The 141,439-nt window shown below is 36.8% G+C and overlaps 1 protein-coding gene across 3 annotated transcripts; it reads right to left on the bottom strand.

Annotated features, from left to right (window-relative positions):
* Positions 1-29,729: 29,729 nt before the first annotated feature.
* On the bottom strand, positions 29,730-115,342 carry LOC131079416 (probable enoyl-CoA hydratase 2, mitochondrial). 3 transcript variants are annotated; one of them, XM_058017356.2, is made up of 8 exons: positions 114,885-115,339; positions 114,274-114,395; positions 89,852-89,926; positions 76,244-76,334; positions 76,044-76,095; positions 30,487-30,590; positions 30,278-30,354; positions 29,730-30,144 (listed from the first exon to the last, which is right to left on the bottom strand). In XM_058017356.2, the coding sequence occupies exons 1-8, from the start codon at positions 115,312-115,314 to the stop codon at positions 29,968-29,970; spliced, it is 1,128 nt and encodes a 375-aa protein (XP_057873339.2). In that variant the 5' UTR covers positions 115,315-115,339; the 3' UTR covers positions 29,730-29,967. The 3 variants fall into 3 exon arrangements, with proteins under 3 accessions (XP_057873339.2, XP_057873338.2, XP_057873340.2); XM_058017355.2 differs by having other exon boundaries at positions 114,226-114,395; positions 114,885-115,337; XM_058017357.2 differs by having other exon boundaries at positions 30,073-30,144; positions 30,468-30,590; positions 114,226-114,395; positions 114,885-115,342.
* Between the last annotated feature and the right edge of the window lie 26,097 nt (positions 115,343-141,439).

Here is a 141,439-nt window from a genome sequence, read left to right as displayed (position 1 = left end):
TGAACCTCATAAGGATTTCTTTAAACTCTTTACATTTAAGAAAATATATCCAAGTTTTCCTAGAGAAGTCATCTACAAATATTACATAGTACAAGAATCCTCCTATAGAGGTTACAAACATGGGTCCACATAAATCAGAATGAATTAGTTCTAATACATTTTTAGATTTGCTATTACTATTGTGGAAAGTTCCTTTTGTATTCTTTCCTAAGGCACAACCCTTGCATGTTCCTTCATGATTTTGGTTTAGCTTAGGCAAACCAATCACCATTTTCTCTATGGAGGGTAGAGCACGAAAATGGAGATGCCCTAATCTTTTGTGCCAAATCTCGTTTAAATTTGAAGTCTCATGAATTAGGGCTTGAGAGGGAGTAGTGCATAGTTTGTAAAGGCATATTTGTTTGACTCATATAGTATGAGCCTTCTTGATTATGGAGTTCTTTGGCCATGCTAGAACTTTGCCTTCCATTAAGGTTATCATATACCCTTTGTCTTCAAGTACACAAATGGATACTAGATTTCTCTTTATCCCTGGTACAAATAACACTCCTGTGAGCTAAAGAGATATGTCTGATTTCAGATTTATGTTGCAGGTTCCAATCTCTTTGACTAGGTAGTTAGAATCGTCCTCAATGGTTACTTCCTCATCGGAATTCTCTACCATAGTGTCTAGGTGTTCTCTGAATCCGGTGATGCGACGCGAGGCTCCACTATCAATCACCTAGGTGTTGAGGCTGGTTGAGACTTGGATTGATAAGGCTGAATAGAAGACAAACTTCTCAGGTTCATTCTCCATGCTAGCTTTTTCAATTTCAACAATGGAGGCTTGTTGTTTTGGCCTATCCGGACACTTCAGGGCATAATGTCCATACTTATCACATCTGAAACACTGCAATTGGGATATGTCCCTCCTCCTTTTGGAAGAGCCTTTTCTATTGGTGCCCTTGTCCTTCTTCCTCTTGAAGTTCCTCTTTTTCCCTTTCTTGTGAGAGTGAGAGTTCAACACATGAATATCTTCATTGGTGATATTTTGGTCATTCCCTCTGGTCATCAATCTGGATTCTTCTTGAATGCAATCTGTCTTCAACCGATCAAACTTGGGGAGCTTTTAATGTGCACTTATTCCTTGAATAAATGATCCCCATGAAGTTGGGAGTCCATTTAGAGCCATCAATGTTAATTCCTTGTCGTCAATTAGATGACCAATTGTAGAAAGTTGGTCCCTTAATTCAATGATCCTCATAAAATATGATGTGACAGTTTCTCCCTTATTCATCTTCACATGATGGAGTTGTCTTTTCAATGTGAGAGCTCTGCTGGTATTGTTTATTTCATACATGTCTTCAAGTGATTTGAACATGCGGTATGCTATGTCATACTTTGAAATAACTGGAACTATATGGTCTCTAACTGCATCCACGATCACTTTCATGGCTTTTCCATTGTTCTTGTTCCATTGAATTTTCTCAACATCATCATTTGGTTCAGGTATGTTTCCCTTTATAAATGAATCCAGTTCATTTTTCTTCAAGGTAAGCATAATTCTAAACTTCCATGATACAAAGTTTGATGCTCCTTGAAGACGATCTTCGAATCTGACTCCGCTTGCCATTCTAAAGAAAGGAATGTGATTTTTCTTAAGAGCAAAATGATACGATAGATAATCTACTTATCTCAAATCTAATCGGATCTTCCTTGACCTCGCTCTAATACCATGTTAATGTATATTAGATTTCTTAGTAGATAGAATAGAGGTATCTTTTAATTCTATGTTTCACAAATGATGTTCTTACTAACCTATGAATCTTGCAGGTTGTTGCAAGTGTAAGGGGGAATTAATAAGTGCACACAATAAGTTAATTCGCCAAGTATGATTATATTGCTGAGTGAGAAGAATAGATCGATCTTCAAAGGCATGCACTTATTGATTGTTGTAACGCCTTCATCGATCTGTTTGTGAATTTTATATATATATATATATATATATATATATATATATATATATATATATATATATATATATATATATATATATATATATATATATATATATATATATATATATATATATATATATATATGAGAAGGCACATCGATGGATAGACATGTCTCCACACGTGTGGAGACATGTCTCTCCACCGATATGTCTGTTCATTTATTATTACAAACATCATACCGCTTCATAATCGGTAGTTTCATAATGCATTAACACAAACCGATTCTAATCGATAGTTAACAATTCATTTAACACAACCGATTCACAATCGGTATTGTTAAAATGAAGAATCATTAATCAATATACATTATCGAATATTATGGTAAATCGATACACATTATCGATTTATGGTAAATCGAAGAAGGTAGTCAATACACACTATCGACAGGGTATAGATCATGCACGATCACAGATTTATACTTGGAAGATGATGATTGATATATGATCAGCCATTGGATCATTTAATTGAATTTAATTTATTCATGACAATAATATTAATGTATGTATATTAATATATATAATAATAATAAACTCAATTATTATTATTATGTATATTGGTATACATATATAAATTATTCCAATGATGTAAGTCTCATTCATGATCATATTTATCTGACCGAAGCTATCATCTTTAACACAAATACCCTCATCTCCTAGTAACCTTGTCACAATAGTCAAATTATGTCAAGGATAATTTACACTAGGTAGTTTAGAATGATAAGGGGTCATGGTTAGACCATGTAAGATATGTTGATATATTGACATTCAACAATGGGAAAATGTGATTTTTGAGTTTAAGCTCATGGGGACTGATGCCTGAAAAATATAAAAACTATGAACTGGATTTGCTTTCTTATTAATTGTGCTAGTTGAAAGTTAATAGGCTACATTAGTTTCTAATAATAGGCCAAAAGGGTCTGTGTCTATTCTAGCTCCAAAACAGACATTTTGTACATCGTGTTAGCGACAGGTTAGTCAATCGCAGCTGTTAATTATAAAATCGACAGTGTAAAACGTGCAACTAACACGCGTGTTAGACAATTCGTATTGCTCTGAACCAGAATAGACGCTGATGTCATGGAAATGGGGACAAGGCAACAACAAAGTTCAATGTTAATAAGTTAGTTTCAACCATAAAAACAAAACAAAGAACTAAAAACCATTCCAAACATATCAAAAGAGATTTCAAAAAGCATGAAAGAAGTTTAACAAAATAAAAGAATGGAGAAGAGCCTCCCTAAGATGCTTCCATGATGCCTTTCGATGCTTCTCCCTTGTTTCTCCCCTCTCCAAGTCCCAAATGAGTGTAGCTCTCAACTTTTAGCACTAGCCATGGATGCCATATGGAGATTCAAGATGGTTGAATATGATAAGCAAATGATATGGAAGTGTAGATAGTGATGCTATGAAAAAGCTCTATGCTAATACCAGTATAACAACAATACTCTAATGCTTCTCTTTTGCTTGAGGAGAAGGGTTCTATTTATAGAAGAAATGGGGAAATGAAGGGTTAAGATTGAGTAATCTTAACAAGGGTTAGGATTGAAAGATATTCAATCCATGTGAGACTTTCAACCCAATCCCATGTTGACAAGTGTCATCATGAGGAGGCTTGAGAGGAGAGATAAGGAGCATTAAATGCTTGAGGGGACATGATGGTTACCCTAGTCAAAGAAATAAATGCTTAGAAGAGACACATGGGTTACATGAGGGTTAAGTTAGGGGTCAAAGTCCTTAACCATGGGTGCAAGTGGAATTAACCATTAATGGTCATGTAAGAGCCATAAGTGGTTTGGAAGACTTTAGAGGTTAATTTGTTGAACACACAAAGCATTAATTGCTTTTCAAAGACTTTGGAGTCTTTGAGAAGTGACTCCAATTTGCTTAGGAATGTGACAATATTTAGGGGATGGATTAGGTTAATTAGGAAGGGTTTAGAAGAATCTAGAAGGGGTTTAGGCATGCAAGTGGATTTTGTAGGAAAATGCAAGTGGGAGGAATTTTGGGATTTTCAATTAAAATAAAATCATTTATTTCAATTAAATGGTGTAATTTGCATTTGGGTAAATATTCAAATAAATATTAATTTATTTAAATGAGAAAAAAGAAGATAAAACATTAAATGCTTGAAGACTTTAAGGGAAACCATTAAAGGTTTGAAGTGGGTGAGGATAAATAGGATTTTAAATAAATAGTTGTGCAACTTGCATTTGTAAGAAAATGCAAGTAGGTGGAGGATAAAGGTGATTTAAATAAACGATTTATTTAAAATAGTTGTGCAACTTGCATTTGTAGGAAAATACAAGTGGGTGGAGGATAAAGATGATTTAAATAAATGTTAATTTATTTAAATGTGAGAGATGATTTAATTAAACAAATATAATTTATTTATTTAATTAATGGATTGAATTTGGTTAAGTGAATTAAATCAAATAAATTGAATAATTTATTTAATTAATAAGAGAAGAGGGTTAAAATGAATTAATTAAATATATTAATTTAATTAATTATTGATTGATAGTTAAATAATCAAATAAATACTAAATATTCATTTTAATTAAGAGGACAGATTTATGTGACTACAGACGCATCCCTTGCAAATTAGGCCGCAGCTATTCTAGCTCCAAAACAGACCTATCGTACAACATGTTAAGGTTAGTCAATTGCAACCTGCAAAATCGACGATGTAAAACGCGTGACCAACACACGTGTTAGTCAATCCATACTGTTAGTACTGTTAGACGCGTCTGCAAATTAGGGCCTTGGTAATTTCAATAAGTGTACGGGGGGTAAACTTGAAAGCCGATGGGAAAAATTCTCTCTTAACACAGAGCCGGTTAGAATTCAAAGGGAGTCGCGTTGACAGTACAAGTGAGGTTGCCATGGATGTCTATACTTTGTATCAGTGCCTGCAAATGTAGTCATTTGCATAGATTTGTAGAAGTGGAAAGATTATTGCCTTTTAGTAGGATTAGATAGAAATGATATCGAGTACTATTTAGAAAATAAATAATGTAATCAACATTGGACGAAACACTAGTATAAATTGACATTGTTGATTTTAAGTTTTTCGCTAAGAGTTAGATGAAGCCCACAACAAACAAGTTTACGAATTGGGGCAGAGAGGTGAAATTCTTCTCAGAATTAGCAAATACATCCCACATTAAGTAGACTCTTCTCAATCACTCGTGATCTTCGCTTGCTTTCATGACTTAGTAGACCGGTAGGATACCTTACTTGGCTCCACCTAGAATTGATTGATACGAATTCACCTTCCAGATTGAAGGGATCTCGGGATGCGTTTAGAGTTCTCAATATTTGAGATAAGAAATGTGTTTGAATTTAAGAAATAATAGACAAAATAATAGAAAAATTACAGATGAAATTTATCTACAACTAATTCAAATACGTCAAGAAGTATTTGGGACCTATTAAGCTGGGTAAGAAAAGAAGAGTAAAAGTGTACAAATCAATGTGACCTGTAAATTTGCTACCTGTTCTATCAGCGCATTTGTTTCATGTGGATTCTTGTACTCTTGTTAGTGAAGGCCATATAACTAGTTTTAAAGATGTTTTATTCAATTTGTCAATTTGTTCAAAATGGCTAAATTACAAAAGTTAATTTTTGAAATTCGATAGAACTCAATACTTGAATATGGATAAGCCTTAAAGAATTGTGGCAAGGTGGTCCAAGCGTGTCCCACACTGTTTCAGAGGTGGCCTGTAACAGTTTTTAAACCACAAATTAAAATTACGAGAAAGCAGACAAAGGTTATGATACCCAGCCCGTCATTTCTCCATCTTGAAAATGGAAAAGAAACAACAGCAAGAGGATAGCAAAAGATATTGAATCCAAGGGATACCAAAGATGCACGAAGAGATGCGCAAAATCTACCCTAAATTTATAAACGAAGAATTGAAAGCAACCCGCATGGTAAGACTGAAGATTTGGGATATGGTGGAGAAAGATTTCGACCAAAATAGTAAACTATATTCCGTGTAATGAAGACTGTTATTTTATCGTGATTTTTTCAAGCATTCACAGTCTAGCGAATGACAGACCAATAGCATTCCATGCATGGCTACACCTAACCTTCAGTGCTCGTTTTCACTTTCTTGATTTAGGGTAAAACTCGTGGCCTTCAATAAATTTGTATTATTCTAATTAAATGATAAAGAAAACGTGTCTGTGGATTCTGATGTTTTACGGGAAGTTAAAAGATATTTGCAGATGAATTTTATCTCGAGTCTCACAGTCGATGCGTAAAGTATTTTGTATCCCAACTTTTTTTCTGGATGAAGGTAAACACGGATTCAACCAATTTGAAAACTAGAAGGTTATATATTTGTAGCTCTCATTCTTCTTTGTTTAGTAATTTAACAAATTTGTTGTGAACTTTTTGAAATTTTCTTGGAGACTAACTCTATTTTGCTGTTTTTCATTCTATACATTGCACTAGATTCTAGGCTACACATTTGTTTACAGATGCTAACATAGTATCAAAGCTATTATTATTTACAGATGCTAACATAGTATCAAAGCTATTATTATTAGGATAGTTTTGATAATTTTTATATTTAAGAGATTCAAAAGGCAGGGGAGATAGAAGGGCTAATAAGATTTGCATGCAAATTTCTTTGAAAATTTAGTATGCCTTTCTCTTGTAGCTTTAAATGATCTAGAGAAACAAAAAAACAGGAAAAAAACTTTTAAATTTTTGGAATTTTGCATGTGTTCTCTATTCTAGTGGTTGTAGCTCTTTTGATTACATTATTAGTGATTTCAGCTCTTCTAATGTGTTTGAGAGGTTTCAGAAAAGAAGAAAAGACTTTCATCTCACTAGATTTGAAGATTATATGACATAATAACAAGTTGAAGTACTCACAAACAAAGCATTTGCAAGCCAAACCAACCTTTTCATTATATTGAAAAGGTTTGAGAACTATCATTTTCATATAATTGTTGAATAATGTTTGAGTTGATGCATAGTCTTTCTAGTGGTGAATAGTGTTTTTGAATATTGCTTTTGACATTGAATAGAGATTCTAACCATGAACAATGTTTAGAAATGTTTTTGAATATTGTTTTTGATATTGAATAGAGATTCTAACCACGAACAATGTTTTGAAGTGATATTTCTAGTTTTTTTTGGGGCTATGAATAATGTTTTTCAGCTTTAACCCCCTCACTATTGGCATTTTCAATTTGCACCTTAATTTTGTGAGCCATGTTCTTGGCCATACAAAGGTATTTTTTTGGTGCAATTTTTTGATTTGGAGTAGAATTTTATGTTCTATGCAATGGTGAAGTTAGTTTTATGATTTGACACTTCAACTTTCTAGAAAATCATTTTTTTCTAGATAATTTGTTGCTTTGCCACCACTTTTGGAGCTTCAATCACTTGTAACTTTCACAAATTAGCTCCTTTTTAAGTGCCTTATTTTAAAGTTGATTATTTTAGCAATACCCATTGTTGCAATTTAGAAGTTCCTATTTTGGAAGTAGATTGTGATTTGAGCATTTTGGCAACTTTTGGGCCTTGTAAAACTTGATTAAACCTAGAATCTTACATTCTAATAACACTTAAGTAAAATACTAAACTTGTTTTATTTGTTTAAGGGTTATTTTATTAATAAGTGTTAAAATTAAACAATTTGACAAGTTGTTAATGCTAGAACACTCAATTAAGTGCCAATTTAATATACTAGTCTTCAGGGGCTTATGCATAAGCATTTTGTAACCACAAAATCAGATGAAGTTTCACTTTTGATGAACTTTCCTCATTGAATTTAGCATTAAATGCTACCCCCTCATGTTGGATAACTTCGAAGAACTATTTGTCCTAAAAACAAAGGATAAAGAATCATTGCCTTGAGCAAAGATCAATTGCCCTCTCTTTGGATTTGATTGTGAGCCAAGTGACTATGAATATTAAATTGCATGGTTTAACAACAATGACATCTTATATGAACCAATACATCTTACTACTTCTAACTATATTCTACATCACTTAGAGCGCATTGAGTGCCCTTTTATTGCTTAGATTATCATTCAACAATTGTATTGAGACTTTGGTTCTTCATTTGATAGTGATGCTTCTTTGGATCAACAAGTACATGTGGATGATACTAAGACTTTTGTTGGCCCATCTAATGTGGACACATCCTCATGGCATGATCAATATGTTCAATTGATATTTATTGTTACCCCATCTTTAGTGGATGACATTCCAAATCCTCCTCCTTTTGCTAGTATTGAGTTTAAAGTCACTTTTTTTGAAAGCTTCCAATGATTCTTTGTAGTAAGATCATATTTTTTTTCCTAGATTTACCTCATTGGGATGCTTGCTTGAAGAGTCCCTTAATTTGGATATAGGTGACAATTTTGAGGACCTTGTTTTCCTTTTGAATGCTAGTGCTTTTAACACTCTCTTCATCTTCTTTGGCACCTACACTTCATTTGTTTCCATATGGTTTTGAGTGGTCACTTGTTTCAATTAAGTTTGGGACTACTATTTTGGTTGTGGCACCTTTTGATATTCACTTGGGGATACTTTTGTAGAGTTATGAGATATGATAAATAATGAGCTTTACTACTTGACCTTGTTCCTTGAGTGGGAGTTACATCAACATTCACCAATGGATTTGTTTCTTCCCAAGGGGAGAAATGTCATTTGCCACAAATGAATTATCTTCAAAATTCATATATGTGCATCCTGGGCTCTCTCTCTCTCTCTCTCTCTCTCTCTCTCTCTCTCTCTCTCTCATGGGGGTGCTTGTGGCATCAATGGTTTGACCACTTCAACTATCGTTATTTGCCTCATCTCAATCATGATATAGGGTTTCAAGATTAATGACTAGTTATTCACTTTGGCATGAAGGGGGAGGCTACCTTGTCCTCTTTCAAATACTTCAGTTGAGATGGAGTTATTCTACTTCTAGGAGGTACATGCTCTTTGTACTTTGGGGTTAATTTAGATAGTATATAGGTACCTCATCAAGCCTTATTGTTGGGTGCCATTTCTTACCTCAATTGCATTTAGGGGACATGTTAGTGTAATATGTTACTACTTTGGATATATTTATCCTAAATATGATATATGATATTGTAAATGTTTATTTAAATTTACTTAGGTAATTTATTTTAAATAATTAGGCAAGATGCCATAATGAGTTGCATATTATAAATTCAAAAATATGGATAAACAATTCCTTAATCTTTGGTTCTATGCCTTATTCCCATCCTCATCAAATTTCAAAATTAAGACCATATATTTGTAACTCCCTTTCCTTACTATTTAGTAATCAAAGAAATACACTATGAACTCTTACATGTCCCTTGAAAAATAACTATATTTTGGTATTTGATTTCAAAATCATTCCATTTATAGTTTTAACAATTCTATTTATTGAACTAGATTCTAGGTTACACATCTGTTTATAGATGCTAATGTAATACATTACAAAAAAAAGAGTGGGTGCCCAAACAAAACACAAACCCTAGATCCAATGACATGCACACAAAGGAAAATCAAAATTCAAAAGAGCACCCAAATCATCTTAGATATTCACATGATCAATCACTAGACAAATGATTATGTTAGCTCACAAATTTGATGCTTTGTTACAATCATGATAATATTGTGGGAAAAAACATCTTCAAAACCTTGACAAAGAGATAAAGCTTCCTCTCTTGTATAATTCAACATTCTAGTTTGGGTTGTCCATTTTTGACAATCCCTTAATAACCATAGAAATTTTCCTTACATAAGTAGTTTCTTACACCCCAACTCTTTCACCTTATGAATCACAAAAGTAGACCTTTCTAATTGATCGTTAGTTCAAAAATTGAGATAAAAAGAAACTTTAACAAATCTATCTTGGCCATCCCTTAATATAACATTTGCATCTATAACACTAGGAGTCTTTTTTAAAGCACTATCAAAACTCAACTTGAAGAAATCACATGGTGGTTTGCTACAACAAGCTTTCTCTCTAACTAACTTGTTATCCACTACCCTTTCAACAAGGAAAGAGAGTCGAATTTACCAAAAAATTCAACAAAGCACATTCTCTAGGAAGGAGGTTCTTGCTACAATTACATATGACAACACTCAAGTAAGTTCAAAGAAAAGCTTCCACCTTTTTCAAGTATTGAAACTATGAAAAAGGCGGATCTCTAAAATTACAGTATTCCTCTCAAGCCAAATGCTTCAAATCACACAAATGTCCTTTGAAGTAGAGGCCCCCAAGTTGGTGCTTGATTTTTTATTGGAGATGGTGTTTGCTTGCTTCCTAGCAATAATAAATGCTTGAAAATGCAATCTTTCAATCACTTTTTGCAATTGTATTTACATGTCTTTCAAGGTAAAGATGTTTTTGAAAGATTAAATGGGAAACAAGGGTCCCAACCCTATTAAAGAGTAAGTGTTGAGGAGATCAAATAAAAATAAAAGGGAAACTAGGGTCCCAAACCCTTTACAACAAAAATATTACAAAAGTAGAAAAAAAAAATTGCACTGGTCAAGACAAACATGACCAAACACAACACCACTAAACAATACAAAAATAAAAACTTGCACATCTTACACCCTTGACCTTGGTTGAGGATTGAGATACACGTTTCAAAAGGTCTTCCTTCCATCTTTGGACAATCGTTCAAGAAACCTCATTATCCACATTTGTAGAACAAGGAGAGAGGAGAATAATTCAACTCCAAGAACTTAACTAGGGATATCACATGAGAGGAACCATTGGTCGGGCAAGTTGACTTCCCAGTGGAAATTGCAACACAAACCTGAAGAGACTTCAACTCCACCCTTTGAAAGAGGATGAACAATTGCTAGAACAAGATCATTAGGGAACATGGATGGTGAAGGGTCCACCATCTCATCAATAGTCTGAGGCATAAAAGACTTTGAAGTAGACTCCTCGTGTCCCACCACTGGAGATTCTTAATTTAGTTTTAGATAATTCAAATCATTTGAAACATCAACTATCAAGTTTTCAAAGAGGGTGTCACACCACCATATAGCATAAGTAGCATTCTTACAACTTCAATGAGGGCAATTAAAAGCAAGGTTCCCAAAAGCAAAGCATTCCTTGTAATAAAATGGAATGCCTTCATAGTCAATAACCTAAGTCCAAACATTATTCTTCACCATCAAAATGACATTGAGGAATCGCCTTCAAGGTTTTAATGTCCACCAAAAAATGAGCATAGGTAGTGAAAATGGAGAGCAGGATCAGGTAATCTAACCCAAATTGGCATGGTATGCATTGTTTTATAAGAGGATTAAAAGGAGAAAATCATAGCTTGACTGAAAGAGAATGCTTGCCCCACAACCACAACCTACCATTATATATTAGCTCTCTGACAACATGAGAATTAAATCTAACAATAAAAACCCCTTAGCACAAGGATAAAGTTCAAAATTTCATTTTTGAACAGATTCCAAGATGACAACACACCCACTTATGTAGGTTAAGTAGAGGGAGCCGAAAATAATTAAATTTGTGGATTAGGAGACATTTATTGGAATGAAAAACATTCTCATTGATCTGTGGACCACAACACACAGTAGGAATTAGATCATAGGGAAACATCTTAGTCCAAAGAGCAGGGTGAGCAACAACCATGGATGAAGAATAGATAGTTACAATAAATAACGCATCCTTTCCATAGAACAATGAGAGACATTGTAGAATAACGAGAGGTAGCATGTCGTTTGAGAGATCCCTAAGAGCCATTGTCAAGCATAGAAGGGCAATGGTGTCAGACCAACTAATCATTCAAAGGTTCCATAGGAATAGTTGGACTCACATCTTTCTCCTTTTTATATTCTTGGTTCAAACTTTTTTTTTTCTTGCATTCTTTTATATAAAAACAAACTGGAACTTTGTAAACAATGTATAAATTGGGCCTCCAAACCTTGTTTAACCACCAAGTAGTATTCAAGGTACCTTAACATAGAGACTTGGGAATCTAATGTAGATTTTTTTTTAAAATGGTGGAAAAAAGCACCCAAAAACTCTAGGATTAGGGAAATTTGTATCAAATGATTTTGAAACAAGTGGTTCTCAAATGTAGATATCAAGTTCCTTATTAAGGAAGTCTTATGAGGGAGGTTTGCACATTCCTTAGAACCACACTTTCCAAATTTTAGGGGGACCTATAGATTCATATCCTAATACTCATGCAAAGAATATAACTTGGAGTTAAAGTTCCTTTTTGCCAAGGTAATTCAAACTAATGTAGATGGTACAAATGAAAGGTTGATCTTTGTAAATGCAAAGCAATACAAGGGGGTTGAGTTTATAAAATATAACTAGGACTTGGAGTTCTTCTCATTGTTCCTATCTATTCTTCATCCACAATCGCTCCACTATTGTGGTCATTTAAGACCTTTTAAAATGAGCTCATGAGCATAAAAAAGAGGAGTGGGTTTATAGAAGGGAAGGGGCAACAAGAAGATATCAAGCTAAAGGAAAGTATAGAAGCTAGTTGGAACCTTAAAAGGCAAAACAATATGGAAAAAGGATATGAGGAGATAATCAATATAAAATAAGAACTAGAACAATTGAAAGTAGCATAAGAAAGAGCTCAAAGACAATAGAAGTATGTGACACTATACAATTGGAAGAGTTTCAATCAACAATGGCAAGCATGCAACTAAGAGAACAAATAGAAGCTAAATCTTGGGCTCAATTTGTAAATGGACCATCAATTGAATAAAAATAAAATATAGAGAAAAAAATCAAGAGACAAATAAGAGAAGAAAAAGATAAACATGGCAAAGAAGTAAATATCATCATGAGAGGACCAAATGACTTTGGTGAGGAGAGAATCGATATTCTAGCAAGAGACTTTCTTAAGGACTAGTTGAAATGGGCAAGGCATATTCAACAAGCAAATATGATTGGAAAGAAATTAGAAGGAAGAAATAGCCATGTAAGAGTTGTCTTTAGATGCATGGAAGACAAAGATGGCGATCCTTAAAAATAGGGGGTTACTTAGAGGCGCTCATATATTTAGATGAAGACTTACCTTTGTCCAACAAGAAGATCAAAGGAAAAAGTGGGAGTAAGTTAAATCAACAAGAGATGTATGAAAGTGGGCATGGTTAAAAATGAGAAAGTTCAAGTTAATGAGTGATTATCACACAATAAATAGAGATTTGGGGCCCCATGGGAATATCTACACATGGGAAGTTGGAATTTTAGAGGATCGAGGTTGGGACCCATAATATAGAGGGGAATGATATTGTTATTCTCACAAAAAAATATGAACATGATGGATGCAAGGTTCCAAATTTTGAAAGATATAATAAAATCTCAATTTGAAATGAAGGGATTGAGATAGGTAAAGGACAAGGAGGAATCAAAGCTCTAATAAGAGAAAAGTGGGATAGGATAGTAAAAGTTAAAGAGGACCCAAATAAATTGTTCATTTGGCTGAAAATAATTGAAAATGAGGTAACAATTAGGATAGTTGTTTGTTACTTTGCTCCAAAAAGTTTAAAGTTCTACAAGAAGAGGAATCTAGATAGTGAGGACCCATATGCTACACATTAAAAAAGACACCTCTATTTCAACACCTTAGGAGTAGTTCTAATTGATACTTCAATGCTAGGACCCAAAACCATCAATCTATCTAGTTGGACAATGAAGAAAGAGGGGATAACAACACAACTTGAGGAAAATGGGGACCGGATCTAGGAAATGGCTTCACAAGATGAGAATGGGAGTATGTCACACTTTGGTGCAAGCTACTTGGGATATACAACTTGTATGGTTTGGTTATCTGTGATAGCATGATAACTTGGTTGAGATTTGATGGTTCGCTTATAAAACCTACAACAAGAAATGTGTGGTGGACTGCACAATCTATTCTCAATTTTCTATTTTTAGGGTGTTGGAGTCCAATATTGGGAGATGTCCTATTGAGTTTAAATTCAATAATATTCCTCTTCTTGTAAGTTTGGCATTTGCACAAACAACCTACAAGAAGAGAAGGATCAACACATGCACATGAAAGGTCATAAGCAAGGTAAAATTCTTGTAAATTAGAAAAATCAAGAACTCTTTGTTGCTACATCTGAGCAACAACTTTAGATGGCAAAAGACAACATAAGAGGCAAAGGAAACAATGAAGAAAATGATTAGATTTGCAACAATATGTTGGTCTCTTTAATCAACAAGGCTCTAAAGGTGTGTAAAAGATCTTGACCTATAAAGAGGGCTACAAATTCTTTTTTCAGCTAACCCTTTGTATGATGAAAAATGTAAGGCTACTAAAAGATCATTTAAAGAGAAGGATCCAAACAAAGAAAGTAAGATAAAATATGAAAAATTAATAAAATCTAAAAATCAAAGTGATGTGATTTTGAGCAGGAAAGATTTAATATTTTTGGGGAAACATAATCCCAAAGGCTTCTAGATGGAGCTACAACAAAAGAGAAAAACAACCAAATATAACATCACAGATCCCAATTGGTACACGTTGCTTTACTAATCAAAAACATCACAGATCCCCATTGGTTAGATTATGCAAAGCTCCTCTATGACTAGGCTCAAGAGAAAAGTAAACCTCCCATGACTGACACATCAATCAAGCTCTCTCAATGGAATATATTGAGCACGTGGTAAAGCTCGAGACATTGATGGGTTGTATGTAGAATTTTTTAAATGGGAGCTAAGCTCTTTGCTCCACATATTAAGAGATTTTTTATCGTCACACAACAACTTTTTGATTGAGTGGACAACTACTGTTGTTATCCTTATCTACAAAGTTGGAGATCATACTATTATGATCACCACTCTTCTTGGAAAAACTTTTTGGGAGCATAATAGAATGTAGAATTAACAAGTTGGGAAAAAAGAGGGAAACAGGGCCAAAGGGTAGGTTGTCTTTAGGCCAAGACACTCTCTTATTGATCATTACATCTCTTAGACACTTCATTGAAAATGTTTGACACCCAATGAGGAGAAGTCTTTTGTTGCTTCATTGATTTCAAAAAAGCCTTTGATACTATTCTTAGTGACAAACTTTGGACCAGAATGGAGGAACTTGGGACTTGGAATGAATTTAGAGCAACAATCCACGAACCTTATGAGTAAGTTAGAGCCAAAATCAGAACTAAAGATGATATATTTGAATGCTTTGGCAACGACATTAAAGTCAAACATGGGTGTCCTCTATCCCCCATGTTGTCCTCTTTCAAACCAGGGGAGAAGGTATTCAACTAGCTAGTTTCGTTGAAGTTACTTTTGTTTGTGAATTACCTTATTCTAATTGCAAAATTTGTCCATGGTTTGAAAGAACATTTGATGGCTTTGTACAAATATTTTGCTAAGAGGTCGAGATGCAATTGAACACCAACAAGACCAAAGTCATGATTTTTTCTTTGAAAAGGAAGGAGCAACATGCTAACTTTATCTTTAAGGGAAGCTTGTTAGAGTTAGTGGAAGAATACAAGTACGTAGGAATTGATTATCATAATAGGCTCAACTAGGTGACATGTCCAACAAAAAGGATTTGAGGATGGAGAGCTTGTTATCTACTTCATAAAATGTGCAGAAAAGTGGAGTTATGGAATTAGAAAACCAAGAAAACCCTTTTTGGTTTGTTGGTCATGCCAGTTGTCCTCTATGGTTGTGAGGTTTAGGGGAGTAGCATGTCAAACCTCAAGTGGAGACAACCAGAAAGAATCCAAAAACATTTAATCACTAGTTGTCTTAAAGTCAAGTTCATGATTCCATATGAGATCCTTTTGGCTAAAGAAAGAATATTTCCAATGGAAGCATCAACGATAATTTGTTCGCTAAGCAACTTTAAAAAAAATTGAAAACATGGATGAACATGACTAGCTCAAAATGGTTGTTGAGGAGGATTGCAACTATAAGAAGAAGACTAAGGTAAAGCAAAACAAGAAGTGAATGAGCAAAAATGACATTATTTTGAAAGAATGTCCTTATACCAACAAACAAATAAAAAATTGTGTTAGAAAAGTTCAAGACTACCACATGGACAAAAAAGATTGGTTGAAAAAAACACACTATATTAAAGAGTTCAACCCCATCCGAAAACATGATGAAAAATCTTTTTTAAAGTTCACAATTAAGGGAAAAGCAAAAATTTAGTTTTTCAGTTGAGGACAAGGTCTCATCATCATAGATGTGAGATGAGTAGATGGACAGTCCCTAAGGAAGAATGGGAAGAACAAACTTGCATTTTCTACATCAAAGAGGTGGTTGAAACTAAATGGCACTTCATCCTAGACTGTGTAGTGTATGAAGATCTTTGTACTCTACTTGAGAACATTTTGCAAGTGAGCTATTTGAATGAGATTATTGAGACAAGGTAGCACAAAATGACAGGTTTCTTAATCAAGATACGTAATAGAAGAGTCGATATCAAAAAAAACTTGAAAATGACTTAACATTGGGTCTCTTAGTCCCTTAGATCACTTGGTCTCATGGACATTATTAAAATTTAAGTCATCCATTCATTCATTACTTGATAATAGTAAGGGCAAGCTTTAGGGAAATCCCAAAAGGGGGACATTACAATCATGAAAGAAAAACCCGTTATATTTTTGACATTCCCTCGGCTGTTAAAAGTAAGGGTTGTTTATTTTGGTTATCCTGCTAACAAATAGTTCATTTAGCCATTCCATGTCCTTGCCAATCTGTTGAACAATAAAGAAAAAATCCATCTTTTATGACAATATGACCCATTCATAGCATGCATTGTCTTCCATGTAGTAAGAATATGTTTGGTCAGGGAAGATATGTAGAGCACTGTTTAATAGATGCCATAGATGCCTTTGTACTATAAAGTAAATCAAAATAACATTTTTAATTGGAATAAATTAAATCTTCATCAATGATAATATGTTTAATAAGGGAAGATATGTTGAACTTGGAAAATTTTAATAGTAATGGAACCTCTTTAGTATTGTAAAATTAATCAAACCGACTTCTTTATTTGGTATAAATTAAACCTTGTCAATGTTGTGATGGGAATCAAATTTTTAATGTTGAAGAAATAAACTTTTTTTAATTTTTAGTTTTTTTTAGATAAGTGCTATCTATAATGGGGATAGCGCCCTATATTGATAATAAACAGAATTACATATGCACTGGGCCCCCAACAGGATATGGCCCAAACTATAATAACAAAAAACAGTCAACATCCCGACGCAGCCAATACCACTACACAAGCCTTAGAATTGTTGCAATATGATCACCCAAAGTTGCCACCTTTTCAATATTGCTATAAGACAGCCAACCCATATCCTCATACATCATCCTTTGAAATGGACCCAATTCACCTAAGGAGACCCCTGCTCGAAATACTGTTAGGGTTTCAAGCAGATCCGAAGCAAATATGAACTAACAATTATATGCAGATTTAAATACAAAAAATAAAGAAATAAAACATGACACAGATAACACAGAGATTTAACATGGTTCACCCATAATGGGTTACGTCCACCATACATAGCCGTCCAATCTTTCTTATTATCCAGCAAAAACAGTACATCAACCTTACAATGCCTTAAGCATCCCAACCACTTATAACATGCATTTTTAGGGCAACAAACAAAGTCGACCTTTTTAGGGTTTTATTACAATGTCGGTTTTCATCAACGAAAAACGGCAAATTTTTTTTTCTCGGGGGCTGCCGCCCCTGAACCCCCACTTTTCTCGGGGGCTGCCACCCCCGAACCCCTGCTCGGGGCCCGGCCCGGCCCGGCCCCGGACCCTGACGAGGATATGTGCTGAGTGTACAATACTTTGCTGATCAGTCGCCACATTTCAACAATCTCCCACTTGGAGACTGATACTACACGACACCACTGTACATGCAACATCTGCTGGATAAAACACTAGGACTTGTCTGGTATAAATTCCACAATTATCAATCAAGAAGACCAACAGAAACTGATGATGAATTCAGCTTCTCCTATGGAACTGCCTTTGTGAACATATCGACAGGATTCTCACTTGTGTGAATCTTCTCAAGCTGTAACTGACCCTCCTCCAAAATAGTCCGGATGAAGTGGTACTTGAGCTGAATGTGCTTTGTCCTTGAATGAAAAGCAGAGTTCTTTGCAAGATGAATGGCACTCTGGCTATCAGTATACAATGGGCTATCCTCTTGTGTTTGACCCAATTCCTTCAGAAAACATTGCAACCAAATCATCTCCTTGCTGGCTTCTGTAGCAGCAACATACTCAACTTCAATGTTTGAAAGTGCAACAACATTTTGCAGCCTAGAAATCCAACTGACTGCAGTTCCCCCTATAGTAAAAACATACCCTGTAGTACTCCTCCGTGAATCAATATCACCCACCAGATCAGAGTCAACAAATCCACTCAGAGCAACATTAGATCCTTTGAAACATAATGCCTTCGTAGTAGTTCCTTTCAAATATCGAATAATCCATTTCACAACATTCTAATGTTCCATACCCGGATTACTCATAAACCTGCTCACAACTCCCACTGCATGTGCAATATCTGGCCTTGTGCATACCATTGCATACATCAGACTGCCAAGAGCTGATGAATACAGGATGTTAGACATTTTATTAACCTCTTCCTGTGCCTTTGGGCACATCTCCTTAGTCAATTTGAAATGACTAGCCAAAGGTGTACTAACTGCTTTTGCATCCTGCATGTTAAATCTTTTCAACACCTTCTTTATATACTCACTTTGGGACAAATTCAAGGTTCTATTTTTCTTGTCCCATGTAATCCTCATACCGAGAATTTGCTTAGCTGCACCCAAATCCTTCATAGCAAATTACCTGGCTAATTTCTGTTTAAGATCATTTATATGTTGCATGTTAGACCCAGCAACAAGCATGTCATCAACATAAAACAACATGATAATATAACTGCCATTATCAAATCTCTTAAAATATACACAATGATCAAAATGACATCTATGATAACCGTGTTCAACCATGAAACTATCAAATTTTAAATACCATTGTCGGGGTGCTTGCTTTAGGCCATACAAACTTTTCTTCAACCTGCACACCAAGTTCTCCTTACCTTTGACCTCATATCCCTGTGGTTGTAACATGTAAATTTCCTCCTCCAGATCTCCATGGAGAAAAGCTGTTTTGACATCTAATTGTTCAAGATGTAAATCATCTGCAACCACAAAACTAAGTACAGTTCTAATTGAAGTCATTTTTACAACTGGAGAAAATATTTCATCATAATCTATACCCTTTTTCTGTACAAAACCTTTTACCACAAGTCTGACCTTATATCTTTTCTGACCTCCTTCCTCCTCCTTCAGCCGATAAACCCATTTGTTAGGCAAGGCTCTTTTTTCTGCAAGTAAAGGGACTAAGTCCTAAGTCTTATTTTTCATCAAGGAGTCCATCTCCTCTTTCATGCCTAGTTCCCACTGTTGTTTGGCATCTACCTGCATTGCTTCTTCATATTCTTCTGGTTCACCAGAATCCATTAATAAAATAGAATACAAAGAAGAGAAAATCTTTCAGGGGGTCTACTTATCCTCGTAGAACGTCTAACACTTGCAGGAGTTTGTGGGACAATCTGTTGTTGCTGAGCATCAGGTACCTGTGGCATTTCATTTTCAGAAATCTCATCCAACACCACATATTCTTGTTTTTTCTGTTCATGCTTCTTTTCCTGCATCTGTTCTTTATACATAACCTTCTCATTGAATATAACATCTCTACTTCTAATTATTTTCTTATTTTCAAAATCCCATAACCGATAGCCATATTCATCTATCCCATATCCAATGAACGTACATTTATGAGATTTAACATCAAGCTTGGTTCTGTTTTCTTTATCAACATGGACAAAAGCTTCACAACCAAATTTTTTTAGAAAAGAATAATTTACCTTTTTACCAGTCCATGCCTCCTCTGGAATACCACCATCCAAAGGGGTTGAAGGTACTCTATTTATCAAATAGACAGTAGTATGTACAACATCTGCCCAAAAAAGTAAGGGCAATCTAGCATGCAATCTCATGCTCCTCGCATGTTCCATGATAGTCCTATTCATTCTCTCTGACACACCATTTTCCTGTGGAGTTTTTGGAACTGTCTTCTGCTTTCAAATCCCATTTAAGGAACAGTAATCTTCAAATGCTTTGCTGCAATACTCACCTCCATTATCCGATCTGAGACACTTCAACTTTTTTCCTGTCTCATTCTCAACCAAAGCTTTCCATTTCTTAAAAGTTTCAAAAACATCTGATTTTTGTTTTAGGAAATATACTCATGTTTTTCTGGTCGAGTCATCAATAAAAATAACATAATAACAAGAGCCACCAAGAGATGATACTTGAGCCGGTCCCCATACATCTGAATGTACAAGCTCTAACTTCTCACTCTTCTTCTCTTTCCCAACCTTGAGAAATCTGGCTCTTTTCTGTTTACCATAAACACAATTTTCACAGAACTCTAAATCAATCTTCTTTAGTCCTGGCAATAGATTTTTGGAGTGAAGGATTTTCATCCCTTTCTCACTCATGTGCCCAAGCCTATGGTGCTACATTATCGAATCTGTTATTGCAACATTTATTGTTGTTGTCCCTGCAGTAACTTTATCTGTAGCAGCTAAGGTAGAGTAAGTGTTACCAGTACACAGATATAATGTGCCTACCTTCGCACCTTTAGCTACTACTAATGATCTTTTAGTGACCTTCCACATACTGTTTGAGAAGGTAACTATGCAACCTTCACTACCTAGTTGCCCTGCAGATATTAAATTTCTTCTTAAATTAGGAACATGTCTTACCTCCTGCAGAAACCAGTCATTACCATTCTGCAACTTGATCTTTATCTTTCCTTTTCTAACAATTTGACAGGGCTCATCATCACCCAAATATACCTGTCCAAAATCACCTTGAACATAATCTAAAAAATATTTTCTATGGGGTGTAGCATGAAATGAAGCCCCAGAATCTATTACCCAAGAATCATTAACATTATCCAAACATAAGATTAAAGCATCTTGTAAAGTATTACTTGCAATATTAGCTTCCTTACTGTCATTTTCATTTTTGTCTCCTTCTTTGTTTTTCCGAGACCAACAGTCTTTCTTTAGATGACCAGGCTTTTCGCAGTACCAGCAATCTTTCTTTCCTCTAGATTGAGAGCGTCCTTTCTTTGACTTCCCTCGTGACTTCTCATTCCCAGGGCCTTTTCCTCTTTCCTTTGATCTTCCTCTGTTCTCCACATTCAAAACACTACCCGATGATGTTGAAGTTTCACCTGTGCTTTTCCTTCACATTTCCTCGCTTAGGATAACACCAACAATATCATCAAATACCAAAGTATTTTTACCAGAGACAGAGTTACTTACAACCATAACCAAGCTATTCCAGCTTTCTGGCAAAGAACATAAAATCAAGAGAGCCCTAACCTCTTCTGCAAAGGTAATTTTTACCGAAGACAATTGACTGGTAATTGTATTAAATTCATTTAAGTGCTCCGCTACAGATCCTCCCTCACTCATTTTCAAATTAAACAAACGCTTCATAAGAAATACCTTATTCGAAACCGAGGGTTTCTCATACAACTTAGCCAATGTTGCCATCAAATCTACAGTCGTTTTTGCTTCTCTTATATTGAATGCTACAGACGACGCAAGGCATAATCGAATGGATCCCAGTGCCTTTCTATCTAAAATGTCTCACTCTTCATCTGACATTGTGGTCGGTTTCTTTGCCTTTCCTTCCAATGGCCGCCACAAATCCTTTTGATACAGGTAATCCTCCATCTGCATTTTCCATAACTGATAATTCTGGCCATTAAACTTTTCGACCTTGAATTTGGAATCCTCCATTGCTCCCACTCAAATCTGAAAGTCCTGCCAATTTACAAAAAACCTCGCTCTGATACCAATTGTTAGGGTTTCAAGCAGATCCGAAGCAAATATGAACTAACAATTATATGCAGATTTAAATACAAAAGATAAAGAAATAAAATAGGACACAGATAACACAGAGATTTAACGTGGTTCACCCAGAATGGGTTACGTCCACCATACACAGCCGTCCAATCTTTCTTATTATCCAGCAAAAACAATACATCAACCTTACAATGCCTTAAGCATCCCAACCGCTTATAACATGCGTTTTTAGGGTAACAAACAAAGTCGGCCTTTTTAGGGTTTTATTACAATGTTGGTTTTCATTAACGAAAAACGGCAAAAAAAAATTTCTCGGGGGCTGCCGCCCCCGAACCCCAGCTTTTCTCGAAGGCTGCCACCCTCGAACCCCTGCCTGGCTCCGAACCTCGGCGAGGATACGTGCTGTGTACAATACTTTGCTGATCAATCGCCACATTTCAACAAATACATCCCAAGCATTGCCCATAAATATATTCCTTCTTCGTCCTCAAATCTCTCGCAGCAACCTGTGCCTCATCATCTGTGTCTGAAACCTCCACATCGGAGAGGAAGCATGCAGGGTTGAAAAAAGGGCCCAAAATGCTCTCCCACTCCTCTTGTTGTTCCATGACTGCGTTGCCTACCGCATTGGCATCTACTTCCCTGACAAACCCATCCATTTTCTCGATACATGCCTCCTTGGAAGGAAGAGTGTCCACTAACAGGCAAAGAATGGTCTCGTAGACGAATCTTTCGCACCAATGCCTATCTTCATTGAGCACCTCCACAACACTCACAACAATTGTCATCTGCCCTTCGACGTCAATATCAAACAGGCGGTCACATTGCTCTGCCAAAGTCTCCTCTCGCCACATACAACTCAACCCGAAGTGATGTACCATGATTCTGATTCAACTAAGAAGAGACTTCGTCAAACACTAAACCAGTCTTTGCAAAATACTAATCGGGATACAACCCTGCTATCCTCCATACTTCCTAAAATAGCCAGTCGGGAAACAAATTCGAGGTTTTTGCCCAAACAAATCCAAGCAAATCTGCCTCTGCTGTCTAAGAAAAGAAAGGAGAGCGTCGTAATATGTACTTGTCATCCCACACCACATGAAGAGACCCTTGAACTTAGGTATTCTCCCGAACATGCAAAGCCAAGGACTTAAGTCTACCCAATCCATGTCCTAGGGATTGGTGATTTCTCCCGGATCAAAATTTGCAACAAAGCGTCCAAAATCTCATCCACCACAGACAACTGTTTGGGACATGGACTGCATATTCTCATGTTGGCTAGGCAGTCCGCTACCGAATTACCTTCTCGGTATGAGTGAGTAAAAGAACAGTCAGAGATGTGACCTATAAGATGTTGGATCCTCGGGATCCAACAGTTAAGTTTCCAGTCCGCGAATTGTTGATTAGATATACCATTGAGTATAACCTGCGAGTCACCTTCAATCAAAACCTTGTGAACCCCCTTCTCTACACACCATTCAAGGCTTGCCTCAAGAGCAGTTACTTTAGCAATGTTGTTAGTTGATACTCCCATCGGGCCAAATTTAGCCCCCAACATATCGCCAGACTCATCGCGGATAATTGCACCATATCCAGACTCACCCAGATTCCCTCTGCAAGCCCCATCGAAGTTCATCTTCAAAAACCCAAGAGGAGGAGGATTCCACTTAATATTTTTTCTACAAGATTTCGAATTAGAGAATTTGTAGTCACTGCACTTTGACAGTGACCAAATGTTTTCCATCACCATATCCCATTTTGTATATGATTTAAAAGTTCGACCAAGGGATTTGACTTTAACCACTTCTTCAATGGCATGTTTGATTTTTGAAATGAGGACGTCAACTTCCAAAGCCTCTTCATTAAAAATTCGATGGTTTCTCTCCTTCCAAAGATGCCAAATCAACATAGATAGACTCACAACCTAGAGAATATCCCATTTGGAAGACTTTGTTGAATTTGGCCAAGAACATAGGAAATCTTTTAACGATTGATTCCTGACCAAATGACGCTGCAAACAATCAAGGAGCCAATCCCAACACCGCTTTGCATTAGGGCACCAAAAAAGTAAATGCTTGACCGCCTCACCATCCTCCTTACATAAAGTGCATACACTGGGTCCCAAAATACCAATCAACTTTAGTCTTTCCCCTGTAAGAATACGTCTGTGCAACATGATCCACAAAAAAGCACCCGCCTTGGGTAGCACACTTTTATTCCAACACAATGCCCTAAGCCACTCAATATCTTTCTCCCCGTGTCTTTGTAATTCGTATCCCAGTTGCACTTTGTACTTGCCTGATTTGGCCGCACACCACAACAAACTGTCCTCTTCACAATTGTAGTGAATCTTTTTCCTACTGCAAAGCAATTCCTCCAATTTCTCCCGGTTTTCCTGATTCCATTCTCCCACCTATTTCTAGATTATCAGAGCGGTAGAAATAGGCACATTTTGCATATAATTTGCAACAAAATGGCCGACTGAGGCTTCCACCTGATTGACCCAATCTTGGTCCTCAAAAGCCTCAACCGAGGGGGGATCTCCATTCCACGAGTCTCTCCAAAACCTTGCCTTTTTACCATTGCCAATTTTCAAAGTCAAATGCTCTGTAATAATTCTCCTACTTTCCCAAATAAAACGCCAGTCATGGGATTCTCCATCTGAATTTGCCAAAGTGAAAATTCTTTCTAGGTCTGTGGAGTCAAGATACTTTCTGGCTAGAATTTTGCACCAAATTTTCTAAGGGTGCGAATACATTTTCCATGCCAACTTGGCACCAAGTGCCACATCATGCAAATTCATCTTCCTCAGACCAACCCCTCCCTAATCTTTAATTAGGCAAGCCGTATTCCAATTAATCAAAGGGATTTTCTTGTTTTCTTTAGACCCTTCCCACAATTTTTTTTAAAGTAATCCATCTAGATCATTAGCTGCTTTTGAGGATAATCTGAAACATGACATATAATAAATAGGTACAACCAACAAAACTGACTTGATCATTTGGATCCTTCCAGCCTGTGTAAGCCATTTGTTTTTCCACATTGCCGCTTTGGATTGACATTTATTGAAAACCTCCTCCTAAATCTTATTCTGGGATCTCCTTGTAGTTAATTGCACACCAAGATATTTGATGGGGAACTCACCAATCTGAAAACCCAAAATATTTATGATTTTCAATTGGGTTCTCTTGCTAATGTTGATAAAGTAGACCATAGATTTTGTTATATTCATGCTTTGCCTTGAACCAATCTCATATTCCTCCAAGATGGTTTTAATTGTCTTTGCTTCTGTAGACACCTAAAATTGTCTTGTCAAATTAAATTAATATCTTTATTTATTTAATTACTTTAAACCTAATTCTTCTATTAATTAAAAAAATCTTTATTTATTTAATTAATTCATTTATCCTCTTCTAGCCTTATTTCTCATTTAAATAAATACATTTATTTATTTAAATTATCCTTTTCCCTAAATTAAATAAATACTTTTTATTTATTTAATTGATCCCACTTCTATTAATTAATTAAATAAATCTTTATTTATTTAATTAATTCATTAACCTTTTCCACCTATGACACATGTCATTCATCTCTTAATTCATAGACTACCTACCTCTTTCATTATTTTCTTATTTTCTGTACCTACCCTCTAATCATAACCGACCTCTTTTTACACCTCTCAATCTTATCCCTCCATTTCTTATAGTGTCTTCTATATAAGGAGATGCTTCCTTCATTATCAACCCTAATCAATCTATGCATCTTGACTGATCATTCGACTACACTACGCCTTTGAACTTTCATATGCGATCCTACTTGCAACCACATTTCCGTTCTTTGTTGAGCTCTTGTGCACACATAAAATCTGAGAGCAAATATATCAAGCAAGATCAATGGAGATAGGAAGAATGGAGATCCAAACCCTATTGGACATGTGATGGTATAATCTTTGTGATTTCATTTGATTTGCATTGTCTTAGGTAATCTTCATATGTTATGGTGGATCTTTGTTGTTGTTAGGCTAGGGTTTTGTCGTTGAATCTATTTAGTCTTTCAATATTGTTGTTTCCACTTTCATTATATATAGCTTCCCTCTCCGTTGCTTCTCCAAAAAGAATAGTGTCATCAGCGAATTGGGAATGAGATATAGGATTTAGATCTTTATGAATTGAGAGGCCTCTCCATTTCCCCAAAGCTACCAGCTTTTTTATATTTCTACCAAGAGCTTCTGCCATCATAACAAACCGGAAGGGTGACAAAGGATCTCCTTGTCTTAACCCGTTAGTAGCGCGGAAAAATCTGCACACCGAGCCATTAACAATGATCGAATAGCATATAGAAGAAACACAGTGTTTAATACAATATATCCAACCTCTCACAAAACCAAATTTCTCTAGAATAGAAAACAAGAATGGCCAAATTACCCGATCATACGCTTTGCTAACATCAAGTTTCACGATCATATCGTGTTTCGTGACTCTACTCATAGAATGGATGGTCTATGCTGCAGTTATAATGCTATCTGCAGTCTCCCTCCCTGGGGTGAAGCCATGTTGTTCAAGAGAAATCAATTTATCTAGAATAATCTTCAATCTATAGACCATAGACTTGGATATGATTTTGTACAGGGAATTGCACAACGAGATTGGTCTGTAATCAGCCATAGACTCGCAAGTTTGCTTTTTGGGGATTAAAGTTATTATGGTGTTGTTGATTTCTTGGACAAACTTACCTTTCTTGCGAAATTCTTCCACAACCTTCCAGATATCTTCTCCCATGAAACACCAACACTTCTGAAAAAAATTCCATGGTCACCCCATCCGATCCTAGTGCCTTGTGGGGATGAAGCGCAAAAGTGGCGTCCTTGATTTCTTTGATCGAGAAAGGGCTCATTAAATATTTGTTGTCCTCCAGAGTTACCTCTCTATTGATAACCTCCAATAGGTTTGAGAAACCATCATGTGTCTAACCGTTCGCCAATCCTAGAATCTGTTTAAAATATTCTACTGCAACTTCCTCAATCTCCTCTTTTTTTGAGGTATGCATCCCCTTTGAATCCTTGATGGAATCAATTATGTTTTTTCCACGTTTGGCCTTTACCGATGCGTAAAAAAACTTGGAAGTCTTCTTCCGACATGCCATTAATAATAATCGAACTATTCAAACTGTCAAGCTCCTCCTCTATTCTGATTTTTTCAGAAAATATGTTTTTGAAAGAAGCCACATTCCAAAGTTTTATTTTATTTTCGATAAACTTCATCCATTGGGAGAAACAAAAGCTAGGTGTGCCGACAAAGATATTGCTCTCCATCCACCACTTCTCTAGATAAATTTGAAAATTAGGATCCCTCCACCACATACTTAAAAACTTGAAATTTCCTTTGACATTGGCTTGAGAGACATTGGAACAAATCTGAACCAGAAAATGATCAGAGAGGGAAAAAGGCAAGATGCTTGATTCCAATATAACAGAGGATTTGACCCAAAAAGGTCCTACAAAAAATCTATCAAGCCTCTCCGAAATGCTTGCAATCTTGCTCTTCTGTTGGTCCAAGTAAAACATCCATTTTTTGGGACTACATCAAAAAGATGATTATTGGAGACAAAGTCCCTGAAGTCTTGCATGATTCGATTGGACATTCTTAATCCACCCTTCTTATCATCGATATCAAGTAATGCATTGAAATCCCCCGCCACCATCACTTTCTCCCAATCTGTAGATTTGATTCTCTCTGTAATTTCAGTCCATACTTTGAGTTTGTGCTCTGTTTTGGTCGGCCCATACACATTAAACAATGGAAACTCGAAATCTTTTGTTAGAAATTTGACCCAACAAAAGATCTAGTTTTCAAATTTCTGAATCAATTTGATTAAAACTTTATCAAGGTCCCACAAAGTTGCCAATCCACTCGCAGAACCATTGGCTTCTAAAAAAACCATCCCAATTTTTGCATGAAAGAAGGAATCTTGAAGCTTTGTCCATGTTCAGCTTGGTCTCCTGTAACAAAATAACTTCGCTCGATATTCTAGCCAACGCGCGTTTGACCAATCGACTTTTGTTAGGGGCCAAAAGTCCCCTGACATTCCAAGTGGTTATTTTCATTTCGCACCAAGGGAGAATCCATCTCCCTTGGCTTTTTTCATGAAATCCAATACACTAATAATCCCTTTCTCATTGGCCTTGTCTTCTTGCTTCTGGGGATTGCTTTTCCTACCTTTGCCACCTTTAGCCTTACCCAGCAAAATGTTTGTTGATTGACTAATGCTTCTAGGATCGATGTTGTCCAATTCGTCGTCCAGATGAAACTCATCTTCTGATTCCAAGTCACAGTTGATTTCGTTATCAGAAAAACCTTTCTGATTGATAGGATCCGGTCTGGAGGGAGACAATCTAACATCGACCTCTTTTACTGCTCCCGAACATGCTCTGGTGCACTTTGGGGAAGGCTGTTTAGATGCCATAATTGGAATTTTATCAACTTCATCGCCTTTGTTTGCATTTGTAACTGTTAACTGCCTGTTCGACTTCGAAACCCACTTCTTGGCATTCTTTGTAGGTTTGACAAAGACTCTGCAATCTGCACTTTGATGGTTCTTAAAACCACATCTCCCACAAATCAGAAGAAATGCTTCAACTTCCACTTGCTGCATCCAAACCTTTCTCCCTAACAAAAATGAGAGATTAGAAGGAATCTTTTTCACAGCCGCTATCTTAAGCCTTGCATACAAGTATGAATCACTTTTCATAATTTCATTATCAATATCAATCAGCGTGCCCAACGATCTTCCCAAGGGTAGGGGATTAAAATTGGGTTGCCAAGGCTGCAAATATAACAGACACTCCTCCATAAACCAATTCTGTTGAATCAAAATTTTGTTTCTTTGCCACGTTCAAGTCTGAGGCTAAAATTCAACTTGGAATTGTATGTTTTCCCTCTGTAACCACTTTTTTGTGCACACAAATTTAATTGGAGTGATTGCAACAAAGAGAAGAGCAACTCCAATAGAACAATTGTACAACAAAATCAAGAGACGTTAGATTGTAACTCAAGGATACTATTTGCTAAGTCATACAAACAAATTTACCCTAAAGAATGTTGAAAGTAATTATCATTTTGGAAAATCTATATGCTCAATTTGGAACTTGCTATCCGTAACTTAGGAATGATCTATTGCATATAACTTTTATTTTGATGGTTAGAAATAACTGTTTAATCTACTGGGTTCTAATCTGCTAGATAAAGAGCAATTTTAAACATATTGGGCAAGATATACACTGTGCAATACAAATAACGCGTCTCTCTCTCTCTCTCTCTCTCTCTCTCTCTCTCTCTCTCTCTCCATGGTCGAGTGCAGGATCTAGTTAAGGTAGGGGTAAACATTGCAAATTCACAAACTGAATTGGTGTGATTGTCAGTGTGTTCATATCTGTGCTTTGCTTTAAACAATTGGTAAATTCCTATACATGGAATACCACTGTTAGATTTCTATCTTGATTCCCGGGTAAATGTTATCATGACAAGATTGTATTCTTAGAATCTACGTTGCATTAAACATGTTAAAATGTCTTCTACAAATAAAAGCTCTGTTTGGTATATGAGAATTCCATGATCATGGTTTTGTATGATTGATGTCTGTTGCATGCATAGTTGAAATTTATCTGTCTATTTATGGAATATGTAGAGTCGCTTGAGGACTTGAGAAAGAAGGAGAAGGAAAGAGGGGATGATGGCTAGCCCCGTGTCTAAAGTAAGTTTAAAACTGCATAAAGAACAGAGTATAGTAATGGCAATTTCAGAGAACAAACGAAACACTGTTCAAGGTTAACCTGTTAAGAAATTCTTAAATCATTGTAAATTTGTAGATACAAAAGGCTATAAGCTTATTGCTAGCATAAATCTTTACATAACAGTGAATTCCAATCCTTCTCATTGTTTGAAAGGAGGGACATATGACAACTAGTCATAATAAGACTCTGTACAGGGTTCAGAAAATTGCATCTCATATGCAAGTAGTTCTGATTTGATACAAATTATGCAGGTCCAAACACAAATCTAATCACCACTGTAGTTTGGTTTCCGTTTCTCAGCAAATGCTGCCAACCCTTCCAGTCGATCTTTTGAATTTAATACTTCAGCATAGCAAGTTTCCTCAATAAACATTCCCGAGCAGGTGTCAACTTCACTACCTCGATCGATAGCAACTTTAGCCATTTTTATAGCCAAGGGCCCCTGGATTGCATTCACACTATTATGGAGGGCATATTATCACTAAGGAAGCGTGTTGCCTACGGTAAAAACTTTTAATGGGAATTTAATATTTGACAATATGCTTTTCAACAACTGACATAAACATGCCTATTACCTTCTGATTGATATCTCGAGCAATCTCAAGAGCCTTTGAATATGCATCTCCTGCTGTGACACAGTGGTCTACAAGTCCTGCAATTCCATACAAATGCATGCTCATCAATGAGAAAAATAATCACCATTTGTCTCTACTTCATTTCCATCCTATGAAACTAACAGATAAACAATGGGCAAATTGAACTCACTGAGAAGTTAAGTCTTTACCCATGGCCAATGCCTGTTTCCCATCAACCTTGCGACCAGTGTAAATAAGCTCTTTTGCCTGTGACTTGCCTATCAATCTTGGAAGACGCTGTGTTCCACCTGCACTGAACAATTATTTTCATGAGGACAAAGATGGTAACATTGCTGATCTCCAAAATATCAGCTTATGTCTACAGTCTACTACATAGTGTTACATGGTGAAGTGCTCTTCAGCAAAAGTGAAAACATTTCAGACTCTTCGGTAACATTCAAATACATTATTACAATAATAACCTAGTATCGAGAAATGCCATTTCAGACACAGTTTTTCTACACAGGTGGCTTTTAATTCAATGCCCAACTTTGGAATATGGGATAGGAGACTTGTGATTCAACAATTATTTAAAGAGCTTAAATTTTAAAGAAACTAAAATTATCATTTTGTCACTTAGTCTCATTGTTTCTTGTCTCGTTGATTGTGCATAGCATTCTCTAAATTTAGATTGTCTGCTCCAATTAAAAATAATGCTGGTTCAGATTTGTTAATAGAATGCACAGCCAAAAACAAATGATTTTATTGTGTGTTTTGTAACAATTGAATCAAAGGACTAATCATGTCCAAAATACCATATTCTAGAAAAACAACTTCAGCTGGTCGTGCATAAGCTTGTCTATGACCCTTCATGTTGCAAATATGGTGCACAACTTCTGGACAATTTCAATTTTAATCAGAGTAATATCATGATGCATAGTCATCTGCTACAATGTTACTCTATTAATCTTAATATAATGTACCAGGGATGCTTCTGTAATTAAACATTGACATACAAAGGACGCCCAATATGGAGGCCACAATTATTTATCTTTGTACCTTTCATGAGAAGAACAAATGAAATAAGTTACATTGTCTTGGTAAAGATTGGAGTCGATTTATTTGTATTTTTAAAGCAAAAAAAGGTTCAGCTGCATGGCTTGTAAACTTATCTCTTGACTATAATAGTTTTAAATTTTTAATGACTAGCTGGTACTTTGAACTTGGCTGCATAAAGACAGTAAAAGTTACATTTATTGTTTCAGTACAACTTATCTGTGCACTGCACTATATATTTCGCTACAAACGAGCATCTGGATAAATAGTTGCAGCTTCAAGAGGTTATTTAAAAAAAGATATTGGTGCGAAGAGGTAAGGACTATAATTAGACGACTAAATTGTGATTAGGATTCTCATCAACATTGTTTTTACCAATTATCAGAATGGGCATAAAATTAAGCTTCTCAAGTTTTTACCAATTATCAGAATTGCATTCTATATTGATAATGCATTATTTTAACCAAGTGGAACCCCCAAGTAAGTAGATTATTAACGAGACCACTTCTAGCTGAATCCAGTCTGTCCGTGTCATAAACAAAAGGTTAAATGTGGGGGTGCTTCAATCATGTAAAATTTAAATCAATGATAGACCTGGCTAAGTCGTCCTCAGATCCCTAAGCTTGGAAATTGTCCTTACTTTACAAAGAATAAAACCATCTTCAAAGAGGATTCAGCTGCCAAAATGTGCTATATAGGAGCAGGGACTTCTGTCAAAAACCTTTAAATATGTTGACGTAAAGGCCCATTTTTCATTCAACAAGTCTGATACAGTTAAGATTTTCAGGCTAATTACAGTCTCTTTGATTTTTATGTGTTGCAATCCTATCTGCAGCATTGATACAAACGTAAAACAAACAATTGCAAGTATAGAATTTTGTCTGAAACACAATTGTGGATATGTTTTTAATCTGGAAATTTAGTCAATTAACATCAAGGGACAAACCTATAGGATACAGTAAAGCAGACTAAATATTATAGTCTGAAGAAGAGGATTTAGTTCAATGAAAAAATGGCTCCAGGATTGTGCCATAAGTATGACAACTGCTCGGAGGATCACACAGGCATGCAGAAAAAAATGAGGAAGAACATGCACAAGTAAATTAAACACAAGAAAGAAATACAAGCATTACCAGGATAACAATGCATGCTACAGGATGTCTCAGCTTGAAGGTTAAGGAAAAGGAAAGAGAAAAGTAGTAGAATTTCTGATAGATTTTAAAAGCACTTATAATTTCATCATGAAAATGCTTGCAGAGCAACTTAAATTTTTTACTATCCCACAAAGTGTTTCAAAGTCATGATTACCAATATGGAATCTATAGCTTGTAAAGGCAGTCTCATCATAAAGCTTAACATCCCCTGCTCGAGCCCCAAACAGGGAGCATCCCTTTGGAGGGTTGTTCAAGGATGCCTTGCCATCCCAAGGATAGGGGTGTCTAGGTGTCCCTTCATAATCTCATGGATTTTGGAGAAGTCTTTAGAAAATGATAAAGAAAACACTAAAATGGAAAAAACAAACTTAAATCTAAAACTAAAAGGGATAGGCCCCCAACCTAAATGAACTTGAAAAACCCTAGGCCATGCTCTTTTGCAATAAGAACAGAGAAGAGAAGGAGAAGAGAAAGACGAAGAGGGACCAACACCAGCTGCTTGAGGTATGTTCCAATTCTCATTGATCATTCATTTCCCATTTTAAATTTCCACTTCAAAAATAATTCAAGAAGCTGCTTTTTTGTTTGTTTTTATAAAATTTGTTTAAGTACTAAAACCTAAATAATGCTAAATGGGTTGCAATTTGTCCGTATTGTTTGCTTCTGCACCTTGTGCAATATAAAGTAAGAAAAGTAGAAGGAAAATCTATGTGTTTGTAGCAACTCGCGAATATTTTTATTTTTTAGTTTTGATAAGCTAATCAAATAATGTCTAGGAGTCTTAAATACTCAAGGAAGGATTAAAACTTCTACATATCATTTGCTTCTACACCTTGTGTGACTTTAAGTAAGAAAAACAGAAACAAAATCCACATGTTTGTAATTACTAATGATTGTTTTTATTTTTTAGTTGCATTAGGTTCATCATATAATGTCTTAGGAGCCTTGGATAACTCAAAGAAGGATTGCGACCACTATGTGTCTTTTGCTTCTATACCTCGTGCACCTAAAGTAAGAAATACAAAATGAAAATCCTTGTGTAGAGCTAAAAATTGAGTCTAGAGTGATTATTTAAGGTAGTAATACAAAGTTGTCAGTCAGGTTTGGGTTTGTCAATTCAGTTTGTAGATCGAAAAAAAAAAATGGGGGCTGGGTTTGTTTGTATATATATTATATATATGTCTAAAAGTAGGAATTGAGTTTAGAATACCACACAGCATCATATAATCAACAAAATTACTATAAACCCAAATATCATTTAAAACATAATGAAAAATATTATAAAATATTTATTGTTCAAACTTCAAGTTCAACATTCAAATAATAAGGTCAAGTTCACCAATTAGTTTTCAGCACCACATGGGTTTTTTTAACCATCATCATTGACATTAGATAGAAACAATGCCATTGCCACTCACACTAAATATGCTCACTATTCTAGCTCCTCAAATGTAGCATGTTGGGAATCGGAAGCATCCAAGTCAATATGCTCTAGCTAATTTCACACAACCTTTTGTTCTCTTCCTTGTAGCCATGTTTGTGCAGAAAGATGCACAAGTTGGAATGAACATAGTAAAGTCCTTTGCCTTTTTAGAATGCAATTGGTTGTACTTTTATGAGTGGATGGAGTATGTACTCCAATTCCTCACAAATGCAAATGAACTAGCAACTTGTTAAGACAAAGTAGAGAAATAGACTAACAATTTTTTAAAATTATAAATGAAACTTCAAAAGAAAAATTATAAAATTTGTGATAAAACTTCGATCACAATAAGTTGTAGGTGTTGCAATTGTTGGCCATGAAAATACCATCAATTGTGAGCATCCTTTTTGAACTTGTCATAAAGAGCTACAAAATCAATGAACTCACTCATGACTACATCCTATAAATCAAGATTAGGGAAGAATCAATGAAATACTGCCTTGTACCTTTTGGCAACATCAAAATCCTTCTATGGGACAATCCTTGTTGGCATAAAAAAAAACTTGAACACTATAGTATTTTGGATTCAATGAGAAGGCAAAAGGATGAAGTGGGTGGTCATTATGTTCCATCTCTTTACAAATGTTGTGCACTTGGTTTGAAGAAAGTTTCTCAAAAAATCTTGCTCTTTTTCATCCATGATGGTTTTCATCTTCTCAATCATTGATCCAATACCATTGTATATCTCTTTCAAGTAAAACTTTACTGTGTCATCATAACCAATCATGCTCAAAACAAGCTTGGTGAAACTAAAACGACATTCCACTACATAGTTTGCAAACTCAAACTCAACTTGAACTCAACTAACCAACAATTTTTGTCTTGATGAAAACTTGGCAACTTTAAATTTTTGAAAAAAAACATATATTTTATGCAAAATACACCTACAAAATTTATCAAATAATTTTGGTGGGATTTAGGGGCAATGCCCCCAATTCCTTGTGATACAGGGCAAGCTCTAATAGAATATTAAAATAATGTTAATTTTAGTATTAATGCTCAATAGTGTATATTCTATTTTTAGTCAGATCGTCTTCGATCTTCTCAGCAGTTTCTTATTAGAAACTTGCTATTCTTGTAAATATCCTTGTATTATTTATGAGTGTCTTGCTCATTCTGTTATTGAATCAATTCTTTGAAATCCATTGCATGTCTCGCATTGTTTTATGGTATCAGAGCCTGAATAAAGAATTTGTGAATTCTTTTCCGAGATTTTTCGGGCCTCTTAGTTTTGCTGCAGATTTTCGAAAAAATTGTGTTCAAAAGTCCGTTTTGGACTGTGTTTATGCCGTGTAACAGGATTCTTCCTGTTCGAGTCTGTCTAGCGAGGGTTTTCGGCATTTTTCGGCGCGGTACAGACCTGCCATTTTTTTCTGCAACCTGCAACTTGGTCAATCCTGCGTTTTTTGACTTTCGGCTAGGGTTTTGACCCTCTAGATTCAGTCAAAAAAAATTTCTGAGTACAGATTCGTGGTGGGTTTTTCGAGATCTCAACTGGGTCGTCGTCAAAATTTTCTGGGTGCCTCGATTTTCGAGCCAGCGGATCCAGATTCCGACAGCAGATTCGTTCTGGGTTTTTTGCAAGGATTTCTGGGTTGTCTTCAAATTTTTCTGGGTCAGCCAGAATTTTTTTCTTGAAATTCGTGCCCATCGTACTTCATTTTTTGAAGTCTGTACCTGCATCTGCCTCTGTTTCTGCATTGGGATTCGAATATTTTGAATTATGTGCCAACGCCTCTTCTCAGTTTTTTCGTTTTCCGTGCATTGGGAAACGTGCAAGATGGTGTCATTGACCAACTTGATGTTGGAAGGCAGTCAGGTTTTGTGCACTTAGCATCTTCTCAGTACCTCGTTTTTTGTGCCTCAAAAAATGTGAAGATGGCTTATGGGCATCGATGTTTGTTTCGGTTTTTAATAGTTTTTTACCTAAAAAAAATTCTGATGGGTTTTAATATTTTTTTCCCTTGAAAAAATCTGTGGGTTTTAATAATTTTGTCCTAAAAATTATCTGTGGGTTTTTAAATATTTTTTGTCCCTGTAAAAAAAAAAATCATGAGGGTTTATGATTTTTTCCTCAAAAATTGTACTTTGCTGCAGTCTGTTTTTAGTCGCACCTGGAGTTGTTGTGCGAACATTTGCACTAGTCTCTTGTTTGCAGTCTATTTTTCGGGCATCTTGCTCATCTGCAATAGTTTCGAGGGTTTGCCGATTTTTTCCTCAAAATTGTGACAACTGTTCTTGGTGTGTCTCTAGTTACAGGGAGGAACAGTTCTCCAACATCAGGTTGGACGGTTGGTGTTGTTTTGGGTATCTCCAGAAGTTCTGCAGTTTCTGGGAGGGTTGGTGGTAGACTCTTCTCAAGTGGCAGAGTTAGTGGCAGGCTCTTGTCTTTTGTTGCAGCATGTTCTGAGAAGAAGGGGGCAACCTTCTCTGTTATTTCTATTGGTAGTTAGAATGATGACCATTAAGGGAGGGTATTAGAATAATATCTTTCTCTTTGTGCTATTAATGGTCATTTAAGTTGTTTCTAATTTAGCCTCTACTTAACGATTGTTTCTTTTAGAAACATCGTCTTTGTAACTCTATGTAAAGGAGCTTTGTCTCCTTGATTAATTGAACAACATCGATTCTTAAACATAAATCAGATGTATTTAGTATCTTTCAGAAGTTTAAGTCCTTTGTTGAAAAAGAGTCTAGACATAGTATCATTACTCTTAGGATAGATAACGGGGGGGAATTTTGTTCTTCTGCATTCTCCAACTTCTGTGATACCCATGGCATCAAACGCCAGTTGACTACACCCTACACTCCTCAGCAAAACAGTGTTGTCGAGCGTCGCAATCGTACGGTTGTTGAGATGGCTCGCTCTATGTTACAACACAGGAGTGTTCCGAATAAGTATTGGGCTGAAGCAGTGTTTACTGCTGTCTACCTTCTTAACCGTTCTCCTACTCAGGCTGTTAAGGGGAAGACTCCAGAAGAGGTTTGGTCTGGTCGGATGCCTAAGATCAGCCACCTAAAGGTTTTTGGCTCTGTTGCCTATGTTTGGATTCCAGATGCTAAGCGCTCCAAGTTGGATTCTAAAAGTCAGAAACTCATGATGACAGGATACAATGATCACCATAAGGCCTACAGACTGATAGATATAGACACTGAACGTCTTATCTTCAGTCGTGATGTTGTATTTGATGAAGACAGAGGATTCTTTCAATCCCCTTCTTCTGAGCAGAGTTCTGAGGATCAGCCTCACAGTGTTCTTATTCCATTAGGTTCGCCTGATGGGAGGGATGATGCAGAATCTATTTTCGATGATGCACTACCTGAGTTCCCTCCGGAGAATAATCCTCCTCTTGCTGCTCCTGTTCCTGATCCTGAGCCTCCTCCAGCTTCTCCAGATGTTCGCACTTCTACTCTCCGGCTTAAATGGTGGGCCAAGACCCTTGGTGATCTCAGGGATACTGAGCTCATTGAGGGTAGAACCTCCTGTAATAAGAGCAAACAACAACATACAGTCAATTTTGCTCTCATGGCTAACATACATAGTGTTTTTGAGCCTCAGACATACTCAGAGGCTAAAGGTATACCTGAGTGGGAACAAGCTATGGAAGTTGAGTTCCAAAGTCTTCAGAAGAATCACACTTGGGCCCTTTCTGATCTTCCTTCAGGGAAGAAGCCCATTAGCTGCAAATGGGTGTACAAAGTAAAATACAAAGCTGATGGAACCTTAGACAAGTATAAGGCTCGCCTTGTTGCTCGTGGGTTCTCACAGAAAGAAGGCATTGACTATGAGGAGACTTTTGCTCCTACAACTAAAATGAGTACCATACGGCTCGTTCTTGCCTTGGCAGCCCAATTCAGTTGGAAAGTCCATCAGATGGACATCAAGAGTGCTTTTTTGAATGGTGACTTACAGGAAGAAGTCTACATGACGCAACCCCCAGGATTCAAGGTTGCTGGTCAAGAACAGAAGGTTTGTAGACTAGTCAAAGCACTCTATGGTCTGAAACAAGCTCCTCGGGCTTGGTACATGAAAATTGATAAGTATCTGACAAATCATGGTTTTCAGCGGAGTCCATCTGATGCAAACTTGTATATCAAGCATTCTAGTAATGATATTCTGTTTGTAGTTGTCTATGTGGATGACTTAATCATTACTGACAGTTCAGCACATTTGATCACTGGGATCAAACAGGATTTGTGCCGCACCTTTGATATGACAGATTTGGGACTTCTTCATTACTGCTTAGGAGTTGAAGTCTGACAGACTGAGCACAGTATCTTTCTCTCTCAGTCCAAGTATGCCAGAAGTCTTGTGGACAGGTTCGAATGCAGGATTGCAAACCTGTCTCTACTCCTATGGAACCCGGGCTCAAACTTTCAGCTCAATCATCCTCACCAGTTGTGGATGAATCTCTGTTCAGGCAACTAGTGGGCAGCCTCATTTACCTTACTGCCACTAGACCTGACATCAGTTTTGCAATGAGCTACATTTCACGCTTCATGACAGCTCCCAAGGCTGATCATTGGATAGCAGCGAAGCGTGTGCTGCGTTATGTGAGTGGCACTCCTGATTATGGACTTCTGTACACTCGGAGTTCTGATCCTATACTCAGTGGTTACACAGATTCTGACTGGGCAGGTTCGGTTGATGACCGTAAGTCTACAGCAGGGTATGTGTTTAGTTTGGGATCTGGTGCTGTCACATGGACTAGTAAGAAGCAGCAGGCAGTGGCTATCTCCTCGACAGAAGCAGAGTATCGGGGAGCAGTTAAGGCATCTTGTGAGGCGGTTTGGCTTCGACGAATGCTTGCGGATATGCATGTCTCCCAGGCAGGTCCTACTCCCTTGTTCTGTGATAATCAGGGAGTGCTCAAACTCGCCAAGAATCCAGTCTTCCATGAAAGAACCAAGCATGTGGAAACGCATTGTCACTATATTCGACAGCTGGTTGAAGACGGATCCATCCAGTTGCTGTATGTTCCTACCTCGGAGCAGCCAGCAGACATCTTCACCAAGCCCCTTGGTCCTGATAAATTTGTAAAATTCAGGGGGTCTATAGGTGTAGTTAATAGATTGAGCATTAAGGGAGGGTAATAGAATATTAAAATAATGTTAATTTTAGTATTAATGCTCAATAGTGTATATTCTATTTTTAGTCAGATCATCTTCGATCTTCTCAGTAGTTTCTTATTAGAAACTTGCTATTCTTGTAAATATCCTTGTATTATTTATGAGCGTCTTGCTCATTCTGTTATTGAATCAATTCTTTGAAATTCATTGCGTGTCTCGCATTGTTTTAAGCTCAAGGAGTGGGGTTCCTACCACCAAGCCCAAATGAGATTGTTGATCAACAAATAGTAAGATGTTTAATTTATGTTTTTGACTAGTGAGAGTTAAGAGCTTGGACTCACCACATACTCATTAGAAAACTTGTCAAAATATTTCCATAAAACCCTAGAAGTTAACTCTTGGAAAACTTGATGTGAGAATTTTTCTACGAGTACTTGACAACTTGTTGAGTCTACTACATATCAGCAAGGATCATTCATTTTATATTAACAACCCTCTTAGTATTGGCTGCCTACATATAAACCAAGTTTGGGTAATGACCATGCTATAATGTGCCTCTCTAAACTTCACAAATTGTCCCAAGACAATTGTGTTGGGGTGAAACAAATATCAACAACCTATTCAAAAATAAAAATTAAAAAATAAACGAACTTCAAAGCAGAAAACATTATCAAATTAAGTTTAAGAAATAAATTTCTAACTAAGGTAAAACATAAAATTTTATATTGCTTCACTTAGCTTCAATAGCTCCAGTTTTGAAAATGATCTAGCTATGCCTGACAATCTATGGTGGTTGGTGATGAACATTCAGATCTCTTTGGCCTATGAATACAATTTTTTTGTCGAATCAATTTTGTTGTCAATCTTTTATAGCATAAGGTTGATGGAGTGGACAACACGTGAATAAAATCCCTCAACCAGCAAACTAACTCTACATTTTTTTGTGTTGTTCATTATGACTTGAACACCATTATCAGGCTCCACTTCCTCATTGGTTATGATAAGGATGTTAGTAATATATTGGCTATTCTTCACCTCCCCCTCACAATCCATGGCTCTAAATAACATTGTCATTTTAAGGGATGTTGCAATCATATTGCTCAAACACTGATTTTTGGCATACTTTCATCCATCAAAAGCAATGTGCACTTGTCTTTGCCCATGAATCCCTTATGGGCTTCATTCAATGAATCTTTTACAAAGGTGACCTTTTCTAATAAGGTGTCACACACCTTCTAATACCTCAAGCCCTTGTACTCTTTTAGAATCTCATTAATTTATCTCACAATTTCTTGCCAACATGGTGAGTGAACATTATTGAATATAAACTTATTTGCATAGATACATCTTACTATTTGTTGATCGACAATCTCTTGAGACTCATTTTGAAATACCATTTCCAAAGGTTCCTTTGGTCTCTTATTTGTAAGAGGTGGTTTTTAAGGAATGGTAAAAAATGGATAGTCCTCTACCACAACACTAGGATTAGATGGGCGTAATGGAGGCTTCATTCCTTGAGATCTTCTCTTTGCTAAAGCTGTTGAACATTTTGTCATTGATGTCAAAAGATTTGTCACAGTTTCTAAATAGAGTCTTTAACATGAAAAATGTGTTAACCTGCTCCTAGTTGCTTAATTAAGCTGGTTGAGTGTCAGCTTGAGCTGCTTGTGTGTCTTCTTCACCTGGCTGCTTGTCTACATCAGCTGGCTGTCTGTGTACTTATCAAATTGTTGTGCCAAGTGTAAAATCATATGCCATGTCATCTTTGAATTTTCAGACGAAGCTAGTGATATGTTTTTTTTATAATAATAAGGAATGCTCGTAGCAGGCAAATGTTTGGCAATTTGGTGTGCAAAGATTAATATTGAGTTTTCTAAATCGTGATGCATTGGAAGCATCCGAGAATATTCTCATACTTGCGAGATTGAGAAGCTGAGATTCTTTGTTGCAAGTTATAAGCTTTATGTTGGCAAATTAATATCCAAAAATTGTGCTTTGTTTATCTGGTGACTACTTTATTATAAGCCAATTCAATTGAAGGGGAAACATTAAAGTTTCAAAAAGCAATAAACTTCTGTCATTCCTGTGCTGACCATAAGTGTTTTCCCTCCTGAAGCGCATGGCATTTCATTGAAGACACGTGTTTTAGTGTTCTGTGTAAGGTCCTGTTAGACCGTTTTGTTTTTGCATGGCATTTCTTCTCCAGTTCGTGGCATATTAGTGCTAACATATACGTTGTTTTAAAAGAGTGGAGATTGTGCTGGAAAAGTGTTGGCACAGGTTGTGTTGTGAATCACCTGGAGTATGAACGTTTTTGATGAGAGCTGTCGGGTGTGTTATATGGTTTGGTAGATGCTTTCAACTGCAGGGAATTATTTCACGGTTTTTATTTTTGATTGAGTATGGTGTCATGGCAGATGTTCATGGCCGAAGTTTAACGTTTTTGGAGAAGTATTCTCATAAATCGTGGGCAACTAGATTTTCTCAATAAAAACCGGTTGAAGTCTTTGGAGATAACGCAGCTGTTATTAAACGCAAAATCAATTCCCATGTTTGGTTTTTTCATTTTCTTTCCTATGCGCTGTTAAAGTGGTTTGGTTAGAAGTGAAAAAGAAAATCATTTTTGAAGACACAAGTGTTGAATCTTATTGGGCCATGTCTGAGACTTACGTTATGGAGATGATGATTCGCTTTGGCGTGGGCTGGTAAAAAGCTGTTCTTGCAGATTTTTCTGTGTGCATTTATAGCACAAAGAATATCGTGTTCTGTTTGGTGTCATTTTTTATATGTCTTCAATGACTGTTTTGGAGGATGTAACGCCTTTTCTTATTTATGGAGCAAACAGTTTTTATCGTGAAAAAATGATGTTAGAAAAAAACAATTTCTGAACAGTGATAAGAATGGGTTGTCGATTAATATGCTTGTAAGCAAGTTGAGAGCATGTGAGATGTGATGGAATGTTTTTGACATTGAAAAAATGGTCATATTGTGTTAATAGCAAAAAATAATTTGAGGGACGATTGATTCCAAAAAGAGGCTGCAAAAAAGATATCGAAGAGAGTTAAAAAAAAAATGCTGCAACTGCATACAGTGGTGTTTTTAAAAAAAATAAAAAATGGGTGAACTACAAAATGAGAGTGACCTGAATGCATAGTGTGATCTATCTATCACTCTCAGAAATGGAGTCTGGATTTGGAGGTTAAGGTTTCATGTACTTGGTTTGCTTGTTAAGGATTTTGATATGAGTTCAAAAGTGCAAATGTGGAACTGGTGCAAATAAACAGTGTCAACTGGAATCAAATTGCTGCTACAAACTTACTGAAAAGTGCTCTGACTGTGTGTATTTTCATTATTTTCAGTATGATTATGTATGTGCTCTAAGTGTGATTAGTTTCTTCACTCTGAATCTTTTCTAAATTTGAGGTCGGTGCCTCTATTGTACGAAGTTGGTGCTTCAAGGAGGGTTGGTGTTGTCAATGAGTTGGTGCTCACTTATGTGAACTAGGTTGGTGCCCATTTGACTACAGAAAGATTTTGATCTGCCGTGGTTTTTTACCCGAAAGGGTTTTCCACATGAAATTTTGGGTCCTTGTATTTATGTACTCTCTACATCTTTCTGTGTGGTTGTTTTGTCAAAAAGTTAAAATACTGTTTCACGCCTTTGGAGGATGTAACGCCTTTTCTTATTTATGGATCAGAGAGTAACGCCTTTTCTTATTTATGGAGCAGACAGTTTTTATCGTGAAAAAATGATGTTAGAAAAAAACAATTTCTGAACAGTGATAAGAATGGGTTGTTGATTAATATGCCTGTAAGCAAGTCGAGAGCATGTGAGATGTGATGGAATGTTTTTGACATTGAAAAAATGGTCATATTGTGTTAATAGCAAAAAATAATTTGAGGGACAATTGATTCCAAAAAGAGGCTGCAAAAAAGATATCGAAGAGAGTTAAAAAAAAATGCTGCAACTGCATACAGTGGTGTTTTTAAAAAAAAAATTTAAAATGGTTGAACTACAAAATGAGAGTGACCTGAATGCATAGTGTGATCTATCTATCACTCTCAGAAATGGAGTCTGGATTTGGAGGTTAAGGTTTCAAGTACTTGGTTTGCTTGTTAAGGATTTTGATATGAGTTCAAAAGTGCAAATGTGGAACTGGTGCAAATAAACAGTGTCAACTGGAATCAAATTACTGCTACAAAATTACTGAAAAGTGCTCACACTGGTTTGCTTGTTAAGGATTTTGATATGAGTTCAAAAGTGCAAATGTGGAACTGGTGCAAATAAACAGTGTCAACTGGAATCAAATTACTGCTACAAAATTACTGAAAAGTGCTCTCACTGGTTTGCTTGTTAAGGATTTTGATATGAGTTCAAAAGTGCAAATGTGGAACTGGTGCAAATAAACAGTGTCAACTGGAATCAAATTACTGCTACAAAATTACTGAAAAGTGCTCTCACTGTGTGTATTTTCATTATTTTCAGTATGATTATGTATGTGCTCTAAGTGTGATTAGTTTCTTCACTCTGAATCTTTTCTAAATTTGAGGTTGGTGCCTCTATTGTACGAAGTTGGTGCTTCAAAGAGGGTTGGTGTTGTCATTGAGTTGGTGCTCATTTATGTGAACTAGGTTGGTGCCCATTTGACTACAGAAAGATTTTGATCTGCCGTGGTTTTTTACCCGAAAAGGTTTTCCACATGAAATTTTGGGTTCTTGTATTTGTGTACTCTCTACATCTTTCTGTGTGGTTGTTTTGTCAAAAAGTTAAAATACTGTTTCACACCCCCTCCCCCGCTCTCTCAATATTTCCTGTGTGCTTTTTAATTGGTATCAGAGTTAGATACCTTCGCAAATAGAGCTTAAAAGCTTGGAGGTTGATCCTGAAAGTACACAATGAATGCCCTTGAAGGACTTGGTACAAATAGAGCACCTTTGTTCGATGGCTCTATTTATGCATTCTGGAGTGTACAAATGAAAACTTATCTGATGTCTCTTGGTTTTGATGTTTGGATGAGCATAGTAACTGGTTATACAATCCCTTCAACTCCTCCAACTGATGTTGATGGGAAGAGAGCTTTTGAAAGCAATACAAAGGCCATGAATGCTATTTTATGTGGTCTTTCAAAGAATGAATTTGTGAAGGTTAAGCATTGTGATATTGCTAAGGACATGTGGGAAAAACTTCAAAAGTCAAATGAAGGGGATGACAAGGTTAAAAAGGCTAAACTTCAAACTCATTGAATCCAGTTTGAAAGTCTTAGAATGCCATAAGAAGAGAACATTGCCGCCTACATTTTGAGAGTTGGAGTTGTAAACTCTTTAAAGGGTTTAGGAGAGAAGGTTGAGGAAAGTAATATAGCTCAATTTTTTTTTAAGGTTTCTACCCTTGAGATTTGATGCAAAGTTTCAGCAATTGAGGAGATGGCTGATCTTGACAAAATGATTGTTGACAAGCTCCATGGTATTCTAACTACCTATGAGACAAAAACAAATTCTAAGTCCTCATCTATAAAGGAGATTGCCTTCAAAGTCTTGAAGAAAAGTAAAGATAAGGAATGAGTGTCTAGCGAAAGTTCTAATGGAGAATTTGATTGTGAGGAGGCAAACTTTGTGAGAAGATTAAAAAGGGAATCTGAAAAATATACAGGCAAGCTACCTTTATAGTGCTTTAATTGTGGCAAGGTAGGACATTTTGCAACCAAATGTCCATATGAGAAGGATGAGGACAACAATTATGAGAAGAAGCCTAAGTTTGGTAAAAAGAAATACTTGGGAAAGGAAAAGAAGACTCATAACTTCAAAACGAGTTTCTACTCTAAGGAGGAAAGTTGTTCATTGGATGCGAGTGAAGAGGAATCCTTAAACAATGAGATTCTATTCATGGTTCTAGAAGAAACCATTATTGAAAACCAATAAGAAGATGACTACTTTGATGAAGAAGAGAAAGAAATTGATCTTGAGCAAGAGCTGCTAAACGCTCTAAATGAAATCAAGTAGCTAAGAAAGAAAAATCAGAGCTTAAAGTTGCTATTACAAGAAGAGAGTGAAGAAAAATCTAAGAAATCTCAAGCCTTAGTGGATGCAGAAAAAATGATGGTAGATATGAAGGTTCAGATTGAAGAAGCAAAAAGAATAGACGAAGAAATCAGAAGTCAACTCAAGGTTAAAGAAGAAAATTGTGAGAAACTTGAAGCTGAAATAGTTACACTCAAGAAGTTAAATAAATTTTCAACATTGCTGAATCATGAGAATATAAATCAAAAATGTTCTCTACCTTTAAATGACATCTTAGGCTCACAGATTCAATCTATTGATAAGAGTGGAGTTCACCTTGAAAAAGGTCAATGTTCTAAATCTTCTAAAGAAGAATAGCAGAAGACCAATGCTGATGATACAAGGGATTCATCATCAAGAATAAAAAATGACGCCTTCAAAAAGGTCTCCCATCTTTAGTCAAGGACATATGACCAGGCTAAGTCACAGGATACGGAGATTTTCATGGATGAGGTTCGAATTTAATCGAATTTCAAACTTCTATTAAAAAAATCGAATTTAATCGAATTTCCTCTATAAAGCATTGCTATCCGCCTCTAAACACAACTCAGCTGGTCGTGGGTATTCTTTGTATATGCTTTGTATCTATTGGGTCATGGGTGTTTGCAACTGCTGGGTCGCTCTCGGATTTTCTCCAACAAGGGTCGCTATTCTGATAATTTATTAGAAGTATACATATATTTAAAAATAAACAAAATTATAGAAGGCGAATTTTATCTGAATTTTTTTTCGAATTTTTCCCTTGTCGAATTTCATCTGAATTTCATGGCTGTCGAATTCAAATTCAAATTCGAATTTGAACCTTGTGACTTAGTGACCAGGTTTAACAACTCTTTCTTTTATGGTTATTGTTATACTTGTAATTATTTTGGACACAAGGCAATCAATTGTAAAGTGATTGCTAGAAGAGATTTTAGACTCATGAATAGGAATTATTTTGCTCCTTTGAGAAGATACAATGTTATATGTTACAAGTGTAATAACTTTGGAAACTCTGCAAGAGTTTGTAAAAGTGGTGTGGCAGATTTCTCCAAAAAGGTAGATACAAAGGGCAAAGCAAGGAGAGTAACAAAGTTTGGAGGAAAAAGGAGAAGCAAGTCCTAGAAGAATCTTTAATTGTGCAAACAGTCTTTCTTGCACAACATGAAAAGGACATTTGGTATGTTGATAGTGACTGCTCCAAGCATATGATTGAAGATAAAAGTAAATTTTTGACTCTTAAGAAGATGAATGGACGCAAAGTTAGATTCGGTGGCAACTCATCTGCAAAGGTAGTAGGTAAAGACACACTTATTCTACATGATGGTGAGACAAAAGTTGAAAATGTTTTATATATAGAAGGTCTCAAACACATTTTGTTAAGTGTAAGTTAGTTGTGCGATCAAGGACATAACTTGGTTTTTAATTCAAATTGTTGTGAAATCAGCAAAGATGGTGAACACGTTGCTGTTGCTAGTAGGGCAACTAACAATTTATATATTCTTGATGACATTAAGAGTGAATAGTGTTGTTTAAGTCAGCTAGATGAAGCTTGGCTATGGCACAAAAGATTTGGACACATGAATTTTGATAATCTTATTTAGATAAACAAAAAAGAAATTGTTAGAGATATGCCACAACTTGCTAAACCTTTAGATATTATGTGTAAAGAGTGTCAACTTGGCAAACAAACAAGGAATAGCATCAAGTCAAAGGATTATTCAAGCACAAAACCTCTTGAGCTGATACACACTGATTTGTGTGGACCTACAAGAACTACAAGCTTGCAAGGTGAGAAATATTTCATGCTTCTAATTGATGATTATTCACGTATGACGTGGGTTACCTTTTTAAAGGAGAAATCATAAGCACTTGAAAAATTTAAGGCTTTTAAAGCTCTAGTTGAAAATAAGAAAGGTCTGAAAATTAAATGTTTACGTTCAAATAATGGAAGTGAGTTTACATCTAATGAGTTTATAAATTTATGTGAAAAAGTGGTATAAAAAGATAGTGCTCGACTGCTAGAACACCTCAACAAAATGGTGTTGTTGATAGAAAGAACAGATCAATCCAAGAAATGGCTCGAAGCATGATGAATAAGTCTAAGGTGAGTGATTCTTTTTGGAAAGAGGCAGTTCATAATGTTGTTTATATTCAAAATACAAGGCCGATTAGAGCAAAACATAACAAAACACCATACAAATTGTGGAAAGGTAAAGCTGCTTCAGTTAATTACTTTAGAGATTTTGGTAGTCCTTGTTACATTAAGAAAGATGAAGACAATCTTGGTGAATTTGATCCTAGGGCTGACAAAGACATCTTTTTGGGTTACTCTTCTAAAAGTAAAGCTTATAGATGCTTTAACAAAAGACTACATAAAATTCTTGAGAATATTAATGTAAAAGTTCATGAGAACACTAACACATGCGATTAGTTGGAAAATGGTGATGAAAGCACTCAGAGATTAAATAGGAGCTGTCCAACAATCTTCTTCACATGTACAAGCTTGGACAGCAAGTGGAAGTCCCAAAAATACATCAGAAAGAGTTCAACTTGAGGCTCCTATTGAGAATGCACCTTCTGATATTCAATTTGGGACAACAGATGCAACCATTATGAATGAAACTGAAATTGGACAAGGTAAGACCACATTTAGAACATTTTTGAAGACTTCTAAGTTTGTTCAAAAGAATCATCCTATTGATTAGATTTTGCAAAAGGACAGACCTAGAGCTACAAGAAGAAATGTTAATTATTATGAAGAAGAAGACATCTTTTTGCTGTCCATGATTGAACCTAAGAATTTTGAAGAGGTAGCTAAAGACAAACACTGGATGACATCCATGAAAGAGGAGTTTGATCAAATTCAGAAAAGTGGAACATGGGAACTTGTTCCTAGGCCCAAAGACAAGAATGTGATAGGCACAAAATGGGTCTATAGAAATAAATTGAATGAAGATGGCCAAGTGGTAAAAAATAAGGCAAGGCTTGTTTGCAAAAGTTATGCTCAGGTAGAAGGTATTGACTTTGATGAAACCTTTGTTTCTATTGCTTGTTTAGAAGCAATTAGAATGTTCTTAGCTTTTTTTTCTTTTAAAGGCTTTAAGATTTTTCAAATAGATATCAAACCTACTTTTCTCAAAGTTGAATGAAGAAGTGTACATAGAACAGCTTGAAGGGTTTATATTATCAAAAAATTAGAACTATGTAAGCTGAAAAAGGCTTTTTATGGCCTTAAACAACCCCCACGTGCTTGGTATGACAAACTTGACAATTATCTAACAGCAACAACAATTTAGAAGAAGGGTAATAGACAACAACTTATATGTTAAAGAAGGTAAACACATGTTGATTGTAGTAGTTTATGTTGATGATATGATTGTTGGTAGTGATTGTGTAGAAATGTGTAAAGAATTCGCTACAAATACAAAGAAGGAATTTTAAATGTCCATGTTGGGTGAGTTGTCCTTCTTCCTTGGCTTACAAATTCATCAATCAGATAAAGGTATTTTTATCTCTCAAACAAAATATATTAAAGAGATGTTTAAAAGGTTTAAAATGGAGGATTGTAATCCTGTAAGTACTCCTATGGTAATAGGATGCAAACTTAGTAAAGATGACAAGCCTCCAGATGCTAATCAAACATTATGGTAGGAAGTTTGTTGTATGTTACAACTACAAGACTTGACATTATGCAAGTTGTTGGTTATATTGCTAGATTTTAAGCCACTCCTAAGGATACTCATGTTCAAGCAGTTAAGAGGATCTTCAAGTATCTTGAGGGTACTATGGATTATGGTTTATGGTATCCTAAAGGTAATAATTTTTCACTTACAACTTATACTGATGCAGATTGGGGTGGTTCAATTGATGATAGACAAAGCACAAATGGTGGTGCTTTCTTTCTAAGTGGCTGTCTTGTTTCATGGTTGAGTAAAAAAAACAGCCTTCTATTTCATTACCTATAGCTGATGTGGAGTATATTGCAGCAGTGTCATGTTGTATGTAATATCCTTTGCTAATATAGGTGTAAAATGGTGAAGTTGAACTCAAGGAATATTGTCAAATATTTTGCATACACTTTGAAATCTAATATATAGTGATTGCAATTGATATAGGAAGATGTACATCAATCAAACATGAAGAATACACCTCAAATGCAAATTAAATTTGAAACAGACATTTTATCAAACACTTGCCATACATGCTCCAAAATAAGCCAATTTGATTATTTAATACATCTGTCATAAGATTCTGATTACAATTTCAAGCTTGCAAATTGCACAATAGCATTTATTTCTCAAACATAATGATATATGAAGGTACCCTAATGGATGACCCTAATGTCTGAACACAATGTACTCTGAAAATTGACCAAAACATAGACCAAGGAGGATCAAAAACCTGATCTTCTAATGCCGAATGAATGAGACACCCTCAGCAATGATTGCAGAAATTTTTATTGAAATTTTGGATGGCTCTATGATGAAAAGTCCCTCTTGTAGCTGGCCGCCCTACCCTTGATGTTGCAGATGCAAAATAAAATAATATCAGCAGTCTTCCGCCCCAAATGTATAATGGAAATGATTGCCTTGGCAACATGAATTGAATGCACCAATACCCACAAAATTCTGACCCACCAGCAATGAATAATGAATGAAAATACGGGGATCAATAGGTTTGATTGACCTCCATAGCAGACCTGAGAAGAACCTCAGAAATCGCCTTCAATCACCTTCAAAATGTCTCCAAATAAATCACCTATCTTCTTCTTTAGTGCACAGACAAAGGACATCAAAAGATCATAAATCTGAAGTATGTCTCCATATCACTTCCCATGAATGTCGCTGCAAAAACTCAATAAGCTCCAATGCGAAGGACTGAAATGTCCCACTCTCAATTGCAAGCTTTCGAAGGATCTTTCACCACCTAGAGAGTGATCACTCTCTAAGATTGATTATGAACTACAAAAACCCTTGGCTCCAGAAGCTATCAAACAAAGAAGATGTCAAACATTCAATGATTGAACAATGAGCCCACCCCTCAATTTATTCTTTTTCTCCAAGGGATTGACCACCTTCTAGAAGATTCCCCTTTAATAAAATAATATTAAATTACATTTTAAAATAAAATTAAAATATCATTAAAGTGCAATTAACATCATACGTGAGAGTACATTATCTCTCCAAAATTCATATAAAAATCAAATGTGAAGCCACGAGCATTGCCCCAGCGAACCTCTCATCAACTCCAAGAATGATTGTGAACTAGTGAGAAGGGGCCATTACAGTCCGCCCTCCCTGATATTGCTTGACCCCAAGAAATCTCAACTCTGGATCCTGCAAAATCTCCTCGCTCTTCCAAGTAGCATCCTCAACCGGCAAGTCCTTCCATTTGATCAAATATTCCCTGATAACTCGTCTCCTCAACTGTTTCTCCCTGATATCCAAGATAGCCTCAAGTACTAATATCAACTTACCCTCATCATCCAAGGGTGGTAAAGTCATGGAAGGAATCACATTATGTCCTAACGCCTTCTTGAGGCGAGATACGTGAAATGCATTATGCACCCTGCTTTCTGCCGGCAATTCCAACTCATAAGCCACCTCACCTACACGTTGGATGATCCTGAAAGGTCCATAGTATTGTGGCTTGAGCTACTCTACACCACTCTTCTTGAGAGTAGACTGTCTATAAGGTTGCAACATCAAATATACCATATCACCTACCTCAAATGAGTGCTCAACTCTCTTCTAATCTGCATACTACTTCTGCTGATTTTGTGTCTTTTGGATATTATCATGAAGAGCCCTCATGATATCTTGATTATCCTGCAACATATTCCCAGCACTAGGCACTCTATTGTCACTCAACAACAAGTCAAGAAAACTAGGCACCTCATAACCATATAAAGCCATGAAATGGTGTCATCTGAATAGAGAGATGATAAGTGGTAGTGTAGCAATACTCACAAAGGTATATCCACTCAACCCAACCTCTCTACTGCCCTACAATGTAGTTCCTAAGATATCCCTCCACCCATTTGTTAACTATCTCGATCTGTCCATCGGTTTGAGGGTGGTAGCTAGTACTCGGAGTGAGCTCAGTCCCACAAAGTCTGAAAAGCTTCTGCTAAAAATGACTCATGAATCAACTGTCCCTGTCACTAACAATGCTCTGTGGTAACCCATGCAATCTGAATATCTCACGGAAAAATAACTCTGCTACTTGGGTCGCTGAATATGTAGTAGTGATTGGAAAGAAGTGCGCATACTTAATCAAATGATCAATCACCACATAAATGCAATCCTTACCCCAAGCTTTCAGCAATCTTGTAATGAAATCCATAGATATGCATTCCCACTTCCTATCAAGAATCGGGAGTGGCTGAAGTAAGCCTGCAGGGTATTTGTGTTCCTGTTTATTTTGCTGACAAACAGAACACTCTCTGACATAGCGAAGAACATCTAATTTCAACCCCTTCCAAGTGAACCTCTCCCGTACCTGTCCATAAGTCTTAAAGTATCCAGGGTGTCCTGCCATAGGTGTATCATGAAAGGACCTCAACAGCATGTTCTTCACCTCCGATCTTGGGGTCAAAAATATCCTCCCTTTGTAAATGATAAGATCATTCACAACTGAGTATTTGTCATCCTGAACTGACCCCTCAATGATGCCAGAAGCTGGAGAGTCCTTGGCATATTCTGCCACAATTAGATGCTTCCAATCCTTTGAAACCTCAACCATGGAGCTCAAATGTGGATGGCGAGATACGGCATCAACAACTACATTTTATGTTCCTTTGACAAAGGAAATGTCAAAGTCATAAGATTGCAACTTGCTTACCCATTTCTATTGACGATCATTAAGATCTCGCTGCCCTAGGAAATGTCTAAAGCTATTATGGTCCATTGTAAGAACGAACTTACCACCCACTAAATACTACTTGAATTTGGTCAATGCATGCATAAAGGCCAACATCTCTTTGTCATATATGTTGTAGCTCCTCTCAGGACCCCTCAGCTTCCTGCTCTCAAATGCAATCGGATGTTTGTCCTACATAAGAACTGCTCCAATCCCCTCACTTGAAGCATCACACTATAGCTCAAGAAGGTTTAGTGAAATCCAATAATGCAAGTACTAGGCAAGTAGTCATGTCATTTGAACATCTCAAAGCATTCCTGTGCCTCAGGAGTCCAAACGAAGGCTGCCTTCTTGGTTAAATCAGTGAGTGGAGCTGCATGTCACAAATATCCATTAACAAATAAGCCCAAAACCCCTTTGAGCTGTGTAAGATTCTCAGGTGTAGGCCACTCGATGATTGCCTTGACCTTGGCAGGATCCATATGCACCCCTTCTGTGTTGATGATGTGACCTAAGTACAACAACTTTGTCATGCCCAAGTCACACTTGGATTCCTTGGCATACAAAGACGAATTGCCAAGAATACCCAGAACTGTATCAAGATGTGCAATATGCTCCTTCCATGTTTTGTTGTATACCAAGATGTCATCAAAGAAGACGAGCACAAACCGCCTCAACAGTGAATGAAATACACTGTTCATCGTGGATTGAAAAGTAGCAGGTGCAGCGGTTAGCTTGAATGGCATAACTACAAACTCAAAATGCCCACAATGACAATGAAAAGTTGTCTTCTCAATATCCTACTCCCTAACACAAATTTGATGATAACCTGACCTCAAATCAATCTTGGAGAAATATTGGGCACCATGTAACTCATCTATCAGTTCATCAATCCTAGGGATAGGATACCAATTTTTGATAGTCCTCTTATTTAGTAATTTGTAGTCAATAGTAAATACATATCCGCAAGGTTCCATCCTTTTTCTTGACCAAGACCACAGATAAAGCAAATGGTGACTTACTCGGTCTAATGTGCCCCATAGCTAGCAGTTCCTTAATGGTTTTTTCTATCTCATCCTTGAGCCACTTGGGGTGTCTGTAGGGAGTGGCTATCATAGGCTTAGCACCCTCCTCCATGTTGAAAAAGTAGCTAGGTCGAATCCCTAGCTTAAACAAATTTTAATGTGTGGCCTTTGGCCTTAAAATTTGATGTATGAACCTACATGTGCGATCAATTAATGTGATATAGGGCAGGGCCCAAATTGGGCGATTGAGCAAACAATTATGTAACATGTAATAAATAAATCATTATTTGTATTTTTGGCGGCAAAGTGTATTTAGCCAACCTAGCCTATGAGGCAATGTAATCATGTAGATACAAGGCATTGTGATGCCTTGTTATATCAAGTAAGCAATTCATTCTCTCAAGCGAATATCATCTGGAAGATCAACGAGGTCAACGAATTAGTCTCAGACATCAGTGAACTGGTCTTGATCATCAGCGAACACTCCTAGAAGATCAACGATCAGCATTTGGTGACCAGCAATCATAATCTGAGGGCAGCGAACTTGATATAAGGCACAACAAACCTCATATCTACTGAACAAAGTTAGCTACATCATCTAACCTGCCCTACTGGTGATTGAAGATCAATTCAAGTTCAGAATAGAATCAAATAAGCTTGTTTGCTCTTGCCCTGGGTGGGCAAAATTGTAATTGATCATCTGCTAATATTAAGGAATAAGATCTGAACTTTGTTGTCATAACCCCTCTTTGGACATTGGATTATTGTGATTAAATAAATACGATAATTAAAACATTTATTAATTAACAACGAAAAATTAATATATTCAAATAAAACATAATTAACTTAATTCTTAATTGTACACACAATTTATATATTTAAAATAATTAAATAAAATAATAAATTAATTCCAAGAATATAAATACACTATTAATAATAATTATTTAATTAAGAAAGAATAATTATTATCCATTATTAATATATTTATGATCACTAATATATTATACAGACTTATAGATTGAAATAAACCAATTTATTAAGAGGAAACTTAGAACTACAATTAGCGACTAAAATAAGATATTAAACATGATAAGGGGTCGATATTTGGAGGGATATGATCTAGGAATAATAACAAGCATTAATCATATTGGCTGTGGTTCCTATGATTACGATATCATGTTCTGCAACTAAAAGATATCGATTACAATATTGGTTATGATAGACATGCTAGCAGCTAAACTATCAATTATAAAGTATAAACTAATTGGTATCGTTGTACGAAGGCAATAATGACCAGTCATCAACAATTATAATCAAACATATCTAACCGATACCGACTATGAAGGCATCGGTTAAAGAAGCTTAATCAATAATTGCTATGGAAGTATCAATGAAGGAAAGACACGACTCATCAAATCTCAAGCGATACCAACCTTTTGACTTTTGAGATATAAGAGCGATTTCAATCACAGGGAGGAGGGAGGACAAGGAAGGAAGAAAAAGACAAGTCAGAATTGAGTGAATAGATCTGCAATTCAGAATACAGCCTTATCTGGACAAAGTAAATATTGTGGTATACTGCTATGCATAGGGGATGTGCTTAATGCGTGTGCCTAATATATAAAGCTTGATAATGTCTGTATGCAGAATTTAATAGTAATATCAGTATAGACTGCAATATGTATGACAGTCATACTTAGTTACACATACAGTGGCAGACAGATCTGACACATGTCAGATCTGTCTGCCTTTACAACCACTGAATATAGTGATGATTAATGTTTTAAGCAGCAGTATATTAATAACTTATATAATAAGTAATTAGTAGATACATAAATAATTGATTATATAATTTAATTCATTTCTTTATATATATATATATATATATATATATATATATATATATTCAATTCAGTATAAGGAATAATATAAGGATCCTAAATATAGATGTTGGTAATAATAGATATATATTTAATAATTATGATTAATATAATACATTTAGAAATTACTCTGTAATAATACATAATAATTCATACAACTAGTAATTAATAAATACATGAATGATTTATAATTTATAAATGAATCAGAATAAGATTAATTATTTAATATGGAAGTTAGCAAGTACTACACAGATTTGATTCATGTGAGATAGACTTGACTCTTAATCAAGTTAGTACTTGAATATAGATTAATTATGGTTAAACTAGACCAAATCTGAGTAGGGGACATTACAGTTTTGAGTCAGATCTGTCTACCCTTTACTACCCATTAAATATATTATTATTAACTAATATCAATAAGGTATATTACAGGTCATTAAGCAAACATATCAATAATTGATTATATTATTTAAATAATTTATTTATTTATGCGTATATAATCAAGTTAGTATATATATATATATATATGATGTAATATCAATAGAGTTGTAAACACATGCATTTATATATATACATAGTGTCTTAATCAGACAAATGATAATATTAGATTGTGATCAGTAAGAGTTCATAAAACAATAAAAGGAAGGAGAATATGTTTATCTTTGTTACTACTGCTAGTGTTTAAGAAGTTGGGAAAGGAGATGTTTCCATGTAGGGGACATTACAATTGGTTTGACACTTGCATTAAGAGTTATGATAAATGGACAATTTATTTGTTAATAGATAATTGATTGAGTAGTGGAATATCACTGTTTGGATTCATGTTAAGGTGGAGATGTCACCTAATATATTTAGTTTGAGTCATAAGTATATTGAAATAGATTATTTATGGTCAAAACATGTCTAAACCTAGTAAGGGACATTACATTTGTTGTTGGGTTTTTCCTCCAAGAGGGAGGTTTTCCCAGGGTATCTGTGTGTTATGTGTGTGCATTTTGGTTTCATTCTGAGTTTTGTTCATTCTGATCACTGAAATTAACACTACAACTCGATGATATGCTCTATCCCTCTGTCTGGAGGTCTACCAGGTGGAATCTTGCTGAATACCTTGGTATGATTAATTCTCAACTCTTGTATATCAGGATGATAAATAGGTTTTTGCTGCTCCTCTCGTGTTGGCATCAAAACACATCCTGCTGTCCACTCAACCATGTCATGACGCATGAGCCAATCCATCCTCCTGAAAGATATAGTCCTACAACTAGTGTCTCTCAAGGCCTTTAACACATGGGTCTTCCTATCCATCTGAAATCTCACTTCCATGTCATGAAGGTTGAGGGTAAACTCACCTATGTCATGAAGCCATATCATTCCCAAAACTATGTTTGTGTCTCCCATATTTACCACATAAAAATCTGCCTTGAACTCAAAGTTATTCAAACGCATGGGAAGATTTGAGATCATCTTATCACACTTGAGAGTGTAACCATCAGCAACCTTTACTCGAATTCCTTCAAAGTCTTGAGTGCGTATACCACACCTTTCAACCAACCTGGCATCAATGAAATTGTGTAGCACCAGTATCAAGCAAGGTGATGATATTTTGTCCGGCAAGAACCCCGCGCATCATAAAAGAACCTTTGCATTGAATGCTAGTGAGACGGGCCTCCTTAAGTTTCATTTCAATCTCCACTTCTACCTAATGCTCGAACTTCTTTGACTCGGAATCCTCAATATATGTCTGCTGATCAGATTTTGAATCCTCATAAAGAGCCCACATAGCTCGGTTGGCCTTCCCCTTAGGTCTCATTGGACAATCATGATTTGCATCATATGGCCCTTTGCAACAAAAGCACAGTTTCTTCTTCCTCAAATCATTAAGTGTCTCTCGATCCAATGGAAATGTCGATTTCCTTTTTTGGTTTATCTTATCTTCCTTCTTGGGAAATTTCTTGTTGTCATGATAGGAGGAAGATCCTTTTGATGAGAACTTGCTTGAAGGTGCTGCAGGTTCCATGCTTCAAGCCTTTTTCATTGCCTCTTGCAGTGTTGGTGGATCAAAAGCCTTTAACTAGCCTTTCAATGGCTCCATCAAACCTTCAGTGAATAGAACCACCAATCTCCTTTCACTAATATTGGGTACCATAATTGATAACCTCTGAAAATCAGCATCATATGTTTCAAGAGTTCCATATTGCTTCAATTGTGCCAACTCCCAAAAACTTACTTTAGGATCTTTGACATCAAAATCTCTCTATCAACCTATCAGTGAATTCATCATAAGTGGTAATGAGGTTATGACCAAGAGTGACCAAACCATGATACCACCATTCATCAGTAGCTCCCTCCAAATGTAGTGTAGCAAATTTGATGGCGTCCTCTTCAGGCATTGGTCTCAATGATAGGTAGTTATCAAGCTTTTGTACCCATACTCTACTTGTACACTTATTACTTCAATCAAAATAGGCCAATGTAAGCTTACCAAGAGCTTGCTGATAATCTGTTCTTGTTGGAGCCTAATGTTCATTTCTCCCACCATTTCTTCTATTCCTTTGATTCATAAACTGATCAAAGGTCCATTGTTCTCTCAGACAAGGAGATAAGGTATTATATTCCAAGTAGGTCTGCCTTGCTTCATCTTCGAAAGGTACAGTTGCAGCAACTTGTGATTGTTCTTCCCTTGGGGTGAAAGTAGGGAAGAGGGGTCCAGAGGTTGATCCTCTAGTGGACGCAACATGCTGACCAACTATCCTATCTCTTCCATTACCATCCAAGCCGTTGTTGCCATTATTTCAATTAACACCGCTATTTTCTCCAACATTGTTTTGTTGATTCTAATTCTGAGTAGTTTGCTGGTCCATTTTTGCCAACAAGTGTAACATCATATCAAGCATGGTATCAAACTTCCTTTCAGCTCTAGCATCTTTGTCCTCTTCCGCCATGTTTTGAATTGTTTTCCGTTGTCTCTTTCTCTCAAAGCCTCAAAAAGTGTCTCTGTTTCAGGGATTCGTGGAATCTGAAACTTGTTGACGTGTATCAAATCACATTGCTGCAAACTCCATACGGCCAACGCAGAATAGAATAACCAGCTGAGTATCCTATCCTCTCTTGAGATAAGGAAGTCCCTAATGCTGTTTTTTTTTATATTTGATCAAAGGGGACAACCTCAAGGTTTCTTTTGTCAGGTCTTGACTGCGGGACTACTCAGTGGTTTGATGTGTTTTTGTTGGAAACACAAGGGGGACTTACGTTGAATGGGTAATTTATAGATAAGTTCCCTGGAACTTTTATAATCTTTCTATCAAATGATTTCGGTTAAGTTGATACGGTTTTAGGTGGGACTGCAGATTTTCTATGTAAAAAAGGGAAAAAGGAGGGAAGGATAGAGAGAGAGAGAGAGAGAGAGAGAGAGAGAGAGAGAGAGAGAGAGAGAGAGAGAGATGAAATGTAAATTCTAACTAAGATAGCAAATTCAGTCAAGCAGACAGACACCTCCAAGAAACTAGATTAAACATTACCAGCTACTTAAGCACAATGTTTGCATAAATCCAGTGCAATCTTCAAAGGAAAAACAAGATTTTCATGTTATCAAGTACAACATTAGAACTTTTACATTCATAATATGCGTTCGATAACCGAACTAAGCACAAAAGGTCCAGATTAACCATGCAGAAAGAAAGGCAATCAGTCGTTCCCTAATGGTGTGGACTGCAAGGATTCTATCAGATGCTTGCTTGAAAATGCTATGTAAAGGAAATATACATAACTGAGAGATTTCTAAATTAAGTGAAGAAGGAGACCATGCACTCACAAGGAAATTTGAAAACAGTCTTAATCTTTACATTAATTCCTGTAAAATTTCGCCAGAGCTTTTGCAACAATCCAAGAACTTCCTCCAAAATAAGGGAAAACCAGTCCCTTAAATAGACTTCAAAAAGGATGAATGGCCTAGATTTAATCTAAACAAATGGCCCAGATTCACCCATAAAGCATGGCTGCCCATACCCATAAATGGGATACAAATATCAACAACCACTCCAAAATGGGCAATAACTACCCAAAAAAGGGATAATTACAGCAATTTGAAATAATCCAAAAAGGTGCATCAATAAAGTTTTACATTTGTTGACCAAAAGTCAAATGTCACTTTTTGGTGCAAAAGTGCACTTTTAAGATTTAGAGAGGAAAAAAGCACTTTTGAGAAATCACTTTCTCTATTTCAGCCTCACACTCCTTTTCTAGAAATTGATCTTCGCCATGCAAATATTCTCGCCATAAATCACGGCCTGCTGCCCGTTCCTCACGAATGTATTCCTGGAACCTGATGCATAACTGGAAGAGCAAACTGAATGGAGGCATGGGAGGATGGTGAATTTTGTATTGCATGCCTTCGAGATATTGGTCCACGTGCTTTAAACCGTCCTTCTAGCTAGAGCGATTACGCTTAAATCATAATATGTCTGAATGGAACTGACCAGCAAAACTCAAGTCCTTAGTGGAATAGGTAATCCTATCCGTTTCCAATCTTTCCTCCCAGTCCGGTTGGATTGCATTATCGGACAAGTCGTCTATCCATCCCGAAACCATTGATCGGAGGATGGTCTTACCTAGTTCTTGCATGTTTCCCAGAATCACTTCACATGCGTCACTCTCTTTGTCAATAATTTATTTGGTGTCGTTCTTCTTGGTGATAGTCCAATACCATTCCTTAAGAACACTAATGCTATGAGGATCTAGGATGGCGGACAATGTAGGAATCTGTGCATGTGTCCAGAAAAGAGCTCTCATGAGGGGAAGGGTAGTGGTAGCCACTTCGTGCATGTGAAGGGATTCCCTCTTTACCTCTAATAACTTGACTAGAGTCAGCTTTCGATGGAGGGCAATTTCTTTTTACTTCATTAAAGATTCGCTCTCCCCTTTTCTTGATGTCTTGTATCCATTCCCTAACAGCCTTTGCGATGTCCCGTACTCCTTCAAATTCTATTGTGGTCCTTTGCGCCAATGCCGTCGGGGGAATATGGGATTTGGAGGCATTGCGTAGTGGCCTTAGGAGCTGATCGATGTATCCCTCGGCTTGCTCAGCACGAGCTCGATACATGTCCTTTTCAGTTGTTATCTCTTCGAGCTGCCTGAGTATATTCTGCACCGAATCCTTAAATTCTTCTTTTTCTTGCTCTTTAGTGGCTTGTCCGATGGGGACAGTTGTGATGCTATAATCTGCCAGTGTAATCTGATCTGTTGGCTTGTCTACGGGCGGGGTGGCAATGTGGAGAGTGTGGTTCCTTTGCTCGTCTTTGGTCACTCTGGAATATGCCTTGGGCTTTTTCTTCCCCTTAGCTTTTGCTTGGTCCATGTGCGAGAAGATATCCTCTAGATCAATAGGCGGTTTGGTGGTGGCCTTACGCTGGGCTCTAGCAATCAACCATTCTTGAGGCACTGTTTGGGCTGATAATAAGGTTAAGTCTGCATTCTGTTCTCTGACGTTCTCAGCCGACTCACCACAGATTTGCAGCTGCTCTGCTACCGGAGGAGTGAAAGAGGTGTGAAGCTCTTTGCTTGCAGTTGAATTCTCCCCTATTTCGCTGAACAACTACCTGACACCTTCATGTGATGGTTGTTCTTCAGTTCTTTCGAGCTCATGAGTCTCATCTATCCTTTGCTCTCCTTCGACAGTGGAATCATCTTTGGCTATATTGTGGAGCAGCAACTCGTGGCGGCTCTGTTGAGTAGGTTCATGCACTTTGACCCCCTGGGTGGATGGAATCTCTCCTTCCTCTATTTGGTTGCCCAGTTCGGTTGATTTGAGGGCTCTTAGTTCAGTGTCTAGCATATCGGGCGTAGGAGGATCATTGACTTCAAATGCATTGATGTCGCTCTGGGAAGGCGGAGCAAGTATACAATCCAATTCTACTACATCGTCGGATGAACTGGGGTCCTTTGAAGATGAAGTGACCTCTGGTCTCTTTATAGGAATCTTTTCCCTTCTTGTTCTTTTGGACGTCTGAGTCCCTCTGCAAGCCTTAGCCTTCTTTCTTTTCTCTGGTTTCTCAGTTTCTTCCCGGGGTGCACTAGACATTCCTTCATCATCTGAAGACTGGGAATCGAGGCTGCCCATTAAGTGGTAAGTGAACTGGACTCCCTCATGGATTAGCCTTTCAATCTGTTGATGTAACCACTGATCTGTGTACCTTGCTAGGGCTGCCATGACTACCTCAAAATCAGTGATTGGGTCCTGGGACCAATCGACACCTGGCGAGAGATGCCTTACTGCTTCAAATTCCCGGACCTGGAGGCAATTCCCTGAATCTGTGAGCTAATCTGGGACCCGACGGTATTCAAAGAGTCGGATTTGTTGCACACTTAGTCTAGAATATTCCCACCTCTTGACCTCGTAGTCATCAAAGCAATTCTTCCAATAGTCTTCAACTGATTCCTTTGCTCTGTACCACCTACCATAGGCTCTCTTCGCCAGATTATCATGATCGAAATATTTTCTTGGAAAATGGTCTTGTAGGCCATAAGAGGCCAGCTTTGCAAGGGACTCCTCTGCCAGGATAGGGGTCTTTAAGTGGACATCATGGTTGCCTATGATCATGGGGAATGTGAATCCAGCCTGCATGCTTTCTCGGAGTAAGATGCCGGTCGGGCGTGACTATCTTGCGACCTCCATAAGAACTACTTTGTCGGTTGGGTATCGTGGAAGTCGAAGAGGGGCACCATCAAAGCCTGCTATTCGGATATAGGAGAACCTTGAGAACTGAATGAACTAGGCTCCATACCTCTGTACTAGAGTAGTAACTTGCTCTGAGAGCCTTATGTGTAATCCTCCCTGCATTAGCCTAACCAGGTGCATTGTGAAGGCGTCATTGACGCGCTCATACTGGCCAACTGCATAAGCTGGGCTGCTCTTTTCCCTTTGAGCTATATCTTGGTAGTGCAGTTGCGGGTAACAATCATAGACCTTCACCTGACCATGCCCATTTCCGATTTCTCCTTTCAATATCAAACCTGGTAGCGGCTGGTTCTTAGCGAACATGTAGACCAAATAAGAGGTCATAGTGAAGTATTTCTTAGTTTCCAGCTCAATCAGCTGAGTGTGGATGTTGTCGCTTATGATCTAGGCCTAGTCAAACTTAGACTTCCCAGCGAAGGCCTGCTCTATAAAATAGAACATCCACTCTTCAAAGTAGTTGGACTTAGAAAGTCCCATGACTCGACTGAGTAATGTGATCATATCCCCATGCTCATTATGAAAATCACTTCGTGGGGTCTTCTTCCCAATTATGGTGCTCGACAGCCTCTTCTCTTTGTACCATTCTTCATTGATCAGTGCTTTGCATCGGGCCGGATTCATATCATATGCGCCTTGTGCTTCATCTATGGTCATAGCTGTGGGATTGCTCGAAAAGGGAATGTCGAATGCATCACCAATGGCCTAAGGAGAGAAGTTGGCGATAGTCATATTTTCGAGGAGCACTAATCTGGAATTTGGCTCATAATGTCGGGCAGCCTCTACCACTAATTCATAGTTCTGCACTGCTGGAGGAAATCCTGCTACTTGGGCAATGCCAATTTCCACCATCTGCCTAGGCTTGCCATATGTGTTAGGTGAGAAGACCCGATTCCTGAAGTCTTGAATGTTAATATGGCCAAGGTCGGTATCACCGACATTGTCCCAGGCACTCTGCACTTTTGACTCCCTCAATCCTCCCCTCTGATATTGATACTTCATCCTTTCTACCTTGCGCTAGGATATCTGATTTGGATGCTCGCGATGTCTCGGCTGCAGCGGGCATTTTTGATGATTCTACTGCCGATTTAGGCATTTATCCTGCACAGTCGGACATGGATTACGAGGTGATACAAAAGAAGTAAGGCGGGTTAGATAGAAAATATTCCAGCATGCCAGGATTAATTTAGAATTTAGATTGGACATGGAGTGACATTTCTAGCTAAAAGGGCTTGATCAATTTTAACCAGAGCATTCATGAAGATTTTTGATTGCGAATTTATACAACGCTTTCTGGATTTTGGATTAATTTTCAACAGAGACAAACATGAAAAAAAATTTCTCCTAAGTTTGGAAATGCAATTTCTGGTTAAACCTTAGGAGTGAATTCTAGATTTTGACTGTTTTGAACAACGTTTTACAAGCGAAAGAGATGCAGATTTCAAAAATTCAAGCATTTTGATCAAATTTCACGCATTTGTCTATTTGATTTACGAGCATTTCAGATGATCATACGAGACAAAGCGTACCTACCTGATGAGAGTGGATGGCGAGAGATTGCCCGACTTTGCCACGTGAAGACAAATGGACGATTCTGCAAAGTTTCGAATTCCAATGGTTATCTCCTTGATTTAAATTTTTCGCGGTTGTTGGACGAAAGAGAATTTATCATTTTAAATGGTTTTTTAGCTTGGCTAATTGGCAATCTAAATTTGAATGATCTGGAAAAGTTAATGCAGCATTTTACCTTGAATGCGATTTATGCGAAATTGGCTCTGTCTCCCTTTCAAATCCGACGTGATCTTTCTTTACATGAAATGCAGCAGCATGGAGAGGGTTTTACAAATTTTGAATTTCCAAATCTGGGCCTGTGCGCAACGATTTCGGAGAAGTGGAGGACTTTTAAAATTTCAAATGATTTCACCTTTCAACTTCGGACCTTTGGCAAATGCGGAGGCCCTTCGAAATTTAATTTTGGCTTTTTATTCAATCTCAAGGGGAAACTTCGGGCCCAATAACGTCTCTTGCAAATTTCGCGTTTCTGCGTTTTGGCAAACTGGAGGGATCTTCGGACCATGCATCGCCTTTAGCATTTTGCAATTTTCAGGCTTCTGGCGAATTTCGGAGCACTTGGGTTTTTGGCGAACTGAAGATTTTCGAAGCACTCACACTATTTGCAAGTAAAAACTTCGGACCCTTAACGCTATTTTGCAACCTTTCCAAACATCTTCGGAGCTTAAGCACGCTTTGCAAATTTCGGAGTTTTTCGGATGTTTTGCAACCTTGGAGATATTTTAGGACTTTTAACAATTTCGTAAAAACTTCGGACCCTAAACGCGCTTTGGCAAATTCGCACTAACTTCGGACCTCATAACCTCTTTTGCAAATTTGATATGTTTTGAAATTTCGGAGCTAGGGTCCGAATTTGAGGGCTTAAGGCGAATTTCGGAGCTAGAGGAGCTTTTCGCAACTTTGGAGACTTTTCACATTTTCGCCCCAGGGTCCGAAAATGGACATTTTAGGTGTTTCGAAGCTTATAACATATTTTGCAAAATTTCGCGTTTTTTAATTTCGCCCCCAGGGCCTGAAAATGGACATTCAAGTGATTTTCGGACCTAAAGGGTCTCTTTGCAACTTTTCACATTTTTTAATTTCACCCCCAGGGTCCGAAAATGGACATTTAAGTGATTTTCGGACCTAGAGCTGCCTTTTGCAACACTTAAAAGCATTTTACATTATTTTCGGACCAAATGGGAAACATTGAATTTTGAAATTTTCGCCCCAGGGTCCGAAATTCGGCCCCTTGGGCGATTTTAGCAACTTTTAAACCTTGCGACATTTTAACCTCTTGGCCTCTGGGTCCGAAATTCGACCCATAAGGCAATTTTGAAAACTTACGTAAAAATTCGGACTTCAGACCAATTTTCGCCAGATTCTACAAATTTGGATCTTGGAGGCTTCGGAATTCTAAGGCATTTGGGCAAGTTTCGCAACTCCGATACTTTGGCCAGAAAATTCGCTCCTTCGCCAGTAGGCGAAAATCATCCTTCATTCAAATCCTACAAACATTCGCGGGGATAAACCATATGCAACCTGCTTCGTAGCTCTTGTGCGAAAAACAGCGACTTTGGTCCTCGTGCGACCTTTAGACGCACTGCTCTTGCTTGGCGGGCCTCACCAATTTCTACCACCTTACGCCTATCCAAGGCAATTTTCAAAACTTCGAACAAACTCTTGGCATTCACGCCCGAGGGCTAGACTAGCCGGGTGGATTCATCGGCTCTTTTCCTTGACATCATCACTTTACGGACCAGTCGCGGACTCGCTCGAAAAGACGCGAGACACTCTGCGCGAAACTCCACAGGGCAAAGACGAAAGGCTCAAAAACAGGAAGGGGGACCCTGTCGGCGACAGGGAGCGTGTGCAACGCACAACAAAATTGTTGTCTTCTTTGTTCTCTATTGTAATGTCTGATGTCTCTTTCACTCATCTGACAACTGAATGATCATAGGATGGCAGGAAGATGGCTTTGATACCACTATAATATTCCTTTCAAATATAGGTGTAGAATGGTGAAGTTGAACTCAAGGAATATCTGATGATAAGCTTGCTGCCACAGAACGGATTTCTAACCAAGATGGCTGCCTTCATAGGTTTCTAACTTACTCCCCGATTACTCTCCCCGTGATTCCCCCTTAATATTACGTGTGCTTTAGTATAATATAGGGGGAAGTGGTGACTCAAGGAAGGGTCACCACCTTCTAACAGCAAGGTTACGTGGGATCCTTGGGCCCATACATTTAATGAGTTCGTTAACAAATGAACTTTTTTTTTAATAAGTATTTATTAATTGATAATAATAATTAATTAATAATAGCATCAAATAAAAAAATATTAATTAATAGGTAAATATTAAATAATAAATAAACTTGATAATATTTATTGTTTAATATTCTTAATGATGTTAATGTTTATAATATAATGCTAATTTATTTTATTTGGATATTTCAGAATATTATTATCAACGAATATTAATCAAATAATAATATTTAATAATTTCAAATAATCATTCGTTGATAATTAATATATTAATTAATAATAATTATTGTTTCATTTATGCTCTACATAATGATCAAGGAGGGGACATGACATTCTTGCTGAGTCTCACTTGGTATTTCAAGAGCATATTGGCTTGAACTTGCAGCGGTTGTAGATGTTGTTATTGATATCAATGCTGAAGTATCCAGTGATATACTAGCTGATGCAGTAACAGCTGCTGATGCTGACCCTTCTTCAGTTATGGCCACAGAGGAGAGAGTGGAAGGTGTAGTGGAAACAATTTGAGTAGTAACCAGAGATGTAATTTCTGTTATAACCACCGTAGTAGAAATAACTTCAGTGCTTATCAGAGATGGAATCTCTGTTATGACCACCGTGGAAGGTAAAGTCATCATTTTCTGTTCCGCGAACGCTTGCTCCATAGCTTCAAGAAACTCCAACATTGAAGATTCAATGGTGGTTGAAGGAATATCATCCAAGCTGGAAAAGTTGGATAGTGCGAAAAATTGTTGAGCAATCTCTGATTGAGTCATGCCCATGCCCAGGTCCTCATCATCGAATTCCTCTTCTTCTTGATCAAAATCAAAATCGATGGAATGGATAATCACTTATGAATGAGTTGGTGCCTGTGAAGTGGCTGGAACATTAACTTCACCAAAATGTGACGTTTCTTCAACCTGTGCTTCCTCTTGTTGAGGAATTTCACCTTCTTCTGTCTCCTTCTCTTTTTCAGTATCTCTAGCAGTCTGATGTTCTGGTTCCTTTGTGGCTATCTCCTATGCTGCTGAAGATGATTCAGCTTTCTTGAACCCTTTAATTGTGAACTTGATTTTGGGTCCTTTCCCCTTGGATTGTGTTGCAAGGGCCGAGGATAATGCTTGTGAATCTGCTTTGCCCTTGGTTCTTGTTTCAGCCGTAGTTGTCTTACCAACTGGGCCATCACTATTATCGTCATCTCCAGAACTAGCAGGAAATTGTTTCGTTCTAAGATTGTTTTTTAACAACCATGCATTGGTGTTTGCCAAAATAGGAGAAATTCTTTGAGTGATAGACTTACTTTCCTTTTTTGACCATTGCACCGATGGAAGTGGAGAGTCGGCAATCTTCTTTTCATAATAGACTGGGTCTATTATGTCATCAGTGTTTTCCATGGTCATTGGGATCTTTGCCAAATCCAAGTTTTCAATCTGTTCTAGGGTAAGACGACTGAAATCCATCCTTCTTATATCTTCTTCATCTTTGCAGTCCGCCCATACATCCTCAAGCCTATAGACATGGGTGTAACTCCTCTTGAGTTTGTTCTTCATGCCACGAAAATCAAAATTATTTCGTGCCTTGAATCTTCTCATAGTATTCCATTGCATTTCTTCCTACATGTTCTTGGCTTTGGGGTTAGTTAGAACTGAGTACCTGCCAATAGATTTTGGGAACTTCAACCCGGTCTTACGTGCTTGCGATTGCTTTTCATGCACATAGATTAGTTGCCGACACAACTCCATGAGAATGATCTTATTAGAAGGATACCTTGGTAGAATGAAGGGTTTATCTGAGAAACATCCGATCCGGATGTAAGTGAATGTTGGGAACTGAAGACAAACGCATCCAAAATGAGACACCCTATTATATGCAACCTCTGATAATCTTTTCTCTTGCAAGCTTTTATCAAATATGCACTTCCACACAACAAAGAAGGCATCATTAACTTTTCTAAAGTGGCTACCTTGATTCTTGATTGTGAGTTGATCATAGTATTCCCAGACAGGCACTAATCTCCTGTCACCTTTAGTAGACAAACCTAGATATTGCCTCATGGAAGCGGCTGCATAAACCAGGTAAGAAGTCATATAAAATTTCAATGTCACTTTGACTTCTTTCAACTGTGCGCAGAGTGCATCACTGATCTGCTCACCCCAATCAATCCTAGTAGCCCCTTTCCTAATTATATTTATGTAATAACACATCCAGCTTTGAAAGTAATGAGAGTCCTTTAAACCCTTCACTCTTGACAACATGGTGACCATATCGTTGTACTCATTGAAGTCACTCCAGTGAAAATACTTAGGCCATCACGAGGTGGTAGAATTTCTGGCAGCAGAGAGGTACATAGTATTGATCACTTTCTTGCATTTGACCTCATTTTTCTCATAGTACTCCTGAGCACTTTCTTGAGAAATGTCGGCTACTTCCTCGATTGAAGAACCTTTGAAAACACTATTGAAGAAAACACTATCCAGAGTCATGATCACATTTTGATCAGCATCCCTAAGCTGTCTTGTATTTGGATTGAAGTGATCCGCTACTGCAAGTACAAAATCTAGATCATGAGCTACAACTGGGAAGGAAGCATATTTATGCAACTCGGATTTGATCAGGTTTGTTAAGTGGGCAGCAACTTTCTCAACTCGATCAATAAACTCCTGCATACTAACATGTCCAATTTTTGTATCTTTGATCTCCTTGATGTTTGAATCTACTGAACTTTCCGGGTACAAATTCAAGTACTTATCATACTTTACTTCATCTTCTTTGCTGATGTTTTACTCGAAGAAGATTCCAACTGATTCGGAGAAGGCTCTGATTTGTCGTGAGAGGGCCTTGACATTTGTAAATGACTGCATTCAACACTGAGGATTAGCTCGTTTGATAGTTATCATCATCAATAAAATCAAATTTTATCAATCGGATCAGAAAATCCGATATGCGAAGAGATCTCCCGATGTGAAAGTCCGATGTGCTAGGGAAGGGCAACCGATTGACATGTCGGGAAAGTCCGATATGCGAAGAGATCTCCGCTCAACCATTCATTAGCCTGCGGATCGGGTTTCTAAACCCGTCGTGCAGGCGAGGAAGTTTTGAAGATCAATCGGACTTTAAAGTCCGGAGCGCCTCTAATCAACAAAAAAACCCAAAGGAAAAACGACGGAGATAGGGAAGAAAAGGAAAAAACAATGCAAGGGCAAAAAACCCAAAATGAATAAAATAGAACAAAATACCTACCTCAATTCGTCACGACAGATGAAAAAAATGATGGAAATCCGACAAATCTGCAAGGGCGGAGAGCGAAATCGAAGGAGGAAGGAAGCAGCACGCACAAAGGAGACATTAATTGCTAGTTACGCAATTAATTGCTAGTTACGCAGTGCATGTTGGACTTTAAAGTCCAACATGCAGGAATAAAACCCTTGCAAGTCGGACTTTGAAGTCCGACATGCAATGTTGACCGAACAACTTGCAGATTGGACTTTAAAGTCCGAACTGCAGGGGAAGGATTACCTGCAGGTCGGACTTTAAAGTCTGATCTGTAGGGATAAAACCAAACCTTTGGACATCGGACTTTAAAGTCCGATGTACAATTACCTTTGAAAAGAAGGAACCCTACAGGTCGGACTTTAAAGTCCGACCTGCAGGAAAAAATGTAAATCTTAAAAACTTAGAAAACAATAAAAACGAAAAGTGAAAAGCTAAATGAGCTAACCGACAGAGTCGATCAAGCTCTCCCAGAGGTCGTAAGGTATGAAACAGACCAGTTTTGTAGGGTTGCCTCATGATTTTGGCCACGCTATAATCGAGGACAACAAGTCGTAAACCAAATTAGTGGTGCTAAAAGGGATGGTAATGGCCGACTTCACACCTCAGGCTATTGGAGAAACATTTGATATCCCACTTCCCGATCGCGCCACTGCTGTAACCATTGACGAGGCCCAACTCGCTTATGACACAATTCCTAGTCAGTGCAAAACACTGATAAACGAAGAATGGTTCAAGGAAAGAAGAGCCCCGAGCACTAGGATCGACAAAAAGACCCACAGAAGCGAGTTCAACAATGAGTATAGCGATATGGTTACCTTGCTTAACCGGGTCATGGGACTTCCGCACTCCAACCTATTTGAAGAATGGATGTTCTACTTTACCGAGAAAGTCTTTGGTGGGAAAGCTAAGTTTGACTGGGCTCAGATCATCAGCGATAACATTCATGCACAGTGGTTGAGCTCGAGGAGAAAAATTACTTCGCTATGACCTCCTACTTGGTCTATATGTTTGCTCGGCATCAGCCACTTCCAGGATCTATCAGAAGGGGTGAGATTGGGAACGGGTCAAATCAGGTGAAAGTATACGACTGCTACCCTCAGCTGCATTACTATGACATAGCTCAAAGAGAAAAGAACAACATTGCATATGCGATTGGTCAGTATGAGCATGTAAATGACGCTTTTACAATGCACATGGTCAAATTAATGCAAGGAGGGTTACACATAAGATTATCAAAGCAGGCTATCACCCTAATTCAGAAGTACGGTGCATGGTTCATTTAGTTCCCTAGATTCTCCTACATTAGAATATTACACTTTGAGGGAACACCGTATCGGCTTCCCCATTACCCATCAGACAGACTAGTCCTCATGGAGGTTGTAAGGCAGGCACACCCAGCAGGCAGCATACTCGAGGACAAAAAACAGTCGGGATTCACCTTCCCAATGATCATAGGTAACCTTGATGTGCACTTCAAGAATTCGGTGCAAGCCAAGGAATCATTCGACGAATTGGCATCATATTGCTTACAAGAGCACTTCCCCAAGAAATGCTTTCATCCTACTAGATTGGGAAAGAAGGCCTACGGTAGGCATTACAGGGCCAAGGCATCCATAGAGGACTACTGGAGCAAGTGTTCAGATGACTTTGAAGTCCGTCGGCGGGAATATTCAAGGTTGAGTGTTCAACAAATGCGGCTTTATGAGTACCGCCAGGTCCCAAATCAGGTAATAGACTATGGGGATTGCTTGCAAGGCCAGAAGTTTGGGGCAGTTAAGGACCTCCCGCCAACCATCGATTGGGCTCAGGACCCAATCACGGACCTTGAAGCTATCATGGAGGGCCCAAGAAGATATACAGATAACTGGCTATCCCAACAGATAGAGAGGCTAACCCATGAGGGAACCCAATTTACATATAATATGATGGGTAGTCTAGATTCTTAGTCTTCAGAAGACGAAGGGACATCAAGCGCGCCAAAAGAGGAGGTTGAGAAACCTGAAAAAAAAAGAGAAAGAAGGCAAGGGCCAATAGGGGAACTTGGACATCAAAAAGGGCAAGAAGGGAAAAGATGCCAATCAGGAGGCCAGGGGTTACTACCTCATCCAAGGACCCCAGTTCAAAGGATGATGTGGTTGAACTTGATCACCTACCAACTCCACCTTCACAGAATGATCTGATTGCATCAGAAGCAAATGATCCGCAAATACAAAGTGAGCATGAAATAGAAACACGGATCATTGGTTTGGAGGGACCTGAAAATCAGGTCGAGGACGGAGAGATTTCACCAGATCAAGGGGTCGACAAACAAGAATCCACACAAGCGAGCAGACATGAGTTGCAGCAAGAGGAAGGTGGCAAAAAAGATGATACCACAATTAAGGGAGAAAAGGAAGAAGATAGATCCCAAGAACCTAGTAGAGCTGAGGAACAACCACTACTAGAAGATACCCATCAGTTGCTAAGTGAGGTGGGAGAAAACTCAACCATGAGTAAAGGATTGGATACTACACCAATTCCTCCTTCTATGTCCGATCAGTTGCGGATAGGCAATGAATCAGCTGAGGCATCCAAAGAACAGAGTGGAGATTCGGTAGTCATGTCTGGACAGACCATCCCTCATGACTGGTTGATAGCTCGGGCACAGCGGAAAGCGACTGTCAAGTCACTGATTAACATGGAGGATATCTTCTCTCGGATAGGGGAAATAAAAGCTAAAGGAAAGAAAAAGCCAAAGACTTACTCCGGGATTACCAAGGATGAGCAAAGGAATCGTACGATTCATATCGCTGCCCCACCTGCAGACAAACCGACAGATCAGGTTGCATTGGCTGACTATAGCATCATGCCCATCCCAATAGGGCGAGCGACCAAAGAGCAGGAGAGGGAAGAATTCAAGGATTTCGTACACAATATGCTCAGGAAGCTAGATGAAATAACTGCTCAAAGGGATATGTACCGAGCTCGTGCTGAGCAAGCCAAGGGATACATAGATCGCCTGTTAAGACCGTTGCCGCATACTGCTAAGTCCCATATTCCCCCACTGGCATTAGCACAAAAAACTATAGCTGAATTTGAGGGAGTATGTGACACTGCCAAGGCAGTTAGAGAATGGATCTGGGGCATTAAGACAAGAGGAAAGAAGATCATTGATGATGTATTTGAAGTAACACTCAAAATACATGCAGCTCGGGTAAAGATGGTGGAGGTAGAAAAGGAGTATGCCAAAATCCAGGAGACAATTCGCTTGGCTCAACCACTCATGAGGGCTCTTTTATGGACTCACGCTCAGATTCCCACACTACATACTATCCTGGATCCTTATGATATCAATACTTTCAAGGAAAAGTTCTAGATTGTCAGTATGAAAATGGACATGGCCGACATCATTAGAAAAACTCAAGAGGAATGTGAGGAGGACTTGTCTAGTATTGAGGGCATTGGTGAAGATATCCTTAAGGCATTGGTCATTGGCTGGAAGGATACCATGGGAGATGCTGATGTAGTGTCGCAATGGAATGCCAGCTTGAGGGCTGATAAAACTACATACTCTGTGGAAGACTTAGAATGTATTAGCAAGCTGCACGCAGACATACTGCGTTTTGGTGATCATCAATCTGATTGGTGCGAGCAACTAAGGATAGTGGACACTCATCTCGAGGGCACGCGGTTCAAAATGCGCAATCCTCCCTTTCCCTCTAATAAAGAGTTGTTCCTTGTTTGCATAAGGTTTCAAGAATATGTTCGGGAAGAGCGCATGGCAAACCAGGACATCTAGAAAGGATACTTGCATGGGGAAGTTGAATTTTTGGAGAAAGAGTATGCCTCGGGGAAAGAAAAAGTGCTTTCTTAGAAAGTATTTGTTTCCTTTAAATTTTAAGTGCACTTTTTCAGGATGAAGTTTCTTTCCAACTATCCAAAGTCATTGCAGATTTTGAGCTCCGTGCAAGTGCATTTTTTGGGGAGCAGCTTTATGTTGGGTATTTGGTAGTTATTAGTTAGTTGATAGTTAGTGGGGGATATTTTGTTCCTCGTTAATAGATATAGGCAGCCATATTTTTGTAGGATGAATCTGGGCCACTTGTAAGAATAGATCTTGGCCATTCATCCATTTTTGAAAATCTATATAAGGGATAGTTTCTCCCTCATTTTGTAAGAAGTTTAAGATTGTTGCTGAAACACTGGTGAAATTTATGCAGAATTAATGGATATTAAAGCTGTCTTGTTTCCTTGTGAGTGCATGGTCACTGTAATGTCCCTACTAGTTAGGGATCACCGTCCTGCAAAACAAATTGTTATGATATAACATATATATCAACTTCTAACTAAATCAACTTGCAATTTTACTTTAAAATACTTAATTAACACTAATCACAATTCTCATCTATGAAAAGGATACGAATGCCATACAAAGGTATGTCCTTAGGCGGCTGTGAAGCTCGCCTTCTTGGAACCCCTTTTGGTTCCAAGCCATCCAGGAAACCAAGGTTTAATTTGATTCCTGTCTTGAGTGTGATTTCTTACACCCAAGCCATCCAGGAAATCGAAGGTTAATTCGATCCTTGTCTTGAGTGTAATTTCTTACACCCAAGCCATCCAGGAAATCGAAGGTTAATTCAATCCCTGTCTTGAGTGTAATTTCTTACACCCAAGCCATCCAAGGAAGACCATAAGTCAATTCCTTGCCTTGGGTGATGTATCTCATCACCCAAGTCCATTAGAGGGGACTGGCCAGATCCGTCTCTTCTTGGATGAACTTGTCAACCAAGCCATTCATATATGCATATAGACCATCAGTATATATATATACTGCCAACCAAGGATTCGCGTATCCCTCCATTAGGCTAAGGGAGTTTCCTCCCTATGGCCTCCATTATTTAATCATATTTATATTGCATTTGACAATTTTATTATTATTTTTCATTTCATAATCTACATTATTAACATATATTCTTAACTATTCGTTAACATATATATATCAAGTATGCCTTACTATCGTTACATTGTCATTAATTTCATAAATTAAGTCTACATTTTATATATATCTTCATTCCCATTATTAGTCCTACATACATATGAATATACTGCATACATACAACATCATAATCATGCTATATTTCCATAATATACATAACATAATAATACATTACCTCTATATGTGTGTGTAATGTCCCCTACTAGGTTTAGACAACAGTAACAGGGATTATACATGTAAACATATTCTTCTTACCATTTTTTATCCTATGAGCTTTTCACAATTACAATCTAATATTGGTACTTGTCTGATTAAAGACATTATGTATACATTTATATATATGGATATGTATATATATGTATTAGTATATGTGTATACATATACATATGTCACCTTATTGATATTACCTCATTGTTTTATATATATATATTCTGATTTGAACATAAATAAACAAATAAAAATAATTATATTACATTATAAATCATTTAATTATTTATTAGTTACCTATTTATTAATTACCTATTATATAAATTATCAGTACCATCACTTCTTAACAACATTGATTATATTTAATAACTATAAGGACAAACAGATCTGACATGCGTCAGATCTGGTCTGCCATTATATATTAAATTAAGAGTGGCTGTCATGTGTATTGCAGTTTATATTAATATTACCCTTAAATTTTGCCTAAAACATTATCGGACTCTATATTAAGCTTACGTATTAAGCATGTTCCCATGCATACTACCAAACAAGGATGTTACTGCCTGTTACTTATTAGTTCTCATCTGATCGGCGGCTATCCCATCATAGTTTTCCCCCCACGCTGTGGACGATTTCAGTAACTTATTATATCTTGCTAGAGAAACGGTTGCATCGTTCCAAACCGATCGCATCTCCCTAAAATATAAACAAATCACATCCTCTACAAAATGATTTGGGTTTAATAATATGGTTTTTCTTTCCTAAGGGGAGTCTTATTTGGATCGCAATATACGTGATGCCTAAATAGGCTTCTTATTAGTCATTGTCTATTCTATTGTAAATAGTATTGTTATTATTTATTATCGATTGTGTAAATTATATGTGTATTATTTTAAATAGATAAATGTTGTTTACAATTAAGAATATGTAAACTATGTTTATGATTTATAATATACAAATATGTTTATGATGTAATATTAATTTATTTTATTTGAATATTTTAGGATTTTATTAGTAATAAATATTAATTAAATACTAATATTTAATATATAAATAAATATCAAATAATCATTCTTTGGTAATTAATTTATAATTGTTTTATTTAGGATATCTATATATATATATATAACGGTCAAGCAGGGGGACATGACAGTCGCCTTCTTCACCTTTCACTTTTCATGTTATGTATTTTGATTTCAGATGGTATTTTTAGGATAACATTTGATAGAAACCTTAGTGTTCATACCATTAAGGATTGATTGATTGTCATTTCCTCTTGAATGGTTAGTCTGAACCAAATTTTATGCTCTTGTTCGGTTGTTAAACATCAAATGAATGGATGTTTGATTCTATATTTATGTTCAATAACATGAAAATCTAACTCCCTTCGAAGATTGCACTAGATTTTACAGAATTGTGCTTCATTAGCTGATAATGTTTAATCTAGTTTTTTCAAGGTTTCTGTCTATTTTTCTGAACATGCTATCTTAGGTAGATTAATTAGATATTCTCTCTCTTTCCCTTTCCTTTTTTCCCTTTTTTATCAAAATTGGAGTTTAAACAGCATCATGTTAAGGTAAAAATCTGATGGAATCAAAACTGTGTAGTCCTAGGGAACCCGTACGAACAAAACTGATTCTGCCTAACCGTAAGTCCCCTTTGTGTATCCAGCAAAGCACATCATACCATTGAGTTATTCTGCAGTCATGATCTGACAATCAAAACATTGAGGTTACACCCAAATGATCAATCCAAACAGCATTAGGGATCTCCTTATTTCAAGAGAGGATAGGATACTCAGCTAGTAAATTCTATTTTGTGTTGGCCAGATAGAGTTGTAGCAATACGACTTTAGCAACGTCAACACTACGTTTTCTCCATCTTTTCCTTCATGCCATAGAAGGAATTAATCATGCATTTCCTATCCTCATTCCATGTCATATGTTTTGTTTCAGCAGAAGTTCCTCTAAACATTTTCTCCATCTTTTCCTTGACACTGTACATGGAATTCATCAAGCATTTTCTATCCTTGTTTTATGTCATATGTTATGTTTTAGGCTTTTAGCAAATGTTCCCAGTTAATGTTTATCTGAAATGCCATTTCAAAAATAAAGGTACTCTATCTTATGGGTCTAAAGTCAAATGACAAATAACAATAGCGTCACCAGATTCTACAAATACAAGCTCTTCTATTTACCCAGGAATTATAGCAAGTCCTGTCTCTGGCATTCCAAAAATCGCTGCATCTCCTGTACATATGGAATCAATTTACATCACCATTAGTAATATGTGCAGCCCCCTCACAAGAATAAGATTATAAAGTAAAAAAGTAAACCAAAATGCTTGCTGAAACATAGGGCATATGAAATTTGTAATGTTGAATATGTGGGAGAATACCACAGACACGTAGATCACAAGAAAGAGCTAGCTCCAACCCACCACCGAGTGCTACTCCCTCAATCACCGCAATTGTAGGTACAGATAGTGCCTTTAATAATAGAAACAAAAAAGGGTCAACATTTGATTCTGTATTTTCTTGCGCAATGTTCACACATAAAGGAAGTAAAACCAGCCAAGGTAAACTTAATTGTTATAAAAATTGCTAAATTGCCTTTACCATACACGTCAAATTCTTGCTATAAAGGGTACATGCCTGACTGTAGGAACCACATAATCCCAATCATGGCAACAAATAATTAAATTTGCATGAAATTTGTATCTAGTCTAGAAAATATAAGACTGGAGGTATGTCCAGCATTAATTAACTGTGGGCTAGCATGTTTAATTGGACATTGTTTCTTTACTCATATCTTGTTAAAATTATGCCTTTTATCTTCCAAAAGATCCGCAGTGTGGTTATCTACATCCCTCTAGTTATCATATTCTTACAACCTGGTTTTCAAAGATGGGGGAAACCAATAAAAACAACATGAAAACAACTACTTATATTTTTGGAAAAGACCTAATTTGCTGGTCCTGGTATGGGTACAAATACCAGGAATGACAACACAACAAAAAAAATTCCATGGGTGCAAGTATGGGTACAGCTATATATATATATTAAAAAAAAATTATTAAATATAATAACAATGATATTCAAAATTGCCAATAAACAAAATATTTAAATACCTCATAATTTGCAAAAATGAAAATACTCATAAATTCACAATTCAATGATTTGTCAAATGTCAATACACAATGCAAATTACAATAAATATTTAATAATCTTCATATTTCTCTTCATCAAAAGCATCAAAGTCAACATTTGGTTCAGTTTGGCTTGAACCACATTGAGTTACAATGCCACTTTCACTATGTAGAAACTGCCTCATCTAAAGAGATTTTTGGCAAGTTGTGCAACAATAATGACTAAGTCAACAAACTCAAGAGTTAGATCCCATTCCTTGTCACTCCATCATTGCGATCAAGTTTCTTATGTGACAAGAGACCCAATAACTAGTGGGGATTTGGGACTGGAGTCTCCAATGGGGTCGAGGGGCAGTGCCCCTGAAAGGATCCAAGGGTAGAGACCTCACCACGAAGCAAAAATTAAGGTATTTAAAAAATATACAGATCTTCATGGCACACACCATTTCACAATTTTATCACCTGTAAAATTAGGTATTTGGCATTTGTTTGTTTATAAAAATGTTTTAAAAAATGATTTTTAATTAAATTCTTTGGGTAGCCCTTGGGTCCCCTTTGAAAACCCCAATGGAAAACTGACCCAACACCTAGCCTAGGACCTAGCTCTAGACCAATATTCAAAATATCCATTAGGTAGCATCTCATGATAATTGTTAATATGAGGACTCAACTTAAAAAATCAGAAGTTTGGTCATATTGTGGACTAGCTATCAGCACTTCATGAAATGAGTTTTTGAGAGTGAATGTTTCTTGTAGCTTCTACTAACTCATCTTTCAAGAAATTCAAGCTAGTAATGTCACTAAGATTTTCATATAGATAGGGGAAAGAGTTGCAAACAAAGGTGAATGTTAAGGCCACATTTTATGCTTATTCTGCTTGCAATTGTACAAATCTAGCATGTAAAAAAATTGAAAACAAGCATGCTCATATTCAATGAACAGTTATCAGAAAGGTGTCCTTAGTCAAAACAAACTTGGCTTTGAACATTCTCTTGCACTAAACAAGACAAAAGGTGCTGAGAATAGCATTTTGGATTTGATACTTACAGATGAAGAAAGCCATTTGTTAGGGATCTATATTTGTTTGCATGCACTTTCCTTTGTCTAACCTCATCTATGTCCAATTGTCTTAACAATTGGGTAGAAATGTAAAAACCCTTTAGTTCACCTCCTCCAGTCTTTATCCTTGTATTGATTGCTCTTGTGATCTCACTACTACACATTCATAAAATTAAGGAAAGACAAAAAGAAGCAAAATTTTCCATTCAGCCAAAGATTTGACATGCCCGATGAAAACATGATGACAGAACAAACTCCAACCCATCACTGACAGAATACCACTACTAAAGCATCTTCTAGGATATATGTATAAGAAAGTAATCTTAGTCCAGAAGTGAGTTATTTAGTCAAAAAACACTATCCTGGTTAAAAAATCTTACAAATTGATTGCTAACCAAAAATAATGACTATAAACTGGTCCACTTGTTAGTTAACTACATGGACCACACACCATTCAACATGATGTAATAAAGTATCGGGACCAGTTAAGGCTAGATACTTTTAATTTTCTGGCATGAAATGAACTTTTCCTTCAAATCACAGCATATGAAGCTTCCATATTCAGGAAACAACAATAGCCTGCATCAAGATAATACCATGTGTGTAAATGTTTGTTCAATTTACAATTCAATATGCAAGATGTATTCTAATTTTATTCTTTATATCTATGTATTTTATCTCTATTATAATTCTGACTATCTTCTTTGTTTGGCAGGTAAGAGGAGTATTTATCGATTTCAATATCCTCTTTCTCAAATGCCAAATGATATATATATATGAGAGGGGAGGATCAAGCAGTGCCTTGACCGGTCATGTCTTATGGACATGACTAATCAAGACACTACTTGATCACACCCTTTGGTATATAATATCAACCGGTGTTAAACATATTTGTCAGCCCGATATTAATCGGAGTTCACATAGCATATAACATATTTACCAACCCGATATTAATCGGGGCTCACGTAACATATTAACATATGAACCGATATGCCAATCGGTATTAATGATGGCGTTTGGCATTGCAAATTAACCAGAGTGAATCGGTGTCTATGTTAACCGACACCAATCACTAACTAAGGGTTATATTCATTAACCGGTGTATACTATGCCACCCGATAGCAATATAATAATCTCTTGTTGAGAACACATCCGATATAGATCGGGATAGATGGTTAATTTAAATTAGATAACTATCGTTGATTACCAATATGCCATGATATGATTATCGATATTGATATACATGAGGAATAATCATCAAATAAAATAGCTTGAAGTTTTTCTTAATCGTTTAATCGACAGGATAAATGATTGAATGAGAGACTTCATTTATCTCTCATTCAATCATTTATCTTACCGTAGCTCCCATGCATTAACAATGTGTACATCCATCAGATTTTGCAAATACCTTTTACTAGGATAGAATATTATTGCATATAGGATAGTAAAATCATCAAAACCAGGTCCATGACTAGCTTGAATGGCTATACTTGCACAAAGCATCTCAGAGCTTAAAACAATACAAATTGTTCTAGAAGATTTGAGTATTAATCAAGATGGTACAACCTGAAAACAGTATGCAAAATTATACAGCATCAGCCCTCGTCACTTTATCTCAGAGCTTAAAACAATACAAATTGTTCTAGAAGAATTTGAGTATTGATCAAGATGGTACAACCTGAAAACAGTATGCAAAATTATGCAGAATCAGCCCTCGTCACTTTATCTTCTAAATAATTCTTTCTGATACATTAGTATAAGAAGTCGAACAAATTAGATCAAATTTGATCGTCCTCTTCAAATAGTATGTACAGGTTATGATCACGATTAAACTACTTCCCAAAGTGATTTTGCATTATTCTGATGCCTGTGAAAGTTTGAAAAGAAATTAAAAAATGTGGAGGTACATTCAAGTGGACTCCTACTGAATGAAACAATTGCTACTGAAATGATTCAAATGAATGAATCGAGGAGAAAAAAAGAAATTAACTATATTAAAGTCCACAAGTGATTAAAATGGGCCAATGGGACTCAAAATTATATCCAGTACACTAGAATAATACCAGGGTCGAAAAGAGTCCTAAAATCTGAAGCAACGAATAAAGAAATTAACTATATTTTAGTCCACAAGTGATCAAAGTGGGCCAATGGGACTCAAAATTATATCCAGTACACTAGAATAATACCAGGGTCGAAAAGAATCCTAAAATCTGAAGCACCAACTAGGACTAAAGCCAAAACACAAAAGGACAATAAGAGGGGGTAAACCTTAGCTATAGTATACAACTACAAATAGAAATAGCTGAGTCAGGGATGATCCCTCTAAAAGTTATTTGGAAAAGCTATAATTGAGTTCCAAAACTAAACATAAAGCAAAGAAATTAGCACAATCACATATATTTGTATTAATGTGCAGAGCTTAGGAAGGGGAACCACCAACTCCACCACAGGACCAATGCAAGATCTGATGATGATCTGAATAGGATCATCGAAAACATCATGATTCAGTTATTTGAGTTAAGAAGGTTAACTCTTAGATTCTAGGACTGACAAAGCACTTAAGAAGTTCAGAATCTCAGATACATTTTCACCAACTCCAAGAAGGATAGCTCAAGAAACAGAGAACAGATGCACCACAAAAACAACAGAAAGGCATTGTAAGCCTCAAGGATGATCCAAAGAACCTAGGGCACTCTCTTTTGAAGAAAATGAGTTCTGCTTGATATGAATGTGCATGACAAGTTTGACTTAGAACAAACTTCCTCCACCATATCTTTGAGTTGTTACTTGTCCAAGCCTGCTCCATCAAGGGATCTAGATAAGTCCGTTGATGCTTTTCAAAGGCAGTTTCATCATTTCAAGTGCATTCCAAGCTTCTTGGAGTAATATTCTATTTTTGTAAAGTATAAATTTTAGTTAAATTGGATCTCCATTTCCACAACTTTGGGCAGATGTGCAGAAAATTATTAAAATATTAAATTATTAATATTTAAGTTGTCAAAAAGTGTCAATGAGATTGTGCTCTAATGGCAAGGCTAAGGTTCTCAAGATGGAGATCCATGTTTGAATCCCCAAAGTGAAATCTAGTGTTGAAATTCCAAGTGGTGGCTCTTGGACTTCCATTGTGGCTTCTAAGTTGATATGAGTTGAGTACAGTGGATTCTAAGTTGAATAAGCAGCTTCTTAGTTAAATATGTTGATTGGGGAGGAGTTCCCCCTTGTGATCTCTCTTGGACTTAAGCTAGGCTAAAAATCTAGAAGCTTACCAATCAAAAAAATATATTTAAGTTGTCAAAAAGGTGAATTTAAAGACAACTTATATTAATTATTTACAAAGGTGACTTTTAAATAACTAAAGTGCTGAAAAGAGTAGATAATAAAATAAATGGAGCAAAACTGATTGGTACTTTTAAAAAGTGATTTTTAAAATATAATTTCCAGAAAGTTCCACAAAGGGTTATAAAAGGACGCTGAAGTGACTCATTTGAATCATTATCAACATTTGGTATTTTATTGAAACCTTAGTTGTCGAGTTGAATAGATTTCTACTGTCAAGGGATGAAAACCCTTAGGTGAAGATTGGTTTCAATGCTGAAAGATTTCTCCCTAACCAATACAGTGTCATTCATTTAGGGTCACAATTTGTGCAAAAAACATTCTGAGGTGAATCTAGCTAGGGTCCATGATCATGCTGAAGGTTCAGTAGAACAAGAGATTATTGGTAATGAAATATCTTTCCAGGAGATGTAGATTTACAAGTAATAAATTTATAAAAGTTTTGTAGACAAATATTAATTTATAAGTGTTGTGTGTGTGAGTGAACATATATATCAGAATTTGTTGTGTGTGCAGGTGAAAAGAGCAGAAATTTAAGTGTAGTGTGCACAGTGGGAAAGATGAATTAAAATTTATATGTATTAATTTCCAGCTGGGTTCTATTCCCAGCCGTACCATAAGAGTTTCCCCAAGAAAGTCGTACATCTTGGGAAATATTCAAAGGAGGGTCAAATCTTGTTGAAAGGCTTTATAAGCCTTGTTTCATCCTTAGCGCTGCACTCATAAGCCTTAATGATGCTGCCGCAACCTTTTTAGTGTGGGAATATGCTTCCAAAGATTGTTGTACCTTTTCTCAAAGGAGTCATAACAATATCAAAGGCACCAATTTTTGTAGGGAGGTTGCCATAGATCTTCAATGGTGGTCAAAGATAGCTTTGACTGCTGATTTGGACTGCTAATCAGCTTGCAATTATTTGTGAAAATCTGTTGAAACTAATGTTCCACCGAGTTTCCTGACGAGGGGATAGGTTTTGGAGATGGGGGCGGCGCTAATATACATATAGTACTTGAAAACTAGTTATAAAAAGATGTACAAGGATTACATTTCAAATGAAACTTTGGCAAATTAGTAAAATAGAAAAATTGCAAATACTAAATACTACAATTAAAAATTTTAAATACTTGAATACTAAATAAAATTTGACAAATGAAAATCTCAAATTGAAGATTTCTATTATATCCAAAATATCATAAAGATGATTATGACGAGTACCATGATATCAAATTAAGTACAAAATGTAGCAAAGGGAGGCCTCTAACCATCACCAAACTCCTCATGGTCAAGTTCCACCAAACTAATACCAACCAGCCCTTCATCTGGAATCATAGCATTCTCATCAATCTATGTTGTCTCCTCTAGCTCTACATCCCATTGTGTTGTGGGACTCTTTTTGTACACAAGCGTCTTGTGGTCAATGAGATACAAAGCACAATGTACAACCACAAGCTTCTTTGCTCTCCTAAAGGTAAGTCTATTCCTCTTAAGAGAGTGGATGAAGCTATAGGTAGATTAGTTCCTCTTAGCAGCTGAAGAACTAGAAACCTGAGATTGAAATTGAATGGCTAGAGTGGCAGTCAAAGATTTCGGTCCATGGCAATTCCACCACAAAATTGGGTCCTCTTGTGCCATAGTTGCCATATCCATGTTGGCTGCCTCTAAATAGCCCCAAGAGTGGCAAATTTGGTCCACTTAGTGTGAATCATGAAGGCAACCAAACGGATAGAGTGGTAGTCAATAATTTTAGTCCATGGCAATTCCACCACAAAATTGGGTCCTCTTGTGCCATAGTTGCCACATCCATCTTGGCCGCCTCAAAATAACCCCTCGGAGTAGCAAATTTGGTCCATTCAATGTGAATCGTGTTGCAATATATAGGATCATACGTCTTCTCAATGGCCCTAAAGAATCCTACCTTCATCTCAACAAACTCTATCGTTGTAACTCTACTAGGCCTGGTTTTGTACCACATAGGATTCAATGCATAGGTAGCCATGTACAAGTGAGTGTTGAGCTTCTCCCATCTCTGATGAATGATTGGTTGAACGTGCTCATTGTAGAATGCTAATGCGTAGTCCTCTTGCACAACAACCCTCATCTGGTCAAGCATAGAATCAATGCACCCATACACCTCTCCAAGGTTAGGTGCATCTGCATCCCCATATTTTATGACCTGGACAACTAGAGCAATGATGGAGACTATATATTTTGCATCACTCCAAAACACATCACTCTTCACTGTAACCTTCAGCCTCCTCCCCTGCTTTGTCTAGGGACTCCACCCACCAATTCCAATCTGTTGTCATAACCATGAGTTGTAGTGACTCTTGCAACTCAATCATTCTCTCCAAGAGAATGAAATAGGATGCACATTTGGTCTCAATTGGCTTCAAGAACTCCTCCTTAGAGAAGTTCCCGAAAAGTGCATGTGAAGTGTGGTGGTTGCAAATAGCCATCTACACATCTCTAGCATCACTAACCACTTCTCTAATCCATTAAATCTTCCCCATGTCCTTGAGTGAATTGTTCATGGCATGCACACAACATGGAATCCACCAAATATATTTGTAAGCTGCCTCAACAAGTTTCCTTGCAACTTAGCAACATGTGCGACATTTGTCACTACTTGGACCACAAATTTGTGGCCTAACCTCCTCAATAGCCTCCTTGAGGACCTTAAACTGAAAATGGACCCTTTGTACATGCAACCATGATATTGATGAGTGGACGATAGCTATCTATATGTTTGTCTATCTATCAATCTATTTTGACTATATGTCTATCTGTCTGCCTGTCTATATATCTATCTATCTATTTGTTTGTTTGCCTATCTGACCATCTATCTGTTTGTCAGTCTATCTGTCTATCTGTTTGGCAGCCTCTCTATCTATATATATGACTATTTATCTTCTGCTAGCTATGACCATGCTATGACTGCGCCTAGCTCTCTATCAAAATAGATGTTTATATACATTTCACAAAGGACATCAACATCAAGAACATTTGAGAAATAATTGGGATTTTCTAATCACAGGTAGTTTGCAATCCTTTGGGTGTTGGTGCATTCTAGCTAGGAGGATTAATTAAAAATCTGCCTAAACCAGCTGACATTCACAAATAGTTCAACAAAACAAATTGGAAGCAAAACACCATTAAATAAATTTATTTAATATTTATCTTTCTATAGCTGAATGTAACATGCTTAATAGTTACAAGTGCTTCAGGGTGCTTATACCTCTAACATTCCATATTTTAGCATTTTACCTTGCTGCCCTTGTGTTTGCTAGATTAAGAATCTGTCTACCTAAAGCTCAACTTCAGGGAAGCTCTTCTCAGCTTACTTCCTTCTTCTCTTTGATCCCTCTTTTTTAATTTCTCTTATTCAATCCTTCTTTTTCCTTTCTCCTATCTCTATCTTTCTGCAACGTTTGATTAAAAAAACCCTACTAAAGCTTTACCTCTACTCCCTTTTTTGTCTTATTTGAGTCCCCCCTTCTTTGTGTCTATAATTTTAAAAAATGTTTGATATCCCTCTATTTTGCAAATCTTGCCACTCCTCAGCAACATCACATCACCCAACATGATAAATAGTAATCCATTATGATGAATTTGAATACACCCCCACAAGGCTCCTAGCTAAGCAAAACAACTAGAAAAGATAAAAATGGTCAAGAAGGCTTAGAGAAATAACATGCAGTCATAAGGGAACACCACAAAACATTCAACAAATGATTTTTTATCAAAGCTCCAACATTACTCACGAATCAAAAGCAACAGGAAAGACCAAACCAGAGTAGAATGACAGACTTTTTCCAATCATATGACCACAAATCAATGCCACGAGTGAGGGAACAATCAGCAAATCACAAAATAATTTACTGCATGAAGGCCATAGCTGCTAGAAATAACACTTAATGCCCAATCTGATTTTTTTTATGCTGCTAAATTAAAAATATAAGACAAAACCTCCTTTTTAGAAAGATGACAATTCGGGAAAACAAAAATCAAAGGGAAAACCACCTTAAGTTTGGTCATTAAATCATGGCCTTCCAAGTAATAACAATATTGCATAAAGCAATTAAAATACAACATCCAGTCATAGTACAACTCAGCAAAAAGATATATAACTTTCTGTCACTGAACTGAGGAATGAAACACCAAAATTCACACATTGTATTCCTATAGCTGACTGTACAGTCTTTGTTGCAGCCTATACAGCTCACACAGCTCCTGAAGCTTAATGAAGTTTTGCATTTTTTTTACACATGCAGCTCCTAATGCACTTTTGACACAGTCCTATTAAAATTGATAAAACAGTAGCAGCCTGATATTTGGTTTAAAATAACACATAACAACTCTTAGCATTACAGAAGTGATCGTAGTATAGAAGAACTTGAAATCTTCCTGTAGCTTTCGTAATATAGCAAGATGTCACACACAACAAAAATGCAAAAATCTGAAAACCAACTCAACCAAAATTTTTGGTGATGCTAGATTTCTTGTGGACCCGGATGCTCTAGCATCAGTGTGGTTGTTTGTCTCTTAGGTAAACGTTGTGTAGGCAAATATGTCGATGTGGAGTAAGCCTTGGAAGCACAGTTTGGCATGGCATGAAGGATCTGCATACAAGCACATGCACTTTCACAATGCACAACCCCACACCCAACTCTTTGCATCATGTGCACATGCACTTTCACAATGCACAACCCCGCACCCAACTCTTTGCATCATGTGCCTTGCAGATAGTGCTAGGAACCATGTTACACAACCTAGAAGCCACTCCTCAACATTTGTGCACTTGCAGCCCTTTATATCATGCACCATCAACAAAGCATTAAGAATCATACCGCACAACATTAACACAACTATATCTATGCTCTGCACCACACTTACATTCTCACACGCACTCATGGCACACAATACAAAACATCATGCAACAGTCATTTCATGACATCCCACATGTCAGCATAGCACACAACCAGAATCCTAACTATCAAAAGATAAAAGAGTCACACATTGAAGGTCAACGGATTCAACTTCCATAACAACCTCCATCTTCTTGATCATGTTAATTATAATTGTACATATATAACGTAATAGATAAAAAGATTAAGAAGACAAACATCGCAAACACACAACCAAACATCTCCATGAGTGTCATGTACAAAAGGTACAAATTAATAAAAGGATATGTTCCAATTTATAGTATTCTTCTTTCTCTAATGCTTTATCTCCATATTGCTTCCACATGCTTACAACACATCTAGGCCCTTACTTGGAGCATTGTCCCCTAGAACACTTGGGATTGAAATCATTGGTACTAGAGCGAATGACATTGCATGTCCTACCAAATGAGATCCGATTATTTAAGCCTCAACATCAAACCATGAGATCCATCAGATTACCTTCCAAGTCATTTCAAATGCATTCCGATGGGAAAAGAACAAGATGCGATCCATGTAATCAATCAAAGATGAAATCACAAAGGCTTGTTGAAAGAAACAAACCTTTCTATTTTGCCAATTTGCAAAAGTCCTTAAATAGTTGATTCCACTTAATTGTCAAGTAAAGATTTTGGTACTTGACTCCCCCCGATTTCCAAGTGAATATAGATTTCCCTATGTTTGAGGGTAAAATAGGTGTAGATATAGTAGACAATTGGTTAGAGTCATATTTCTCTATGAATGACTTTTCTAATTAAGAAAGATCAAGCTTGCACTTCTAAAAGTCTCTTCATAATCAAGAGGTGGTGGCAAGCCCATGCACTTTGAAGGGAAGACCAAACAGGTAAAAAATCTAATCCTACCTACAAAAACTTCTTAGAAGCCTCCATGGATTTATACTGAACTAAAAATGTTTATGATGACTACTCCATTCAATGGAATCAGTAGTGCCAAGGACATGACTAGTCAGTTTGCACCTACACCAATGCCTTCCATGACCTCTATATGAAATTGGGCATAGAGTAGCAATAGCCTACACCCATTCATTTCATCCAAATTGAAACTAACCAATGTCAAGAAGATGGGAAAAGCCCATCGCTAACTATCATTGAGGAGTCAATACTAAATGACAAATGGGACACTCCTTGTGCCAAAGAAAATGCCTTCTTGAGATAAGAACAAATCATCCAAGATAAGCAATCGTCTAAGAAGCACTCAGTTATACCAAGAAAGGGGGGTGAATAAATATAAAACAAACTTTTACATTTCAAAACTTGATTAATCACAATAGCAACACTTCAAAATCAACTCCTATTTTGGATTCTGCAATTTCCTGCACAAATGTTTCTGGTAATCTGAGGTTAAGGTATTAATTTAATATTTTGTAGCCATCCTGTCCAGAGGCTTTATTTTCTCTTTTTCCATTCTCTATCTTTCCAACTAACAATGATCCCACCATAGGCAGGTGTGACCTTTCGGCTTGTTGCATGTAAATAACTTTCTTGGAAACTTTTATCTACTTAAAGTCATACTTTCTGACCCTGTAACATAATCAATCAACTTCTCAAGATTCAAATTTATTAAATATGTGGGGCTTTTTTATTTTGGTTTACCACTCAGTTCTGCCAATGGCATCGATAATATTCTCTTAAAGTCCTTAGCCTGGCTCTCATCCATGCTGTTGGGTCAGAAGGTACTCCTCATCTCCATCATTATCACTCAATCCTGTTGATGATATAGCGTCAGTAGAAATCCTACAGGCCGACTCAACAAGATCAAATGTGTGAATGGCCCATTGGCCTTACACATTTGATGAATCTATCAACTTATATTAATCCTTTAATATCTTTATTAAGTCACATATGCATTATCAGGTTTAATGATTAAACATACATTATCGAGTTTGACTTATCGGATTTGTTTCAAAGGGGCCGACTTTTGGTTAAAGTCTGCCACCCCTCATTTGAAGGCATGCGATGCTTCATGAAGGTCGTGCCTCCTTGATGAGAGCCGACTCTTGGATATCTCCTTTCGACGGATATATATGGACGTGCTCTTCCCTCTATGGAACTGAGATCAGACAGCAAGTTCGATCATAATCAGGCAGATCGAATTCATGTACAAGCAGGTCAATTGATGGTGAGAAATTTATGTAGCGTGCTCGGGGGTGACGATAAGAGCTTATTGTCTATGGTTGGGAAGGCAACAGATTTGATGTTTGCCTGTGGTTGACGAGCACTACCTTAAAATCAACAACTTCTACATTGCTCTTCTTCTTTGAGCTTATATGGCTCTTAAGGATCCTTGCAATTTTATTCAACTCCAGCTTGTGGTGGTCATCCTATTCCTCTTCTTCCTCCACTAACTGTTAGCCTTTTTAAATCCATTCTGTAATTTATTTACTTAACTAAACTCATCAGTAAATTTTGGTCTAATACCGAATCTGATAGAACAATCGAGGATTGAATGAGTAATAGCCAACAGTTTTGTCAATTTGAGTGTAAAGCAATACACTGGAAGCATCAACATTGAACAAAGATAATCATATATATTTTCATGAATGTCTCAAACTCATATAAGATACTTTGGGAGAGACACAACCCAAAAATGTAATTTACAATCAAGCTCAGCTAACAAAACAAAAACTAAACCTAGCTAGTCTTCTGGACAATCAGGAGACATTTGTTGCAAGATGCACATCTTTTCATTGAAAGTTGCACCAAAGGATTTTCAACTCTCTGCCATATAAGCATTATTCATGACTATTCCATTTTATATACTCCTAAGTTTCCAGGAGCAATTATCAGCCATATCATTTATCTTTCAGGTTAGTTGTCTCTTTTCATTCTCAGTCTTAACCATTTACTGTCTGAAAGTTGAGCAAAAATACAAAAGTATCATATCATAAGAGGATGTCACCTCTCTTAAATGTGGAGGAAATCCATGAGTCCATAATTTCTGAAATAGCCACCCCAAGTTTTTGTCACTTTCCTCAGGCAAAAGTTACCTTTCATTAAGGGTTAAAAATGAAAAATAATTGGGAGATCAATGCTGACAATTTGGTACTGAATAGTTTAATCAAATATAACCTTTTGAAGTACAAAAGTAGAACACAAAAATTTGTATAGAAGCAAAGTAACAATTTTTTGGAACTTGAACTGGAGATTTCTTATTTGAAAGCAAAGAAAAGTTTCTAAAACAAGGTTTCCTCTCAAAAATGCAAATTTATTGGATTGCCATGGGTGGACAAATAATTCATTTCAAAATTTGCAGCTAAACTTCAATGATTTGGATAACTACATAATATCTACAAAAAAGACTTAGCATGAAAGTGGAAGAAGCAGTTGTATGATTATCGAAACTGCAAATCATTTTGAATGTTGAGAGCTTTCACAAAAAAATCAATGATAGATGTACTCTTCATTGCACAAACGAATTTCAAATTTTATACAAGTGTAAACCTTCAAAAGGAAATATCAAGACAATTTGATGGAAAAAAGCATAGAAGTAAGAAGTTAAAACCTCTAAAAGTGAAAAGGTCGATCGCAAAGAGTTGACAAATATTTTGACTTCTGGAGCACTCATCTTTCGTCGCTCCTGTGAAAAACAATCCAATGGAAGGAAATAGATCAGGGTTAACAACTAAACTTTAAAAACCTGAATATGATAGATAAAAAGAAATTGGAAAACATGTTTAATTTCTAGATTTCCAGAATTAACCATCTCACTTCTAATGTGAACAAGCATGTAAATCCACAACTGCAAATGCCAAAAACGCTATGGTTATTGGTTATTTTTCCTAGCAGATCATTGTTTTGCAAGCTACTTAAATGACTCTTTTTCAAAGTTTCAAGTTTTCAACTACAAAAAATGATCATCTATTGCCTTCCTAGAAAAATCCCCTAGGGCTCAAACAATTGATGCTTCTCATGGTTATTTCTACCAATGTAATTAGAGTCTGTTGAATCCCCTACAAATTCTTGTGTTTCAATTCCACATTTTGACTGTCTGCAAATTCACCATAGTGTTTAAAGCTTTCTGAGTTTCTTCTAGTCTCCCATGTTATTTCTCATTTGGACAATTTTGGGGTTCAAATTATAAAACTTAATGTTTAAGTCGAAAAAGGAAGAGGGCAAGATATGGGATTTTCGAAGGGTCAAACTTGTCCGTGAATTTGTTAAAAATTTCTTAGGATTTTATAGGTAGAGAATGGTGAACGGAATTTCTTTAAAGGCAACTCTAAGGATCTCAGTTTCTTCATCAAACTAAAATAAATTCTTAGATTCCACTGCCATATCAATTTTTTTCTCTTGCCTTACATATTTTGTTCAAATCTGCATTGTAATCCAATTCATCCAATTCTGTGCTAAAAAACCTCAAATTCTGAGATGGATTTTACAATTTTTTTAGGTATGATATTAGAAGAAAATTGATTGGACCTCACACAAAATCCTTTCCATCATCATTACCAACCTCCAAAACCTTCATTGTGCTTTTTACACAAATCCAATTGCTTACAAAACTTGATTGCAGAGGTCTTGATTGCGATTTTCAAGTATTGTTTTCATGGATAAGATCTTTATTTAAAGGGGATGATATAAGGCAACTAATGAATGGCCTCCGAGGAAGAGCCTGCACTCTTAGTCACAACATGCTAGTGTTACAAGACCATCTGAGTCCTCAACGAGTTCTTCACATCCAAGTCCAAGCAGGCCCAGCAGAGGCCTGCTGAATCCAAATTAGGTATTTCTGGTCCATATAGAAACTACTTAGATATCATTATCGAAGATTGATTTTGAGAATCGATTATCTAACGATAGGATGGCTATGCCATACACTAGTAGTCAACAATAAACATAACTAGTCTTAAAATGTGGAAGGAAAATCACTGAAATATATAAGCAAACAGAAGACAAGAGACAATATGAGAGATATGGACACCATAACCATGAGACCAAGATACCCTGGAGAAACCCCCTTGTGAGTCAAAACTCCAGCTAAATGTGAGCATACTCACTCAGTACACAAAATTGGCTTACAAGATGGATTCCACAGCCCATTGGGCCTTCTACAGAGCTTCAACCATGTGCCTAACTCCCTAAGAACCAAACAAAGACTCCACAAGAACTCTCTGCTCTTACAACTTCTACAACAGTCATGAACATGAGACAATACAAGAGAGAATCCCAACCAAGAGAATTAAGACTCAAACATGAAAAAAAATTGACAATAAACATGTTAAAATAGTCTCCCTTGCCTTCTAGAAGCTGAAACAACCATTAAAGAGAAGTGGAAAATTTTGAGATCTGGAACATCACTAGATTCACACGACTAAGCGTGTTGAATTTGCTGCTTTCACTAGAGGCATTTTCAAGTTCAGTACTTCCGCTAGGGGTCAATTGTTCATTTGCTGCAGTCATGGTGAATTTGCGACAGTAGCTGAGGAATTCACCATGGCAATTATGCATATGCTACCTGTACAAATCAGCAATTTCATCAAAGTAGGTAGAGACTCAGAAGACGAATGTGGAAGAACCCTCAACAAGGGGTCACACATGCCATGTCATCTTGCACCACAATACAAATGCAATCCAAAATTTAGTGCAACTTTGTGTCCCAAGTGTCTAAATGATACCACGAAAGTTTGCTTGAACATGGAGTAAAATTTTCAACCCTAGTTCTCTCCAATGGGAGAACTTTCATGTTGCCAATTCAATATCTTAGAAACTTGTTTCTATTTTCTTGCCATGAAAACCATACAACATGAAAGATTTTCGATTCTTGATGTCCCAGAATTTTTTCCCTCTCTTATAGAAGACTGCCTTTTGGTTGTACTAGGGGTTGCCAGAGACAACTCAAAAAATATCCACAGGAGCAGCATCTACCACAATCTCATCAAGTGTAGAACCAATAGTAAACTTCAATCTACATTGCTCATCAAGAAACATTGGTGCACCTCCATTTATCCAACACAAACCATAAAGCTTCGAGTGTTGGAAAGTTTTAAAACCAAGTCTATCAACTAAACTTTGATGAAAGAATACAATTAAAATTAAGAAGGGCCCTGTTGCGACCTAATCACACATCACCCCATCCTAGATAGGACCCCCTACTTTTTAGGCCCTCTCGGTCAGTTGGTTTTGGTTTTTTGGTGTCTTTTGGTCGCAATCTCGTCAATCTCTCTGCTTTGTGAGTGTTTGGGGGTCAAATTGATTAGGTCTGCTTTTCGTTTGGGTGAATTTGGTTAAGTCTAAGGCTCATTTTGTCAATTTTAGGGTTTATGCCTTAAGTCCTAGATTTTAGGGGTTTCTATTAGGGTTTTGGAAAACTGAGTGTAGAACTGGAATCAGGACCCTTGAAGGAACCTCCCAATAAAATTTGAGCGAAATCGGAGCTATTTTTTTAGGGATTTTACTGCATCCCGGAATATCTTCATTTGGCCAAAAAATTGAACTTACCATTTTTCATAATTTCTATTTTTGGTAAGTTTCTATTTATAGTAAGTCATTCTAACATCCTATTTTGGGGTCTAACACTGACATTTTGAAAAGTTTCTATTTTTGGAAAGCTTGTTCTGACAGGACCATTCAGGCAAGCCAATGAAGATTGAACATTCACGGTTATTTCTAAATCTGAAAGGTTTGAAGAGCAGACAAAGTGAGCAAAAAAGTGGCTAAGTGTTGACATCCATCCCTGAAGTGGAAAGTTTGAAAAATCAACTAAGTTTGGAAAGCTCCCTTTCATGAATGGCATCTTGAATTTGAAGGCAACCAAAGTTGATCAAGTCTGAAAGATGAAATTGTGCCAAAATCCATGGCATAACGAATTTGGCGCCCAGGCAGGAGACAGGGTGCTGGGATGAGGCACCCATGGAAAATCCATCTAATTCCATATTCCTTGCCTTAGTCAAAATAGCGCTCATGAAGTGGAGTGGGGCGCTAAAGTTGAGTTGTACTGGAATTCATAGAAAACATCAAAATTCCTTGCCTTATGAAAATTGGCGCCCAAGAAGTAGATAGGGTGCCAAAAGGAGTGGATCATGGAGAATCCAAAATTGATGAAATTCCTTCACTCATGAAAAATTGCACCCAGCTAAGGAGGGAGGGCACCAAACTCATTGTCTCGTGGAAGGATGGAAAGCAATGGAATTCCATGACAAGGTCAAAAATCCGCCCAAGAAGGTCATAGGTCGCCAGAATGGAGTGACCTTAGAATTCATAGAAATGCAATGAATCCTTGGCAATGATAAAAATCCACAAGGCATGGTGAGGGCACCAAACAGAGGGGTCTATGGAAATTCCTATACTTGACAGAATTCCTCCTCCAATTGAAAAATCCGCCCTGGCCAAGGAAAGGATGTTGCAATGGCAAAGTCAAAGAAAATCAAAGAAATGAGGAAATTCCATGGTGAAGTGAATTCCACACCTAAGTTTGAAAATTCCAGAAATCTCCCAAGGCATGAAAATCCCAAGGTCGGGAAAGGAAAGGAAAAGCAGAAATCCCAAGGTCAAGAAAGGAAAGGAAAGGAAAGGAAAAGCAGATTTGGAATTGTCAGAGATTTCTCTCTCTACCAGACCCGGGTCCTAAATTTTAGGAAAGTTCCTAAAAAATCGAAGGTGGTGGAAAAGCATGGAAAATTCCCTCCAAGGCAGGAAAAGTCAATCCAAGCAAATAAATAAGGAGAATTTTGAAAGAATCTTCCAATTTCCCTCCGAAATTTGAAAAATAGAAATTAACGAGTTGGCAAGGAATATTCTAAGTATGACGTATGACTTAATGCATTAAGACAAATTTCCAAATTTGAACTCAACTACAAGGGAAATTCCATTTGCATGTGTGGTGAATGGGAAAGTATGACACATAATGAATGCAACTACCAAATTAGATTCCTCCCAACTTAGTAGCACGTAAGAGAAGTTCTATATAAGCATGAAGACGCATTTCATTTCTCACATGCGAGTTTCAAGAAAGATGAGGTGAAGAAGAGGCGAAGAAAGTCATACCTAGAAAATTTGTCATCATTTTCAGGAGGCTTTCCAAGATGGCAGAATCAAGCAAGGCAGCTATCATCACCAGACATGCATAGATAAAGGCAGAGCTGAAGGGATTCCTTCCAAAATCCAAGATGGTGTCTAGGTGGAAGGAGATTAGTGATACAAATTTGGGAACCTTCAACTTGGCTGCATTCAAGATCAGGATGTTTGGAACAGCAGAGCATAATCCATCTCCTACAGCTGTCAAGTTTGTTAGAAGTGAAATTGCTGCAATAGCTAGTTTTCCTCTTGCTATCCAGTGTCCAAACTTGATTCTCGAATGTGCAAAACACTACAATCCAGAGCGGAGGACAATTTCAACATCAGGTGGCAAGTTGTTAGCCACTTTGACTCTAGAATCAATTGGTGAAGCTTTTGGGATTCCTTCACATCACTCGATGACTTACTGGACCATGAATGGTGCAAAGGCGATATATGATGCAGGTCCTGACAGATGTGTGGAAACCATCAACAAACATTGGTTGTTGAAGCCTAGACGGCACATCTCCAAAATTCCGAAGACGCTCACTATCTTCGAATTCAAGCAGAAATACGTGGACCTGATAATGATGCTAAGTAGAATAATGGGGTTCACATACCATCAACTTTGAGCCATGGATGTTCTTCTACATCGGCGAGGTTATGAATTCCAATGGGTTGGTGGATTGGTCTAGACTAATCAGCCACTAAATGCATGAACAACTAAAAGATTTGAAAGAAAAGAAGTCCCAGTCCTTCTACATGAGCTCCTACGTAATTTACATGCTTGCAAGGATGGGAGGCTTTGATGGTCTGCCTGGAAAGGGAGTTATGGGTTGCGGACCAGCACAACTGAAAGTTCATGAGAATTATCCTCAGCTACACCTCCACAATACCGATTCTTTCAAGTTGGCGAATGACACTTTCACCATGTACCTGACCAGAATCATGCAAAATGAGTTCCACACGAGAGTGTCACCTCAGGCTAGGGCATTGGTTCAGCAATTCGGAGCCACTTTCCTGCAATTTCCAAAATTCACATATATCAAGACACAGGGCTTCGCTTTCCAGCCATATAAACTGCCACGGTATCCATCTGACAAGCTAATACTATTAGAACTTATGAGGCAATTAACAGCTTATGATCAAATTCAAAAGAAGAAGAAGAAGTTGTCTATTGAATTCCCAATCGTCTTCAGAGACTATGTGGAGGTATGCCCGAACTTGGCAGCAGCTGAGAAGGCAACTGAAGAATTGGCATTTTACCGCTTAGCATATTACACCACCAAGTCTCACTATGATCCATATCGCAAGATCCAAAAGGTTGCTGGAGTGAAATTTGTACACAAGTTTCACCTAGAAGACTACTGGGACGATACAAGGGATGATTTTGATATCAGAAGGAAGATGTTTTCTAGGCTACCCTTGCAAACAATCAGAATAGGTGGAAGTGATGGAAGGATTTAGTGCAACCTGAATTCGAAAAGATGAAGGATCAACCCATTCAGCTCCCAAATTGGTCAGAGCCAGAAATTGACAATCTAGATATCTTGGCTAGACCTGTTTTAAAGTTTACCAGACACTAGGTTGATAGGCATATCAAAAGGTTGAAAGAGGGAATGTCCACCTGACTTTCCAATTAATGGGAAGTCTTGATTTCCACAGCGAGGCTACGGAAGGATCTTCACAAGCTCAAGCTAAAGAAGGAGAAGTTCAATAGAAAGGAGAGGTATGGCTTGATAGAGGGAAAAGTGCTCCAAAGAGGCCGACGACGACAAGGAAGAAAGATGTCCAACAGGAAGCCCAACAAAAACCCCAGCAAGAAGCACATCAAGAAATTCATCAAGAAGTTCACCAAGAGGTACAGCAGGAAGAACCACCGCACAAGAGAGCGAGGGTAGAAAGGATGCAGTCACCGGCCAGTTCTTCCAACATGCAGGAGGTAGAACTGTTTTCGCAGGAAAATCCAATAAATCCACCTCCAGGCAACATCCTTGACAGTGCTCCAGCACAAAATATTCTCAGTGTCAATGCTTCGCATAGACCAAATCAGCCAAGAAGTCAAAGACAAAAAAATTCCTCCTCATCAAGAAGAAACTCGCTAGGATAGTTTCGTGGAAGCCATCCTTGGCAAGATGGAGGAAGTATCACAGGAGCAAGAACGGATGGAAATCCACAGACACTCCATTCGTGCTCCTGATTGGCTGATGGATAGATTAAGAAAGGAGTCGGAAAAGGAAATTGATCCAGCACAGGAGTTAGAAGAGCTGTTAAAAAGAATGGATCAGCCGACAAAGAAGAAGGCTCCCCAGAAATTCTCCAAGGTTGTGAGGGATGAATTTGGATCCCGAACCTTGCATATAGCTGAGCTTGCAATAGATAAAGACGGGAATAAAATTATGCCAGAAAATTATGTGATTAGACAGATTGATCTAGGGCGTGCTTCCATCGGGCAAGTAATTGAAGACTTCGAAGGATCTTCCTTGGCCATGACAGAAAAGACACAGAAAACAAAGGCAAAATGTAAAAGGATGAAGGAAGAAAATAGGGCCTTATGTGAATACATTAGAAGTCTCAAGTGGCCGCTCCGAGAAGCAGATCCCTCATTCATTCCTCCTTCCTCTCTCCCTAAGGAAGTCGTTAATGACACAGAAGTAATCAGAGTGATGGCCCAAAGTTCTAGGGAATGGGTGGAAGACATATTTACTGCGGCTGGAAAGTTCATTGAAGATTTGGCTCAGCTTCATACTAGATTTGTGGCCCTTCTAAACAAATTGGAGAGAGCGGAAGGTTTGTGGGAAGATGTCCACACTTATCAAGACTTAACCATTCTACGACTCAGCGCTAATGAAGATTCTGAAACAAACACTGATTGGCAAAAACGTAATTCAGGAGAATGAGGTGTATGACTTTTCCCTATGGTTCTGCATCGTTTGCTCCGAAAGAAATACCTTTGAAAAATTCAAGATGGAGTCTTTAGCTTTGAAAGACTCAATTAGAAGGGTACACGAGGAAGTGATCGATGTGATTGAAGCACTATTCGCAAAGAGGCTTAATGAGGATGGAGTAACAATGAACTCCTTGAAGTCCCAACTACATGAGTTCTTCTTCGTAGGCTCCTTTTCTAAGGAACATTTTCAGAATGTTTCCTCATTTTCCAACACAATAAAGAAGGCGCAGGAGATGATTGTGGAATGGGAGAACTTTTCCAGGAACAAGGAAGAAATCACCTTGATGGAGTATGACATTGAAAGTGTGCCAAGTGTCTCCATAGGGGAGCTGAAAGCCATCATCGCTAAGTTCATCACATATGCAATTAATGAGCGGGATAATGGTTGTCCATTCTTGGATGAGAATCTTTTGATGTAGTAGTGACGGCACATTTATTGATGGAATATTTTGACTTAGTGGCGGCTCAGTCAATGCATGTTGAATGCGTGAGGAATCTTTTTTGCATACAATCGCCATATTAATGATTTTATGATAGATTCCCGTAGCATGTAGTCGTCGCATGAAGAATGTTGGGCATTTATGGTTGCATGAGGAATATCCATGGTATTTTGGGCAAGTTGGATGTAATGGGGTGCATTTAATGCACAAATGGATGCCATTTTTGGGTTTATTTGAATTTATTGTATATGGGCTTAGTGGACATTAATTATGGATTCCCACCTTGTTGCATCTTGAGTGGGCAGTCTTCCATGAGAGGGCCAAGCATGTTGAGCTTCATTGTCACTTCATCCGCAAGTTGGTTGAAGATGGATCTGTGGATTTGTAGTATGTTCCTACTAAGGATCAAACTACAAATATCCTCACCAAGTCCCTACATTTGGATAAGTTTGTTAAGTTCACGGGGCAACTTGGTGTAGTAGACAGATTGACCATTAAAGGAGGGTATTAGAATAATATCTTTATTCAGTTAATTTAATGGTCAATTTTGTAATATATTGTAAATATTAGGAGTTTCTATTTTTTGCATCTGTTATCAATTGTTTCTTATTAGAAACATTAATCTCTTTGTAATCTATTTAATGATCATTTGATCATTCATTAATTCAATCAGTTTTTACCAAATACTCTTGTATTAGTTCATTGACCAACTCCATAGAGGGATGGAGAGCTACCATTAGGATGGGATATGCTCAATTAGGAACTATGGTAACTTAGAAGTTTAAATAAAACATCAATATTAACACCATTGATATAGATCTTAAGGTTAAAGTTTAAACAATGATTTTCTATCCATCAAACCAACCTTTTAGTGGTGCAATGAAGCCTAGAATAAACTTTGAAAGTGCATTCAATCTCCTTTACCACCTTATTCTCAAGTGAGATATTAGCATCCTTCTTATCTATTTTCTTGTGTGTGTTCTTTGCCAAATGAAGCTTCCAACAAGATAATTCTTCATGAGCATAACAATGGTCACAATGTATAGACTTTGTCTTTTTGACCTTTTTATTAGCTTTGACTTCATTGAAATTGGACGGAGAACCAATATTTATTTCAAAATAGCAAGCATGCTTTGTCTATATCAACCAGTTTAGAAAGCAATACCAACATAAGAAGATGATTATGAAGACCTATATATTTCATTAGTACTTCTAACACATCTTTACCTGTTTGATTAACCCTTGTGCAAAAATCATTAATCCATTCTTGTACACTATTTTTTCTTAAGACTCATTGGATGGAATAGCTTCCTAATTATTTGCTTCAAATGCTCCCAAGAACTTACAAAAGTTATTTTCATAGCCGTAAAATACAAGAGATTCTCAAAACCAAGTCAAAGTTTTATTGGTGAAGGGTTTGTCATTCTCTGTTTCTTCTAGGCCATCTTGAAATGGATCATCTTTATAACAACATTCCATTAGGGTATTGTATGCATTGGTGCCTACCCCCTAAACTTCTATCACATAGGTGTAGAGCCTAGAATGTGTGCCACTCATAACATCCTATTGTTGTTTTAGCCTTACCTTCCTAAGTGCATGTCGATGTGTTCTTCCATGCAGCCACCTACATGTATGTCATATTGCAATTGCAATAATGATTGTTCAATTTATTTTATTATTTTTGTTCTATGTTATCTATGGACAAAAATGGGCATTACAAGTAGTCAATAAAAAATATAGCTAGTCTTAAGATGTTAGAGAAAAATGAGTGAAACATTTAAGCAAATGAAATGAAAGACGAGAAATAATAGAAGAGATTTGGACACTATGAGCATGAGACCAAGATATCATAGAGAAACCCCTTGCAAGTAATCAATTAAATGTGAGTACACACTCACTTAGTGTTAAAAAATGCCTAACAAGATTGATTCCATAGCCGCTTAGGCCTTCTACAAAAGTCTAACAATGTGTCCAGCTTCCGAAGAAGCAATCAAAGACACCCAAATGAACCTCTTCTCTTACAACTTGTACAACAATCATGAACATAAGATAAAACAAAAGAAAACTTCAATAAACTCTCAAGTAAGAGAATTAAGACTCAAAAACACCAAACTCAACCATATATATGTTATAGATAGACTCCCCTACTATCAATAGTTAAAATGAGCATTGAGGAAGATACAAAAAATTTTGGAATTTGGAACATCACTGGACTCGCACAACTAAGCACGAGAAATTAGTTGCTTTTGATAGACAGCCATTTTCAAATTCGTCACTTATGCTAGGAGATGATCACACATTTGTTGTAGAATCTAAGTTAACTACAAGGGCTAATGAAGTCATTGTAGCTAAATTTCACTGCCTATACAACTGGCAATTTTGCAAAAGTAGGTAGAAAACTCAATTTGAAATCTTTGCACACATCAAAACCTACAAATGGGTGTCTTGTACCACCCTAAACACTTTGTTATACAAACAAGTTGTACTCTATCACAAAACATACCAATCAGCACAAAACCGAATCCTTTATCGATCAATCAATTGCATTTGATATCAAGTCTATCCCAAGTTTTTTGTGATTTTCTTTACCAATTCCAAGTCAAAAATCATTCTATGAGTTGGTATCAAATCTAAGTTTTGTAACACTAAGCTAGGAAAATGCATATTCAATTCCTAAAGAAGACAACTGAGAAGAGAAATATGCAAATATTCAATGACTTGGATTATCAAGATTCAATACCACCTTGTTAAATCCAACTTTGGATTTTGACAATAAAATACTGGTGCTAGAGACTGACCAACTCTCTTATTGAGCTTTCATTAGTTGCTTTGTTGAGATCTAGCCTTATACAAGAAAAATTAAAGGAATAAATTTCCAAACTATGTGGAGAATTTGAGGATCCCAAATTTTAGCCACATCATTTGAAATAGTATGGTGGACTTGGAGAAATTTCTGCAAGATCTTAGTACTTCAAAAATGTTGAAATCTTCCTCCACCTTTCATCCTCAAATTTCAACATTCAGATTAACAAGATTTGTATCTTTTACAAATAGGATTAAGCTTGTTCCTCTTACCTCCAAATTCTAGAAAGAGGACTATAATAAAATTATTGGTAAAACCTTGGATTCTCTTTTCAGCTCTACAAAAGCATGAAAGAGTCTTCTCTTTCCTCCTTTGACCACACTTGCATCAGACTTGACCTATCCAAATCCCAACCTACTAGAATTGACATCTCCTCTCCATGGAAATTGATTAAAAGTCTACTCATCCACTACCATCATTACCAAAAGTAATACATTTGGTACGGGAGTACCTTGACCAGTTAAAAAAACCCCTCTCCCACATGCAAACGAAATCTAAGCTTCATCTAATGGAGAAAGTACTTCAAAAGAGAGGTAGGATTCTTGTTTCTTTCAGCTTCAAGGTGATCTCTTCTATCTATGGAAAATTTGAAATTGCGGATTGATGATAATGATAAAATTTAACATGCAATGATTCCTCAGTTGCATAAGCCAGCAAAACCCTTTCCCCTTTTTCCTGACTCTTTCTTAGGCTCCTTGAGGCTCTGCTCTCCCCACTGCTGAATTTATTGCTCCTGACAAAGAAAACACACCCTTTGATATTGCCCCTTTTCTTCATAATCCCCTTCCAAGTCTGTTGTAGAAATTCTAGAAGTAGACATGTGAGAAGAGCTAGTGGTGATTTAGAGAGGCACATGCCAAGGGATATTTTTCTCCTAACGTCTCCTACCATCAATCAAGCAAAAGAATTCAACTTCTGACACAACCGGGGGAACAAAAAGGAGCAGCTATATGCATCTCAGTCTCTGAGAAAAGGCAAACATTTAGATTTAGAAAGAGGAGATTAAGGGGATCAGGAGGACATTAGATCAAGTACACAGCTCCTACTTTGCAATCTCATCAATGGCAAATATATAAAAGTGACCCAAAATCATTGATAAAGCTTTTTCATGAAATAATACAGGCATCAATGCTCATAAGAAAAACTACTTGTTTAAAGGACAAGTGCAGATTCTTCACCCTGATATTGCATGTATTCAAGAGATAAAGTTGTCCTGAGAGGATTTTGATGTTTGGATTGAGCAAAACTAGAAAACCTGGGCTCGCTTTATAATAGATAAAAAAGGAAAATCTGGAGGTTTGGCGACCCTTAGGAATTCTCACACAAAGGTTAGCCCCTGGCCTATAACAACAACTAGACTGCAGTCAAACTTTGCTACTACAGAATCACACTCTTCAAGTGATTCTGTTTATTCTTCAAATTATCCAATTCTCATACAAAGAATTTGGGATGAGCTCGACCTATTTTATTAATCATTACATGAGGATGATCTCATATTCATAATTGACTTCAACACATCTTGTACAGTGATGAGAAACAAGGAAGTACTCTATTTAAATTGTGACCACAAATGGATTTTCTAGTCTTTTGTTCAAGACATAGCTCTTTGAGATGTAAAGCCAAAGGTTGGACAATTCAGATCGTATAACTACCGAAAGAGGTTCTTTTCCTTTGCTGAAAGGCTTGACTGCTTCTTTTGGTGAGTTAGGCAGGAAAAAAACAGATGCCATGAATATGGCATTGTCAAAGTGTGAGGATGATTTGTAAAACCCACAGATAGGCCATTAGAAAAATCATACATATGAATCCTATATGCATTACTTTGTTGCTCACTAGTCCTATGCTATTATTAAGTGACATGGCAGACTGAAATCAATAGATATAGGTGTTGTACACATAAAACTCAACATCCGTACTAACTTTTTTCCATTTTGTTGTCAATAAATCATCATGTGTGTGTCAACCCAAGTCAGTTGTAATCTTCCCTCATCAGGTTGTAGGATTGTTGTGTCATGGTCTTGTTTTCGACTAACAATTTGTGTAGGTTGATCGAGTTTGCAGCCATTCTAAAACAAAATAATGATACAGTTCGAGATTGATGATGGCCATGGCAAAGAAGACGAGCATGGAAATGGCTAATGCATGAAGGCTATGAAAGGAGATGCCAACATCAAATTAAGGTTCAATTCAACATGGTAACAAAATGGTTCATGTCTGAATGCATATACACTATGGTCAAACCATTTGATTTTTCCACCTTGGGGATGAAGGGTGGCTTAAATAGAGTTGTCATGATTATATTGTGACTTTCCCACTAACATTTTCTGCCAGCGGACCTTTCTTATGGCTAAAAATTCAGACAATGTGTTCTCTACCTGCATGATCAAGAAATCGGTTTAAGTTGTCTTTCCCACAGCACACCTTGGATCTGGCTTAACCATTAGTCATTTCTGCCTTAGCAATATAAGATGAAAAAAACAATGTTAAACTCTGGCCTGCCTTAAAGCATTGAAAGAAGTGTTTGTGAGGTACATTTTCTAGATTGCTGAACCACTAGTTTTTTTCACCTAACATTTGAACATGGCTAAGACTCATGAAAACTCCACCTATCTTTGGGACAGCAAAGTAAACACTTAAGCAGTGTGTTTTACACTTGGCTAAACCATTCATAAATTTCACCCAATCTTCATGATAGTTTGTTAATTATAGTCTCAGTCGTAACACTTAGGAAAATAAATCTGTCTCCTTATTTTATCAACGCACAGAAACTAAGTCTGTTATTTGCGATTTAATTGTGATTAAATTTAGTTAGTATTAACTAACAAATTTGCTATGCTATGTATCGTTGAGTTTATGTAAGGAAGTAATCGCCGGTGTAGAAGGATCGTGGCTCCACACAGGGGTCACAACCCTGGTTCCACATAGGATCGTGACCCCCTGTGGAGGCACGATCCAATGGAAACAAAAGATATATATTCGCTACCCTCTCTGTTTATAAGACATTCGATAGAAGTAAATAATACAGTGATCGTTAGTAAATATAATCGTTTGTTTTCATCTGCAGAGGCAAATCAATAAGACTAATAAAATCGGTTTTACATTCCTTATATCCAACGCTAAAACTTCTAAACTAGTTGTCTCAGAATTCTGATTGCTCAGAAAGTAATAACAGTATTTAAATTTACATGGTATCAGAGCCTAACTACTTAAAGATCCGAATAGACTGAAAGCGAAGTTTACAAAATTGAAGAGTTCTAAAATGGCGAACACAATCAGATTCGAGGACAGACTCGAAGGAGCAGCAAATTTTTTGGCTTGGAAAGTCAAAATTATGATAGTGTTAAAAGAGAACAAAGTAATCAAATTCATAAAAGAAGACAAGCCCGAACCTATAGACGAACCTGAGAAAACTGTATGGAATGAAGGAAATGATAAAGCTGTAAAAATCGTGATAGATGCAGTAAGGGTTCACATAATACCACTTATATTAAAATATGACAACGCATATGAAATGTTCAAAACCCTTGAAAGGACGTATGAAATAAACAATCCGAGCAAAACCCTAGCTCTAAAAAGACAGTTGAACCACATAAGTATAAATAAAGGTGAAACAATAAACTCATACTTCATGAGGATAGGTTCACTTAGAGATCAACTGCAAAAACTTGATTATCATGTCGAGAAGCAAGAACTATCAATGATTACCCTAGACGGATTACCTGAATCCTAGGAATCATTCAAACAAGGCATAAATGCAAGGGATAAATTCACAGAATTTGATCAACTAAGGGATGACTGTCTCCTTGAAGAATCAAGGCAAATGAAAGGGGGGAAATCACAAAACTAAAGATGAAGACCTCCACATTCTGAATACCAACTCCCGTAAGAAAGGCAAGAAGAGAAACTTCAAGAAGAGAAAATCCCATCATGGGAAAAGCTTTCATAAGAAAGACATGTCAAAAATCCAATGTCATAGATGTGATCAGTACAGACATATGTCATTTAACTGTCCTGACAAAGTAAAACAGCAGGCATCATTCGCCAAAGTAGAGAGGAACACAGAACTTAAATCTGAGAAGTTTGTATCATATTCAGCACTATCAAGTCAAGCTTCAAACAAGTCTAACACTTGGGTGATAGACAGTGGATCGTCAAGACATGTCACCGGATTCAGAGAATTACTAGACTCAATGGAAAAGGGATCAAATGAAGAGGTAACAATAGGGGATGACTCTGCACGGGGATGACTCTGCACATCCTGTAAAGGGTGTCAGGACATGTACAATCAGATTGAAGTCTGGAATCTCAATCCAACTCACCGGGGTACTATTTGTACCAGGCATCAAAAGGAAGTTAGTCTCTATCTCTGCACTTGAGGACGACAGATATAGAGTCTCATTCATAGAAGGAAAGGTAATGGCATGGCCAAAAACAGCCACCTTCAAAAGAGCACAAGTGATTGGTTACAGACAAGGGCACCTATATGAATTGTGTAATGAGACAAATCAAAGCTTACTTCATGAAGTCATAGATCAAGCAGAAATTTGGCATAGAAGACTAGGGCACTTACATTTTCGTGCTCTACCCTCTATGGAGAAATTAGTCACAGGACTACCTAAACTAAAGCCAATTCATTCAGATGTTTGTAAAGGATGTGCACTAGGGAAAAACACTAAAAGCTCTTTTCCTTGCAGTTCTAGAAAAACTAAAGGGGTACTAGAACTAGTTCACTCTGACTTATGTGGGCCTATGTCTAAACCATCACTAGGAAACGCATTATACTATGTAATCTTTGTAGACGATTTTTCTAGGAAAACTTGGATTTATTTCCTTAAAAGTAAAGAATCTGAAGATATTCTTAGGAAATTTAAAGAGTTCAAATCTATTACAGAAAATCACTCTGGTAGGAAAATCAAAACTCTTAGGACTGACAATGGTAGGGAATACACATCAGAAGTGTTTAAAGAGTTTTGTAAAGATGCTGGCATTAAGAGGGAGTTCACTGTACCTTACAATCCTCAACAAAACGGGGTTGCTGAAAGAAAAAATAGAACAATAGTAGAAGCGGCAAGATCTATGTTGTTAGATCAAAACCTAGAAACTGCACTTTGGGGAGAAGCCACTAATACTGCTGTATACATTCAAAACAGATGTCCTCACTCTCATATTGGTGACAAAACTCCTGAAGAAGTCTTTACTGGAATTAAACCTGATATTAGCCATCTCAAAATATTTGGATGTCCTGTTTATATTGATGTAGCTAAGGAGAAAAGAACTAAATTAGAACCTACTGGACAGAAAGGGATTTTTGTAGGATATAGTGAAACATCTAAAGCCTACCGAATATTCATCCCTGGTCAAAGACAAATAGAATTAAGCAGAGATGTCATATTTGAGGAAGATGTAGCTATTAACAAAACAAGGAGTTCCATCACACCTGAAATCCCAACTAATTCCATTAATTTGGAAGAAGATTCTCTTTCTAAAACTCAGAGGGAGCATCCTGAGGATAACACCTTGGAACTTGAGAACACTACAACAGAGAATCCCAGGAAGAGACCACTATGGGCCACTAAAACAGTATAGGAAGCAGAATCCTTTGCAGCGCCTAGAGGAACAGTTAGAGAAAGCAAAAGACCTTCAAAGTTTTCTAGCTATGTTACTCTAATGACAGACCTCATAAATGCTGAACCTTCAAGTGCCAGAGAGGCTCTTAAATAACAAGTATGGAAGGATGCCATGATAGAGGAATATCAATCTATCTTAAAGAATGATGTGTGGAAAATTGTGCCTAGACCTAAAGGAAAATCAGTTGTATCTTCTAAATGGCTCTTTAAAATTAAGCATGCTGTTGATGGCAATATAGAAAAACATAAGGCAAGATTTGTTGCTCGAGGTTTCTCACAGAAGGAAGGAATTGACTATGAAGAAACATTTGCACCTGTTGCACGATACACTTCTGTCAGAACAATCCTAGCTATAGCAGCATCTAAAGGATGGAAAGTTCATCAAATGGATGTAAAAACTGCATTTTTGAATGGAACAATTGAAGATGAAGTATATCTAGAGCAACCTAAGGGATTTGAGGTAAATAAGTTAGAGAAAGCACTGTATGGATTAAAACAAGCTCCCAGAGCATGGTACGAAAGAATTGACAGTTACTTATTAGAGATAGGTTTCTCTAAGAACATTGTTGATCCAAATCTGTATTTCAAAATAATCAAAGGTGAAATGTTGATACTCATATTATATGTACATGACTTATTAATTACAGGAGAAGATCATCTCATTGCAAAATGCAAACAAGAACTAGCTTCAAAGTTTGAGATGAAGGATTTAGGTCTACTCCATTATTTCCTTGGATTAGAAGTATGGCAAAAACCAAATGGTATTTATCTAAATCAAGGACATTCTGAAGAGAATTGGAATGATGAATTGTAAGCCAATGTCATCTCCTATGGAAACAAACCTACATAAACTAAAAGAAGCTATAGCAGATTCCAAATTTGCAAATCCAACATTATACAGACAGATTATTGGATCATTAATGTACCTAGTCAATACCAGACCTGATATATGTTATGTAGTAAATGCACTCAGTCAACACATGGTTGAACCCAAAGAAATACATTTGGTTGCAGTAAAGCACATATTGAGATATCTACAAGGTACCTTGGACTATGGACTGCATTATGAATACACTGCATTGAACCTACATGGATATTCTGATTCAGACTGGGCTGGAAGCGTGATAGACAGGAAGAGCACTTCAGGATGTTGTTTCAACTTAGGATCAACCATGGTATCTTGGATCTACAGAAAACAATCATCCGTAGCTCAGAGCTCCACAGAAGCTGAATATATAGCTGCATCCATGGCAGCTAAGGAAGCCGTATGGTTGAGGAAATTGATAGTAGGACTGTTTGGTGAAAGTCTGAAGCCTACTATCATTCATTGTGACAATCAGAGCTGCATTAAACTTTCAGTGAATCCAGTTTTTCATGATAGATCCAAGCACATTGAGATCCCATATCACTGTGTAAGAGACATGACAGAGAGAAAGGTAATAAGACTGGAATATGTCAATACAGGAGATCAGACAGCTGACATTCTCACCAAACCCCTAGCAAGAGTGAAAATAGATCACTTCAGGAGGTATCTTGGTATGGTTAAACTGTAATTGATGTCTAAAATTTATGTAAACTTCTTGGTCATATATTTGAGTATATGAAGTATGTAACCTTTCCCTGTGTTCATTCCTAAAGGATGACGATTCTTTAGTTAATGAACACTTGTATTTTAACATTGTAAGGTGACGATCTTATAAATGTTTCGAAGATCATATAAACTGAAAATCAGACAATTTGATTATCAGTAATATGATAAGTTATAGTAGACATTATGTAAGCGGATTAATGTCAGTGCACATACTATAACAGGGATATCAAAGTGAGTATATCCTTAGTATCACAGGCTGATACTTAAAACTGGATATCAAAGTGAGTATATCCTGAGTATCACACAATGATACTTCACATCTAGGTGATGTAATTCTCATGAGATTAGTGGTGAGCTCAATTAAGTTTTAGGTCTATACTCCTAAGACTAAGAGGGAGTGTTAATTATAGTCTCAGTCGTAACACTCAGGAAAATGAATCTGTCTCCTTATTTTATCAATGCACAGAAACTAAGTCTGTTATTTGCGATTTAATTGTGATTAAATTTAGTTAGTATTAACTAACAAATTTGCTATGCTATGTATCGTTGAGTTTATGTAAGGAAGTAATCGCCGGTGTAGAAGGATCGTGGCTCCACACAGGGGTCACCACCCTATGTGGAACCACGTGGTTCCACATAGGATCGTGACCCCCTGTGGAGGCACAATCCAATGGAAACAAAAGATATATATGCGCTACCCTCTCTGTTTATAAGACATTCGATAGAAGAAAATAATACAATGATCGGTAGTAAATATAATCGTTTGTTTTCATCTACAGAGGCAAATCGATAAGACTAATAAAATTGGTTTTACATTCCTTATATCCAACGCTAAAACTTCTAAACTAGTTGTCTCAGAATTCTGATTGCTCAGAAAGTAATAACAGTCTATTTAAATTTACATAGTTGGCCAAGATACATATGCTCTAGTATGTTTAGTAGGCCTACAAGCAAATAAAAATTAGGTGTAAAGCATACAATCAAACACCTATATATGAACACTAATCACCATTGCAAACTCCAAATCATGCATGCTTGTTATTCATAGCAGAAACAAGGCGTTCCTTTCTTATTCTTGCAGGTCTTTCAAAAGATTCCAGCAATTTTGTGCAGAATTACCAAGGGCAGTTTTCAGCACCTTAGTAAAGGAGATATTTAATGTCCCAAATCCTATGTATGAGGGTATCTGGATCATTTTCCAATCCTAGGTAGGATTTTGAAATTTCTCATAGCATCATGCCTTCCTCCTTTCAATCACTGCTTCCTCATTTCCCATTCCCTACCATGCTATGAGCCCCCACATGTTTCACTGTCATCCTACCTAAATGCAACCACATTAGGGATCCTTGATATTGCAAAAGGTCTCAAGTCTTCTTCTCCCATGGCACATAGCACTTGGGAATCCCACACCTCGCTCCCCAATCACCTTCACAATGATTTGCTTTGCATCTCATGCTCGACTATCTCATTTTGTTAATCCTTGATCCATATAGTATCAAGAATCCTCGAGCCTCTATCCCCAATCATCTTCCTCAATTGTTTGTGAGTTCTCAAATTATCTCTTACCTCACATCACGGCACAAACACCGTTCTCCTGACCTCCAACCCATAAATCTTTGCTGACACATTCCTTCTCCAAACCTTCAAGACTCTCCCTACCTCTCTATTAGTGTGAACATGGTATGTCACCTAACTAATTTCTTATTAAGTCTTATTCACACTTACATACTTAAGCTTGCTTAGGTCATTTATTCTTTGTATCTCATATCATATGATTAAGACACTTGTCATATCATTGTATATTGTACCAATTTCATTTTTGCATTTAATGAATTGTGTAGCTTCATAGCATTTCCACTACTTCTATCTTGTGTGGAAGGTTGTTTTGATTGCAGGTGATCTTTGAGCTACTATGGGGCTGATCAAAAAACTTTTACACTCTCTACTTGACATTAAACTACTCCCTCTTGCCATTGCATCCTTCAAATATGCATTTCCCCGAATCCCTCCTTTCTAGCATGCCTTTTCCCGACCGCTACCATACAAACACAAAGTTTCATCTATAACCATGGCCAACCAAGAATGCCATTAATGGTCCCAAATTTGAATATAAAATAGCAAGAAACTTTCAAACAGCTCTCAACATGTGTGGGCCTAGACTGGACCTTCAACATTTATATAAGATGAGCAATTTCATCAATTTGCATATTTTGGTCATTATATCAAAAAACCTTAATTTGCATAGTCGAGCACTTGTGTTCACCTGTTGGATCTAAGGACAAAAACTGTTATAAAACATTCTCCCCAAAGTGGAAAGAAAGTTATGAAAGCTTTGAAGTGATAGAAAAATAAAACATAATATGATCCTTTGGTTAAAAAGAAGATTAATGATGAATGATTAAGAAAACTCTTTTTAAAGGGAGGAATAATTACATTTACTAATAATAATTGAAGGCAACCTTTGTGAAAAGGTGTGATGATTTGGAAACCACCCCTTAAGACTTAAACATTATGTGAAACATGGAAAGGGGCATGGAAATCACTCATGGAAGAAGAAACTAGTTTAGTAAACTATGGGCATCGGAGAAGGGGCACACGAGAGTGTCCAACTCAAGGTATAGAGTACACCCAGGATTGTCTTGACTAGGGCTTTTGTGCGAGTAGGCAAGGTGCAATGTAGGCACACATTCCTTAGTGTGAGTAGAAACAATTAGTGTTTTTGTACAGATCCTCCAAAGTGATATGTAGAAGGTCAATACCACTAAAATCTTCCTAGGGTGAGAGTGACCTTTCCAAGTGTTGTGATTCAGATAAGTACTGAATTATCATTCAAAGATATTTTAGTTATAAACGAGATGGAGTTGATTTGATTATATTCTGAGGAGATGCTATTTGTTCTTTTTAATCATATTCATATTACTGGATGCTAATTTATATATTAAGGATGGTGTTCTCAAGTCTTAATCTAGTTAAATGATAATTAAACATTTTGGTGCATTTATATTTGAATTATAGATATATTTTATAATCTTTAAACTTCAATAATAACACCAATAAATCTGCTGCCATATCAAAATTAACTCTGATATATTGAATATATCAAATTTTATACTCGGAGAAAAGTAACATCACAAAATCCTTGGATTTGGAGATCAAAGAACAAAACCTACTTGGTCTTTTAAGGCAATTTCATTCAAAGATTGCATTTGTGCTGAAGATTGAATATTTCATGTTGTAATTAAGAATTTTGCTGCATATATGATTAATATAAATCTGCTCTAGTATATCGATGAACTTTCAGTTTTATATGTGCAAACTATATATTTTTTATGGGTATTCTAGATCTAATTATTTTACATAAATATTTAGCTAAGGGTCATCCGAGCTTTGATCTTGCCAACCTATAGGACAAACCAAATCGTTGGTGTTTTTCAGTGAAAAAGAGATCAGGTATCAAAGAAGGTGCAATGGAAATTGCAAGCACAAGATCCAGTTAAAGAAGGAGATATGACAAAGGGGAATGAGGAAGGTATAAGTTGAAAGTTGAAGAAAAAGATGACTTGCTCCATGAACATAATTAGATTGCATCAAGGACAAGATGCATTTATATACTTAATGGAATTACTGTTGTGTGCTATAGAAAATCTGAAAAATCCACACTAAAGCATCTCAGGGAGAAAGGAGTGCATCTGCAAATAATAGGTCTATCGAAAATGTCATGCCAAAGCCATCAAAACCTACGTTTCTGCAAAAAGTAGCAGAGGAAGAACAATGTAATGTCCCCTTTTGGGATTACCCTAGAATTCCCAAACAAGGTGTGAAGTATATTTAGGAAATGCAACTTGCCACTTTAAGTCTTGATTTAGACCCTGCAACCAGGTTAGTTATCATTATGAAAGATGAGGAAACACATAATTAACAATATTATAAAGAGAACCCTAATCCTCATTGTAAATTTCATAATGTGCTTGTGGGATTCAATAATACTTTCCCTAAGAACCTATACCCATTATGGAGTTCCTCGGGAAATCATATAAGGCAACTTGAGCTTATTCCTTTCCATCAAGCCCAAGGGCACGGAATGACACCTGCCATTCGGCCTCCTGGCCCCACCCAGGGTTGGCATACTTGAATGAAGCTTATTTACTACTTGCATCCCTTATTATGTATTCCATTCTACCCTCCATAATGAGACAGTTCATTGGTTAAAGTATTAGAGTCTTTAATATATATATATATTAGCAACAAAATGTTAACTGCTTATCATTCCTACATGCTATCAAGTGGAAGACTAGATAACAGGTCAGCAAGATCAGAGTTATATGAATTATGCCTCATACCAAATACTTGAACAGTATATAAGTCTGCTGACTAATTTTATTGATTATGAAACTGAAAGTCCCTTCCTTGAACGATTGCGTTATTTCTCTTCTTCAATGTTTTTCCTTGCTGATTCTCTTAGATGGTTCGATGAGTGCAGATTATATATTAATTCTGGTTCTTTTTCTGATGCCTTCAATTCAATTATAGTTCCCCTTTTTATATCCTTCATTTACGCTTGGAAGGTTATGTCCCTTCCTTTGGACACAGCCTTCCCAAGAGTAGCATCATTTATCATATCCTTTGCCCCCTGACAAATTTGTGTTTGCTAACTAATGGCGTGGCTTCCTTAATTACAACAAAGGATGCTAATTGCAGCCTTATGAATATTGAAATCACTGAACTATGAGATCACTGCTAGTAACCATTGCCACCGTCTGTTTTGTGTATCAACCTTGTGTTGATCATTTTCTTTTGTTGTTTGGTCCAGTTTCTCAGAAAATTGCGAGGTCCCGAAAGTCAGTTTCCTTTTATTACAGGTGGTGTGAACATTGGGATCATGGCGAGGGCATGAGTCCACATGACAAGCAAGCGATTAAAGACTCCTGCATATAAAGGGTTGGCAAAGATTTTAAGGAATACCCAGGTCAATCTGAAGCCTTAAAAAATGTAATCTGATTTGCTAGTTACCTAGACATCATGGCTAAGAGAACTTAAAAGAGAAGAACCCTAGATGAAAATAAAAACAATGGAAATAATATGCTGCAACAAAAGTAGGTAAGTTGAATACTCCCACCTTTGATGGCAGCGGTGAGATTTATACTAGGACTCGGTTGCAAAAATTTCAGAATTATTTTGCTCTCAATCCTATGGAGGAGGAAGATGCCATTCAGTTTGCTATGCATTTAGAAGGTGTTGCTTATAATTGGTGGCATGATGATTTTATCACAGAAGGGTATAGCCTTCTAAAAACATTTGATGAATTTGAATCAGAGGATTTTGGACTGCTTTGAGCAAAAGGATGAGGATGAGTATTTAAGAGAACTTGTGGGAATCAATCAACATTTATGGAATCTTACGTTGCCAAATTTCAACAAGTTGCAAGAACGGTACTGGGCATTTCTAAAAAGAGAATCAATTTTCTATTTGTTGAAGGTTTGTTTGAACCCCTCTAAGGTATGGTTAAGGCTTTTGTGCCCATTTCTCTTCAAGAAGCAATCAAAAGAGCCCTGAGGCTTGAGTCATCTATGCTTAAGGGCAGAACCCTACCTCGGGCAGATGACTACAATAAATGAACTTAGAAGCAAGGAACTATGCTTCTCCTGCAAGGAACCATGGTAAATGGGCCATAGATGCCTTGGCAAGGGCCAAGCACATCGTATTGAAGTAATATATAATGATGATTCAGATTTGGAAAGATCTAAGCCACAACTAGCCATAGAGGAACCTGAGCTTGAAAAGATGGAAGACAAAGTATGAACAAAGGAACACTTACAGTTCTCTCAGGAGCACCCAAATATCATCCAATCAAAGATCAGGGAGTGCTATCTATAGATTCTAGAAAATAGATCATGATGCTTATTGGCAATGGGGTGACCCACTATTTCATCGATGGTGGTTTGGTGATTGAGAGAGATGTTGAAGGCTAAGATTTTGAAGGATTCAATATTGTTGTTGTCAATTGAATCACCATTGAATGCAATAAAATACTCCAACAACTCAACATATCCATGGGAGATCATAAGGTATGTGATTATTTCTATGTTGAAAGTTTAGGAGAGACTGATATGGTTTGGGTGTACAATGGTTGTACTCCATTAATGGGTCTCCAAAAAATAATGATAAAAATGCATGCTATCATCCTAGCTCAGAAAAGTACATATCATGTCCTCCTCTGCTCTCCAAAGAATGATAGAAATTATAGGCTATCATCCTTCCTAATTGAGAAATGTTTGCCTTGAGCCCATTGTGAAATGGATTTTCAATTAAGCAAGAAAGCACTTATTGATATCTTGATAGTGTTTTCCCTTATTTCTAGGGAATTGAGTATAATATAAAAATAAGGGATGATGATTGACTAGAAAATTGAGTACCTTTAGATCAGCACCTGCACAAAATACTTTAGGAAGAGCACTGCACACCATTATTGCACGCACAGAATCATCCTCATTCAGGGTCTCAAGGATGCATTGCAAACATTTGACTGAATCATTCCCTAGAGCATTCATGGCTGCAGGCCTATCCAAAGTCACCTCAATGATCCCTACCACATATCAATTAGGTTCGATACTTAATATAATATTAGGTAAATACAAAATTAAATTTACATAAACAAAATAAAAAAACACTGTGGACAACATTATTCCAAATTTTCTAAATAAGCTTAACTTTCACAATGTTTTCCAAGTTTTATCAATTCAAGAGAAAAAGTTGACCCCATGATTTGGCTTGCAAGACATTCGTTAGTCCAGCCAAGGACTGTGAATGAACACATAACATAAGAGACCCCAAAAAAAATCTGATATATATGTGATATGACTTTCAGAATTCAATTATCTAGATTTGAGTATTAGCATGAACCAAGGATTTTCCCGTAGCCTCCACTGCTCATATCCATCCTTGGTGCATGCATTCAAAATTATATTCTTAAGGAAGCAGTCTAAGCTTATGACACGGAATATTAAAGGCAAACCACAACCTCGCCAAAACTTTACCAATCAAAAAACGTAAGTCACTGCAATAAAGTAGTTACCAGTATCAGAGTCCGCAAACCGTCTCATTGTAACAGGTTCTGCAGTAACTTGTTGAATGAGAGCCCTTCTGAATTGGGTGTTCTTGATCTGGTCCCTTCCATTAGGAGTATGTAATATTTTTCCCTCTGTCAAACCATGCAAATAACATCTCATCCATTTTGCACCATACACTTCCACGCTAGATGAAGAAGTCAAGACGACATTGTTGCAAGTTGCAGAGGAAGAAGAAAGAGAAGAAGCGGAAATTTTGGTGATGCTCTCCAAATTAGCTATGGAAAGCCTAGAAATTCTTCTGAGTGCAAGATGCATCTCTGCTTCAATTAACTTGTTTACTACTTGTGGGTGTGATAAAATTGGTAAATTCTGTCCGTTCCCGTTGCCCTTGTCCAACGGTTTAGTTCTATATCTCCTCCCGCCTATTGCTTGCATTTTTATAGAATAAAGAAAGGATGGCCGTGGGGATTGGGATGTTTGTTATGAATAAAATTAAATAAGGGAAGTTAGGGGGCGCGTTTCAATTCTTGTGATAGAAGTTGTTGATTTAATACTTTCATACTTGTTGATTTAATGTCCAACTTTTTGTATAACATTGCACCAATAGTTGTATGATAAGTACCAATAATTGAATAAAATATACCATTTGTTGTGAAAAGTAATCAATCATGTTATGCCACATCAGCTGCACAAGTATTGGGGTCCTTTTGCACACCTATTGGCCTCACTTTTTTTGGGGGGGGGATTTTGCACACCTTGACAAAAAGCATGTTGATGTGGCATCATATTTGATGATGTGGCCCTAAAACCTTAGTTATAAGCAGGGGACTTGCCAAGTAAGCTGCTGTAAAAAAATCGAAGTGATTTGAAATTTTCACGTAGGATTTTGAGAAGCGCGAAGTTAGGGTGCGCAACTATTGGGTCCTTTCCCCTAATTAGTAATGTTTATAGTTAATTTTATGCATTCGCAGATCTTATAAATACATGAGATTTGGATGATTTTTTTTGTTATTTTTAAATGCGATTTAATTGTTTATAGTTAAGGTTCTAACATCTGAGTAGTAGTGATGTACACTCTGGGATCACTTATACACACAAGGGTCAAAAACTACACATTTCAAAGTGTTGTCTGATACCTACTTAAAGATGTTCCAATAATCGTTCACTCAAAATTGCCAATACTTGTGGACAAATGTCCTAGTATTTGTGCACAAATGTCCTAGTACTGATGCACAAATGGGTCAATTATAGACAAAAAGCTAAAAAGTGATCAGTTATTGGTACATGTGAATCTTATTAATGAGCTTTTCATTATCATTTTTTGGCTCCTTTAAAATTAGTAATTGAGGGGTTGGATGCACAAGGAGTGATTGGTTATCGGAACATGATCCACTAATGGTGTTCTTTCCCTATCTATGGAAGTGAATTTCAATTCTTTAGTGAAATGGTAGGCATAGGATTTTTTTTTTTCTTTTTTCACTTTTAATAAGAATTAGAATAAAGGGGTTGTTTGTAGTTGGTGATTAACTAGCTTATATATATTTAATTTTATTTTATATATATATATATATATTTCAAGACAATTATTTTTAAATTAAAATTGTATAGTAAAGTCAAATAGAACTATCTTGATCAAGTTATGTTACTCTAGCTCTATTCCATCTAAAAATACACCTTAAGAAGTACCATTTGGTCAAGAAGAACTTTAAAAAAAAAATTATATATTAATAAATTGCATAAAAATCTTATCTCCTCTTCCTTATTAAATTTATTATTTACAAACCTTTTATTCAAAAAAATTACTACCAATGATTTTGAAATTTTCAATTGAGTTACATTTGTTGTACATCAATGATTGTTATTTTACAATTTAAAAGTTAATAAAAGAAAAAGGATTAACAAAAAATTTATTAAAGAAAATGGTGTAATACATGTGCAATACACACAAATTTGAAACACATTAATATTTCTAAATTTTTTACACATTGACAAAATTAATCAATATATGCATTCACAAAGAATAAGAGATAAAATAAAATTTTAATTATTTTATTTAAATTATTCTTAATAGAAATTTAAGACTTTAATGAGTGTTTCAATGCATGCATTTGTGACATGATCATAAATAAAATCAAAGTTTAACTGATTTCTTTAAATTGTTTTTTTTTTTTTTTGGCTTCATACAAATGGATAAAAGATTATTAGAGGAAATACAAGTTTTTTATCAAAAAGAATTTTAAAAATTTACTAAAGAGAAGAAAATTATATGTTTTCTAATGTGAGAAGAGCAATTGAAATAATTTTAAGTAGTTTTGGATAAATTTCATTAAGAATTATTTTAATTCATAAAGTTGTTGGCATTGTGTTGTCATTGATGTCAACCAGGATGCATGAGGAGATTGATGTATGACACTTGGAGACAGTTGAAAGACTACAGACTACCAATATGTAGGTAGGAGCAGTGTCAACCGGTAAACAGGGCCATCAGTATTGCAACAAAGTGTAGAAGAAATGGACATAGTGACTCACCTTGGATATATGTTGTGGATCGACGAGTTTGGTGATCGGGTTGATGTGATCCCACAACAGAACAGAGGACTGCATGGTTCAAAGGCTGACTGATTATTGCATGACCAGTAGGGTAAGAAGACCGGTAGCATAAGGCAGATACCAGTAGGATGGTTTTAGTCGGTGACTGAATTTAAACCAACAAAGTGGAGTGTGTTGAGGTGGATGTCGACAACGAAGACACGTGGACTCCAGGTGGCTAACATACAGTAGTCGGTGAAGTGTGCTTCAACGAGGTAGTTGCAGAGTCAGTCGACATTAAATGAAGACTGTGAAAATCACATGTGAGTTGCAAAAGTTTGTGGATCGATGCAGATCAATGGACAACTCATGCGTGTTGATCGATGCATGATATATAATCTTCTTGTCGACCTGGAGATGTAAACTGTTGTAACATTAATGGTGATTGACAAAAAGCAGAGTCATGCTTGCCAAAAATAGTAAATGTGTACATAAATAATGAGATATGGCAATGCAGTTTTGCCTTGTTGCAAGATATTAATCTTCGAGATGATATTTGATGTGATTTGATCTGATTAAAGTCAGTAAAGGAAATCCTAGGCGAGAATTTTTTAAATATTGTAGTCAAGCGAGAAAGTTCATGTATAAATATGCAAATTGAAGATCAAAAATGATGATGTCAGTTGTAAGAGGGAAGTGTGTTTGAGCGAACAAAGTGTTGATTAGACTAAGAAGAGTATTGCAACTGAGTATCTAAAGGAGAATCGATAGAAAAGGTATAACTGGCAAGAGGGTTTAGCAGAGGTTTAACCAGTAAGGTTAAAGTAACCAGTGAGATGCAAGAGAGTACAACAGTTGTGTAAACCTATGAACCGCCAAGGAAGAAACACCAAGACAACAGCAAAGAGTCTAACAGAGAAAGGGTGAGCAGAAGGAGAATTGTGAAGATAGAGCGAGTAGAGCAACTGGTGAAAAACAAAGCAATGTTTAAACCGGTGAGAAGACATCACAGAGTTAGAAAGTGCTGAGTAAGGATCCGAAGAAATCAAGAAAGGCAGAGACTGATTGGTAAGGGGTCAGAGTGAGTGAATAGTGAACCGGTAGTAGAAGAAGCAGTGAGACAGAATAACCGGTGCAGTGTATTCATTGGAGGTGTTACAAAACTCATTTGTAACAAGGTGTATCCATTGTAATAAGTTTGTATTTCATTGTATATCATTGAGTTGGTGCTCGCTACAGGGGTTGGTGCCCTAAATCAGCAGGGGTTAGTGCCCTAAATCATTGTAATATTGTTATGTCATTGTGAGGCTGGATTGGAGCAGTAGACTCTAGCAACATTTCTCATCGAGATTTTTCCCACATTGGGTTTTCCTCATATAACCAGTCTTATGTGATGTGTCTTTGTGTGATTGCATTTTGATCTCCTTTCTTATCTCACCAATATATCCTCTTAATGCTAGAATTGCTAACCGATACTTGTAATTAGGATTAAAAAGTTAAGTTTTTGGAAACCACTGATTCACCCCGCCCCTCTTACTGGTATCTTGTGTTCAACAATCGGTATCAAAGCCTAGGTTCCCAGTTAGATAGGTTTTATCTAGCTTGGGTAGATTTTGGTCTAAGAACACAATGGCAAGAAATGAATCCTCCTCCTCCTCCAAAGCTCCCATGTTTGATGGAACCAACTATGCCTTTTGGAGTAGAAGAATGGAAACCTATTTGTCCTCTCTAGGATTTGATGTTTGGATGTCTGTAAAGAATGGGTATATTGTCCCTAGTGTTCCTCCTACTGATCTGGATGCTAAGAAGGATTATGAAAACAATGCAAAGGCTAAACATGTTATTCTTAGTGGGCTATCAGATAATGAGTTTGTTAAGGTAGTGTACTGCTCATCCGCCAAGGAAACTTGGGACAAATTGTAGTGATTATTTGAAGGAGATGTCAAGGTCAAGGAGGCCAAGTTGCAAACACTAAGAGGCCAGCTTGAAATCTTAAAGATGAAATATGAAGAAAAGATTGCAGATTATTTTCAAAGAGTAGATGAAACTATGAACACCATTAAAGGACTTGGAGAGGAAATAGATGATGAATTTATTGTAAAAAGGGTACTTAGATAACTCACATCTAAGTATGATACTAAGCTCTGCAATAGAGGAAGCCAAGGATCTGAAAAAAAAAATCAATGGATGAGTTATTTGGCTCCCTAACTGCTTATGAAATGAGGACAACCAGTGAAGGATCTTCAAGGAAAGAGGTTGCTTTCAACTCTATTAAAAAGGGCAAGGAAGAGGTTGCTCATGTTGAGTCTGGTGAAGACTCGGATACTGAAGTGGCAAACTTTGTAAGAAAGCTCAAAAGAGGATCTAGTAATTATAAAGGAAAATTGCCTCTCAAATGCTTTAACTGTGGTAAAATAGGACACTTTGTTATGAAATGTCCTTATGGTGAAATCGGTGGAGATGAGAAAAGAAGGTTTGACAGGTCCTCTAGTAAAGATAAAGAGAAGAAAGTTTATCGACGAGGAAGAAGAGGCTACTGAAAGAAGAACAACCTATATACCATTGAGGATGATGCCACAGATGAAGAAAGTGCATTAGAAGATGACTACACTAAGGATGAAAGATAAATTAATCTCTTTATGGAAATAGATGAACCAGTTGTTGAAGATGGGGAAGATGAAGACATTGAAGTTGAAGTGGACCTAGAAGGTGAACTCATAAGTGCTCTTGAAGAGTTGAGTAAGACAAGAAAAGAACTCAAGAAGATCAAGCATGTTGCTGCAGAAGAACGAGGTCTTTTGAAGCAATCCTTGGATGAGTCAAATCAAATAATTTCAGACATGAAACTCCGGTTGGAAGAGGGCAAGAGGATATGTGAAGTTACATCCTTTGATTTGATGAAGAAGGAGAAGGAGCATCAGAAACTAGAAGAAGAGATTGTAAGGCTCAAAAAGGAGCTTGAAAAGAGCAAGGATGAACTGAAGATGAAGACCAAATATGAGGGCAACACTGAAGCCTTGGACAAGATGTTGAGCAATCAAAAGCACTCAAAAGATACCGGTGGTTTAGGATTTGAAGAAGGACAAAGTTCAAACAGCAAAGACACATCTGATAAGGAGATACAATTTACCTCCTCAAGTGAAGGCAAAGAAAAACATACCTTTATTGTCAACAAGGGTACTGGGAAGAAGACATATGTTGAAGCTGCAAGAAACCACCCTATAAACTGGTATGCTCAAACTATGAACTAGAAGCCACACTCAATGTACTGGTATGTTGATTTCAAAGGGAAGCCCAAAGTTGATAATGAAGGATTCATGAGAGCCCATAACATGAGAAGAAGACATCCGGTGAGACAAAGGTTTGCCGGTCCAAAGCAACAAGACTGTTATGTACCCAATTTCCATGGTTATTGCTACCGGTGTAATAAGTTTGGACATAGAATTGTTGATTGTAATATGATGAATAAATCCCCTACCAGTTTTGCAAGTAGAAATCCATTCAATGCACTATGGGATATGGATGTTGTTTGTTATCAGTGTAATGGATTTGGTCATAGGATTTTTGAATGTAGGAGAAGTCAAGTTGTGTCCTACAATAGCTTTAAAGGTTCATCTTTTAATGTCAGTGTGAAATGTTATAATTGTCAAGAGTTTCGACACAATGCAAAGCATTGCAAGCTCAAGAAAATCAAGCAAAAGAAGTCAGCACCAGATCAGAAATTGGTGACAAAACCGGTGCATGAAGTTGTAGCAGACAAGAAGAAAGAAACTCAATCGGTATGGGTTGAGAAGGACAAGAACAAAGCGGAATCAAGTCTGATTGTGTAGACTGCCCTACATGCAAAAAGAAGAAACCTATGGGTTGTAGACAGTGGATGTTCCAATCACATGACCGGTGACAAAAAGAAATTCATCAAGCTTGAAGATTGGAATGGAGGCTCGGTGAGATTTGGAGATAACTCCTCCATCAAGATAAAAGGCAAAGGTACCCTAAATATAGATGGCAAATTGAAGGCACGTGATGTATACTATGTAGAGGGTCTAAAACACAATTTGTTGAGTGTGATTCAGATGTGTGATAAAGGATATAAATTCACTTTTGCTTCTACAGGTTGCCAGATAAGAAAAGAGAGTACCGGTCATATTGTACCAGAAGGAAAAAGGACAGATGAAAATGTTTACAATCTGAAGGAATGTTATGAGTCCCAATGCATGATGGGACAAGTGGATGAGAGCTGGCTATGGCATAGAATATTAGGACACATTAACTTTGACAACTTGGTCAAAGTAAGCAAGAAGGGTTATGTGAGACACATACCTGAGATCATCAAACCAACAAGCACATTTTGTGATGAATGTGTGAAGAGAAAGCAGACTAAGGTGACCATCAAGACCAAAGAGCATAATTCTTCAAGGCCACTTGAACTTGTGCACACTGATCTATATGGACCAACCTGTTATCCTATCATTCATCCCTCATAACAAGAGTAAGCCACCTTACCAAAATTTTATTTGAGTCTTTATCTTTTCAGAAATTCATTGGTTCAATCCAAAATTCGCTGGTAAATTGTCTCTTAATCCATAGCGTCGAGTTTCAATGGTCAGTTTGAACCTCATGAACCCCTTGAACCATTTTGAAAATAGTTCATAATGTTCATTTAGGTACCCCAGGTTCTAAGTTGTGTCTAAGATGTTTTCAGGCCAACGTTCACTCAAGTTTTTTGCAGCAGTTCTACTTCACAGTCACGGGTGATGTTTCATTTTCTCTCTCCTCCAGGCTGTGAACCCTTTGAACCTAGTTCAAACAGTTCAGTGGTGTTCAACATGTTCAATGAAGTTTAAAAGACTGACGACACTTAACAGAGTTAATCTTTTCAATGAGAATTTTCTTAGCGTAGTGTACGCTTTGAACTACCTGAACCCTCATGAAGTCAGTTCAAATTGTTCATGCGTGTTCAATTCAAGTGGGTCCCATGGACTAAAAGGGATGATGGTGCATTTATTGCTAAGTATGATGAAGATTGAACCATATCTCAGGTGACGTCAACTGGCCGATTTTTGAAGGCAAGTAATCATTTTTGGAAATTGGCGGCTACCCCGAAAGCACCGCCATGCATTCAATACACACGAGTGATGTCAAATCCCAATGCTCGGCACATTCGAGTTGACGACCAGAATTAATGCACTAAATAAGTTTGTATCACTACTTTTGCTATAAGGTATGAAGTGGTTGATTTTTGAAACTTGTTCTTCATTGTTGCGGAGTGTTTGATAGAAGGTTTGTCTGCTGGTAATTGTTCAATTGGTTTCAACTATGAAGGTGAGTTTGATTCCTATCTTCTCCAAGTGATTTTTAGTTGTTTTTCTCTCTCGTAATTAAATATGTTGAGGGAAAAAGGGTTGTTATTTATGAATTATGAAGTCCAGTCTGCACCTTTTCAGAAATATTTTCAGTCCTGCTTGCACATAACCCATTGTCAGTGATACAGGCCTGAAAGGAGAAAATTTGGAAGTTTTGAAGGAAAGGGTGTTTAAAGGAATTGATGGTTCATTTGGTTTAGAAATTCTAAGTAGTGGTCTTGTAGAAGCGACAGGCTTTCCTCCTGCTATCCCTTGCCCAAAATTAGTTAGGGAGTGCATTGCGAGGTATGATCCTATTTCTGAAACCATCAAGAGAAATAATGGTGAAACCCTCCTTGCGATTAACAGGGAAGTTATTTCCTCTGTTTTCAAATTGCCTGATTATCAGTTCTCGATTTTTTCTCCCACCCAATCAGTCACTGAGTTCAATGCAGATAAAACTGGAAACCGAAATAATATAGCGAAGCATTGGTTGAAATTTCCTCAAAGGGGTGGCTCTAGGTTACCTAAGTATCCCAACAAGAATCACATGCTTCCCCACATCCATGATGTTATGTTACTATTACACTGAGTTAGAGGTTCAGCTGAGGCCTATAGCTTCGATGTTTGGATTTATTGTTATGTGCAACTGGTGTTGGAAGGAAAGCAGTATCTTGACTAGGCGGAGCTTATTGCCGACTCCATGAGGGAACAACTGAGCATGGCGAAGAAGTTCAAGCAAAATTTCTTTATGTCCTCATATTTGATATATTGCCTGGCCTGTGTTAAAGAAATAGTGGGAATACCTAGGCAGCTCATTGAGGGAGATGTTTATGTGTATGATTTTTACCCCATGTTGCAAAAAGATAATGCATTGCAAGATTTTAGGAGAGTACATAATGCTTTCCTAGGAGATTTGTGTTACGAGTTAAAGAGCATGAAAACTAAGCAGATGTCTGAAGATGCCCAGGCATTAGTGAAAAGATATGGTAGTTTCTTTGTTCAGTTTTCTCATTTATGTTATATAAGGGTAGGTGGTTTTGAAGAAGAGCCTTTCAGACTTCCTCGTTTTTGTTTAGATTGTTTTGTCCTTGTTGAGATTTGTAGGTAGTTGACTACCGTAATTAAGAAAGTTCAACCCAGAGATAAATGGGAGGATCGTTTTCCTATTCAATTGGGCATTTTATCTTGCAGTTCAATGTCAGATGCGTTGAGCATAGGAGCTGACTTGAATAATTTCAATTTTCCACTGTATCATGAAAGGAAGGGTTTTGATAATAAAGGTTTCTCACAGAGTCTTGGTTTGATGCCTCATCTTCCAATCCCATACTTGGAGGACTTTTGGGAAGATTGTAGTGATGAGCTTGAAGTGTTCAAAAGAGCAAATATGTGAATGGTTCTGGAGTAGGTAGTTTCACTGCAGGTGAAACTTGATATAAGTGGGATCGAAGAGGATTATCTAGAGCTTTTTGAACCTAGATATCTAGACCAAGTTGAACCTGAAACGTCCTGCATTAATTGGGATGTAGAAGAAGAGGATGATATACAACTTAGAACAAAGAGAGTCGTGGAAAGAACCACATATTGGGTTAATAGGAAAAGAGCAATGAAAATAGGTATCAAGATTGATCCTGCAAGAGATAGTGAGGTTGCTCTATGTCCCCCAAAACATTTTTATAACCCCACTTCTATGTTTGTTCATGCAGGTAAAAATAAGAAGTCATCTCACACCAAGCACAAGCCTAATTCGACTCTGGACTTTTCTACTCCTTGATATACAAGGTCACGGAGTGCTGCGCAGAAGAAAATGGACCAGGTCAAAGACATAGAGGTAAAAGACAGGATCCTTGATACTTAGATTTTCGAAGTCGAGGACCTTGACAGCGACATTGTCAACACCATGGATTCTCATGTGATCAGTGTAGCCATGACACCACCATTGAAAGCAACCGGAGGAACAGCTAGTTCAAGTGCAACTCCTAAATGGCTAACCACTTCAGTAAGCAAGAAACTGAGCTTCATTCCAGTGACTATCCCAATTCAAGACATGGTGGTCAAATACACAGAGAAGGGTCCCAAACAAAAGAAGTTCAAAAAAATTGCCAGATTGGATGTTGATGAAAAGACTGGGAGGTGGGTTGTCGAAATTGCTTCCTATAAGCCCAAAGATGAGAATAAGGAAGTAAATGCAGAGGATTTTGAGGTCACCAAAGTGGATCGCGGGAACATGAGCAGGGATTCTGATAATTACCTTTTTCAAGTATCTGCTAAGAAGATGCTCACTAGGTCAGAAAAAGATGGGCAAGAGAAAAGAGAACTGAAACGACATATCAAGATTCTAGCTTAGTTCATTGATAGCATAGGCTATTTTGGAGCACTTCCCATATCGCATGCTTCAAAAAAAATTGACCCCACTTCATATCGCAGGGGCTGTAGAGAAATGGATTGAAGGAGTGATTATAGATGGTGAAAAATATATTACAAGCTCCAGGAAGCTATGCGATGAGATGCAAAGCCTCACTGCGGAGATTCAGAATCAGATTGTGCCATGGGAAAAAGAAGAGCATAAATGGGAAAATGTATTACCCATGCTCACCAAGATAGAAGAATACAGAGCCACAAGGTTTTTAGCAGAAAATTCAATTAAATTGGTAACTGATGAGTGCCAGCTCTTCGTACTGAAGAAAACTATAGCATGGCGGGTAATTACATTCAAATCTGTGATTTCTGATGCCAGGGCCTCTGTTTATGAGCTTTAAGAACTTCAGTATAGCTTGGTCAATGACAATAAAGTGGTTAACCCAGACCATGATTAGCAACTGGGACTTTGTGGGTTGAACACGTAGGACGCGATAAAGGCATTTAGGTTGCACATGGAGAAAGTTAAGGCCAAAGGCAACTTCACTCCCAAAGATATAACGTGAATCGCCTGAATTGGGTCCATGACGTTCATTGGTAATGATCAATTACCTAAGCATGCCGAGAAAATGGTGAAACATAGATGGGAGAAATAGCCGCAAAAGCAAAAATCAATGCCATAAAAAATTTGAGTCACTCTATAATTCAGGAGCTTACAACCACCCACGATGTCCAAAAAAGTGGAGGAGAGGATGACGATGGAGAAGAGGCATAACATGATGCTAATGCTTTGTTTTTATTTTATATGTTTTTCATAATCTTGCAATGACTTTAGGACATATGTCCCCTAAATACTCTGTTGGTTTTTATAATTGTCTCAGAGGAGGTTGAGTTTTCAGGGAGACCTCCTCTGTTCTTTAAAAGCTACTATAAATTAGATTAAGATAGATAGAGAAAAGGTTGGAACAATAAGCTTAGATTTTAGAAGTTTTGGTTTTGTTGGAAAGAAGTGATCAAGTCTTTCAGAAATCTGAACTTGGAAAGAACTTATGTGTGTATTGTTATGTCTTTGTTGCATGAAATATATATATATATATATATATATATATAAGATCATATGCATTTTGAGGTGGAAAATCTTTGGGTTTAAATCCATGGAGTGGTATTTCTTTGCAAATATTAGTCTAATCAAAATGTCTGTGATTACCTTTCTGATGGTGGATGTTGATATTAGTACGGAGCTTCTTTCCGTGTTGTTTAGAAAGATTTTTAGTTGAAGAGAGACTTTGCTTCTCTTGTCTATTTTTAAGAAGTGTTGAAATCAATGTTATTAAACTTTGCTTTGATTTCTTCTGATATTCATGGTAAAACATCTTGTAGAAAGTTATTCTAAATTATTTTACATATTACCTGGCCTCTCATCTAAGAATGAAGTAGGCAGCCTTACGTGCTTTCAGGTTAAAAGTATATCAGTTTATTTAGTTATATTATTCCTTGAATAACTAATGGAGGGAGTTGTACCTATCTAAAATTCATAGGGAAGTGATGTATGTCACACTTGCCCAATTGTTTAGTTGAATTTTTGTTTTTCAAAGGGGTAACAGAGCTTAGAATTAATTCAATTTAAAGAAAGACAAAATATGTTCACTAACACAACCATAACAAGAGCTCTAGCCGGTGAGATATATTTCATGCTCTTCATTGATGATTTCTCAAGAATGACATGGGTCACTTTCCTACAGGACAAATCTCAAGCATTTGAAAGGTTCAAGATCTTCCGGAAGATGGTTGAGAGGGAAAATGGATGCAAGATGAAGTTCCTAAGATCTGACCGGGGTGGAGAGTTCACATCAAATGAATTTGAAGACTATTGTGAGAGGCATGGAATCAGAAGACAATACTTAGCCCCAAGGACACCACAACAAAATGGTGTGGTAGAAAGGAAAAACGTGACATTCAAGGAGACGACAAGAACCATGCTAAATGAGGCTAACATATTGGATATATATTAGAAGGAAGCAGTTCAAATACTGCAATATATACTTTGAACTGAGTTCAAATGAGAACAAACAACAGGATGACACCTTATGAACTATGGTATGACCGAAAACCATCAGTCAAGTACTTTAAAGTGTTTGGGAGTAAATGCTTCATCAAAAGAGATCAGGATGGCTTGGGTAGCTTTGATTTCGGGAGTGATGAAGGTATTTTCCTTGGTTACTCAACTCACAGCAAGGCCTACAAATGCTACAAAAAAAGGCCAAGAAGAGTCATTGAGAGTGTGCATGTAAGAGTGGATGAAGATTTGCATAAAGGAAGATATGCTCAAGTCAACTGGTATGATGATTCTGGTGATGAAGATGAAGTGAAATTTGGCAGTGAACCGGAAGAATCATCCAACAAGTCCCCTAACTGGTATGTGCAAAAAAACCATCTAGAAGATCATATCATAGACAACAAAAATGATGGTGTATAGACTAGAAGAAGACTTGCCCGGAATAATGAGCAAGTAAATTTGTGCCTCATGACTGAAATGGAACCTAAAACATTCAATGAGGCCAACAAAAGTAAAAAATGGATGGATGCAATGGAAGAAGAGCTGTAACATATTGAAATGAACAACACTTGGGAATTAGTTCCTAGACTGGTTGATAAGAATATCATTGGAACAAAGTGGGTCTATCAGAACAAGATGAATGAAGAAGGTAAGATTCTTAGGCATAAGGCAAGGTTAGTGTGCAAAGGGTATTCCCAAGTAGAGGGAATAGATTTTGAAGAAACATTTGCACCGGTTGCTATACTTGAAGCCATTAGAATGTTTCTAGCCTTTTCAGCCTATAAGGGATACAAAGTTTATCAAATGAATGTAAAGTCTACCTTCCTAAATGGCAATTTAGAAGAAGTCTACATGGAACAACTGGAAGGCTTCCTACTGCACGATGATGAAACCTTTGTGTGTCGGTTAAAGAAGGCTTTGTATGGTTTGAAGCAGGCTCCAAGAGCATGGTATTCAAGGTTAGATGAGTACCTAAAGGAGCAAGGGTTCATTAAAGGAATTACAGACAACAATTTATATATTAAAGCAGAAGGAAACCACATGATTATTGTGGTTCTATATGTGGATGACATTATTTTTGGAGGCAACAAGGACACTTTGTGCAAAGAATTTTCTAATCAAATGCAGTCAGAGTTTGAGATGTCAATGCTTGGAGAGCTGACATATTTTCTTGGTTTGCAGATTACACAAAATGACAAGGGAATATTTATCACTCAAACCAAGTATGCAAGAGATATGTTGAAGAAATTCCAAATGACAGGCAACAAATTTGTAAGTACCCCAATGGTGACCGGATGCAAGTTGAGCAAAAATGACGAGTCACCAGTTGTAGACCAGACATTGTATAAATCCATAATTGGTAGTTTATTGTATCTTACTGATTCGAGAACGAATATAGTGCAATCAGTGTGTATGGTGGCAAGATTTCAAGAAGGACCTAACCTATCACATATGAATGCAGTCACAAGAATATTTAGGTACTTACAAGGAACACTTGATTATGGACTGTGGTATCCTAAGTAAGGTGAATTCACCTTACAAGCCTGCACTGATGTTGATTGGACAAGATGCATTGATGACTGAAAGAGTGCAAGTGGTGGTGCATTCTTCCTATGTAAGCGATTGGTTTCATGGCACAACAAGAAGCAAGATTCAATCTCCTTATCAACTGATGAAGCTGAATATATTGATGTCGCTACATGTTGTTCTCAAGTGCTATGGATGAAGCAGATCCTCATGGATATTCAGGTAGAGATGACTGATCCTATTTCTATTTGGTGTGACAATTCAAGTGCAATTAACATATCAAAGAATCTGGTGATGCACTCAAGGACCAAGCATATTGCCATCAAATGTCATTTTCTCATGGAAAAGGTTGAGGAGTAAGAAGTAAAGGTAGAATATGTTCCCACATGAGAACAAGTTGCTGATATCTTTACCAAACATTTACTGGTAAGCACATTTGAGTATCTGAGACAGTAATTAGGTGTGGTGTCACCAAATTCATGCACTTAAATGTGTATGTAGATCTATGGTTCAAGGGGATTTCATTGTCATATCTCATGTATCTTGGAATATATGTTGGACATAGGGGGAGATCAAGTGTCTATGCTACAGTACCGGTTGGTTTGAAACCTTGGGTTGTGTTTGTGGGTTCTTTCAATGTCAACCCAAATTGTACTTAATTTAAATCACAATTGGGCTATCGGTTGAAAAGAACAGTTGTCTTGTTTGTAACCCTACTATATCACAGGGGGAGATTGTCCTGATAGGGGCCACGAAACCGGTTGAGAACACAAAGGGGGAGAATAAACCAGATGCAAAAATGAACTTGATGAAGACATGCTCTGGCCCTTTGTCATTGTTGTCAAAGGGGGAGAAATTGGTATCAGATCAAATAAACTGGTTGAAGACAATGCAGTGTGTTAACATAAATGCCAAAGGGGGAGATTGTTGGTATTGTGTTGTCATTGATGTCAACTAGGATGCATGAGGAGATTAATGTATGACACTTGGAGACAGTTGAATGACTACAGACTACCGATATGTAGGCAGGTGCAGTCTCAACCGGTAAACAAGGCTACCAGTATTGTAACAAAGTGCAGAAGAAATGGACATAGTGACTCACCTTGGATATTTGTTGTGGATCGACAAGTTTGGTGAATGTGATCCCACCAACATAACAGAGCACTGTATGGTTCAAAGGTTGATCGGTTATTGCATGGCCAATAGGGTAAAAAGACCAGTAGCATAAGGTAGATACCAGTAGGATGTTTTTAGTTAGTGTCTAAGTTTAAACCAATGAAGTGGAGTGTGCTGAGGTGGATGCCGACAATGAAGACACATGGACTCTAGGTGACTAACATATGGTAGTCGGTGAAGTTTGCTTCAACGAGGTAGTTGCAGAGTCGGTCGACATTAAATGAAGACTACGAAAATCACGGGTGAGTTGCAAAAGTTTGCGACTTTATGTAGATCGATGGACGAATCTTGTGTGTTGATCGATGCATGACATTTGATCTTCTTGTCGACCTAGAGAAGTAAACTGCTAGAACATTAATGGTGATTGACAAAAATCAGAGTCGTTCTTGCCAAAAATAGTAAATGTGTACAAAAAGAAACATGGAGGTGCAATGTTGCCCTATTGCAGGATATTAATCTCCGAGATGAGATTTGATGTGATCCGATCTGATTGAAGTCAGTAAAGGAAACCCTAGGTGGGAAATATTTAAGTATTACAGTCAGGAGGGAAAGTTCATGTATAAATATACAAATTGCAGATAAAAAATGATGATGTCAGTTGTAAGAGAGAAGTGTGCTTGAGAGAAAAGAGTGTTGATCAGACTGAGAAGAGTGTTGCAATTGATTATTTGAAGGAGAACCAATAGAAAAGGTATAACCGGTAAGAGGGTTTAGCATAGGTTTAACTAGTAAGGTTAAAGTAACTAGTGAGATGCAAGAGAGTACAATAGTTGTGTAAACCTGTGAACCGGCAAGGGAGAAACGCCATGACAACAATAGAGAGTCTAAGAGAGAAAGGGTGAGCAGAAGGAGAATCAGGAAGAAGAACGAGTAGAGCAATTGGTAGAAAATAGAGCAGTGTCTCAACCGGTAAGAAGACATCATAGAGTTAGAAAGTGTTGAGTAAGGATCTGAAGAAATCAAGAAAGACAGAGATTGACCAGTAAGGGGTCAGAGTGAGTGAATAGTGAACTGGTAGCAGAAGAAGCAGTGAGACAAAGTAACCAGTGGAGTGTATTCATTGAAGGTGTTACAAAACTCATTTGTAACAAGGTGTATTCATTGTAATAAGTTTGTATTTCATTGTATATCATTGAGTTGATGCTCGATGCAGGGGCTGGTGCTCCTTTGGGTTGGTGCCATAAATCGGCAGGGGTTGGTGCCCTAAATCGTTGTAATATTGTTATTACATTGTGAGGTTGGATTGTAGCAGTAGACTTCAGTAACATTTCTCACCGAGGTTTTTCCCACATTACGTTTTCCTCGTATAACCAGTGTTATGTGATGTGTCTTTGTGTGATTGCATTTTGATCTCCTTTCTTATCTCACTGGTATATCCTCTTAGTGCTAGAGTTTCTAACCGATACTTGTAGTTAGGATTAAAAAGTTAAGTTTTTGGAAACCACTGATTCACCCCCCCTCTCTTAGTGGTATCTCATGTTCAACAAAAGCATTGTGGTAGGGTTAGGGTTGATTGAAAATCTCTACTCATGAGTAAAATGCACATAAAGTATAAACAAAAATATTTATAAAGATTAAAAAAAACACAAGAACAAATGCAGTAGTGGACTCGAGAGCTAGTTGTCTTGGTCGACCATGAGAACTTGGACAACTTGCTTGATTCGAGCATTCAATAGATCCTTAAAAACAACTCAAAGGAGTACGATTAAAGAAAAAAAGAAGATATGGCATTGATCAACCAATAAGAAATTGAACCATTTAACTAAGACATTTCAATGAGTTTATTTGAAATGTTTGAAAACCTTTTCAAGAAAAAAGATATACATGAAAGCAATCAAATGTAATAATATCTAGAACCTAGCATTTGAATCTTATAAAACTCTACTTTCCAATGAATAATCTTTTTTTTTTATGTTTTTTTATGACAATACACTCGAGCCTATGTTCATCATGATAAGTCTCTTCTTTCATGTAAAGTTTAAAACTCAATTAGTCTATAGTAGACACTCCTTCTACTCATCAATTCTAAAATGTGCAACTGAAAAGAAAATTAACACTACAAAGGAATTTTTAACAATTGCATACAATTAAGCTTGTTCATGTTATTAGCCTTCCATAACTTATAATGCTTTATAAAAATCTAATAAATTAAAATATAACAACATCTGAAAGAAAATTAATACATGTGAATCATCTTGGAAGCATGGAGAAGCATGGAATAATAATATATGATTGTTTGTTGACCTAGTTGAGAACAATTAGTTATAATGTGATTATTATTTTTATTATCTTCATTTTGAACCATCCCCTTATCTTTCTAGTGATAGGGGGACACTATATGATCAACACAATAATAGATTAGCTATCAAGGAAAACCAAAACTACATTGCAGGGTGTCAGTAACAAAGAATACAAATATGAAATGGTAAATCGAATGCACCCACATATCTAATATATAATATTAGATTCAATGTGATTGTAATGCAAACTAACCATAAGTATATCTTACTTTCATTTAAAAGTTTTGTTTTTAATGTTTAATCATGCAGAATTGGTGTAATGGAGACAAGACCCATATTCTTTTCAAGTGCATACATAACAACAATACTATATAATATTTAAAACCAAAATTTCCTATTTATATATGTCAAAAGTAATCTACAAATTTGAATTAGGCAAGCATCAAATAAATAGAGATCTTTTCAATGTCATTAGCATCCTCTTTATAAGGTTTTTAATTTGTTGCATTGCTACAAACAAAAAAAGCCTAGAAAACCATGTATATGCCAACTTTAGATTAGAGGTTTTGATTAAAAAAATTTCCTTTTTAATGGAATTCTCAATTTTATGTACTTATAACACTAACGAATCTAATGTTGCAACAATTAATACATAAAATAATAATATAGAGGATCAATCTGGGTAAGTGCTTGTTGAATCCTATTGTTGGCTTGGATGCGCTGAAGGTTGGCATGCAAGTCTATATGCACTAAAGGGTATGCAAGAAAAACATATATACAAATAATTGGATTTCATGCTTGGATTTTTTGCACTTGCATGATGAAGAAAGATAGGGATTATAATGTTTCACTAAAAAGATTTGTAGAAAGCGCTAAGAACTTAATACATATGCATAGACAAAGATCTCACAATTGTTCTTATATGCTCAAGATAGCTAAGAGGTCAACGCCAAATTTCCCACAATACTATAATTCATAGTAGTAATTGAAACAAACATTGTACGTAGCCTTGTAACATAATCTATGATTCCGGAGACAGTTTCCTAGAGTAGCAATTTTTGAGTCATACAATTTGTTTTATGATGGCCCCTACAATGCTCAAATACTACTTCAACTACTTTGAATCTTTGAATACCTTCCCCATTCAACATTATCAAAAGTTTCTTTCAAACACCAACCTAACTAATCAACTTCACTACGTTTATAACTACTATGCATTTCTTTTTGTTTACACAAAATATTCCATCACGTCATGGCTATAGAAAATGCCTCTTGGCATAAAATAAAATAAAATTAACAAATCAAATTATAGATTTTATTTATATTTTAAGATTATTGTCTTAGAAAAATATAGATGCAAATTTTTAAGAAAAATATTATCAAAAAATTATTTTATTTCAATCTAATTGGCTCATAAATTATATTTTATGTGGACAAATAATACGAACAATTTTATTATGAACTATTAAATCTTTAAATTATCTTATTATTGTTGAACAATTTTATTATAGGATTAGTTTTAGGTACAAATAAAGGTAGTAAAAAAAAGGACATCATCTATTCTATAGCTTTTAAATTTCTTTTATCCCATTATCTTATTTCCTTTATCTAATAATTTAGTCTAGTTTCTATTTGAGATTACTTCAATTTGATTTTATCCTAATGTGAAACCAAGATGCAATGTTCATAATATCTGGAATTAGCAAAGAAGGGCATGGAACTACATGCAGTTGGTTTAAGGTAATGTTTCATATCGAGAGAAAAATAGTAAGATCTTAATAAAAGACCTTATTTTATATCAAAATTCAATTAAGATGAGCTTATTTCAAGAAAATTAAGATTTAATTTGCAAATGATTGGGTTCTACATATTTGGTGACTTGGTTTATCTCGAGTTTTATGTCTAAGGTATGTTCCTCAACACCTTTCTCACACAAATAAACTTTCAACATTCTTTCTCTTTTTTTTTCAAAATACATCTCAAAATAGAATATTGAAATAGCTCAAACATATATATTTTTTTACTTTCAATTTACAAGCGAGGAGAAGGTAGCTGCACTATAAGATTTTTTTTCAACTTGAACTATAAAACACACAATTCATGAGTGCAATGATTTTTTTTATATCAATGTGCAAAGTGTGAAGAATATAAGGCAATAAAAAGTTTTCTAGGTATCCATGCTCTCCTCAACCTTTAGCATACTTTAATTCTTAATAATAGGATTTGAATGCATAGATTTTTAAACTCAATTACCTGAATTGTTCTTGATTTCAAACCAACCTAGTATGACTTCTCCCACCACAAGTAAAGAACCTAATATTTAGTGAGTGATTTTTTTTTTTAAATGATAGAAAAAAGGGACAAAAACCTTGCAAGGGACTCATGAAACCTTTGAGATTTTAGATTCTAGGCAATCATGGACCAACTTATTAAACAACACTTAAGAAAATTTAAAAAAATCAAAAGTTATTGCTTCTAGTCATATAGCATTGTATTGGCTTTTTGCATAGAACAACCTATTTCTCTTGCACATGAAATTTCTCGATATATTTTTTCTCTATCCCCTTTTCTAGTTATTCAATTACTTATAATTCAATTATAACTAGCAATTGCACCTTGGTGTGCAATGGGTACACTAAAGAGGTATGGAAGTCCAATTGGAGAAAATTTTGGTCTATTTTTTTGATACATTTGTGTAGTACATGATGCCAATTGATAGGTCATTTAGCAAATGATGTTGTGTGTACAATAAATGTGTTGATGGATAAGTGATAGTGTAGACACATAAAATTGATTAAATTAATATTTAATTAATTATGTATTTATCTTATGGTTAATTTAATTAATCATGCTAGCCTACCATTACCTTTAAATTAATTAAATTATATTTAATTAATATCCCCTTTCCACTTCTTCCAGATATTGATTTATTTCAATAAATCAAACTCACCTTTATGGAATATTCCATTTTTCCCCCTAATCCCAATTAGCTAAATTAATTCATAATGAATTAGGCTAACTTAGTGATTCCTACAAACCTATCATCTAATCCCCTCGTTATCCTAATTAATCCAAAACCTAACCAATGTTAGTATTTATTCAAATTAAAAATACTACACATCTACCCAAACCCACATGTGACTCACAAGTCACTTCACATGTCCACATCACCTTTGACCAAGGGGTTCCTACACATGTGAGGATTCTCTTCCCCATAGAGCCATCCTAATCTTTCCCCTTTTGGCCTGTGTGTCATAAACTCTCTTCCACTAGCCTTTATGCCTTTCCACAAGTGTTTCCACTTGTCACCTCTTGGACTTTCCAAGGTTTTGCTCACACATGTGTGAGCATACTTACCTTTGCACCCACTTCTCCTTGTGACACTTGTCACAAGGCTAAGCCTTCAACCCTGGGACCACATTCCTTTTCAATCTTAGCCCTTGACCACTCTTCAATCTTGACCGCCGGTTTTCAAGCCTCCAACTCTATAAATTGAAGCCCTTATCTCATATCAAGGGATGTACTTTTTATGCATCCTCGTGCTGGCTTTTTATCCACTTCTTATCATAACACAATCATAATTCCCATTTTGATATATCATATCTACATCCATCATCCATGTTGTTATGCTAGTTGAAAGCATTGCACACTTAACCCTACTCAATCTCCCACTCTTCATTTGACAACCTCAAAGTAATGTGGTTCATGGAGACGAGGAGGACAAGGAATACCGAAATGGAATAGGGAGAATCATGAGTGAAGTCTTTCTTTATGTTCATGTTTCTCATTTATGTTTTTTCATACTTTCTTGATATTGCATCTAAGATGGTTTAATTTGTAATGGTTTCTAATCTTACTAATCTTGACTGACCATTTTGACGTGATAAATTTAATTTTGGGCTTACATATTATGCAGGGCATTAAGGAGCGTCTTTCTAACAAATTGTTTTGTAGGTGTTGAAAGATTCAAATTTGCAACATTTTCTTAACACATTTTAATTGGGAAAATTGATCAATCCTAGGATAGTCATTCACATTTGCAATTTGGTCTAAAACGAACAATCGCACTTTGCTATCTTGGTTAAAATGAACAATCACATTGTCACTTTGTTGCAATTTGGCTAAAATCAACAATAACACTTTGCTATCTTGGTTAAAACAAACATTCACATTGTCACTTTGTTGCAATTTGGCTAAAACAAACATACATTTTGCGATATTGGTTAAAAATGAACATTCAAATTGTCTTATTTGGTGCAACAATTTAGTTTAAAAAGAACACTTCATTTTGCTATCTTGGCTAAAAAGAACATCATGGTTGTTGGAATAACATCTCCAAGTAGCAAATAGATCACATTGCGATGATGGGTCAAAAAGAACAAGTGTCTTTTGTGTTTGGCACGCTTGTGCAAATTTGTAGAGTGGTCCCAATTCTAACACACACTATCCTCTCCCTTGGATTTCGTGGTCTTAGGTGCAAGAGAAAAGTGTTAGTAACACTCTAAATTTTATATTTTTAAGAGAGGCCTTCCAAGGCACACATCACCCTTGGGACGACCTTGAGCAGTAAATCCTTTGAGCCGCTATAGAAATCAGGTGAGAGATAAAGTTGTAGCCTTAGGTGTATCTGTTCCTACAGTGTAACTTGTTGAAAGGACATATGGGCCCCACCGTGAGTTACTAGACTCTTAAGTGAGTCACTGCAAAATGAACTTACATCTAAAGACATTGAACATTACTAGAAACCTCTTATTTTATAAGCCCACCCGTTCTATTGATTAAGGATAGTTGTGAAAAGTTCAGTGCAAGAGCATAGAAGGTTTTGCTCCTAAGATACTCACCATACATATTTCCTTGAGTAGAAACAAGGATTTTTGAAAAGCTACTTGTAGCTTGATGAAAGTGTTGACTCCCTCATCATAGGGACCACCTATTTTTTATGCTCGCGCAAGACTTATTATATCACATTCTTACCTACCACAATGGGATACATGAGGTATGTAGTACCAAAGTCAAAGAAATATCAAGTTGTGGGCTGAAAATATTGTAACTAGCCATTTCCTTAGCGATAAAAAGTGTTTAATTTGTCTTTGTCTTGTTTCATACTAGTGGAAATTTGGGCTGACTTTAGGCCTATGAACATACACACAATATTTGGGTCAAAAAGTTCATGATTGGGTCTATTTGGACCCACACCTTTTGTGCCATTTTTGAAAGGGCAAGAATATGTGCTTGTGTGCTTGACGTGTTTTATTGTCAAATAAATCAAACATTTGAAACAAGTTACACCCCAAAAACTGATAAAAACAAATCACATCAAATTTTGCAAATACGTCATATTATCAAATCCCTTAAGAAGTGATGCAGGAGCATCCCCGGTTCACAACAATCTTGCATCAACCAAAAACATTTTCTTTTTTCAGTTTGTTTTCTGTTTGCAATTTCAATTTTCCTTTCTGTGTGTCCCAGTTTTGGAACACCGGTTTCCTATGAAGTTAGATTCTTCTTGAAGACTTGATCACCCTACTTGCTTTCTTACCGCATCTCATTTGGATCACTTTCCGATAGGATATCGCTATCGGTTTCCTTGACAGTTTCTTGTTACTAGTTTCCTTCGATTACCAGTTGCTTGAGACCTATTTTGATGATCTATCGGAACCTATTCTAATGCTTGTGGAGCCTTGGATGTTGATCTTGATGTTGCTTAGCGTGTGGCCGACCTTTTGCATTTCATCCTTTGGATTTTTTGGAGGCCGACCTCATTCATTTCTGCACGTTAGGGTTTTGATCCTTTTGGACTGACCTGATCCTTTAGATTGATATATATAGTTGTAATCATGCTTTAGAATGTAAAAAAAGGGACTCAGAGATTAAAGAAATATCAGATAGATAGACTATTCCTAGAAGATAGACCTTTCGATTCAAGGTCCCGGTGTGCCCTATTCTACCAAGCATGTGTGCCGATATGTTGTAACCCGATTGCTACCGGTTGGATGTAATTATCTATCTTACAATAAAAAAAATTACCTGTTATGCATTGCCTCCATCATATCTGCATGTTTCTATTGTGTTAACTCTTGTTGACCGGTTTGGACTGATCTCCCCGAGGTCCCTCCTCACCGGTGACTGCTTCAAGAAGTCTAGTCACCACAAATTCTAAAAGAAGAAACCTAGTCAAAAAGCGATCTTAAAGAAGAGAATATTTCTCTACATAAACCACAAACTCTTGTTGAAACATAGAAAATTTATTCACCATTTTTGTGATTATCTACATGGTCATGGAAATGAGTTTGATGAAGAGTCTTTGAAAGCTCGTGCCTTTCAACAAAGATCTGCTTTGTCCCAAGATATCAATAGAAGTGGTAAAATCAACTTGTCATATTTACCTCAATAAGAAATCACCTATTGAGTCATTTCCCCATCTAGGGTAGTCATTCATCAACTCACCTTGTTTCAAAATCTCATTCCACCATCTTACATTCCACAATTCATGATCACCTAGTAGAAATTCTAAGCTTTACACTCATTTCAAAGGTCACCATTCCAAAACATCAAAAATCCATTCAACTCTCAACACAAAGAGGTCTCGTCCTTAGTTATTTTGAATATTGCTAATCACAACAACAAATACTCTCTAGTGTGTCTCTACATCTACGATCAATCATCCTAAGGGGCATTACTAAGCATCATAGATAGGTTAAAACTAGTTCATGAGTGCATCTTCTCACAGCTAGGTAGCTTGTGTTTATAACAAAACAAACATTTCTACACCTCATCACACTAACACAAATACTTTCTAGTGTGTCTCTAAATCTAGGATCAATCATCATAAGGGGAATTACTAAGCATAATAGATAGGTTAAAACTAGTTCGTGAGTGCATCCTCTCATAGCTAGGTAGCATGTGATTTATAAACATAAACCTTGCTACACCTCATCTCAAAATTGTTGCAAACGAAACAAGCAATCTCAAAAAGGACTTTGTTGATATCCAACCTTTAGTGTAGGAGATCAAACATCCACAAAATATTTCAACTCATTATTGTCATCATAAAATATTGGATTTATAAGAAGGGATCACCCATCCACTTTTTCATTCATCTCATTTCCAAAACACAAAATTCAACATGGCCACAACAAGATCTTAGAGTCAGAGACACAAGCAACCACAAATACTTCATGAATTGGATAATGAAGAAGATCTCAACCCCTTTCATCATGGAGAATTTTAAGGGGGGGGGGGGGGAAGACCTAGATGCTCCCACACAAGAGGAAATTGAATGAGCCACACAAGACTCCAGATTTAACAAAATCTTTGATGAGGTTCTCATGGGAAACACTAACACTCATTTCTTAAGACTTTCTCAAGAAGGTGCTAAACTCCCTTTAGACTTTGACACATCACAACTTCAGAAAGCACTAGAACACACCCAAAATAGTCATCATCAAGATAAAACTCAAAATGAGAGAAGGATGAGGGATACCTACCATAACAATGATGACCAATATCAACGAAGGGACCACATGTATGCGCCGCCTCCTCCCACATAAATGGATCTTTTGAGACAACAAGTACAAGACCTCGCTCAACAATTGAACTTGAGGAGGCCATAAAAGAGATATGCTCTCAAGGACATCTATCCATATCCATTTGATAAGAGCATTGTCATGCCTCCATTTCCACGCAATTTCATAACGCCAAAATTTGACAGACCAAGGGGACATCAAGATCTGATAGACCAAGAAAACATCACAGTGGACAAAAAACAAGGGATTGACAAACATAAATCACACCATCTTTAAAGACCCACTTGTCAAACATGATAAGGGAAAGATATCAACCTTAGGAACACAAAACAATACTGCCAACTATACAAAGGTCTCATATGACTATACCATCAATGCTATCAACGTAGGAGATGTAGTAGTTGCTACAGTCAATGTTAGCATAGGAGACAAAAATGATGGTCTCACAGATGAGGATAAGCAAAAAGACCTAAATTTGTGGAGAGATGACTATGGTAACCGTGTATGCATGATGTTAGAAGCACCACGATATTATGATGATACAAATCTTTGTCTTATAGACTGGGGGCAAGAAGAACCACTGCATCTGGATTGGTTTGAAAATGATGAAGTTATAGTAGAGTTCCTGGGTATCAAGGACCTTGACAATACAACATACTTTGGAGAAGCAATCTCCTCTACTTCACAAGACCCTGGTAAGATTGAAAACATTGGTAAAAGCGAACTAAAAGATCTTCGTATCTCACAATAAAGTTTTGCATCATTGGTGGAAAAGACAGAAGAAGTAAACACAAAAGAAGCTGAAGTTGTGCATAATATACACTTGGCTGAGTTATATGTTGATATACTAGGGATGGATCCAGAGTTAATGTTACATCACACACCATTGTTACCAGGAATCAAGCCATACAAACAAAAACTCAAAAAGACGAATCCACATATTGCTTTAAAAGTAGAGTTACATAAGTTGTAGGATGTGGGATTCATAAAACCCATTGATTATGGTTAGATTAAATTGCATTTGCATTCCATTTTCTTAAAAAGCACTGCATTGCATTTAGTTTCTTTTCAAGCGCATCGTACTTACAATCTTCATAGTATATAGTCTCTGCATTAGCATATAGTTACATCAATAAGCAAGGAGATTTTCTTAGTTAATTATTTGTATGCACTCAAGTGAAGAGAAGGTTGTCTCATTTCTTAGATACTTGTACATGAAGTTTTTTAAAGTCTTAGGTCATCCATCTTCAACGTCACCTTGTGATTGAGATTTATCTATGGTTGGGTAGAATTTTTACTATTGAGCCTTATTGCCCAAAGATCTATCAATTGCTATATCTTACACATTAATCGTTTGCTCTAAGTCATTGTAGATACGTAGTTGATCATATGGCTAGTGAAAAAACCAAAGTTCTTCTTCAACATTGTTGTAATTGTCATACCCATGTAGGTTTTATTACTTACAAGCCCATGCAAGAATATAAAAGAAAAAGAGATATGCATAATTACATATCAAAATATCAAGGCAAAAGAGCAAAGACATATAATTGAAATATCATGCAAGAAAGTGCAATAAAAGCTTGGCTATGGGAACATGCGGGTAACTCCATCAGGGCTATGGACGCCTACTGGCAATGGAGAAATATTTGAGAAATTATAGTGAATAACCTCGTCAAAGCTATAAACGTCTGACTGGTAGCGAGGCTCTATCCAGGATGCTTTTGAAGTCGAAATAATTTACGTAGCTAGTCATATAGGATTCTAAGGGTCTCTAATGGTTACAAGGGTCGGAATAAATTCAATTGT

The sequence above is a fragment of the Cryptomeria japonica genome, chromosome 6 (assembly GCF_030272615.1).
Source record: "Cryptomeria japonica chromosome 6, Sugi_1.0, whole genome shotgun sequence".
NCBI classification, from domain to species: Eukaryota; Viridiplantae; Streptophyta; class Pinopsida; order Cupressales; family Cupressaceae; genus Cryptomeria; species Cryptomeria japonica.
This window is presented reverse-complemented; position numbering and strand designations above follow the sequence as displayed.

Bases quoted from the DNA above. Each gene is read 5' to 3' on its own strand.
- LOC131079416 (XM_058017355.2), bottom strand. From the start codon at position 115,314: ATGCAAGCAATAGGCGGGAGGAGATATAGAACTAAACCGTTGGACAAG. The intron at 114,396-114,884 runs GTAACTACTTTA...GATATGTGGTAG, and splicing joins GTTTGCGGACTCTGATACTG to GGATCATTGAGGTGACTTTG. The intron at 76,096-76,243 runs GTATTCTCCCAC...CCATATGTACAG, and splicing joins TTGTGATCTACGTGTCTGTG to GAGATGCAGCGATTTTTGGA.